The 144,179-nt window shown below is 42.1% G+C and overlaps 1 protein-coding gene, 1 long non-coding RNA gene and 1 pseudogene across 2 annotated transcripts; 2 read left to right on the forward strand and 1 right to left on the reverse strand.

Moving 5' to 3' along the window:
- Nucleotides 1-9,519: 9,519 nt before the first annotated feature.
- LOC136947539 (uncharacterized) lies at nucleotides 9,520-36,765 on the reverse strand. Its single transcript, XR_010877017.1, has 5 exons — nucleotides 36,662-36,765; nucleotides 35,723-35,853; nucleotides 35,418-35,485; nucleotides 35,069-35,300; nucleotides 9,520-10,356 (listed from the first exon to the last, which is right to left on the reverse strand). It is a non-coding gene; the product is annotated as an uncharacterized lncRNA (long non-coding RNA).
- LOC136945589 (C-X-C chemokine receptor type 4-like) lies at nucleotides 23,270-29,512 on the forward strand (annotated as a pseudogene).
- Nucleotides 36,766-36,933: 168 nt separating the features above from the next.
- Nucleotides 36,934-113,196, forward strand: txnrd3 (thioredoxin reductase 3). Its single transcript, XM_067241613.1, has 16 exons — nucleotides 36,934-37,266; nucleotides 37,913-37,973; nucleotides 57,835-57,944; nucleotides 60,780-60,887; nucleotides 61,118-61,190; nucleotides 64,182-64,301; nucleotides 64,550-64,692; nucleotides 64,910-65,025; nucleotides 69,363-69,588; nucleotides 78,405-78,497; nucleotides 79,330-79,406; nucleotides 97,746-97,902; nucleotides 98,270-98,377; nucleotides 111,204-111,299; nucleotides 111,504-111,638; nucleotides 111,889-113,196. Exons 1-16 carry the CDS (start codon nucleotides 37,150-37,152, stop codon nucleotides 111,949-111,951), a joined length of 1,803 nt encoding a protein of 600 aa, XP_067097714.1. The 5' UTR covers nucleotides 36,934-37,149; the 3' UTR covers nucleotides 111,952-113,196.
- Nucleotides 113,197-144,179: the final 30,983 nt, after the last annotated feature.

The following is a 144,179-nucleotide window of genomic DNA, read 5'->3' on the forward strand; positions in this document are numbered from 1 at the left end:
GGGCGGGCAAAGCAGAGAGAGGGGAGGTAACCTTCCTCTTTGTTATGTCACAAAGAGGAGATTTTCAAACAGAGCAATTGAGCTTTCATTTTCTGAAAGGCGGAGAAGAACACCCAGGGCTTGGTTTACACCGATCGAAAATTCTAGCCACTGGGGGACCAAAGGCAGGCTAGGGGAACTCATATTAATGTTAAATAACCTCCTAAAGTGAAGTTTTCATGTCATGTCACCTTTAACTTCAGTTTCCCAGTCCATTTTTGTTCATTTCATGCAGGAGCTAATATCAGAAACTAGTAATAGGCTTCTAACAACAGAACCAGGCGGAACACAATTAATGTACATTTGTAAATGCTTACAAATGCGCACCATGGTTTGAGACGCCGGTAGGCTATACCAAACTGTAACTGAATTGCTCAAAACATATCACTTAGTCGGGGTCACCAAAACTTTAGGGGGTTAAATATTGGCCAAACAACCAAAACGAATTCCCCTATGATTTAAAGGAAGATGGGAAACTGAATAGTGTATTAGCATGAACCAAATAATGCCAATACAAATGGAATGTATAGTTATTTGACTCTATGGGTTAAATCAGAGCAAGGATGGTCAAAGTACGGTTAAATGAAATACGCATTTAATAACATTGTAAATTAATTAAATCAATTACAAGGCAAACGTCTTACAAAATGAAGGCTTTAAATCTTACCTACTCTACCATGATCATTGTAAATCAGAGAGAAAGCAAGAGTAGGACAGTAGGACTAGGGAAAACTGAGGAGAAGGTCTCAGCAGATGAAGAATCCACAGAACAATGCATTACAGGTCTGTGTACTTTGTGGCCAACGGATTTTCGTTTTGAAATGAGAAAACCGAAATTGGGAAACAAGCTGTTTCCCGACTACCATTTAGAAGTAAGAAAACAAAAAACGGAAAACTACCCATTTTTCGTTTTTTGTTTTGATAATGGAAATGAAAAAACGACCCGTTATCTGATTTTCTTTGATGTGCTTAAACATGGCAATCGGGAATTAACCCTTGTGTTATCTTCGGGTCATTCTGACCCATCAGTCATTGTGACCCACCGTCTTATCTCGACGGTCCGTGTACCTTGTGGGTCCGTGTACCTTGTGGCCATTGGTTTTTCTATTTTGCAACCCGTGTTGACAAACGCATAATAGGGCCGTAATATCGTTGTCGCTTTAGTAAGTCCAACACACATTTAAGTATAACGGCTTGTTTTTGGTTGTTTCGTTTTTTGGGGAAAAATGAAATAACCATATAACACAAATGGTATAACGGTCCGTGTACCTTGTGGCCATTGGTTTTTCTATTTTGCAACCCGTGTTGACAAACGCAAAATAGGGCCGTAATATCGTTGTCACTTTAGTAAGTCGAACACACATTTAAGTAGAACGGTTTGTTTTTGGTTGTTTCGTTTTTTTGGGAAAAATGAAATAACCATATAACACAAATGGTATAACGAGCCATTAATCGATGTTTTGATTATTCCATATCCTTTATGCTGGTATCTGCAAAAAATGAAAAATAGCCTCATAATATCGTTTTGTCCATTTCGGATGTCAGAACCGGATTATGGGGAAATGCTTGGTTTCCTTTGTTTTGTTTTATTTTGGAATTACGGAATAACCATATAACACAAACGGTATAACGAGCCATTTACTCATTTGTTTGATCGGCCGTATTATGCATACTGGCACAAGTGAAAAAGAGAGGGGGAGAGACGTGTAATGTACTTCCAAACACCAGAGGACAGCAACGACTAGCTTTTTTTTTGTTTTTTTCTGTGATCTGTAGGCCTACAATCTTGACGACATAGCAGCAGGTTCTTTAGTAGAAGACACACACACCAAACTGGAGGCACATGTTGATGGAATTTTCTAGTTGATACTTAGTTAATAAATCTTTGATGAACCCTAATTTCTTTAATATATACTAGAAACATTACAAGACGGGGCTCCAGTGTGTGTTCAAACAAGGCCAAAAGTGCCAAATCAGAATCAGAATTCGGTTTATTCGCCATGTATGTTATACAAACACGGAATTTACTGTGGCAGGGAGGTGCAAAACACTAAACATATACAGATCTTAAATTAAGTAAAAGTACAAAAGTTTAACTATTTCTAAGAACTAAACAATCTAAGAATACAACAATTTAAATATAAAATAAAATATATATAAAAATAAGAATAATGATCAGCGTGAATGGTCAACATAGTGCAGTCGGATACTGAGATAAAGTGGCTTATGCCTACTGAATTGCCATTAGATGGATTTATAGTTAAATAAGTGAATAAATGTCAATGGGAGTCCTTGGCCTTGTTGAAGAGGCCAGTAGCAGATGGAAAGAAACTGTTCTTATGGCGTGAGGTTTTGGTCCTGATGGACCGCAGCCTTATGCCAGAGGGGAGTAGCTGGAACAGGGAGTGACCAGGGTGGGAGGGGTCGGCCACAATCTTCCTCGCACGCCTCAGGGTCCTCAAGGTGTGCAGGTCCTCGAGGGTAGGCAGATTGCAGCCGATCACCTTCTCAGCAGTGCGGATGATACGCTGCAGTCTGCTCTTGTCCTTGGCAGTGGCAGCAGCGTACCAGACGGTGATGGAAGAGGTGAGGATGGACTCAATGATGGCTGTGTAGAAGTGCACCATCATTGTCTTTGGCAGGTTGAATTTCTTCAGCTGCCGTAGGAAGTACATCCTCTGTTGTGCTTTTTTGGTGAGGGAGCTAATGTTCAGTTCCCACTTGAGGTCCTGGGAGAGGATGGTGCCCAGGAAGCGGAAGGACTCCACAGTGTTGACTGGGGAGTCGCACAGGGTGATGGGGGTGAGTGGGGCTGTATTCTTCCTGAAGTCCAGAACCATCTCCACTGTCTTAAGAGCATTGAGCTCCAAGTTGTTCTGGCTACACCAGGTCACCAGGTTGTCAGCTTCCCACCTATAGTCAGACTCAGAAGTTTGACAGACGGATGACTGGAGGTGCAGCTGTTGGTGTACAGGGAGAAGAGCAGAGGGGAAAGGAAATCTCCTTGGGGAGATCCGGTGCTGCTGGACCGGGAGTCAGAGACTTGTGTTCCCACCTTAATGCACTGCTTCCTGTCAGACAGGAAGTCTGTGATCCACCTGCAGATGGAGTCGGGCACGTTCAGCTGGGAGAGCTTGTCCTGAAGCAGGACAGGGATGATGGTGTTGAAGGCAGAGCTGAAGTCCACAAACAGGATCCTGGCATAGGATGCTGGGGAGTCCAGGTGCTGTAGGGTGAAGTGGAGGGCCATGTTAACGGCGTCATCCACAGATCTGTTGGCTCTGTAGGCAAACTGCAGTGGGTCCAGGAAAGGGTCTGTGATGGCTTTGAGGTGTGCCAGCACAAGGCGCTCAAAAGACTTCATTACCACAGAGGTCAGGGCGACGGGTCTGTAGTCATTGAGTCCTGTTGGCCTTGGCTTTTTGGGCACAGGGATGATGGTGGAGGACTTGAGACAGGCTGGCACATGGCATGTCTCCAGGGAGGTGTTAAAGATGTAGGTGAACACCGGAGACAGCTGGTCAGCGCAGTGCTTGAGGGTGGCAGGAGAGACAGAGTCCGGCCCAGCTGCTTTGCGGGGGTTCTGCCTCTTGAAAAGTCTGTTAACTTCACCCTCCTGAATGGAGAGAGTTGTCACTGTAGAGGGGGTGAGGGAGGAGGCCCCGTGGGTCGGAAGGGGTAGATCAGGACAGTCCAATTGTCTTTTAAATCTACAGTAGAACTCATTCAGGTCGTTGGCCAGGCGGGAGTCGTTAGTGGAGTGGGGGGCTCTGGGCTTGTAGTTGGTGATCTGCCTGAGCCCTCTCCAGACAGAAGCAGAGTCGTTAGCAGAGAACTGACACTTCAGTGTCTCTGAGTACAGTCGTTTAGCCTCTCTCACCGCCTTGCTAAACCTGTTCTTCAACTCCTTGAATCTGTCTCTATCCCCACTCCGAAATGCTTCCTCCTTCTCTGACCTCAACCTTCTGAGCTCTGCTGAGAACCAGGGCTTGTCGTTGTTGAAGTTCACCCTGGTGCGTGTTGGAATACAGCAGTCCTCACAGAAGCTGATGTATGATGTCACAGCCTCTGTGAGTTCATCCAGACTATTGGTAGCAGTCGTGAACATATCCCAGTCAGTACAGTCCAAGCACGCCCGCAGATCCTCCATAGCCTCACTGGTCCACTGTTTTGATGTCCTCACAACAGGTTTACAGAGCTTTAATTTCTGCCTGTATGCAGGAATCAGATGGACCATGGTATGGTCAAAGTGACCCAGTGCTGCACGAGGGACGGCATGGTAGGCTGTACTGACTGTAGTGTAGCAGTGATCCAGAGTGTTCTCTTCTCTGGTTGGGCATTTGATGAATTGTCTGTATTTAGGGAGTTCGTGGCTGAGATTACCTTTGTTAAAGTCGCTGAGTACGATAATAAGGGAATCCGGGTTTGCTCGCTCCACACTCAGAATCTGGTCGGCGAGCATGCGTTGGGCCTCTTTAACCTGTGGACCCGGTGCCATGTAAACACTGACCAAAATGAGTGACGCAAATGCTCCTGGCGAGTAAAAAGGTTTACAGTTTATAAAAAATGATTCCAGATCCGGAGAACAATGTTGCAGAATCACTGTCACATCTACACACCAGCCACTGTTGATATAGAAACAAATACTTTGGTTTTTGGTTTTTCCGGAGAGTGCAATGTCCCGGTCAGCTCTCACGAGTTGAAAGCCTGCCAGATGTAATGCAGTGTCCGGGATCAAATCGCACAGCCATGTCTCCGTGAAGCACAAAACCGAAGATGAAAGAAAGTCTCTGTTTTTCACCATCAGTAGCTGAAGTTCGTCCATTTTATTGCACAGTGAACGTACGTTGGAGAGGAAAAAACTTGGAAGCACTGTTCGGATTCCACGTCTGCGAAGCCGAACTAACGCTCCCGCTCGCTTTCCCCTTCTACGGCGTTTCACTGCATGAGCAAAGCCTAGCGCGGCACTGGCTAGAATTCCCACAAAATCTGCCGCTGGAAGCAGAAAAGTGGGAAACAAATCCACAGGAGTTGTAGTCCTGATGTTTAGAAGTACTTCTCTTGTTAGAGAACCCCCGAAAATCTTGGCAGAACACTGAATTAACAGACAAAACAAGACAAAACAGAGCGCACCTAGCAACCGAGGCAGCCATCATCGGTTGAAAAAGACAATCACACCCGTACAAGAAGCACTCCCCAACCCTCCCTCCCCCCACCTAAATTACCACTTTCAGTTCTGTTGTACGTGTTAATGAAGTGCATTAAGGCAATCATAGTAAGAAAGTTGAGGTCATGTGGGCTACCTTTGCAGTTTACATAGACACACAACTGACAGAGACTGTTGTGGATACTTTTTTCAAAGTTCTGATCATATTCTATGTCCAAATTCAACTTCTTCAAAGTCCAAAAAACAGCACGGAGCAGCAACGAGAGGGTTCCCCGGAAAATCTGATTTCCTTTGTCTGTGTTGCATCTTTTATGTCCAACAAATTACACCCCTGAACTTTAATGAAGTGCATTGAGGCAATCATTGAGCAAATCTTCCCTTTTTATTTATAAAAAAACATGATATTATTTTCTCATGTAACTTTTATTCAGTTTGGATTAAATGTAGTTAACTTGACCCAAAACATTACATTTAAATCTATTCAATTTTGCAAAAGGCCATTGTAGTGACAATACATTTGTTGTCCTTACATATATAGTTTTCTTCACTGCTGTGCAGGCATTACAGTTTTTCTCAATTGCTAAAACACTAAAACCCATTGGCTGAACAAAGTTCTCAGTTGCCTGAACTCATGTACCTAATTGTGCCTGTCTGTTGTCAATACCTTAAACCATTTCACATGGTAAAACACAATTTGCAGATCTCACTTAGAATTTTCAGCAAAACTAAACACATTGTCATTTTTAAAACACATTCTGCACTCTAATGCACATGTCATCCATACTGGTAAACACAAATGGCAACAATCAAATACAAATAGAGAAAACATGTCATTGACTAAACACAACCACTCAAAATTGATTTCACTTGTTTCAAATGATGTGACACAACCAATATAAGACAGTTCAGAGAGCAAACAGGTTGTTGAAGGTGGGAAAATAATGCTTGTGATGTCGACAAAGTGCTCTGGCTTAACCCAGCCCAAAGACAAGAAGAAGCACATTGATCACATGTTTACTTCTTTTTTGTCCCTTTTAGTATTGTATACTGTAGTACAGTGCATTGTAGGCTGTATACTGTACAATGAACAAATTGTATGGCCCTGAACATTGTGCTTTCCATTTGTTACAGTAACAGTACTGACTGCTCAATAGATCTTGACTGGTTGCAGGTTCATATCAACAAAGAACAAGAGTGAGTAGTGAGAAGCAGGGTACAGTACTGTATAGGGGTACAAGGAGGAGAAAGAACAAAAAAATTGCAAAGAGCAAAGCAGAGTAGTAATTTCTGATCAATTTTGAGCTACTATGATAAAACATGTTTTTGTTCATCAAAAGACAATGACGGATAAATATGAAATTTGTTTTGAGATTACATCTCCCTGAGAACTATATGTTTTGAACAATGTGTTTTCTATTTTTTGGTGTATTGTTTACTGACTGATTGATAGTGTATATAATTTTGATCACTTTGTTTATGATTTGAGAGCAGTGTTTGATTTTGAGCACAGGTAAATCTGTTTCGAGGCGAAAGTTTCATTTTGCAAGAGGATTCAGAGGTTTTGTAAATAGTGATTGAAGATAAGGTTTTGTGTTTACAGTTTTGAGAAAGTGGGTGACTGTTTCAAGAAATGTGTTTTAGCAATTGTGAAAAACTGTTACAGGCAAAAGCAGTGGCACCCCCAGAAATGTTTTATAGGAGTGGTCAGATGGGGCCACTGAAATCCTGGAGTGGCTTTCCAAAATCAAAAGCCATAACTGAATTTCAGGAATTGTATTATGCTGTGGGAGTATATAGGTTAGTTGAAAACAGCAGCGGACTGGGGAAGGGTGACAGGATCTGTGTGGAGATACGTGGATTTATATGCCGGAATGTTTTATATACAGTTCATCTTTTGTGCAGAATACAGAGAGAATAGAGTATAGAGACTTGTTTAAACAATTGGAAAGCGTGAGAAGGTAAAGAAGTGAATGGAGAAAAGAGAAGCAGAAAAGTGCAACACCCTCCCATTACCATTATCTCTAATTCACTCTCCTGAGTCTGATCTGTGTTGTATGTCTGCAAACTGCTATAGTATGGGCCTACACGAAAGTCATTGGACTTGTGTGGGGAGGATTTGACAAGTGTGATGACTGTATTCCTCCACAGATACCATGGGCTTGGATATGGAGTTGGACCAGTTACTATTCACTTTGACTGATGGGTGTGACCTGTAAAGGATGAATGGCACCATACAATGGTGAAGGGCTATAACCCAGGGTTGATTGCAACTGGTGTTGGAAAACACATGTAGTAGGGCAGAATAGCCCTTGTGTTATCTTCGGGTCATTCTGACACATCAGTCATTGTGACCCACCGTCATATTGCGACAACGTTACCGCATACAAAAACAAAGTGAAGCATTTTCTTTTAACCGTTGGGCTGTCTCAGACCCCCCACATTGCGAAGGTTAAAAGAAAATTATTTTTATTTGTTTTTGTATTGGGTAAAATTGGGTAAACACAACTATGGTTGGTTATGACCCTTTGGGTCATGTGACCCGAAGGCAGCACAAGGGTTAGGGTTAGAGGTTAAAGGAACTGGGCGCAAGGTACTGGTTTGGTCCCTGGTTAGTCCCCAAAAGATTGTAGGCCTACACATCACAGGAAAAAAAAAAAGCTATTCGTTGCTGCCCTCTGGTGTTCGGAAGTAATAACACCCCCAATCATTACACATCTCTCCCCCTCTCGCTCTTTGTCACTTGTGCCCAGGGCCGTCGTTTAGGGGTGAAAGGTGATGACAAATCTAGGGGCCCACAGCCCAGGGGGGGCCCACAAAAATCCCAGTAGCCTATTATGTAGGCTTCCCTTTCTATGACTAAATTATTATGCATAGGCCTAACTAATACTCATACTACTGCATCAGAGTTGAAACAAAGCCACAAAATCAAGCAAAATTGAAAAACAAAAAGTTTATATTTTCCGAGCAATAACACCCTTCTTAAAAAGAAAATCGGTCCATGGTTCACGCCTCTTTTGAAAATGTGCGTGTAACGTTATTGCTAACGAACTGCAGCAGCAGCAAGCTGGTTATCAATAGCGAACTGACTGCCAAAAGAGAAACATAAATTGGGACGCCAGAAAAGAGAGGCCAGGAGCATATCAGGAGCCCAGAATATCAGCGATTTGTTTTCGGAAGAAAGGTGAGACAGAGGTGAAGTTTGTTTCATATTCGACATTCGTCTCACATTTGGAATACGCTACATTTGGAATACGCTACTTTGCAGTCGCGTTAGGGACCGGGTGAAAACTACCCATACAATTTAGAAAAATGTTGACTTTTATAATATTTTTATGAATATAAAACCTCAAAAGGTACAGCAGAGTATTCCAACAATGTCTGACCTACTTCCACACCCTGTACTTTTTCAATAAAGTTTTTTTTAAAAGAGATAGAAAATCGCTAATCTCTGAAAATAGCATGAAATACTCACTAATCTCAATAACTTTTTCAAACTTGCATCAAAAAATCTCAATTATACACCAGATTATTCTAATAATGTCTGGTATACTTTCACACCCTTTACATTTTCAATAAAGTTTTAAAATAATGATAGAAAATTGCTAATCTCGGAAAATAGCATGAAATCCTCACTAATCTCAATAACCTTTTCAAACTTGTGGTGGTCACACAGCTGCAGGTCAACCAGGAGCTAGTCTGTGGTTTGATTGTGACAGTATAACCAACGTGTATTTGCACCAATATGCTTTCCACCAAATGCATCAGAGGACCGCCAGGGAGATGGACAGGAAGGGACCAGGAACTCTGTGTGGTCCGTTATAGGAGACCAAAGTCCACTTGGGGACTAGGTCCAACATTGTCACACCAGCAAACAGGCCGATGTTGACAGCTCAACCCCCCCACACCACAGGGGAGGTTAGATGGGCAACAGAGAGAAGAAAGTATAATTAGAGAATGCAAAGCGACAAATAACAGTTACAATAACAGTATGGGTGAGGTCCCCACCAGTCAAGTGTGATTTAGTGCAGTAGTTAAGCAAACTAAAGAGTTTTTGATGTAGCCCTAAACGCCAAGACAGCCAGTTTGACAGATAACACAATTAATGAAGCACTGCAGCACAACTCGTTGTGAAATGTAGCATGAAATGTAGCATGAAATGTAGCATTGTGAAATGGACCATGAAATACTTTGTGAAATAATTATATATGTATTGTACATAAAATGAATTGGTATTTTAATTAATTCATGACACATTTAAGAACACATTTATGTATTTAATGTCTATTTTAATTAATTAATGACACATTTAAGTATTTATTTAATGGTGTATTTATTTAATTCATTGTGGCACTTTCATACTTTCAGTCCTCCATAGCCTGCAGACATTAAAACATTGAAAAAGTGCGAAACAGGAGAAGAAATGAATGCGTTGCACATGCTACTAACAAACAGGTTTACGATTACAACTCTAACATGCTAAGTTCAATTTGCCAAAATGCTGTAACCATTGAAGCACAAGACTTTGAGCGTAATCACAAAACAGGACGTATGGAAAGGAAGAATGGCCACCACGCCAAAGTTTTTAATACTTGTCTTCAGCCAAGTGTCTGTTTGGGCATACAAGCTTGCATCATGCTTACTAAAAACGTTGTCTATGTTGATGTTTCAGATGGACTTGTTAATGGTGCCTTTGGGACAGTTGTCCAAATAATGTATGATACTAACAAATATTTCCCCTCTCTAATACATGTTGAATTTGATGACAGCAAAATTGGACAGCAACAAAAAGCTAAAATGCACAAACCAAGTAATACTACACAAAACATCACAATCATTAAACCTGAAGAAGAATGAATGTTATTACCAATACTTTAAAACATCAGGCAAACAGTGGGGTTTAAATATATTGTCAGACTGATCAAAACATTGACGTCAACACTCCATGTAATACAAATCTAGAATCATTAGTCTTCCACATTCCACAGTTTCAATTATTTGCTGCAGTTGTATACAGGCCACAAACATACCAAGTTGATCTATTCAAAGAACATTTATTACCCCTTATTGACGAAATGAATACTTTTCCAGGAGGTAATATTATCATGGGGGACTTCAACGATAATCTTCTTACTTCTCAAACTATTCAAACACTATTTGAAAAACACAATTACATTCAATTAGTCAACTTTCCAACCACTGATGCCAACCCTATAATAGATCATTTATACACAAAATATGTAAAATTCCACATCACTCGAATTGTTGTCAACCTATTACAGTCACCATAACCCTATTCTTATTCACATAAAGTAGCCAAAGCATTATCTGCAAAACAGTAGATCTTTAACCAGAAACACAACGCAACCTAGACACATTACTATTGTCACGGACCTGCTAAATGTTCCATGCGCCCTCTAGAGGTTAATTTAATCCTACCTCAAGTTGTTTTAGACTACTGATGGGAAGTTCGGATCATTTTACTGATTCGGTTCTTTGAATCTCGTTCAGTAAAATGAACGAATCTTTTTTCGAGTCATTCGTTCATGGGGGGGGGCGGGGGGGGGGGCTATCCGTCCACTGCAATTATCATATTCTCATGTAGGTTAGTGCATGACATGTGCACCAGCAGATACTATTTTAAAAGAAATTCCTGCATTACATTAAAATAATGTATCATGACAGTTTGTATGATTTGGTCATTTGTTATCACACTAGCATTTAATTATCACGGCAAACAATTACACTGCACTAAACTGTAAGTGTAAATGTAAAGTGAAAATAACAAAACCAGTCAGTATGATGACTTGAGCAAATACATTTACATTTAGTCATTTCGCAGACGCTCTTATCCTGAGCGACTCACAATAAGTACAGGGACATTCTTCCCGAGGCAAGTAGGGTGAAGTGCCTTGCCCAAGGACACAACGTCATTTGGCACGGCCAGGAATCGAACTGGCAACCTTCAGATTACTAGCCCGATTCCCTAACCGCTCAGCCACCTGACTCAAATATCATTCACGTCTTACTAAAACAGTGGCCACGCGAAAGGGAATGAGGAAACTGTTTCCTCTACTAAAAAATACAATGCGGGTCACGTGAAAAAAGGATCCAAAGACTCGTAGAAAGACCGAGTCGGGAAATGAACGAATCGTTTGGTTCCTCCAGTACAGAGCCTATGCAGGTCACGTGAAAAATGATCCAAAGACTCGTAGAAAGACCGAGTCGGGAAATGAATGAATCGTTCGTTTCCTCTAGCTGCCACTACAGAGCCTATGCAGGTCACGTGAAAAATGATCCAAAGACTCGTAGAAAGACCGAGTCGGGAAATGAACGAATCGTTCGTTTCCTCTAGCTGCCACTACAGAGCCTATGCAGGTCACATGAAAAATGATCCAAAGACTCGTAGAAAGACCGAGTCGGGAAATGAACAAATCGTTCGTTTCCTCTAGCTGCCACTACAGAGCCTATGCAGGTCACGTGAAAAATGATCCAAAGACTCATAGAAAAGACCGAGTTGGGAAATGAACAAATCGTTCCCTCTAGAGTTTCCTCTCACTACCAGTACAGAGCCTATGCAGGTCACGTGAAAAATTATCCAAAGACTCGTACCCGAAGACCGAGTCGGGAAATGAACGAATCATTTCTGTTTACTTGGACGAGCCTATGCAACAGTCCCGATGCGCGGCCACGAGAAAATGAACGAATCACTATCCTTGTAAGGATTCGTTCAAAATGAACGAATCGTTCACGAACGACACATCACTATTTTAGACAAAGTAGCTTTTCAGTGAGAAAGTGGTTTAGTCGTCTCCCAGTTGCTAGTGAGAGTATTATTTTAGTTCAGTAATCCTGTATCTCCAATATATTTGTAGCCTTAAGACGGCATCATCTGTAAGTGTTCAAGTTAATATGCAGTTATATATGATATTATTTCCTTATTGTTGTACAATTAGCTCTGTATAGAGATCGCCAGGTGGTTAGCACTTTTGCTAGCGATTTAGCATGCTAATTCCATTCGGTTTAGTTACGCTACTCTACTGTCATCAGCTATTACATGTATGTTGTACATGTCATCTTGTTTAATCCTGTGATATTGTGGCGTAAGAGTGAATATACTTACCGTGGTCTCGTATTTCTGTGTTACAGTTTTACAATTTCTCTTTATTAAACCTGCCAATTCGACACTTGCTTGTTCCTTGGAGGGATGATTGAGGGAGTGTTTAGCTCGCTGTATAGCCAGACATACGTTCTCTAGGAGCAACGTTTGGTGAGGACAGTACAACTATTATTATTCATATTACTATTTACATATTTTACCATTTGTAATGTTGTAAACCTGCTGTGAGGACATCTAAACAGTGGACCAGTGAGGCTATGGAAGATCTGCGGGCATGCTTGGACTGTACTGACTGGGATATGTTCACGACTGCTACCAACATTCTGGATGAACTCACAGAGGCTGTGACATCGTACATCAGCTTCTGTGAGGACTGCTGTATTCCAACACGCACCAGGGTGAACTTCAACAACAACAAGCCCTGGTTCTCAGCAAAGCTCAGAAGGTTGAGGTCGGAGAAGAAGGAAGCATTCAGGAGTGGGGCCATGCCATGTACCAGCCTGTCTCAAGTTCTCCACCATCATCCCTGTGTCCAAAAATGACTACAGACCCGTCGACCTGACCTCTGTGGTAACAAAGTCTTTTGAGCGCCTGGTGGTCCTGGACCCCTGCAGTTTGCATACAGAGCCAACAGGTCTGTGGACGACGCAGTTAACATGGTCCTCCACTTCACCCTACAGCCCCAGGTCCTGCGCACCTTTCCTTTATAAATCACAATCAACGTGAGATTGACCGCACGTGAACGAGCCACTGACCCCGCTTTGCCTCCTCCCATAAATTAATATGCAGATAGACTATAAATGCGCTCCTGAGGTAATTTATTTGTCTGAATTACCGTATTTCTTCGAATAAACGCCGCCCTTGAATAAACACCACACCAAAAATGGACGTTATTTAATAAACGCTGCAGCGTTTATTCGAAGAAATACGGTGACTGTGAGATCGAGGTTCTGACAACAGAAGTGGAGGCGAGAAAATGTGTCCTGTTTGTCCGTCTGTCATCGGGTATTAGCGACAAAAGAAAGTCGGCGGCGTGGACTATTTCTTGTTTTTAACCTGTAGGAGATTTAGCTAAATGTAAAGTGCATTACAAATAAAATCACTATTATTATTATAGGGCCATAAATGATGTGGGTTCAGAGAACCGGACCATGGCAGAAATTAAAAAGAAATGGTCCGATGTAAAACTTTAAATGAAGAAACGAGTGGTGGCGCATCGTAACAGCATGGCAGCTTTAGGGTTAGCGTGACATGCATTTCCTGAGTGATTTTGTCGTTCGTTTGACACCCTCAAGTTTAACAGAAGTTATTGGGTGTGCTTTGCCTTCGGCAAGGGCACAACCTTTGTTCTCTCACATATATATATATATATTTTTTGCCCCCCTAAAACTCAGTCAATATTTGGCCTACATAGACAACCTAGGTGTCAAAAGTTTCGTCTTGGTAGCGATTGAGTTGCTTCTATTGGGATTTACGTTCCGTTGCATGGTTTAGGCTCAAGTTAAGTTTTTGTGGCGAAAAGTGAAGCTAACGGTGGCTAATTTGCTAGCCACAGTCACTGACGTTACTAACGTCACTACGTCACTAACGTCACGAAAACATGCGTGACTACCTTTGGCAGAACATTCGTTTCGCATCTGTTAACTTGGGGGATAGCTAGGCTAGCTATAGCTTTACTGCAAGGCAGCTGCAGAAACCCCACAAGCAAAGAGGCCAGGGTAAAAACTATTTACTCATTTTACTTTGTGATATGACACACAATTGTGATATGTAATGTACAATATAAGCTGATATTATTAAGGAAGTACATTTACTTTCGTAAACAGTAGTCTACTATTTCACTGAGGTATTAGCATCACGACATTAGCCTCTGTTGCCCGGGCAACACATACTACAGTGGTCTATGATGCATCTGTTTTCAATCGTTAAAATAAACATTCCTCATAAATACATTTTCGTTGTAGGATTTATTATGACATTACATTATTAAACGATTTGTTGGTGAAATTATCATTACCTGTGGTTTCAAACCAGTGTTGGTCACTGCAACACTGTAGCCTACGCTAGACACTACAATCAGAATCAGAATGGGTTTTTATTCGCCATGAAAGTTTGCACAGACAAGGAATTTACTTTGGCAGGAGAGCCTACCCAGGCAGCCATTTTCGGCGCCAACTAGAAAGTTACAGCATAACATGAGGAGAGAGGAGGAGAGAAAAAGGCAACATCCAGACAATGCTCCTAGAGGAGTACAGTGTGGGAACAGACAAAAACCTCAGCACATAAGCACAACAACATTTACAAAAACACGTGACTTGCAACATTTACATGTAAGAGTGGGGGGGGGTAGACAAGCAGCATCTGGACCTGCAGCCATGGTAGGCGCTGGACACAGACCCGCCAGCCACCCTGGGGAAACAAGCAGGCGAAGGCGTTGGATGGGGGTGGGGGGGTGGTGATATCTGTAGTAGGTGAAAGTAAATGTGTGAGTAGGTCTGGGCTGGCGCCCTCGACCTAGGCCACAATCAGTCCGATTCTCCCTATGCAGATTGTGTTGGCCAGGAGACATCCTTGGTCATGACCTGGGCAGAGACCAAACCACAGATGTCGGTGGGGGGGGGGGGGAGGGGGGGGGGAGGGGGGGGGGAGGGAGGAGCAAGATAGTCTCGCTCTCCAGGGGAGTTGTTTTCCAGCGATGGCCTTGGCCAAGGCCTGTGCTGGTTACGGGGCCAAAAGTGGATAAGATTGGGGTAGTTGTTTTGACGAGTAGCCGCAACTCAATTTTCACGTCCACCCTTCAGGAAGGTCTCCATGTCCTCCATCTTCCTTTGCAGAGCCGCAAACTTATCCCTGTTGTAATCAATGCTGCGTTGTAAGTTCACAGTCTGAGCTCCAACAACTCTGCCCACCGCATCAATCATATCGGGCAGCCTAACGGGGCTTTTGATGGCTGCAGCCGTTTCCTTAATTTTCCGATATACAAAGCCAGCGCCTATTCCAAACAGCAGAAAGCCTGTAATCATGGTTCCGAATATGAAGATGTCTTCAACGTCCTCCACGGAAAGCGCCGCTAGACACGCGACACGCCAATTCTCCCACGCGTCCATCGTGTAGCCAGCTGCGAACGTCCCGTCCGGACAGTTGGGTTCCCCCGAACCCGAGCTTCTCTTCGAGAAGATGGTGTCAATAGCATTGAGAGACCAGCTATTTAATTCCATGCTTCTAGTTTCGGAGAGTGATGATGAGAGAGTATCTTGAGACAAGACAAGACACAAGACACAGCCAAGCAGGGAAGGTCAGGGAGGGGAGGAGAGAAAAATGTGACCGCCTTCGTCGAGAGCCAAAGAAGAAGCCAAAGAAGAAGAAAACATCTACACAGCTGTTTAGGAAGTCAAAAGTCTTTCAATAGGTGAAACTATCTGACTACTAACCTGAACTTCATTGCCACAGCCTAAACTTTGTCAATCTGTTCATGATAATAATTAATTTCAGCCTAAACCGTACAACGGAACGTTAAATCGAATTCAACCAACGCAATCGCTACCAAGACGAACACAGCAGTATTCTAGTAGGCATACTGTACTGTAGTAGTACAATTTACTGGGGCAGCTTCTCCACACAGGGCTTTTCAGTTAGCAGATGGTACTAGTACTGTTTGAATCGCGATTCCATCTTCTACTGCCGGTAACGACGTAGAATAATTTTCAACGGGGGTTCTTTATTAATGAATGAATGCAATATGAGTAGGCTAAATGCCTGAAAATATCACGAGAACGGAAAAACTTAAAAGGACGTTTAAGTCATAGAGATTAGGTCAATTTTTACACCGGTCTGCCAAATGTATTCGTTTTGATTCAGGCTGCCTCTTGCAGGGGAAATGAGAAGACATCTATTTCATTCTACACTTCACTCGTATTTTGAGTTGTAAATGAGCAGCAAAAAAAAAGATGCTTTTAAATCTATGTAATCTTTATAAATAATAAGTATGCATTTTTATATAAAATATACAGAAATATCGGTTGTAAAAATGTCATTAAAAAACGGACCCTGTGCAACCAACGCAAGCAAGCACACCCTACAATTTCCCCAGAAATTGTACCCTCTGTAGTTACAGTTGTTTTCAAATGCTTACACAATTTTTTTTTACTTGTCCTCTTTTTTTCAAAACTTAACACACAAATCCAACAACTGCACACACAAAATGCCTCGCTTCTCTTGCAAAATGAAGCACTGCAATCAAAATATCACAAACACGTCTCAAAAGCACACATTTTTCTCATGTTGCAAACACTTTTACCATTATATTACATTTTTGGATATATCATATACACACAGTTATTCAAAACCTAAAGCTCTTCTTTCATGAGCTCCTTTGTACATTTCTGTACAAGATTGAAAGTAAATGGTAGAGATGATGAAAAATTCATGGTAAACACGAAAACAACATTGAAAACGTTTTTTTTTTTTACTGTAACCATTTGTTGTTGTGAATACAGTATTACACAGTACGAAAGAAAGAGTGTAGTAGGACAGAAACCAAACCTAAATTTGAAAAAGGTGATTACGGAATGGTGTGTGTGTGTGTGCCATGAACTGTAGCATACAGTACTATTTTCTACAATATTGTCAGAACGTCTTCTTACAGTCACTGTACTGTTGCACAGTATGATACAGTAATCCACCAAACTGACCAATCATGCAGTGCACTGCAGTCAATGGATGCATGGGTGCTAAAATATATGTTTGTGTATAGTCTACCGTGTGGAGTGGTGAAACAGCTATTATGTGTACATTAGAACATGTGTACATTACAGTAGATTGTTACATGCCTGTTATAATTTCTACAGTAAAGGTTCAAATTATACCCACCACTGTATCGACTCAAATTAGGCTATTTATAGGCCTATTCTAAAGCCATGATTGGTTGGTGTTGAGTAAAGCGTTTGCACATGTGAGGAGTTAGTGTGAGGCACTGATTAATTAGTGTGGCATTTTGATTAGTTGTGTTTGAAAAAGGAAATCAAGATGCTTCCTGTTAGAAATGTGTGTGTTACGTGGAGAATTGTTTGTTGTGTTTTGCAAAAAGTGTTTTATGAAATTGAAAACTGAGTCAAAGGCCCAAAATTTGCGTATGGTTTTGCAGATTTGAGTTGTGGTTCTGGTGTTTGGGTGCCAGGTTTCAGAAATTGTGTGAAAAGTAAGGAATTTGTGTGTCAGAATTTGAAAAAAAACTGTAAGTGGTGGCGGATTAAACAGAAGGCTATATAGCATTGCCCGTTTTGGGTTTTGGCATTTTGATGTGATCATCCACATTAATGATCAAACTTTTATTTGTATGTTTTTTGAATAGTCAACGTCATAAACGTAGTAGTGGAAACTTTATTTTTGTAATGTTTGGTGAGTTTCGGCACTTTTCAGTTAGAATTCGCCACGTTACAGAGCCAGACAAGACTTTGCAGACGGTCCGCACATTCTCACGTCTGCTCAAAACTTTCCGTGACGGCCCGCACATTCTCATGTCAAGTAAATCTTTATACATCACAAAGTGTGCGTGAAAACCAGCGTACGCAAGATTTTTGTGCGTACGCAACGTTTATACATGAGGCCCCTGGTGACCTGGTCCCAGCAGAGGCTGAGAAGGCTGAGGAAATTTAGCATGCCAACCAAAATTCTCAGCAATTTTTACGGAGGTACGGTCGAGAGCGTCCTTACCACATCAATCATAGTATGGTATGGACACTGCACTGCCCAGGACAGGAAGGCACTATTTTATTCTGACTGTATATTTATATATTTTTCTCTCTTTTTATTGTAATTATGTGGAAGGTGGACATTGCACTATAAGAATTTCATTGTACGGACCAACTTTGTTAACCGTATACATAACAATAAATATCTTGAATCTTGAATTTGGTGTAGCCAGAACAACTTAGAGCTCACTTAAGACAGTGGAGATGGTTGGGGACTTCACCTTGTGCGACTCCCCAGTCAACACTGGAGTTCTTCCGCTTCCTAGGCACTATCCTCTCCCAGGACCTCAAGGGGGAACTGAACATCAGCTCCCTCAACAAGAAAGCACAACAGAGGATGAACTTCCTATGGCAGATGAAGAAATTCAACCTTCCAAAGACAATGATGGTGCATATCTACACAGCCATCATTGAGTCCATCCTCACCTCTGGTATGCTGCTGCCACTGCCAAGGACAAGAGAAGACTGCAGCGTATCATCCGCACTGGTAAGAAGGTGATCGGGTGCAATCTGCCTACCCTCGAGGACCTGCACACCTCGAGGACCCTGAGGCAAGCGAAGAGGATTGTGGCCGACTCCTCCCACCCTGGACACTCTCTGTTCCAGCTACTCCCCTCTGGCAGAAGGCTGCGGTCCATCAGGAACAAAACCTCACGCCATAAGAACATCTTTACATCTGCTACTGGCCTCTTCAACAAGGCCAAGGACTCCAACTGACATTTAACCATTATCTATTATAAGTCCATCCGACACCGATTGCACTACGCACAAGCCACCTTGATCTCATTTGCACTATGCGGCCCATTCATATTCTTATTTTTATATATATTTTATATTTTAAATTGTTTTAATGTTTGGATTGTTTAGATCTTAGAATTAGTTAGATTATTATACTTTTTTACTTTTAATTTAAGATTTGTGTATGTTTAGTGTTTGCACCTTCCTGCCACAGTAAATGCTGTGTTTGTGTAAACCTACATGGCGAATAAACCAAATTCAGATTCAGATTTGCTGCCAGCTGAAAGAAACATTATTTCATATTTATACAGTTATTTATCATTCATGTTCATATTTTTTGAGTGTCTTGTTAGACATAAAACTCTACTGGGGCACAGTATGCCTTTTTTTTCTTTCAAGCTTGCTGCGCACAATGCACTACTAGGCTATAATCAGTATCAGAATGGGATTTATTCGCCATGAAAGTTTGCACAGACAAGGAATTTGCTTTTGCTTTGGCAGGAAGGTGCATACAATAAACATATAGGGACCTAAAATTTAAATACTAAGGGTACATAAACTAGCAGTACTAAGTGGGATTAGAAATAAATTAAATATACAATAAAATAAAATATATAGAACAATTTATAGAAACTCCCCTTGCTTAACCCACTATAAAACAGTTCAGGGACGTTTGATATCAGCTTTGGCAGGGACATCAATAGTCCCTTTTTTTTCGCATTCATTTGAGCGCAAATAGTGATTTTTTTTGCTTCATGTAATAATGTTTTTATGTTTTAGTCAATATAAGATGATCGGTAGGTCTCATTTAGAAACTATCTTTAGTTTTGTAAATCTTTAGTTTTTGTAATTTCTTAGCCTACCTCAATTCTGACTTGTGTGCCGAGTTCAACATCTGGGGTTGGGACTTCTGTGTGCGTGCGGCAGTGGCTATTTGGCAAGCTCAGAAGTGCGCTCTGACATGGAATTCTGCGTGCATCGCTTTGTGTTTTCGGTTAATTTTTTTCCGGGATTATCAATCTAAATTAATGCACTGACTAATAAAGTAAATTGTTAAAACTCAAAATTTTACTGGGGCACAGCGGATTTATACTGGGGCACGTGCCCCAGTAAAAAGGGTCTAACGACGCCCATGAGCGTAGTATTTGTAGCCCAAGGGTTTGAAGTTCAAGCAGAGTGAAACTCGGTTTTAAATTTCCTTTGCCTTTTTGCAAACACCCAACACAATGATCAATACTACAAAAGATGTCAGCTTCAACTGCCTGATACTAACCAACCGATTTCTTACATGTTGATAAATATCTACTTTATTATTTTTACTTGGAACTTTAAAATCTATTCCCTTGCCATAGGGTCTACCTTAAAACACAAGGACAAACATTTTTCATTTACTAATATTCACAACAATGCAGTAAACGTCCATGAAGACACTTGCAACTGATTACAATATCAACAACTGAAATTACAGGCATCATTAGTCTGTGGCCACCAAGACTCAATGAAAACAAATTAATATAATTGATTTGAATCAGACAAACGTATGTTTAATTCACCCGAGACAAGCAATAGAAACGTAGCCTAATTCGCCCGAAGACTCAGCCCGATGCAAATTTCCCTAGTAGTTGTTGTGCTAAATTATACAAGTAAGTAAACAATGTAGTGGTAATAAAATAAGTGTGATTTGAAATGTCCTATTGTTTAACAAGAATGTGGTTATACTTTAATTGATTTACGTTGTTGACATGCAGGCTAAACAATTTACTGTCGCCCAGAGGCGGTTCTACACGGGGGCCTACAGGGGCCAGTGCCCCTGTAAAAATGTCCCTGGCCCCCCCTGTGGCCCCCCTGAGCTGACTGAATAAAAAATAAAAATAAAAATTCTAGGAGCTGTAACACGTTTTATTTCTTCTAGTAGTCATCATGAAACGAGGAAGGGAAATGGCAGCCTTTTTTGCCCCAGTAAATAAAAAAAATATAGAAACATATCAAAGTATTGAGAGAGCTGAGGTGCTGGAAGAGGGAGAGCCAGAGCTGTTTGTATGATTTTAATGTAAAGCAAAATTATTTCAAGTATTTAATGTTGAAATATCATTTGTTTCCATTTTTTTTATGTGCCCCCCTGATTAAACACTGGCCCCCCCTTGCCCCCCCAATAAAATTTGTCTAGAACCGCCACTGCAGTCGCCCTTATACTCGACAATTTACTGTTAACTTGTGTTATCGCAGATGACAATTAGGAAACATGACCGCTGTACCCGAAGACCGAAACTTTCGGCACTCTGCAGTATTAATTAGTTGGGACTGTATTAAGTAGCTTAGGCAGACAGCAAAATGAGTTTTAAGTTCATCACACCACAGAAGAAGGTGTTGTTAACTACCCATCCAAATTCGAATGAAAAAAAACACAGACAAGTATGTTAAATTAGGCTTTGAAATTGTGAGAAAATCAGCAGTCTTCTTTGCTTGCTTGAATTTATTGAATTTAGCAACAACAGCAACAACTAGCTAAATCAATTGCACATATCTGAGTGTTTTATGCGTTAATTTGTCTTTGCATCGTACCAGCTGAGTAATAGAATGCAGGTAATATAAACCGTCTGTGATCTGATGTAGATAGGTGGCTGTGACGTAGATAGGTTGAGTTTCCCCGCCTATACAAAACCTGAGCTGAAAACGGGTGAGAAACTGTTTAACCCTTAGCTCTCCTTGGCGTCTGTATAGGCAGCCCATGTAATCCGGGGTGGCGCTGTCTGACTTGACAGCAAAGGCCGCTCCGATGTACTAATTTGTAGTCTTCTGTACACGCATGTGTTGTCGTCGGGGTCAACGATGCATGGGAATGGGTCTCGGTGTAGAAATGGTGTGTTACTAATCAATAGTATCGAATGCATTGTAGTAGTTCACATTACATGACAGTGCTTAGGTTTCAGCCTAAAACAGGTCCCATTGATAAACTGTACTTCGTCCTAGCCACATACTGCTGACAAGATTGAGACCTTTACTTTGTAATGCTATGAAAGAAAATGTGTATTTTGTGTATTTTTGTATTAGGAAAAGTCATTGTGACACGGTTCACAACGACCCCGAAGCGGCACGAGAGTGGTGTAATAGACTAGGATCGGTGAGTCTCAACAACTTCGAAACAGCACGAGAGTCACGTAACAGACTAGGTAGACAACGCAAGGAATACAAATAGTTAACTTTACTTTTTTATTGTGAAAAGTTGTCACAACATCACTGTGACTCACAAGGACCCTAAACGGCACGAGAGTGGTATACTAGACTAGGATCAGCGAGTCACAAGGACCCCGAAGAGGCACGAGAGTGGTGTGATAGACAACTTGGATACGGCACAAGAGTGGTGTGATAGACTAGGATCGGTGAGTCACAACGAGCCCGAAGCAGCACGAGAGTGGCGCAACAGACTAGGTACGGTGAGTCTCAACAACTTGGATACAGCACGAGAGTGGTGTGATAGACTAGGATCGGTGAGTCTCAACAACTTGGATACAGCACGAGAGTGGTGTAATAGACCAGTTCGACAACACAAGGAATACAAATATGTCACTTAATTTATTTTATTGTGAAAAGTTTTAAAAACATCACTGTGACTCACAACGACTTGGATACAGCACGAGAGTGGTGTAACAGACTAGGATTGGTGAGTCACAACGAACCCGAAGCGGCACAAGAGTGGTGTAATAGACTAGGATCGGTGAGTCTCAACAATTTCGAAACAGCACGAGAGTCAGACCAGGTAGACAACGCAATATTTCACTTAATTTTTTATTGTGAAAAGTTTTCACAACATCACTGTCAAACATCTGCTGTAGAACTTGCAGCGCAGTGAAATCCCCAGCCATAGCTCCGTGACTCTAGACAACAGCTGCTGTCCTGACCCTAACCCACTGAATGTATGTAAGTAGTAGTAGCACTTCCCCAGACAACCTCATCTGAAACGTCCCAGCGTTCAGTGTCCAAGCGCTCAGCATGCCACCTCCTCTGAAACGTCCAAGTGCTCAGTGTCCAAGCGCTCAGCATGCCACCTCCTCTGAAACCTTGACAGGATAGGCGAGTCTCAAAATTTTTTGTGAAAAGTTTTCACAACATCACAATGACTTGTAAACAGCACGAGAGTGGTGTGATAGACTAGGATCGACGAGTCTCAACAACTTGGAAACAGCACGAGAGTCACGTAACAGACTAGGTAGACAACGCAAGGAATACAAATATTTCACTTTATTTTTTAATTGTGAAAAGTTTTCACAACATGACTTTGACTCACAACGACTTGGATACAGCACAAGAGTTGTGAAACAGACTAGGATCGGTGAGTCACAACGACCTCAAAGCGGCACGAGAGTGGTGTAATATACAAGGATCGGCGAGTCTCAACAAGGGAGAAGTGTACTCAGTTCCGCTCAGCAGAGGAGACAGAGACACAGGCTCCGCTCAATCATGTCCTACTATGAGGTATGCGGCAAGGTCTTATTCAGCTTTGTTATTGTATTTACGTATCTATGATCTGTAGGTGTACATTGAAGGTCATTTTACAACTGCTCCAATGGAAGGTCCCACAGTCACAATGTGGCAGGTCTGTCTAGTTCTTTGGGGTCTTTGAAATCTATCTTTAGATAAAGGATATTTATAAAAAAGGATCATTATAGTCTGGAATGTTGGTCTCATTAAATAGAAAGAGGATTGTGCAACTTAAAAAATATGTTTGGTCAAGAATCCTTTCAGTTTGGAACTGTCATGTCATCCTTTGCAAGTTATGGTGGCTTGTGAAACAGCTTATTCTCTCTCACTTCATCTACTAGTGTCTTTCTATATATCTCATGACTGTTGCCATCTCTCTCCCCCTCCTATCTCTCTCCCTCCCTACAGCATATTGTGTTTGACTATGACATAAACTACACTGGTTCTGGCGACTTGGTGGCCCTGGAGGATCCGTGTGACCTGGATCAAGTGATAACCCCTGATGTCTAGCGAGTGTTCCTCCCTGTGGTCTACGGCTTCATCTTTGTCCTGGGCATCACTGGGAACGGCCTGGTGGTGATGGTGCTTGGCTGCCAGCGCAGGTGAGAAAAGACGGGTGAAGATGATGATGACGATGAAGACGATGACAAAGATGAGATTAGTTTAGTTCTTTAGTAAGTTTAGTTAGACTTTGTACATTCTACTTTTTTTTTAATTAAAGATCCGTACATCCGTTTATTGTATGCACCTTCCTGCCACAGTAAATTCCTTGTTTGTGTGAACACATTACATGGCGAATAAAACAAATTCTGATTCTGATGTAGAAGATGACACACAGACGGTTTATCTGATTGTCCCCAGGTCCAAACTGAGTCTGACAGACCGCTACCAGCTGCACCTCTCTGCTGCCGATCTTCTCTTCGTGCTGGCGCTCCAGTTCTGGGCAGCGGATGCCGCGCTGACGGAATGGCGTTTCGGATTAGGCATCTCTGTGGCCGTGCACGTCATCTACACGGTGAACCTGTATGGGAGTGTGCTCATCCTGGCCTTCATCAGTCTGGACCGCTACCTAGCAGTGGCCAAAGCAACAGACACGCCTCACAAACGAGACAGCTACTGGCATGTAGACTTGTGTATGTAGGTGAGCTAGGTCTCTAGCCTCATCCCTTATCTCTCTCTCACGTGCCCATGTCTCAGATGTACAGAGGTACATCTTCACTTGTGTTCTCTATCTCCTGATCTAACCACCAAATCTCCTCTTTGTCTCCCTTACCCCCCTCTCCTTTTCCAGGAGCCTGGTTGCCTCTCTTGGCAGTGTCAGACATAGTGTTTGCCAGGACTTTCAACCTGCAGCTGGTGTTGGTGGGTTTGGTGGTACCGGGCCTAGTTTTGCTGGTGTGTTACTGAGTTATCGTGTCCAGGCTGACCCGCAGCGGCCCTCTGCAAGGACAGAGACAGAAGCGCAGAGCTGTCAGGACCACTGTGGCATTGGTTCTCTGCTTCTTCCTGTGTTGGCTCATGTGGTTATCACAACATAGCTGTGGGTCAAAATGTTCCCGATACCGCACGAAGGATAAAGAAAATGTTTCACTTTATTTTTTTACCATGAAAAGTTATCACAACATAGCTGTGGGTCAAAACGACCCAGATACCACGCGAAGGATAAAGAAAATGTTTCACTTGATTTTTTTTTTATCATGAAAAGTTGTCACAACGTAGCTGTGGGTCAAAACGACCCAAAGGTAGCACAAGGGTTAATGGGCTAACTCCACATTTCAGTGCGACAAAGTTTCCACGCTTTGCACATGCTTTTTCAGCAACTCATTTCGCACGTATATAATGTGCTGAGAAGCAAATAATGGAATTTGCTTACAGCACTGTTATAAATAAACTTCGGAAAGCCAAATGGCGACCTCATTTTCGGCACTCCCCTTACTTTCAGCATTGACCCCATTCTCTGAATCAAATGTTCAGTGAACTAAACCGATTTGTCAAATCAGACACTCTTTTGGCAAAACTCTAAACACATTCTCATTCACTAAACACATTTTGCACTCTGATGCACTTGTGCCGCAAAATGGTAAACACAAGCGGCAAACAGTAAACACAACTACAACACAGTTGTCATCTGTAAAACACAATGACTCAAAACTGTTCACAATTGTTTCTAATGGTGGTTTGGGACAATGTCAGCTTTCACCATGGTGTCCGTATACGAGAATAGTTCAACATCAACCAGCATTTTCTACGTTTCTATGTTTGCCTTCCACCATACAGCCCTTTTCTCAACCCAATTGAAGAGTTTTTCTCTGTGTGGCGGTGAAAGGTCTATGACCGAAACCCATATACCAGGGTAAATCTCCTACAGGCAATGGAATTGGCCTGTGGACATAGGTGTGGAGTGTTTTACAGTTTTTTGGATAGGTTACACACTAAAAGTAGTACACTATTAGCAAAACCTTACACTCAAGAAGCAAAACATCAGCCCATATTTGCACAACTATAAGCACATTGTCAACCTCACACTTGTTGCAAAACTCTACACACAGTGATTTGCAAAACACTAAACACACTTAACATACATTACACACAAAAATCTATCATGAAGTCACTTCCTTGCAATACCAAAGCACTGACTGTCAAATTACCGCACCTTCCAACCAATTGGTTCAACACAGTCATCAGGTGTGCAAACACTTGTTTGCTTAATTGTAGACACACCAATCAGGTGTGTAAGCACTATAAAAAGCAGCAGGTATTCAAGCACAATGGAAAGAGTCAGAGAAAGAGTAAGACGGGGAGGAGAACGAGAACGAGGAGGAGGACAAGGAGGAGGAAGAAGGGGAGGAAGAAGGGGAGGAAGAAGGGAAGAAAGAAGGGAAGAGGAATCACCAGAGGAAGAGGAAGAGATGGAGGCCATGCTGGAGGTAGAGGTAGAGGAAGACAAGAAGGTGCTCAAAGAGGACCGAATCTGACAAATGAGATCCGCGCAACACTGGTTGACCACGTTGTCAACCATGGCCTGACGCTGAGGGAGACTGGACTGCGAGTACAGCCAAATCTAAGCCGATACACAGTGGCAAGTGTGATAAGAACATTTTGACTGGAAAATAGGTATTGTAAAAATATCATATCAAACACATCTGCACGGTTTCAGTAACTGCTTACAGTACTGTATTCTATGCACTATCAGCACTTCTGTTACCTTTTCCTGTGAAATTACTGTACTATTGTATACTGTTTTTTTTTCTACATAGGATTGAGGGTCAGGAACGACAAAGGGGAAGGCCTCCTATGTTCACAGAACAGCAAGAGAGGGAGATAGTAAACATGGTTTTGGCCAACAATGCTATAACACTCAATCAGCTCCGAACTAACATTGTCAATGTTTCAACGATATCCATCGGGTCTCAACATCAACACTGGCACGCATCCTAAAAAATAAAACTATTCAAATGAAGCAAATTTATCGAGTGCCTTTCAAGCGCAATTCCGAAAGGGTGAAACGACTGCGGCATGATTATGCAGAGGTATGTATTCGGTCCGTCTCCACACTCAGATCCTGTCACCCTTCCCCAGTCCGCTGCTGTTTTCAACTAACCTAAATACTACAACAGCATAATACAATTGCTGAAATTCAGTTATGGCTTGTGATTTTGGAAAGCCACCCCAGGATTTCAGTGGCCCCATCTGGCCACTCCTATAAAACATTTCTGTGGGTGCCACTGCTTTTGCCTGTTAATGCCTGCACTGCAGTGAAGAAAACTATATGACAACAATAATGTTTAATGTAACTGGCCCCTCTAACAGAACCTCTGGCCCCAATGTAACTGCTGCCCCCCCCCCCCCCCCCCTAAAGCTAGTATACTAACTTTAAGCACAGAAGTGTAGGCTGATATACAAATCGTCACAAGCAGAACAGAAATTTTCTTTCAAAGGACATTTTTAAATTGTGTGTCACAGGGTATGAATGCATTGATGTAGGCTAAAACGTGTTGTACATTGATGGATGTAAGGACAACAATTGTATTGTTCCTACAATGGCCTTTTACAAAATTGAATAGATTTAAATGTAATGTTTTGGGTCAAGTTAACTCTACATTTAATCCAAACTGAATAAAAGTTACATGAGAAAATAATATTATGTTTTTTTTATAAATAAAAAGGGAAGATTTGCTCAATGATTGCCTCGATGCACTTCATTAAAGTTCTTCATTAAGCTGTTTTGGGATTTTTAAGAAGTTGAATTTGGACATAGAATATGATCAGAACAGAAAAGTATCCACAACAGTGTCAGTTGTGTGTCTATGTAAACTGCAAAGGTAGCCCACATGACCTCAACTTGCTCACTATGATTGCCTCAATGCACTTCATTAAAACGTACAACAGAGCTGAAAGTGGTAATTTAGGTGGGGGGAGGGAGGGTTGGGGAGGGTTTCTTGCACGGGTGTGATTGTGTTTTTCAACTGATACCGTCTGGCACTTTTGGCCTTGTTGGAGTTGGACCAGTTACTTTTCACTTTGACTTGATGGGTGTGACCTGTGAAGAATGAATGGCACCATGCAATGGTGAAGGGCTATAAACCAGGGTTGATTGCAACTGGTGTTGGAAAACACATGTAGTAGGGCAGAATAGAGGAACTGGGCACAAGTTTCTGGTTTGGTCCCTGGTTAGTCCCCAAAAACGTGGCAGAAACAGCAGAAACTATTAGACGGCATTGCATCAAGGCCCAATTGGAGCAGAAGTCATAGGATATTTACAATTGTAGTAGGCCAATAGATCTGTTTTAAAAGTTCAGGGGTGTAATTTGTTGGATATAAAAGGAGAAGCACAGACAAAAGGGAAATCAGATATTCCTGGGAACCCTCTCGTTGCTGCTCCGTGCTGTTTTTGGACTTTGAAGAAGTTGAATTTGGAATATGATCAGAACTCTGAAAAAAGTATCCACAACAGTGCCTCTGTCAGTTGTGTGTCTATGTAAACTGCAAAGCTAGCCCACATGAACTCAACTTTCTTACTATGATTGCCTCAATGCACTTCATTAAGACGTACAACAGAGCTGAAAGCGTCATTTAGGTGGGGGGAGGGAGGGTTGGGGCGTGGAGTGTTACTTGCACGGGTGTGATTGATACCGTCTGGCACTTTTGGCCTTGTTTGAACACACACTGGAGCCCCGTCTTGTAATGTTTCTAATATATATTAAAGAAACTTAATATATATTAAAGAAACTTGGGTTCATCAAAGATTTATTAACTAAGTAGCAACTAGCAAACGCGGTCAACATGTGCCTTCAGTTTGGTGTGTGTGTCTTCTACTAAAGAACCTGATGCCATGTCGTCAAGATTGTAGGCCTGCAGATCACAGGAACATTTTTTTTAAAGCTAGTCGTTGCTGCCTTCTGGTGTTCGCAAGTAATAACACCCCCAATAGTTTCACATTTTTCCCCCTTTCTCTTTTTCACTTGTGCCAGTATGCATAATACGGCCGATCAAACAAATGAGTAAATGGCTCGTTATACCGTTTGTGTTATATGGATATTCCGTAATTCCAAAATGAAACAAAACAACGGAAACCAAGCCTTTCCCCATAATCTGGTTCTGACATCCAAAATGGACAAAAGGATATTACGAGGCTATTTTTCATTTTTTGCAGATACCAGCATAAAGGATATGGAATAATCAAAGAAAGAGTAAATGGCTCGTAATAACATTTGTGTTATATGGTTATTCCGTTATTCCCAAATAAAACAAAACAACGGATACCACGCATTTCCCCATCATCTGGTTCTGACTTCCGAAATGGACAAATCGATATTACGAGCCTATTTTTTATCTTTTGCAGATATCAGCATAAAGGATATGGAATAATCAAAACAACGATTAATGGCTCGTTACTATTTGTGTTATATGTTTATTTCATTATTCCAAAAAAAAACGAAACAACCAAAAACAAGCCGTTATACTTAAATGTGTGTTCGACTTACTAAAGTGACAAAACGATATTACGGCCCTATTTTGCGTTTGTCAACACGGGTTGCAAAATAGAAAAACCAATGGCCACAAAGTACACGGACCATTCTGAAGTACCATACGCAATTTCACCTTGATATGTCAATATATGATTGAATTCAATTGAATTGCTCCACAGCGCGCATGCTCCCAATTCTCAGACTCATCCTGCCCCTCGACACTAGGGTGACCACCTGTCGCGCTTTGCGTTGAGTCGCACAGCATTTTCACCCCTTGTCCCGCACGTCCCATATTGAAAATGCTGTGCCATACAGAGCAAAGCGGGACAGGTGGTCACCCTACTTGACACACGCGCGAGCTGCACACACATCCTTTCTGGAAATTGTGTGCTGACCAAGCCCCCACCCTCTGTTTTTAGCTCCTGTTTCATTTCGCTTCCAATCGCAGCTCGCCGTTACGAATATAAATTATTTTTCGGCGGCCATTGTTGTTTTCAACTGAAATCGCCTGATAGTGTTGAAGGCAGCCACGTTCGGTAAGTCCTATTTTTACACATTTTAAGCTAGAATCAATGATTGGTTTCGTGAAAGTACACTACTCTTGAATTATGGTGAAGGTTTTAGCACTTTTAGACCTTTAGATCGTGAGTCTGAAGTGAGGAAAACCGAACTCGAAAAGTAGCTACTGTAGCTCTAGCTTTTTTCCTCTGTGTTTTTAATTAGTGAGTCATTTTGCATCTCGGCGAATTGTTCATCAAAAAGGTCGAGGAGAGCCTTTAGGAGAAAAAGCAATTCCCCACAGACCTGTCGGCTCAGAATTTTGATTTGGGGCGTGAAAGTCTTTGTAATAAGCCTATGCGCCAGGGAGACCGCATAGGCTTAGGCGGCAGCCTTGTTTTGGTCGCGTCATGTTCATAAGTTCACCATTTTACAGTTAGGTCTACACATAAAGGTTGAGGAGGGCAGCCTTTAGGAGATGTGGGAATTGTGCTTTTAGCCAGATGCTCCGATTATTTTTGTGATTTGTGGACTTGCAGTTGGAGTGATACTGCGTCCCGGGGGTACATTGTTTTGACGTTAGCCTCAGTCAGGCTCGGCTCACCCACTGGCAGTGTGTAAACAATTTTGTATTTCACTCAATTCTACTCCAACAACGTCAGGGAGGACTTCTTTTTGTAGACAAGGGCCTGCTAAAGATAGCCAGTATATCTGATTTTTCAAGGCGAGCCTGTTTCATTCGTCATATGTCCTGAGAAAGCGACCTATGTTAGCCAGGCTAGTTTTGCCAATTTCAGTAAGTCAGGCTATTTAAAGGTCTCTGACAGTCAGAATCACTGTTTACAGGCAAAGGTCGAGCTGGTCTTTTGTCAGATGTGTATATATTGACCAGTTTAGAGCTAAATACTCTTGCCAGTGCCTGGAATCGAACCCGTGTTTTGAGTGACTTTGCATGGGTCTCCATCAGGTCAACACATTTGGATTCAAGTACAAGTAATGCCACTGCATTTCACAGTCAAAACTGTAGTTTATGTAAAGTGTAGATGGAAAAAGCTTTGTTTTTCACAACTGAACTGACATGGATCCTTTCTTCACTTTTACAGGTCTGGAGGGTCATGCAGAGGCCTGCTCACCAGAGTTCAACAGAGGATGCTGAGATCAACACAGACCCCTTGCTGGACTACTCCTCTCTAGCTGGACAGCTTCTATTCAGCCCTGACCCCTGGACAGCTTCATCCAGCTGCCCTGCCTGCCTGCAGGCCCTGCTTGCCCCTGCCTGCCAGCCCTCCAGAGACAGTCACCCCACACACAGTAGCTCTGCAGCCTGCTTTTTTGAGGACGTTGATGAAAAATGACAAACCAGCATTTTTTACTTTGATGAAAGTCTAAATGTTTAATCCTTTCCATGTCCCAGTATGCCAACCTGCTGACTTTGAGTGTCTTAAAGTGATGAAACCAGTTCAAATGATAGACTTTTAGACCTGAATAGACCTGAATCCAATGATTATTCATCTGAATAAAAACCACTCAAGAGAAGTACTGCTTCTTTATTAATAGTATTAATGTATATATAATTGCGCAGCTCCCCCTGTCAATGATCTAGCACCTCCTCAGCACCTGTATTAAAAATTCTCTGGCGCCGTCCCTGCCCAGGGTTGATTGTAACTGGTGTTGTAAAACACATGTAGTAGGGCAGAATAGAGGGACTGGGCAAAGGGTGCTGGTGTGGAAAGTCCCCAAAAACTGTGCAGAATGGGCAGAAAATATTAGATGACATTGTATCGTGGCCCAATTGGAGAAGAAGCCATAGGATATTTACAATTGTAGTAGGCCATTAGATCTGTTTTAAAAGTTCAGGGGTGTAATTTGTTGGATATGAAGCCCCCACCCTCCACTCCAGAGACAGTTGGTGACAGAGAGGTGCAGACATTAAGTTAAACAGTCATGCATTAAGAGTAGATTAAAAAATACAGATCCCCCCTTTCTGAATAAAGTTCGACTGATCTGATTTGTTGATTTCTGTTGCTATGAAAACCAGTTTAGCCAAGCTAACTAACATTGTTTTTAGCTAGCTTGCATTACCATTCAATAGCTAACAAAACATTAGTAAAAATAGCTTCCTAATCGAGCAGAACTTGTTAAAGATCCTGTAAAGTAAATTCCATGTTTTGCTTCTTAGTACATTATATTCGTGTGAAATGAGTTCCTGAAAGCATGTGCAAAGCGGTAAAACTTTGTCACACTGAAATGTGGAGTTAAACCGAAGAACAGTTTCTCTTCCGTTTTCAGATCAGGTTGTAATGGGCGGAGCCAAAAATGCCCTATCTATGTCATTTTGCCCTATCTACGTCAGATCACTGAATGGCTCCTCCTGCTCCTACTATTGTAGCCTACATCAGCTAGCTAGCTAGCTTCAGGATGTCTCCCACCACCCGCAACTGCATCTTCCCTGGATGCGAGAACTCCCTATTGATAATGAAAGGAAAAATAGGTGGATAGATTTTGTGAAGAGCCACACTCATGGAAAGCTTCGGATAAACTCCAACAGCCGCCTCTGCACTGACCATTTCACAGCGGATAGTTTTAACATGGACCAGAGACAGACGGGGTTTGCGGACACACGGCTTCTCTCGCAGCGCGGAGCCGTACCGAGCATCACCCTCCCGGCCGTTCCTCCTCCGGTCGCACCTAGACAATCCACCGCTGCCAGCAGTTCATCACTCTGTTCTGTGTGCTTGTTATAATTATACTAGATAACTTTTCCAGAGGTATCTCTGCTATGAGTTAGTGCAAACCGCTAAATTGATATTAGGCTACTCGGTGTAGAATGATGGTATTTTGGTGAAATGGTAGCTAATGTGTTAGAAGTAGCCTAGTTGGAGAGCTCACTGTATGCTGTCTCTGGTGTCCATTTTTACTGTTACAGCTAAGGGGAACATTTCATTTATATGCATCTGTATGTTTCACTCATTGAACAAATAAATTCTAATTCTATACGGTTTTGTTCGGCTTGACATAGCGTCCATTATCTGGGTCGGAGGTAGGCACTAGGCAGGGAGGGGCGGAGCTTCAGCTCCTTCAGGCGACACGCCCCCCCAGTCTCAAGCAGAGAAGACTGATGATTTTTTCATGATTTCAAAGCCTAATTTAACATACTTGTCGGTGTTAATTTTTCATTCGAATTTGGATGGGTAGTTAATAACACATTATTCTGTGGTGTGGCGAACTTAAAACTAGTTTCCAGGTCCACTTTACAGGATCTTTAATGCAGGAGACTCAGAGACCTTAGCGCGTCACTAGCATCTCGTCATATCACGCAGTCGGAGCACAGCTAGATAATCAGCTGTCAGCGCTCTTGAGTACCCAGCATGCAGTGCGGCATGTCAAAAAACTCAAAGACTTGTGGGAAATAGTTCGGTTACAACGGCCATGCGAGGGATTTCAGTTGTTGTCTTTGTTCAGTTAGATGTTTGTAATGTTATTGTTTGTTAGTTAATATAATCTTGTTGGTCACCCTGAGTGTGCATGTCGTGTATTTTAATGGGAACAGAGAGTCGGCCTTTAGAGTCCGCACTTGCTAGGAGCTGGACATGGTCTGTACTTCAGCCAGTTGTCCTATGAGGCTATTCTTGAGATCTATTCAAGAAGAAAGTGAATATCCGTGGTTATCAAGCTATCTTTGAGAACGTTTGGAAACACAGTTGCGGTTGATAAGTATGAATTGTGGGAGGTAATTATTGGACTATATCTAAACCTCATGCGGCTGCTGCAGCATTTCTGCTTTGGCATGACCTGCGCCACTGGGAGAGAGGGAAACAGCATGGATGGGGATAGTGTGCGGGCAGATGTGTCTATATATAGGGTGAAATGGAATGAGAAATGCAATACACAATGTCTGAAAGGGGTGTATTTATGTAAGTGTCCACATTGCCTCAATATCTTTGTGTCAATAAATCAAATATAATTTTGACTGATGGTTTTTCAAACCTTATTGGCTTCAAGGTGACATCATTCTGATGTACCATACGCAATTCTATGCAATTTTACCTTGAAATGTCAACCGTTTCTTAACCTTTGTCCCAAAGCTCATACTCTGCCCTTTCTACTCATACAATCTCAGCAGTTGGTGTGTAGCAGAGAGGATAGAGAGACTGACTTGTGACCTTATGCTCATGAGTTCAAATCCCCATTCAGCCTATTGTTGTTGGCCAAACATGAAGTAGTTTTGCTTTGTTGTTGTCCAACTCTCCATCTTCAACAGTGTACATGTTTATAATATTTTGCCATTTTGCGGAGGAACCCGCATCGCTGCTTGCAGCTATATTTGGTTTTGTGTTTACAGTTTTGAGAAAATGGTTGACTGTTTCAAAAAATGTGTTTTAGCAATCGAGAAAAACTGTAAAGTATAAATAAGAAATACTGGCATTGGCTATAAATTAAATATCAAGATGGCTATACCTAGAATATGCAGGTCTGCTCTTATTTTGACTCTCATACATGCTTTGTAAATGCATGTCCCCCCTTGGGGAAGATGGGGCCATCTTCATACAATTATTTAAAATATGGCTATACCTAGAATATGCAGGTCTGCTCTTATTTTGACTCTCGTACATGCTTAGTAAATGCATGTCCCCCCTTGGGGAAGATGGGGCCATCCTCATAAAATTATTTAAAATATACAGAAATATGTATTGAATGTAAAATGTCAGTAACAAAACTGACCAATCAACCGATTCAAGCACCCCCCCACAATCCTCTCTAGTTAGGGGCCAAGCAGCGAAGCTGATAGGGCACCTATTGTTTTCATTAGTTTTATTATTGGGTGTACTTGTCTTCAGCGAGCACAACCATTGTTCTCTCACATATATATTTAGGGTTCCTCCGGTAGGAGGAAACCTATTGTTTTTGTTAGTATTCTTATTATTAGGGTTCCTCCGGTAGGAGGACACCTATTGTTTTTGTTAGTATTCCTATTATTAGGGTTAACAGCCACCATTTCAGGGCTACAGGCTGGACAGACCAATGGCTCCTTTCCAAGAAGTTGGTTCTCTTCATAGTTGCAGTACACAAATTGCAGAAAACTTATCTGAAATGCATCTGCATTCACTTTGCCAGTCTAAAGGAAAGAATATAATACAGCTTTCAAAGACGATAAACTACATGATCGCCTTTGTATGTTTTGTGGATGCAACTTTTCAAATCCAAGAAGGATTCAAATGACCATTTTGTGTGGTATGGTCTTCAGTATATTATCTGAAATATGTACTACCTACTATAGCCACTTGTGGATCTTGAACTGCTTTTTACTTACTCTTCCAAATGGCTTTGTTCTCTGGTCTGACATTGCTGTAAAGGCTTGTCTGGACATTCCTGGAGCTGCTGTCTTCATAGCCTCAAATGAATGGAAGAGATCTTGGTGGAACAGTCTCTGTGCTTGTATGGTATCAGGCCAGTAACCACTCTTTACAAAGTCACTGACTTCTGGAGCCCATTCTGGTTGCAATGTTTGCATATTAGCACCGGAACGTGAAGATCATAACGGCCTGAGAGCACATGAAAGGCAAATCAATAACATGAAACCAAAGTAATGTGTTATTAAAAAAAAATCAGTTTAACACTATCCTACTATTTATGCAAACCAGTATGATGGATCTACCAACAGAGACTGCTGCATCAGCGGTGTCACAGGAGCATATCCTTTGAGGTAAAGCTGTTGGCTGAAAACAATCTGCAAAGGCAAAGAACCACAAGGTATACAATTAAGAATGTTTGGATATGAGTAATGACTTAAATAACATATTTCAATTTCGGATAAGAATGATCTGTTAGGAAAATTGTCAATCAATTGAAAAAGAAAAGCCAATCTTGTTCACAACATGACAGCTTCTTTCACATGACAGTGATTGCATGTCATCTGGACGATGTTCTCAGCAGAAAGTAAATTGTCAAGGTTCTGTGGCCTCGCCTGTTGTCAACATTGTTGGACCTCTTTCTGCCTTTGACTCCAACTGGACAATGGTGGCTGCTGAACAAAATCTTGCAATTCAATGTTGTCTGAGTCCTGTAGAAGGTCCTCAAGCTGCTGCATATTAAACTCTTCAAAAGGGAGGAGAAAAAAGAATAATATCATAACTCATTGCCACAACACACTGTTGAAATACAGCATTTGGAACAAAAGATGAATCACCATGGTCTAGGTGTTGGCCATGGTGTAATGGCTGTGAAGAAGAAACATGTCCTGCTTCATCTGGTCTTTGTGATTTTTACAAAATCACCCGACTTATTTTGGTGACGTTTCGTTAAAATCCGAAAGCCGCTCATCAAAATCTATGGGAGACTTAATGCGTCGAAATACGACGCCATATTTCAGAATTTTCTACGGGTAAAGTCGAACATATTAACGTGGAAGTCAAGGTGCAACCCTAGGCGTCAAACAATTACGAAAAAGGCGTCCCCCGGCGTCAGTATAGTGACGCCAAAGGGCTCTGCCCAAGCGTCAATATTTGACGAGTTGGGATGAGACATGATTTAATAAAAATGTTTACGTTTGAATTTTGGCAGGGTAGGCAGTGCCTACCTTGCCTACCCAGACTGCACGTCACTGCCCACAACTGCTGAACAACGCCGACACACAGTGCCACCACTCTCTCGCCTGTACTACTATAACTGAATGGGAAACTGAAGTTTTCCCAAACTTGCAATCTTAAAAAGGCCGGCGGGTCCTCTATCTGAGTGGTGGCGACCCACCGCCACCACTCGCCATACTCGTCCTTAGTGCTGCTAGCTCTGACTCACGGCGGCACCAATCAGAGCTTCAGAGCTACAGATTATGTCCCGAAAGAACACGAGTATCTACATTTACATTTTAGTCATTTAGCAGACGCTCTTATCCAGAGCGACTTACATTAAGTACAAGGACATTCTCCCCGAGGCAAGTAGGGTGAAGTGCCTTGCCAAAGTACACAAGGTCATTTGTCACAGCCGGAGAATCGAACTAGCAACCTTCAGATTACTAGCCCGCTTCCCTAACCGCTTAGCCACCCTGAAAGCCCTTGAAAGGCTCTAGGTCTCCAGTTACCCATGCTCTCCCCGTTCACGACAACCCATTTTTGGACGCACTATCTACGTAGCTTTTTGCGGGGCGGGGTTGATAAAGTCTACTGATACTCGGCAGTCGGCACAAGTGTTGAGATGAGGACAAAGGTTCAGTCGTCGATGGTGTAGACTTGTGTTAAACTCAAAGTCAGGTAGTTTGGTGTTACGAAACGAAATAGTTGTTTAGCTAGCATAAGCTTTGTGTACTTTATCGAGGTTGTTATTTATCCCACAGTAAGTTTAGCGTCATTTGGAGCTTGTCAAAAGCAAGCTAGACTGAAAGGAAATACTCCGAAAATGCCTCCTATTGACAAGGATAACGGACGGAACGAACTTAAAACCAGAATACAGCAGCTGATTGATTCAAATCAAGTGCTTGTATTCAGTAAAAGCTTCTGCCCGTATTGTGTCAAGGTAAGATGTCAAAGATAGTGCTAGCTAGATTTAGCGGAACCGGCACTTTCTCCCGCGAATGTTGGCTGAGCTGTGTTGTCACTATAGTAGGCTACCCTTGGATCGGAAGCTACTGTTGCTAACGTAATTGGTTACCTAGTTAGTCTAACGTAGTTAAATATTTGTTAGTTTTATATATATATATATATATATATCAAGGTATCATATGGCATACCAGGTCTCCTATGATTTTGTTGGCTAGCATCTGCGCCAGCCATTTTATTTGTATTTTACTGTACTTGTAGCCGGAAACTGCAGTTGATGTGGTGGCTGCCTAGCTAGCTTGCTAACTTGATTTAAGGTAGTAGCTAACAAGGTAGCTACAAATATAGATGTTTCATATATTTTGTATCAAATTATCAAATAATAGCCTCAAACCTGTGTCGAACAAATGGTGGCAACTATCCTTCTTGTGTTTTATTTATTAAACCCTAAGTTAACTAGTTAGCTAACTAACTAGTTAAGTTTTTCAGTAACCTGGCATAACCTGGCTGATCGATACGAACGTTAGCTTCGTTTGCTAAACATGTTGGGTCAAATGTTCGGTTATATTAAACACCTTCCACGTTGAGAACAACCATCTAACGTTTAGTGCTTTGCATTCCAGGTAAAAGATCTTTTCAAAGAGCTGAACGTGAAGTGCAATGTGGTGGAGTTGGATCTTATTGGTAAGGGGCTAACCTAATACAGTTCAATGATAGCTATCAGCAATCGGTGGATGAGTCAGCAAATACAACTTTGTAATTGTGTTGGGCAGGCTTGGGAAGTTGCTACTCAGACCCATTACGTTGTGCAAGGTAGTTGTTGAAATGGTTGTTTTGAAAGATGTATGTTGTCATGCAACTTGGTCAACATGCAATGTGTAAATTAGTGTTGTCACGGTACACACATTTCAGTAGTTGGTAGACTACCAATACCAGTGAAATTTCACTCTACTCAATAACATTTTTGATACCAAAGCAAAAAAAAAAAATGGCTTACTGAATAACTCATTTGTTGACGGTAACAGTCACCTACAATATCTAAGACTGTAGCGTACTTATGACAACAACAGAACAATCACAGTGCATGTAGGCCTGAAGGCAATAAATGGATTTGGACTGAGTTTAGACATTAAAGGTCCCATGACATGCTGTTTTTAGATGCTTTTATACAAGGCCGTAGCCATGGAGTCGACATTGGGGGGGACGAAATCTGCTGGGGAGTCTGAAGGTTTCCCCCCCCTGAAAACATTTTACATTTAGTTATGAATATGATTAAAAAGAATACCTACGTACGCTAACTTTCAGAGACTAAATCACTGAACTCGAGTCTGGAGAGACGGAGAAAACGGACGCGTTAATCGAAGGCATTCAGTAAGCTGTTAACCGCCACAACAACAACAAGAACTAGAGAGGGTACAATTTCTGGGGAAATTGTGGGGGTGTGCTTCCGTCGGTTGCAGAGGGGTCCGTTTTTTACTGACATTTTTAAAACTGATATTTCTGTACATTTTATATAAAAATGCATACTTAATATTATAAAGATTACGTAGATTTAAAAGCATACATTTGTTGCTGCTCATTTACAACTCAAAATGCTAAGCGTGAAGTGTAGAATGAAACAGTTGTCTTCTAATTTCCCCTGCAAGAGGGAATGGTGATTGGCTATTGCAGCCTCATAGTTGAATCAAAACGAATAAATTGGGCAGTCTGGTGTAAAAATGGTCCTAATCTATGATTTAAACGTCCCTTAAGTTTTTCCCTTCTCGTGATATTTTCAGGCAATTAACCTACTCATTGCATTCATTCATTAATAAAGAAACCCCTTTTGAAGCTTATTCTAACAACATTGTCACCGGCTATCTCGGATGGAATCGTGATTCGAACACTACCATCTGCAAACTGAAAATATGCCTCCAAAAACGTAAATAAGCTTGACATTTATTTAGGGGAAAGTCGCTCAAAGTTCACTGGTAGTGATCATTGTCTGTAACAACGCAAGATGCGACTATTTGGTCTCAGTTTAGAGCCCTGCATGGAGAAGATGACCACGGTAAATTGTACTACTATAGACTCCTGCGGTGTTCGTCTTGGTAGCGATTGCGTTGCTAGAATTCGATTTAACGTATAATAAATCCTTCAACGAAAATGTATTTGTGAGGATTGTTTACTTTAATGATTGAAAATAGATTAGTCATAGACCGCTGTAATGTTGCCCGGGCAACAGAGGCTAATGTCATGATGCTAATGCTTCAGTGAAATAGTAGACTACTGTTTCCGAAACTTAAGTAGATGAACTTATTAGTGTGTTTGCTACAAGCAAAAACACTATTGTTATTCTGCATACTTATTGGGTGTGCTTTGCCTTCGGCAAGGGCACAACCTTTGTTCTCTCACATATATATTATTATTATTTTTATTATTCTTTTTGCCCCCCTAAAACTCAGTCAACATAGACAAAGTAGGTGTCAAAAGTTTCGTCTTGGTAGCGATTGAGTTGCTTCTATTGGAATTTACGTTCCGTTGCATGGTTCAGGCTGAAGTTAAGTTTTTGTGGCGAAAAGTGAAGCTAACGGTGGCTAATTTGCTAGTCACAGTCACTGACGTTACTAACGTCACTACGTCACTAACGTCACGAAAACCCGCGTGACTACCTTTGGCAGAACATTTGTTTCGCATCTGTTAACTTGGGGGATAGCTAGGCTAACTATAGCTTTACTGCAAGGCAGCTGCAGAAACGCCACAAGAAAAGAGGCCAGGGTGATAACTATTTACTCATTTTACTTTGTGATATGACACACAATTGTGATGTGTAATGTACAATATAAGCTGATATTATTAAGGAAGTACATCTACTTTCGGAAACAGTAGTCTACTATTTCACTGAAGTATTAGCATCATGACATTAGCCTGTGTTGCCCGGGCAACACATACTACAGTGGTCTATGATGTAGCGTTATCTGTTTTCAATCGTTAAAATAAACATTCCTCACATATACATTTTCGTTGTGGGATTTATTCTGACATTAGTAAACGATTTGTTGGTGAAATTACCATTACCTGTCGTTTCAAACCAGTGTAGCTCACTGCAACGCTGTAGCTTACGCGAACACACTACAAAAACATCTACACTACACAGCTGTTTAGGAAGTCAAACAGCGACAGAACATGTTCGGCACTCTCCTTACTTAAATCAAAAGTCTATCTAACTACTAACCTGAACTTCATTGCCACAGCCTAAACATTGTCAATCTGTTCATGAAAATAATTAATTTCAGCCTAAACCGTACAACGGAACGTTAAATCCAATTCAACCAACGCAATCGCTACCAAGACGAACACAGCAGGGCCCCGTTCGTCGTAAGGGTTGAAGCTAAGTTAATCAATTGTCCCTTTAGCCCGTTAACATTAGCGAGATGAGTGAGAACAGCAAATATCGGTTCGTCAACGGTTGATCCGCATCCAAATCATGTGGTTAATTTCAATCAGGCTAAACTTATCAGGGAAATTGCACGTGCACGTCCTACTTCAAAAGGCAGGAAAGGTCGATCACCAAAACCGTGATTTTTTAACGGTATGATGGCGGAAAAGACGAAAGAGAGAGCGGTGATAGGCTATTGTTGCCATCCGAGCAAACTATTATAATGAGTCTCTAAGAAGACAATAAGCATATTATCATGGCTAAGTCAAACACCGCCACCGCTGCCAGAGCAAAACAAGCAGCTTGGGAAACAATTGCCGATAAGCTAAATGCGAAAGTTTTGGGGAAATGTATAGGCTCATCTTAAGTGCCTCATTACCCCAATCAATCAGATCACATTTCTTTAATTGTGCCTGCTGGTATAGGCTTAATGGAAATTAATAATCGAATGAGATCTTGCTAGCGAAAATAATGATCTCAACTCTTTCAGAATAAGTAGGCTAAATAAAAACAAGGCCAAGGAGTATCTAATTGATACGAATTCATAGACAATTATGAGGATATATGTAAGCTACTGCGCTTATATCATGTACTATATATGTGTATATGCATGTAGGCATATGTGTAAATCCCTCTTTGATGTCATTGACTGGGACATGGCCAGGGAATATGATGAATTGATTCATCAGCTGGTTAAGCGCCAAGTACACTTTTCTTACAGCAACGCATGCTGCGGCTTTGCCAATGTTTTCTGCATCGCCTATACTGTATAAAAATGTAGCCTATAGCCTACCTGACGCAAAAAACCTCAAGGCTATGCAGTCTGAAGCACAGTTAAAGTTTCAAGTAGCTTTATTGTCAATTCTTCACATGTCAAGACATAAAAAGGAATCGATATGACGTTTCCCACTCTCCCACAGTGAAACATATAAAAAGCACAGGCACAACAGATAAGACAAGACATTTCGTAAAACATAGCGTTACATATTCACATACAGCAGCATAAGCTCATAATAAAGCATAAAGCTTGCTGCGGCGTGTGATATATTTGCAATGTACGGCCCGAGAAGGTCTTGCAAATAAATGAGTCCTTGTCGGCTGAATTGATATCGCTCAAACAAGAACTCATCCGTGTGAAATAAAGGATCTTGGCAATCGCGAAGAACTCTATTGGTATGGAAAGCTAATCGAACTAAAATATATCTCCTTGGTCAACTGGGTCTCTCAAAAAGGGAGCTGCCATGTTATTTTCCGGGGGTGTGGCAAGCTTATCCAGCTACACTTACGTTAGCCTGCTCTGGAGCAGGTTAGTGCTAATTGATATGTTACTATGGTGATTTATCGAAAGTTGCTTCCACGAACCAAAAAGAGGGGCGTTTTTTATCTTAGCCTGAAAATTAGCTCGCTAAACCGCTTAGCGAGCTACGACGAATACCACCCAGTAGTCTACTACTGTACCGTAGTAGTACAATTTACCGGGGCAGATTCTCCACACAGGGCTATATCGCATTTTGCGTTGTTACTGACAAGGGTCGCTACCAGTGAGCTTTTTATGAATGAGCGATTTTCCACTAAATAAATGTCAAGCTTATTTACGTTTTGGGGGGCATATTTTCAGTTAGCAGATGGTACTGTTTGAATCGCGATTCAATCTTCTACTGCCGGTAACGTCGTAGAATAATCTTCAAAGGGGGTTCTTTATTCATGAATGAATGCAATATGAGTAGGCTAAATGCTTGAAAATATCACGAGAAGGGAAAAACTTAAAAGGACGTTTAAGTCATAGAGATTAGGTCAATTTTTACACCGGTCTGCCAAATGTATTCGTTTTGATTCAACGATGAGGCTGCCTCTTGCAGGGGAAATGAGAAGACATCTATTTCATTCTACACTTCACTCGTATTTTCAGTTGTAAATGAGCAGCAAAAAAAATATGCTTTTAAATCTATGTAATCTTTATAAATAATAAGTATGCATTTTTATATAACATATACAGAAATATCAGTTGTAAAAATGTCAGTCAAAAACGGACCCCTGTGCAACTGTGTCAAATTCAATTGTGACGTCATGCACTGACAGAACTGTTTGTCACCGCGTAAATTTTTGACACTGTTTAACACTTTCCTGCCTGAATATGCAGACTTTTTCAAATAATATACCTGAACTGTTTATACCATTTTGAAGACAAGATTTAGGGCTTTCTAATGATGTAAATATTTATATGATCATGTTAGGCAAATCATCCTTTATCAAGACGATTTCACGGAGCCATTCTGACAAAAGTCTTCTCCGTCTGCATTACTTTTTTAGAAAACCTCATTTTTAACCACTTTCACTACAAGATAGAGGATAAGTTAGAGCGTATGAAATGTGCGTACTTTTGTCGTGAATTCAGAACAGCAGACAGATTTAAGATAGACTATTTTGTTTAAAAGTTATGACCACTGAAGTGATGAGTGGGATAACGCAATTCCAAGCCAGCGCGATGGCTCTCCATAACTAAAAACGGTTCTACTTTTTTCCACAATCGACCAAATTGGCCAAACAAGGTATGTACATTGAACCTAGTGTACATAATCTAGCTAGATAAAAAAAAAAAATAGAAACTTTCACAGAAATCTGCAAAAATCGAGGCTCAACGCTGTCATATCCGACTGTCACGAAGAGCCAAACCGGGGTCACGAAAGGTTTACTGCAGCTGGCGTTACTACGAACAAAAGCTTCGTAACTGAAAAGTTTTTACTTTTAGTTGACGTTATTGAACACAGACGTTAAGAAACTTGTCTTTACTCTAAATATCTTCTCCGTTTTCAATTTGAAGCAGTAAATCTAACACAGTAGGAATTCTCCCACGACCTCCGCTCGCTCCGCTTTGACTAACAAATGTTTTCTCAGTCCACCATACATTAAACAAGCTAATTTTCGAGCACTTTCAATACAAGATACAGGCCATGTTAGAGTTGATATATATATACATAATTGTGTGGGCAATGTAGAACAGCAGACAGATTTGAAATGTTTTTTTTTTTGCTTTTGTTTTAAAGTTATGGCCATTCTAGTGTCGAGTGCTTACAACGCTAGCTACGACTGTCATCATACAGTACTGTAGCTGCCATAGAACGGCGAAACTAGCTACGTCTATCGTTCGTTACGTACAAACAAATGCTTCGTTACAGTATTTACTTTTTATCGGTGATATTGACTACAGAGGTTAAGGAACTTGTCTTTAATCAAAAGATCGTCTCCGTTTTCAATTTGAAGCAGTATCTAGCTTACTGTAGGAAATCTCCCATTGCATCCTCTCTCTAGCTTCTTCGGCTAAAGATGGACGACAATGACGATGCATGCATTATTCACGCCTACAGTGTTAATAATCTGTAAAAATACCACTTTGACACACTTGCAAGAAATGATCCGCTGGTTAGATGTAGCATGATCTTATTTACCACCCACAATAGTTCTGCTTTTTTTGCAGCAGCATTCTGAGTTAGAGTAGCTAGCTTTTCCAGTTGCACAACAAAGTCACATAATGTGACGATATTGAATTTAAAAAACTCACCAGGGAAAACGACAACATCGGCAACCCTGCACTATGGATTATTATTTTGATGTCATCTTTAAAGTGTCTGAACAGGACTGGTTGTACAGGCACACATGATTAGTTTGTCCTTCATCTTGAACCTAAAACCTAGATTCTAGGTTAGAAATGTTGACAATGACCAACAGTTGCTACGTTACAAGAAACAAGGAACCAATCCGATTGGTCAACACTCTTCACTGGACCACTGTTCAAACTTTTTTCTGTTTCTACATCTTTCAATTATTAATACTTTTCAGAATGGGTTTTATTCGCCAAGAAACATCACACAGACAAGGAATTTACTGTGGCAGGAAGGTGCACACATTAAACATATAAGAATCTTAAATAAGAAGTGTACAAGTCTAACTAATACTAAGGGTTTAAAAATGTAAAAGGTTTAGAATGAAATAAAATATAAAATGGCTCTAACAACGCTTTAACATTTATGAAATTAAATAAGATACCCTTTTCATCACTCTTTTTTCTCACTTTTCAACCGTGACAAAATATTGCAATGCATAACAATGACGGATATACTTTTAACACTGTCTCACCATTTTGGTTTCAAAGCAACACTTTTTTTCACCTTCATACTGCTGACATACTTTTGTCTGCTATGATATTGATGACTGTTATGCAATATACTCTTCATCACTATATTTGCTCATTTTTCTAACTTCAAACTTTTTTCTGTTTTTCAATCTTTCATTCTTTAATACTTTTAACGCTTAAAAATGTATGAAAGTCAATAAGATACTCTTTTCATCACTGTTTTTTCTCCATTTTCAACAGTAAGAAAATATCGCAATGCATAACAATGACAGATATACTTTTAACACTTTTTCTCACCATTTTGTTTTTAAAGCACATACCTCTTTAAAAATGTTTGTAAAACCTTCTTCACTATTCAAGCCATCAAAACAATCGTTTCAACTGCTTTCAGCAAACACACACATTTTCTTCAGGAAATGTACCTTTCTAGTTGTACATTACACTTCACAATTGTGTTTCATATCACAAAGTAAAATGAGTAAATAGTTATCACCCTCTTTGCTTGTGGCGTTTCTGTAGCTGCCTTGCAGTAAAGCTATAGTTAGCCTAGCTAACTCCCAGAATTTAACAAGCTGCTAAACTAATGTTCTGCTACAGGTAGTCACGCGTGTTTTCGTGACATTAGTAACGTCAGTGACTGTGGCCACCGTTAGTTTCACTTTTCGCCACAAAAACTCAATTTCAACTTAAACCGTGCAACGGAACGTAAATAGAAATACAAACAACGCAATCGCTACCAAGACGAACCTTTTGACTCCAATGTTGTCTATGTAGTGCAAATATTGCGGGATCCTTAGGGGTGGGAAAAGAAACAATGATAGCTAGAAAGGTACATTTCCTGAAGAAAATGTGTGTGTTTGCTGAAAGCAGTTGACAAAAAAGAGTGATGAAAAGGGTATCTTATTTAATTTCATAAATGTTAAAGCGTTATGTTAGAGCTCAATGCTCTTAAAGCAGCTTACACACTGCCCCAACAAACTCCAACAAATCCCAACATTCTAAAGTTGGCAGTTGTTGGTGATTGTCTTTAAAATGTCCAGAAAACCAATGCCAACTCCACACTTCTCAGACAGTAGCAGACTTTTTTCAGCAAGCTAATTACTTTTTCTGTGTGTTGTAGTATCATTTTAAGATCAACGTCATTCTGCGTTATTTATTGTGTGATAATAATATTGAACTCACAAAATAAAATTATAACTATCGAAATTATAATTATTGAAATTAAGATTGTTTTAGACACAGAGCAATCATTCTGTCATACACTATGACCCGATTTTCACGTCGCACACTTGACGTTACTGGACGGTTGAAGGAGAAAGCGAGCTAATGCATGATAGTTTCAAGTTAACATCAACAATGCATCGGTTTTTGCTACCTAAATGTCCACGTTTGGAAGAACGATTAAGAAAGGAGAGTGACGTAGAAGAGGAAGAAATGGCAGGGGTATCTGGTGATTTTTAAGTGGAGGAACGTTCTGGTCAAGGAGGTCAACCCTCCACCACTACTGAGGGTGCATGGTGCTATAGCAGCATCAGTGACATTAGCATGGATGCTCAGGATGGTCCGAGAAGACCAAAACTCCAAAAATATCCACCTCGCATGTTTGGAGTCCAACAAAGGAGTTTTTGTAAAAGCTAGTTGGAACAGTTTGCGTGGTAACAGTTAGCTGTGTAACATTAATGAATGCTGTCTGATTTGTTGCGTGCATTGATTGCAGTGTCGCTGAAGACTAGTTTCGGTTGATTAGCAACGAAGAGGCCCTTTTTTGCCGAAGATTTTAACTTTTTGCCTTTTTATTTTTTTGGAGACGCCTTAAAAAAAATCTGAGACTCTTTAGCCTAGGACAGGCAGTCTGTCTGTGTGCTAGGTATACATAAGGTTCAATGTGATTATTGATGATTGTGAACTGAAATAATATATACCTTTTTAACACATTTCTGACTGTTTTAGTTAATTCTATCTGCTATTCCAAGATTCATTTCACTCTGTCTGACATGGTAGACTAGTGGTCACCTGCGGACTCTAACATGCTGTAGGCTATGCATTTTGTCAGTGACCGTCGCAGACTGTGCGCGTCCGTCGGAATTAGCCTAGATAATAATAATACAATCGGTTTGTTTAGCGCTTTTCATGAACCCCCAAGACGCTTCAGAGAGCAAACATGTAAACAGATGATAGGTGGGGAGGTGTAGTAGAGAACCATGTGACACATAAGCTATCACCCTTATATCATAGCACCCTCGCTAAAACGCAGAGCTCCCCAGAAAAAAATGTCTGGCGCTGCCACTGCAATACACTGATACAGCCTACTAGATCAGGGAGCAGTGACCATAGTCTACTAATGAAACAACCGTGTTAGCAACTAGTTAGATAGGTTATCTCTCCCTTGAAGACTACGTCGTTTTGGATAAAAGCGTCTGCTAAATGACTAAATGTAAATAGGTTATCTTGTTAACAGATTAACATGGTAGAACTAGTTAGCTAGCTAGTCGCGATGTTTCTCATTGCGGCACTTTTGCTGTCTCGGTTGGAGTATGCTCTCTCTTCCCATCACTCCAGGAGTACATCCTCGCGTTCTTGGGTCCAGAAACCAGCCATTGTTGAGCCTAGTTGTCAAGGTAACGAGCTGTCAGAATGTTGGAGTTTGTTGGAAATCCCTCTACATTGGTCAGACATTCAGCAACTTCACCCGATCTGACTGAACATGTTGAACTCTTCCGACAGTACCCGACAATGACAAACAAACACAAACTGCTGGCCCACACTGACCCGACTGTTGGTGTTTGTTGGGGTTTGTTGTAGAATGTTGGCGTTTGTCGGGGCAGTGTGCAAGCTGCTTAAGACAGTCACCCCCATCACCCTGTGTGACTCCCCAGTCAACACTGGAGTCCTTCCGCTTCCTGGGCACTATCCTGTCCCAGGACCTCAAGTGGGAACTGAACATCAGCTCCCTTACCAAGAAAGCACAACAGAGGATGTTCCTGCTTGTGTCATCATTGCTGAATTAACTAAATGTTCTACAGAAATTGTAGATTATATTATTTAAGACAAATAAAGCAACTCTAAAAATATATAATTTAAAAGAAAAGGTATTACCGTTTTCCCTTTCGTTAATCTGCGCTTTGTTTTGTTTTGGTATTTTGCACACGGCACAAGCATAATTGGCTGCCGAACTACAAACTCTGCCATAGCCTACTTTGTCAGTGTTATTAGTCAAAATGGCAAAGAAATCTGTGGTATGGCAGCATTTCATTAAAGTACATTTACAAAGTACCGGGTGACTCGAAAAACGTTGAATGCAAACTCTGCCAACAACGGTTTATTTTTCATAGTTCAACGTTGAATATGATGTAGCCTACCACCTGAAAAACATAAGTTGGCCTAGCCCTTCTTCGCTCATGCTAACGCGCTGGGTTGAAAAATGAATATGCCTATTATAAGAATCACATCCAAATCGAATGACATTATCTTCTCCGGCCAAGACAACAAAATCTTTTTCTGTTGCACCGTTCCCCACTCAGCTTCTACGTAAGTTCGCATGCTGCAAGTTTTCAGGCAGTGATAAGCGCGCTCTGATGATTTGCATGTTAAACAAACAATATTTTTAATTTGTAGTACATTGTAAGAGATACTAAATACCATCAGCATTCGGTTACAACAGGACTGGTGATACGAGTCTTATTATTAGTAGGCTATTAGCAGCTGAATCTGCAATGTCCAGCAGCCATTGAGTCAGATCAGGAAGATGTTTCAAATTTCGATAAGTCGATTTTCAGACGTTTTAGTCGAGTCTTGGTCGACCAAAGAAAATCTTAGTCAGGGACAGCCCTACTTCCTACGGCAGCCGAAGAAATTCAACCTGTCAAAGACAATGATGGTGCACTTCTACACAGCCATCATTGAGTCCATCCTCACCTCTATCACCATCTGGTACAATTTTGTCACTGCCAAGGACAAGAGCAGACTGCAGCGTATCATCCGCGCTGCTGAGAAGGTGATCGGCTGCAATCTGCCTACCCTCGAGGGCCTGCACACCTCGAGGACCCTGAGGCGAGCAAGGAAGATTGTGGCCGACTCCTCCCAGCCTGGACACACTGTTTCAGCCACTCCCCTCTGGCAGAAGGCTGCGGTCCATCAGGACCAAAACCTCACGCCACACAAACAGTTTCTTCCCATCCGCTGCTGGCCTCTTCAACAATGCCAAGGACTCACACTGACTTGACCACTAATCACTTTATCTGCACAAGACACCTTGCCATATTGCACTATTTCGCCCTATTTATACTATAGCCATTTTATTTCATTCTAAATCTTTTACATTTGTATCCCTTTAGTATGAGTTAGACTTGTACACTGTATGTTTAATGTGTGCACCTTCCTGCCATAGTAAATTCCTTGTCTGTGTGAAGTTTCTTGGCGAATAAAACCCATTCTGAAAAGTATTAATAATTGAAAGACATAAAAACAGAAAAAGGTTGGAACAGTGAAGAGCGTTGGCCAATCGGATTGATTCCTTGTTTCTTGTAACGTAGCAACCGTTGGTCATTGTCAAAATTTCTAACCTAGAATCTGGGTTTCAGTATCAAGATGGAGGAGAAACTAATGTGTGCCTGCACACCCAGTCCTGTTCAGACACTGAATTTAAAGATGACATAAATATAATAATCCATGGTGCAGGTTTTCCGATGTTGTCGTTGTCCCAGGTGAGTTTAAAAAAAAATACTTTTAAATTCAATCTCGTCACATTACGTGACTTTGTTGTGCAACTGCAAAACTACTCTAACTCTGATTTAAAATGCTGCTGCAAAAAGGCTGAACTATTGTAGGTAGTAGAAAAGACGAAGACGAGATAGCCGAAGCGAAGCTAGAGAGAGGATTCAATGCGAGATTTCCTACAGTAAGCTAGATCTACTGCTTCAAATTTGAAAACGGAGACAATATTCCTTACAGAGTTCCTTAACCTCTGGTCAATATCACCGATAAAAAGTAAATACTGTTACGAAGCATTTGTTTGTAGGTAACGAAAGATAGACGTAGCTAGCTATGTGACCTGGTTTCGCCGTTCTATTGCAGCTATGATGACAGTCGTAGCTAGCGTTGTAAGCACTTGTCACTAGAATGGCCATAACTTTAAAACAAAAGATCATATTTCAATTCTGTCTGCTGTTCTACATTGCCCACACAATTATGTGTATATATATATATATCAACTCTAACATGGCCTGTATCTTGTATTGAAAGTGTAAAGTCAGTTTGAGTAAAGACAAGTTTCTCAACATCTGTTCAATATCGTCAACTAAAAGTAAAAACATTTACATTTAGTCATTTAGCAGACGCTCTTATCCAGAGCGACTTACAGTAAGTACAGGGACATTCCCCCCGAGGCAAGTAGGGTGAAGTGCCTTGCCCAAGGACACAACGTCATTTTGCACTGCCGGGAATCGAACTGGCAACCTTCAGATTACTAGCCCGATTCCCTAACCGCTCAGCCACCTGACGTTTCAGTTACGTGGGTCATAGCACATGGGTGCTATGACTTTTCAGCTTTGTACCTCTTATGCTTGAATTAATATAAATCAATATTCATAATATTTTTTACATGGGTTTCCAATGGAGTTTTCTTTCAAATCCTCTCAAACTTCTTTAAACTTCTTCAACTTCCAAATCCTTCTTCTTCCTCAATCTTTCAGCTATAGCCACCATTTAAACTTTAAAATGTTGACAAAACCCTAAATATTTTTAAATAATTCAGCTTTTTGATATCTATTCAACTTTTTTCAATATCACTGATTAAGTTTCATGACTTTTTCAAGCCGTTTCTGAGATTTACATGGGTGTTTACGTGAAACTCTAGAGTGCAGACTGAAACGCTTAGAGTGGAGGGCAGCTTTGTCAGTTGTCTGTTGAATCCAACAGACGTACACATTTGTTCAGAGCCCCACGAAAGCGAGACAAAGTCCAACTCTCGCCCCATAGAGACCAATGCAAATCTGGTGTCAAAATCGTCAGAGAAAGCAAAAAGAACAAGATTTTGAAACTGCCGGTAGAGTCGTATTTCTGACCGCACAGAAAATATAAAGGACATCTCTGGTTTTGGCAGAGTCTTGGGTCTCGGAAAATATCCGTATTTTTTGGATTGGACGTACAGTTTTGCGTCTCGGTTAACTTGTGTGAGGTGTGGATGCTAGGTAAATGTTCGTTTTTCTCTGCCTAGCTCGTTAGCCATCACAGCTGCGCCATCACCGTGGCAACCAAACAAACGCGCACCAGGAAAGCAAAAGGAACACGTTTTCGAAACTGCAGGTAGTCGTATTTCTGACTGCACAGACATATAAAGAATATCTCTGGTTTAGGCAGAGTCTTGGGTCTCGGAAAATATCCGTATTTTTGGGATTGGACGTACAGTTTTGCGTCTCGGTTAACTTGTGTGAGGTGTGGATTCTAGCTACATTTCTGTTATTCTCTCGTATAATCGAGCTAGCGCGATGGCTCTCCATAACTAAAACGGTTCGACTTTTTTTCCCACAATCGACCAAATTGGCATGTACATTGAGCTTAAAGTGTACATAATCTAGCTAGATCGTTTTTATTTTAGCAAGTTTCACAGAAATCTGCAAAAATCGAGGCTCAAGACTGTCATAGCTGACCGTCACGAACAGCCAAAAACCAGGGCTGGGGCAAGTGTTTGCTGCAGCTGGCGTTAATCCTACGAACAAACGCTTCGTAACTTCAAAGTTTTTTCTTTTAATTGATGATATTGAACACAGATGTTAAGTAAATTGTCTTTACTCTAAACATCTTCTCCGTTTTCAATTTGAAGCAGTAAATCTAACACAGTAGGAATTCTCCCACGACATCCGTTCGCTCTGCTTTGACTAACATATGTTCTCAGTCCACCATACATTAGACGAGCTAATTTTCGAGCACTTTCGATACAAGATACAGGCCATGTTAGAGTTGAATTGTGTGGGCAATGTAGAACAGCAGACATATTTGAAATATGATCTTTTGTTATGGCCATTCTAGTGACACTACGACTGTCATCATACAGCGAAACCAGGTCACATAGCTAGCTACGTTTTTCCAGACATAATATTCATTACCTAGCTACAAACAAATGCTTCGTAACTGAAGAGTATTTACTTTTTATTGGCGATATTGACAACAGAGGTTAAGGAACTTGTCTTTAATCAAAGGATGGTCTCCTTTTTCGATTTGAAGTAGTAGATATGGCTTACTGTAGAAAGTCTCCCATTGCATCCTCTCTCTAGCTTAGCTTCGGCTACAGATGGACGACAATCACCATGCATTAATTATTCACGCCTACGGTGTTAATACAGTCTGTAAAAATACCACTTTGACACACTTGCAAGATGATCCGCTGGTTAGATGTAGCATGATCTTATTTACTACCCACAATAGTTCAACTTTTTTTGCAGCAGCATTTTAATCAGATTTAGCTCCAGGTCTTCTCTAAAATACATTTCAGACCTTTTGAAACCTGAGCAAATGACTTTCTACTAGAATGATTTCTCTTTTTGCATTGTTCTTCTCTTTTCTGTAGTTTTATGCCTTCGTCCAGCTCCCGCCCCTTTCAAAAATACCTTTCGGCGCCTTGAAGCTTCAGCTTATAACTTTCTACAACATTTTTACTATTTTCAGCTTTTTTAGCATGGTCAGCTATCCCCATTCAGGTTTTCAGCATTCTCACTGCTGTTTCGCAGGAACAGCTTTTTCTAGTTGGGTGTGCTCTGCCTTCGGCAAGGGCACAACCTTTGTTCGCTCACATATATATTTATTATTATTATTTATTTTTGCCCCCCTAAATCTTCGTTTGGACGTTTGTCATAGAGATTAGGTCAGTTTTGACACCGGTCTGCCAAATGTATTCGTTTTGATTCAGCTATGAGGCTGCCTCTTGCAGGGGAGATGAGAAGACATCTATTTCATTCTACACTTCACTCGTATTTTGAGTTGTAAATGAGCAGCAAAAAAAAGATGCTTTTAAATCTATGTAATCTTTATAAATAATAAGTATGCATTTTTATATAAAATATACAGAAATATCAGTTTTAAAAATGTCATAAAAAACGGACCCCTGTGCAACCGACGCAAGCAAGCACACCCTACAATTTCCCCAGAAATTGTACCCTCTCTAGTTAATCATCTTCCTCTCCCATTGGAGTCTATGGCAGCCCCTAGAACCGTACGGTCACCTTTTGTGAAATTTGGTACACTCATTAAGGACAGGCCCCTCTTTATTCTCACCAAGTTTCATGTCTCTCATTCGAGCACTCTAGCGCCACCAACGGGTCAAAGTTGGACTTGTGTTTACACACGTAAGTTTTGAACCGTATGACCGATTTTCAAAAATGAGGTACCGTTGGATTCCGATAATCTGGGACTTTTGATTCAAGTAAGGGGAGTGGCGAACATAGCGGTAGAATTGTTTGTCTTACCAGTATCTCGGGTACAGCGTTACAGTGAGCTACACTAGTTTAAAACTGCAGGTATATAATAATTTCACCAACGAATCGTTTACTTGTAATCTAATGTCATAACAAATCCTAAAACTAAAATGTATTTGTGAGGCATGTTTATTATTTAATGATTGAAAACAGATGTATCACAGACCACTGTCGTACGTCGTCCAACAGAGGCTAATGATGCTAACGCTTCAGTGATGTGAAATATCCCCAAATTGACTACTGTTTCCAAAAGTAGATCTACTAATAATATCAGCGTATATCGTATTGTACATTTTGTTTATCAAAATCTTAAAAGTGCCGAAACTCACCAAACATTACAAAATAAAGTTTCCACTACAGTTACTGTCATACGTCTATGACTTTGACTATTGAAAAAACATAATTACCACCGCTAATAAAAGTTTGATCATTGATGTGGATGATTCACATCAAAATGCCAAAACCCAAACAGGAAATGCTGTTAACTGTTTAATCCGCCACCATAATAACTTCTGTTAAACTTGGGTGTCAAACAAACAAAATCACTCAGGAAATGCATGTCACCCTCTGTATATGGTTAATATTGCACGCAGCACAGATTATTTACCACAGATGGAATATATACTCGCTGTGCATCTACAAGATTGGCATTGGGAAAATGCAATAGGGGTTATGCGGAAAACACTTATTCGGTTAGGGTTAGGGTTACACGTATTCGGTAAATCAGCCATCACTTCCGGATCTATATGCTCTATGCTGACATGGTGCTGTTTTACACAAGATGCCTCCAGTTTCCAATTTTATATCTCGGTGAATTCTGCGCCAAAAAGGTTGAGGATGGCAGCCTTTAGAAGAAAAAGCGATTCCCCATTGGTCTGTCGACTCGGAATTTTGATTTGGGTTGTGGTAGTCTTATTTGAGTGAGAACGGCTCGCCCGTTAGACTGCATAGTCTTAGGCTACTGTAGGCGGCAGCCACGTCTCGTTCGCGTCATGTCACAAAGTAAATAATTTTACGTCGGTCAATTTTACACCAAAAAGGTCGAGGAGGGCAGCTTTCAAGATATATGGGAATTCTACATTTAGCCAGCCGGTACGACATCAGGTCATCCGGATACTTCACACCTGAGAAATCACTGTTCGGATTTTCCCACATCTGGTACTTAAACGGTTTGGATAAATACATGGTCTTCAAAGTGAAATAATGTAAACGCCTAAAATGCTCATAATGATAATAATGTTATTGATTGTGTGAACTAGCTGGGTTTGCCGTTTGGTTAGCACAGCAGCGGAAATGATTACATCTGTTTTCCGGTTAGTTTCCTGGGCACTCATAACCCCTATTGTTTCTGTGAGCCTGACTCTGGCTCATCCGTGACGCACAGGAGGCATGACGCACGGATCCATCTCCCAAGGACCACCACGTTTCTTAATTTCAAGTTTTACATCGGACCATTTCTTCTCAATTTTTGCCATGATCCGGTTCTCCAAACCCACAGCATTTACAGTCCTAGTGACAGTTTTCCACTCCGCCGACTTCCTTTTGTTGCAAATACCCAGGCCCAAACGTAATTTGCGAGCGCAGAATTCTGACGAAAACCCGCAGAATTTCAAATGGAATGCATTGGTCTGAGGCAAACTTTTAATAAACTTGTCAACTCATATTACGTCTCTATTCTTTCGAAATATTTAACCTGTAAACAGAGCCCATTGCCAGCAGTATAGGTCTGTGATAACAATCGAAGGAAGCCTGTCATAAGCCCATAAACAGATACAGTAACGTTCACGTTAGACTAGCTAGCCTACTAGTCTGTAGCCTATATTAAAACATCACACCCAACTAGAAAAAGCTGTTCCTGCGAAACAGCAGTGAGAATGCTGAAAACCTGAATGGGGATAGCTGACCATGCTAAAAAAGCTGAAAATAGTAAAAATGTTGTAGAAAGTTATAAGCTGAAGCTTCAAAGCGCCAAAAATCCCAAGATTCAGCCTTGAAGATAATTGACACGGAAACACTTGTCAACCAAAATTACAGCAATAGACAGGGCCAGGGAGTTTTCAGGCGATCTTAATGAGGATGGATCAATACTTTTTTGCAAAGTCTTTTAGGCATCAAACTGTTGTGGAACATCTTCGGTCGCTCCGACATAAGAACAGGAAGGCTAGCGGAATTCTGCAGAAAATGTGAAAAAAATCTGCAATTTTGTTTGGGCTTGCTATACCTGATGACAGGCCACCAAACAGGACACATTTCCTCGCATCCATCTCTGTTGTTAGAACCTCGATCTCACAGTCTGTGAAATATTTCTTACTGCGTGTTTAGCCATTTTAATCAGACAAAGAAATGACCTCAGGGGTGCATTTATAGGCCATCTGCATATTCATTTATGGGAGGAGGCAAGGCGGGGTCAGTGGCTCGTTCACGTGCGGTCAATCTCACATTGATTGTGATTTATTTTTTTGAAAGAAAAGGTGCGCAGGAGCTGGTGTACGACCAGTTTTATACATGTGAATATTTCTGTGCGTATGTACTTTTCAAGTTTTGGCCATACGCCATCTTCTGGTATGTAAGCTGCGCAATCTTTTGTATATGATGCCCCTGGGCTGGAGAGAAGCCGTTTTGCTCCTAGCTCTAGCTTCAGACCTCATCCCTAGAGCGAAGCTAACTAGTGAAGACGTATTAGATGGTACTTTCACAGCAATTGGGTAATAAGTCCAAGAAGTGAATAGCTATGTACAAGTTCAAGACAAAAACTACGTATTTATTATAGATCTATAAGGTGCAGGTGTCTGATATACTCAAGTTGAGCATCTCAGAAGACAGGACAATGAATACAGGAAATCAAGGGAGTTAAATAGTATCACAATATGGGAGGGTATGTGACAATTAGCATAGCTTTCGCAAGCACAGAAAAGGGACACTGCATGCTAGATAGCTTTTGTTTAGGTCCTTAGATGGGGCTCCTAGAAATGGCCTTGACGTTACTTCTATTTTCCTTGTTCAAAGTTGCATGGCATTATACACTTTGTTAACATTGTGACCTGTGACCTACACTAGTGTCACAGGCATTTCCTAGTCGCACCTTACAAAGAACTAACTTATGGCTTTGCAGGCTGAGCAAACGGCATAATGACAGTTTATCAATGATACAAGCAACATAATTCGTAGGCATATTTCTCTCCTGGACATGACCAAGGGTTATGTTCTCATGAGCTTAATATAGCAGGGTATAGATCAAACATTGTTTATTATATTCAGAGCATTCCAAACAGTATAAAAGTAATCATTAGTTGTAATCTTTAATTATTCTTAACTGATCAGTGGTTAAGGACAGGCCTCTTCACTAGACTACCGCTGTGTGTGGGACAGGACATTTGTATATCACAGCCTGGAAACATAGCTAATTACATGTTATCACCCTGGCTTTTACCTGTGGCATTTATGCAGCTGTCTTGTTGTTTCAGGAAGCTATCTATCTCCCAGAAGTGGATGTTTTACTATAGGTAATCGTGTGGGAGTTTGTGACGTTAGTGACGTTAGTGCAGGGGCGTAGCCACGTGGTGGCCAGGGGGGGCCACGGCCACCATTGGTCAGAGAATGGCCACCCTGCCGGCCCCCCCAACCTCACACCTTTTTTTTTTATAAACCCTCCTGAACAGAAACGGTATAAAGCTGAAAAAATTCATAAATATTTTTTTTATAGTCGTGTTATATTGTAATTTGTCACTTACGCTACAAGCCCCATATTCGCAACATGTTGGGCCACGCCCCCATTAACAGCACAAGACGCAAACCAACGTACCTGCATTCTGACAGCGCTTCAATGGAGACTAGCAGCTAACCACTGGATACCGTTAGAAAACTGCTGCTCTGAGTAATGCAGTGTGTGAGTTTTAAAATAGTAGTTTTTGACAATCAAGTGCCACCCCAAATAAAAGACTGGCCAGAGCTGGCCCCCCCAGAAATAATGTCCTGGCTACGCCCCTGCGTTAGTGACTGGCTAGCTAGTTAGCCACCATTAGCTTCACTCTTCACCACAAAAACTTCAACCATAACAGTAAAACGGAATGTTTGCGGGAATACAAGCAACGCAATCGTGACCAAGACGATATTCACGTTTTTTTAAGGGTGGGAAAATAAAGAAAAATAATAAATATGTGAACACACTCAATTATAACAATTGCCCCAGCTGCACCGCAAGCACTATTTTGTTCATAATCCTTCTACTCTCCCACCCAATAGTTTGTGATACACAGACATCAATGTTCATCATTACACACCAATACTCACTGCTGTCCTGAATACAAATTGGCTTAAAGTGTAGAGTATGCTCTACAAATTTGGCTTTGGTAAATACTGAGAACCTTCCAATTGCCAGCATTCAATTTTTCAAGTTTTGAATTGTTGTTTATCTATTCCCTGAACTTCTTTCATTAGGACTGGCAGTGCAATTGGAAGTTTGGGGTGGATGAATTAAGAGTTAATCAAAGCCGCTCTCACAACTGCTTCATTCTTATCTCCTCCCAGATGGGGGTTCCGACTATCAGGCTCTGCTGCTGGAGATGACGGGGCAGAAAGCCGTCCCCAATGTCTTCATCAACAAGACTCACATTGGTGGATGTGACAAAACCATGCAGGTACGCATCCTTGAAATAAATAAAAAACAATATTCCACCTACATCGATGTACTGTACTGTTTTTTTTTAATGTGTTAACAGTTTATTTCTGGTTTTCTACTCTCCTTCAATGGTGGTTGATGCTTTTGAATGCTATGTTTGCATTCTAATATAGTGTAACACTCATTGTCTGTATGCCAGAAACCAAGGTTGAGTGGTTCTATATTTGAGTGTGTTTTACAGCTTGATGCAGCAAAACTCATATTAACATATTAATGAATGTCTTGTTAAAGATGCCCTAATCTGCTGCTATCTCCTCCTGCTTTGTCTTTTCTAATGGTACACTTTTTGGTGTTTTTCAATGTTTGGGGACTTTATTCTGTAAGCTGATAAGGTGGCCTTTTGCCAGCTTGATACAGCATTTATATTTAGGATACAACTGGTGTCCTCACCTATCCCTGCTCGTTTGTCCTGTTCACCTGTAGCCTGCGCATACAGATTCTGCTGAACATGGATTTTGATAGATATTCTGTATCTTAGTTGCTGGGAATTTCTTTTTGGTGTTATAAGATAAAAAAAATATCTGCATGTAACACAGAGCCAACAGACAAACCACAGTACCATTCACATCTTTCTCCTACCCCCGACAAGAGAAAGGGGTTTTGAACCCTTATCTTCCAGGAGGAGCTTCAAAGCTTCTGGTGCAGTATGGGGTCAGCAGGTAGACCACTTGGTCCTCCAGTATTGAGTCTCCAGGAGACAAAGGAGTCTGAGGAAAAAAACTTTTCATGGATTTAGAAACATTCCCCAAGGACTACACGGCTCATGGACAGTATTTCAATGACAGTAGTTGATGTGTTATAATGTGTGCTTTTCTCATTGTTTAGAATGTTGTTTTAATTGATGTTTGATCATAACTTCCCTTCAGGTGAGGTTAAGTTAGTCAATCTTGATATCCAGATAATTGTATCATACTAACAAAACCATTTATGAATATTGTATTGTTATTCTTTGAAGTATAAGCAATGCATGAACATTTGAAACACTGAACCCAAAGTTACCGGCCATTTCACACCTATACGTGAACCTCAGGACAACGCCCAGCTGGAGTAACTGAGCAATGAGTGAATTCACCTTCACAAAGACACCCTACTTTTCTTGTGGATTCTAAAAACCCACAACACACAATCACGCCCGCTTTTTAGTAGGAATAAACCTGAAGTGAACGCGTGACTACTAATTTATTCTTCTAAATCAGCAATTCACTGGACCACAAGGAACTTTAACGAAAGATCCCTTTGTTCTATACGGACTGTTTTACATTGACGGAACTTTGACCCCTCTTCTTCACACAACAAAAGTAACTGTGACTGGCTACATTCCTTACTTGTGATATTAGCATGTTGTGGTTTCTCTGTCTGTGTTAGATTTAGATTACAAGTGTATTAACCTAACTCTCGTTAGGATTATCATTACCGCTAGATTGTCCACCATTGTTCCAACGAGGCCCATCTATCCCTTCCCCCTACCCACGCGCTCTTCACATAGCCATTGTGTATCCTGCTTTCATTGTGCTATTCAAACCCAAGACTAACCCATAACTTCTCTGGTATTGTTCATTATATAATTACATTTTCTTAAATATATCATTGTGTATAATACTCACTATCCCTCATGTTATCTGATCTGCTCTACTTTCACAGAATTCATTACTTAAGATTAGACTGATTATTACGAAGGCTATTGAACAAGGTTTCCTCAGCCCCTTTAAACACATTCTGAGGTGGTGCCCCCAGGATACTTTATTATAAATAAAGTATTTCTATCTTAAATGAGAAAACCCTGCTACATACGTTACATTAAGGGCAACTTCTTGACAATATTTACATTGAATTATTCATGATTTTAATTCAGTTATTAGGGCTGTCAACGAATATTCTATATTCGAATAGTGGTTAAAAACAGAAATTCGAATGTGAAAATTAATATTCGAATGTAAAAAAAGTTACTAAATAAACTAAATAAAAAAACGCAGCAGCGGCGTGTCTGTCTGCTTTGCGGGTTGGCGCGCGCCTCAGCGTCACAGCTGACTTGCGTGGAAGATGGCAGAAAGTGCAGAACCCAGCTTGACCGCAGCAGAGAAAGTGATTGTAACCCCAAAAAATCTAAAGAGTGATGTCTGGAAATATTTCAGATTTTGGTCAGTTGATGGTAAACTTGTTGAGCCTACAACTATAGTGTGTAAGCTAGAGTTAGTTTACCATTCAACAACTAGCAACTTGAGGCTACATCTCCATGTTTACCACAGCACAGCTCGCTCGGCGCGTTCAATGTCGGTTCTATACTGTAAAACTTCAATTAATGTTAATATTTGTTTCAATCACTGAATGAAGCCTGCCATATTTGGGACAAGAATCGCGACCTTAAATTGCTTGCACAAAACTCTTGATCAGAACCCAGCATTTGTTTATTGTTGTCGTTCATTTTACACCGCTATGCGCAGAGAGCGCGACGGTGCGGGAGAGAAAGAAAGAAAGAGTGCGTGCGTGCGAGTGAGCGAGAGGCCAAGGTCTGCGGTCTTGGCCATTAGTTAATTTACTTCTTTTTGTGTAGGTAATATGTTGTTAAATATGTTTAAACTTAGATTAGGCCTACCTACAGTATACAAGTAGTTGTATCTCGTTGTATTAATTTGTCCTATTATTGACGTGCCTAATGGGCTACCAGAAATTTGAATATATTCTAATATATGTGTTTTTTTAAAAGGGAATATTCGAACGTCATTTTTGAGCAATTTTGACAACCCTAGTTGTTATTTATCTTGACATGCTGTGTTTCATCATTTCTTCCACTCAGGCCCACAGAGACGGTGTGCTGCAGCAGCTGTTGTGTGCGGAGAATGAGGTCTACGATTACGACCTCATAGTCATCGGGGGCGGCTCCGGGGGTCTGGCCTGCTCAAAGGTGAGAGAGCGACACTCACTCTCACACATGCATTCATAGTCAAACATAGATTATTAACACAGCACATTTTAATCATGTATTGTGGTCTTAAGGAAGGGCATCTTTAATCACAACCAAAACTAAGTAATACATAATTTACATTTCTGGGTGACTAAGTGGAGCTAGTATCATGGTTACTTTTTGGGTTGTGTGGTGTGAACGGCTTCCCTGTGGATATGCTTGTATTACAGGAGGCCGCTACTCTTGGGAAGAAGGTTATGGTGCTAGACTATGTGGTGCCAACACCCAAAGGAAACACCTGGGGTTAGTATGATGTGTGTTTGAGAAAGTTACTATTTAATTGTATAGCCGTTTCACAGAGGGCTTCACATACAGTGAGGGAAAAAAAATATTTGATCCCCTGTTGATTTTGTATGTTTGCCCACTGACAAAGAAATGTTCAGTCTATCATTTTAATGGTAGGTTTATTAGAATAGTGAGAGACAGAATAACAACTACAAAATCGAGAAAAATGCATGTCAACATTTTTATAAACTGATTAACATTTTAATGTGTGAAATAAGTATTTGACCCCTCTGCAAAACATGACTTAGTACTTGTTGGCAAAACCCTTGTTGGCAATCACAGAGGTCAAGCCACCAGGTTTGCACACATCTCAGGAAGGATTTTGTCCCACTCTTCTTTGCAGATCTTCTCCAAATCCTTAAGGTTTCGAGGCTGACGTTTGGCAACTCGAACCTTCAGCTCTCGCCACAGATTTTCTATGGGATTAAGGTCTGTAGACTGGCTAGGCCACTGCAGGACCTTAATGTGCTTCTTCTTGAGCCATCTTTTGTTGCCTTGGCCGTGTGTTTTGGGTCATTGTCATGCTGGAATACCCATCCACGACCCATTTTCAATGCCCTGGCTCAGGGAAGGAGGTTCTCAGCAAAGATTTGACGGTACATGGCCCCTTCCCTTGTAGCTTTGATGCGGTGAAGTTGTCCTGTCCCTTTAGCAGAAAAACAAACCCAAAGCATAATGTTTCCACCTCCGTGTTTGACGGTGGGGATTGTGTTCTTGGGGTCATAGGCAGCTTTCCTCCTCCTCCAAACACAGCGAGTTGAGTTGATGCCAAAGATCTCCAACTCGAACACTTTCACCCAGTTCTCCTCTGAATCATTCAGATGTTCATTGGCAAACTTCAGACGGGTCTGTACATGTGCTTTCTTGAGCAGGGGGACCTTGCGGGCGCTGAAGGATTTCAGTCCTTCACCGGGAAGTGTGTTACCAATTATTTTCTTGGTGACCATGGTCCCAGCTGCCTTGAGATAATTGACAAGATCCTCCTGTGTAGTTCTGGGGTGATTCCTCACCGTTCTCATGATCATTGCAACTCCACGAGGTGAGATCTTACATGGACCCCCAGACTGAGGGAGATTGACAGTTATTTTGTGTTTCTTCCATTTGCTGAGATCTCAGCTTGTTACATGTATAAAATACAACTGTGAGCCAGAAATCTTTCTGATTGAGAGGGGGTCAAATACTTTTTTCACTCATTAAAATGCAAATCAGTTGTAAAAAAAATTGACATGCATTTTTCTGGAATTGTTTGTTGTTATTCTGTCTCACTATTCAAATAAACCTACCATTAAAATTATAGACTGATAATTTCTTTGTCAGTGGGCAAACGTACAAAATCAGCAGGGGATCAAATTATTTTTCTCTCTCACTGTATGCTCATAGAACGCCTCTCAATCAACCTAAATCCTCAGAGAAGACAAGGGAAATCTTCCAGTAAAACTCACTGAAAATTGAAGAATCCATGGGAGGAGAAATTTGGTGAGGGATCCCCTCCTCCAGTGATGGTTGACAGAGGTGCAGACCATAGCCGCTAAACATAGTCATACTATCAAGAGTAGAGAATAAAAATTTACAAATGGATGTTGAAACACAGATATCCAGGGTTCAACTCAGTGCTCTGAGTTGGCAAATGTCAGTTTAAGCAATGGTAGCCACAGGGCTGGGAGCGTGGAATTGGCACAGCATCACAGGACAGCCAGGTAGATGGACAGGAAAGGACCAGGAACTCTGTGTTGTCCATCATAGGAGGCGACTAAGACCCAACATTGACAGACCGTCATAGACCGATGTCCACTTGGTGACTAGGTCCAACTTTGGCTGACCTGTGACCAGGCAGATGTTGACAGCTCGACCACCCCCCCCCCCCCCCCCCCCCTCTCACACACCACAGGGGAGGTGTGGAGGGAGGACAGAGAAAAAGCAGGATTAGAGAATGCAAAGGCACAAATAAGTTAAATTAACAGTATGGGTGAGGTCCCCACCGGTCAACTAGTGGTTGTACGACTTATATTTCGAAGCGGCTTATAGCCCGTGTTTAGAACCAAAAAATGGCTTTGTCCCAAGATCTCTACAGACCGTGCAGCTAATTTAATGCTCAACACTTGAACGGGGGCTTATTACTTGAAAGATGAATTATTTCTACTGTGTCGTCTCAGTTACACTATCAGGGCTTGCAGTGTTTCAGACAGAAATGACATGCCGTTGTGTAAATAACATAAGGCCATTTAGTTTGTTTAATAAAAGAGCAAGCTATAGACCTGTTTTATAGGAAAGGTAACCTTACATGACTTATTTTGTGATGGGGCGCGATATATATATATATTTTTATTTTATTGTTATTAACTTGACATTCCAGGGGGGGGCTAATATAATGGTAGGGGAAACACTGGCTTGGAAATACAGTGACTTGCTAAAGTGGGCAAATGGCTAGTCGAACATAACATTACATAATCATTTCAGTAAATCAAACAGCTGCAAGACCCAGTGAAATATTATATACAGCTAGCAAACTAACGCTAGCATCTCTAACGACATTGGCTAATTCAACTTCGGTACTGTAACCAAGCTCTTTGAAGGTTCGTTTTAGATATTTTTTACGGTCGTGTGGACAATAAGACATGGACGCGGTCTCTTTTCATAACTTGTATTTTCCCACTGCTCTTCTTGCCATCGCCATTCGAACAGCCCTCACTGACTTCACGTAATGCTTACGTCAGCATCATGCCTACGGCAACTCCCAAGGGACAAAACACCCTTGTCTGTTGAACATCGAAAGGTCTGCTACAGTAGGCTAAAAAAGAGCTTAATCTTCATCAATATTTTAATTCATAATCATGTGCTGGAGTACAACACCCGACAACAAATTATCATCGTCCAAACACTTAGACTTTTCTGTACGCACGTTTTCCAGTGAATCAATACATTTTTACTAACTGTGTGTGTTATGACTAGGTTTGGGGGGAACGTGCGTGAACGTGGGCTGTATCCCCAAGAAGTTGATGCACCAAACAGCCCTGCTAGGAACAGCCTTGCAGGATGCTCGCAAGTTTGGCTGGGAGTACGAGGATATTGGTGAGTGGGGGTGGCGAAGGGGGGTTTAACATCCAGGGTTTAAACCAAGGTCATCTAGAAATGCTATTGCATCACAATAGCATTTCAAATCCAAGGTCTTCTTGTCAAGTCAACGCTTTGAAAAGCTATCGCTTTTTCTATTGATTTAAAACCAACATTCATGTTAAGTGTAACTCAACTTAATCTCAGGCAATACTTTGGTTTTGAGCTGTCAGTAGCAATTAATGATGAGAACCCTGTTGTTCCAGTCAAGCACAACTGGGAGACTATGAAGACTTCTATAAACAACTATATCGGTTCCCTGAACTGGGGCTACAGAGTAGCGCTGCGTGACAAGAATGTCAACTACGCCAACTCCTACGCTGAATTCATTGAACCACACAAAATCAAGGTTGTCCATCTTGCATTTTTACATTATCCTATGTGTTCACAAAGTGTTTGTCTCAGTAATGTTTTTACTTAATGTACTTTATTGTTACAATGTGTCACTAATTTACATTAAATTGAAACAAAGCCAAATAGTTAATATTTAAAGGAAACAAGTTTCTAATCTTTATATCTCTATAATTTGGATGCATCTAACCTTGGACTGACTCATTCCTGTGTAGGCAACCAACAAGCGAGGGAAAGAGACCTTCCACACAGGAGCTAGTTTTGTCATTGCCACAGGAGAGAGACCTCGCTACCTGGGTATCCCTGGAGACAAGGAGTATTGCATCACCAGGTCGGCCTCCACCTTACACACTCACACTGAAAAAAATACTACACACCCACTTCAGGACTTTGTAGCGTGGAATTGGCACAGCATCACAGGACAGCCAGGTAGATGGACAGGAAAGGACCAGGAACTCTGTGTTGTCCATCATAGGAGGCCGATGTCCTCTTGGCGACTAAGTACAACATTGGCAGACCGTAATAGACCGATTTCCACTTGGTGACTAGGTCCAACTTTGGCTGACAACACCCACTTCAGGACGTTGTACGCGCAAAATTCAGCTTTTTCAATTCTGAAGGAAAAAGGCCTCTTCTTGTTATTTACTTATCACAAATTTGCTTTTATAAACCACCAAAGCTTGGAGATTGTTATTGGTTTAGTAAGATTTGCATAGCTAACCATTTGAACAACGGGGACAAACAATGGAACAAAAGAAAAGAGGGGAGAGAATCAGGCATCATCTGAATAACTGGAATCTTGTGGTGAACTTATGAGAGTCAGTTCACATGTATTCTAATCAAACACAGTGTAAATTACATACCAATTTGTCACAAGTGAGAAATAGCTAGTCGCATTTCCTTTGCCGGTGTGTTGAAGCAGGTCGAAGCGGGTCCGTAGTTAAACGTGTCCGTGTAGTGAGATCAAAAGTAATTTTGTCAAAGATGTATTTAAATCCAGCAGTGAGATACTTCCTTTGTCTAGAATTTATTGAGCAGTGTTGTACAGACACTAGCCAAATTAATCCATAGGAGAAGCATTGGCGACGTTTGTCGCTAGTTTTTATAATCTAAGAAAGTGGGAATGTCTTGCTGCGGGTAAAACAATTGATTGGTCATTTATTGGCTTCGGTGTGTCCAAGGTGGTTCACAGATAAGTGTGAACTGGAATACAATTTTTGGATTGTGGCCTTGCATATACTTCATAATCTATCTACACAACATTGATGAATGGTTTATTTAGTAGATTACAATAAATTGGGTACCAAGGTTGACTGTTTTATTGTAACATGAAAGGAAGTTACATGAAAACATCAAATACATCACACAGAAAAGATAGCACACTATCACACAAATCCTTATCATCCCTTAAGTGTCTTTCAGCAGTGTAGTCCTTGAGAAATGTTTTGTAAATCCACAACATTCATTTTTTGGATAATTCCTTTGTCCTGGATAGCAGAGTCTGAGAAGTTTTTGGCCATCTCTCTGCAACCCGCTGTGGAATGAGAGATGGCAAGTCTGGCATTGCTCCTCTGGGCTAGGATATGTGACATACCTATACATAACATAACAACAACCTAACATATATTCATTATTTATTTTCCCACTCTAACTAGTCCCTCAATTTTGGCACTACATAGACAGTCTTGGTGTCAAAACAGCTGGAAGGTTCTGTTGCACGATTTAGACATAATTTAAGCTGTTGTGGCTAATAGTGAAGCTAACAGTAGCTAACTAGCTAGCCACAGTCACAAACATCATTAACGTCACAAACCTGTGTGCGAATACCTACAGTAGAACATCAGTTCAGTAGCTCGTTAGCTTCTGGGAGATGGTTAGCTAACTAAAACTGCAAAAAGACAGCTGCAGAAATGCCACGGGCAAAGGCCGGGTGATCTTAACCTCTTATGTAGCTAGCCACGTTTCCAGGTTGTGATATCAACACCCTGTTTTTTCGCCCTTCGTACTGGTTAGCTATATCAATCCCACACAGCAGTAGCTAGTTAGCTTAGCTGTATAGGTTACTTACCGGTCTGGGTGTCAGGTCTGAGCTTGGATCAAAACGGAGCACAGCCGGCCTTTCCAGGTGAGCAAATTTGTACATTATGCCTGCTTGGGTGTGCTCTCCTGTAGCTGTGATGTCCAGTTCCCCAAAGCAACGGATGACGTATGTTAGCTAGCTAGCTTCCGGGAGGTACTGTACCTCAGTGGTAGGTAGAACAAATCACTACGATTAGTCGTCCTCGTTAAGGTGAGCATAAATAATGGTTACATTATACCTTAAAGAATGGGCCCTACAGTAGCTGATATCCTGTTACTAACAGTGTTAGCTAGTTGTCCAAAGCACTGGGTCTATCAGCTGGTAGCCAGCTACTAGCTACAAGCCATATAGCTAGATAAATACTTTGTCATCTTTGTTGTCCATGTCTTCGTTGCTCAGCTAGAATTGTAGTGGACATTGATTATTAAAGCAATAAACCACTAGAGGGCCATCAAGTCCTGGAGAGCAATCGATGCCATCCAACATCCAAACGATTGGAGTGGATACAGGGCTCTAGAGTGCGACCAAAATTTGTATGGGTGCGACTAAATTTTTTATACTGGGTCGCACCGGTGCACCTAACCTCCTCGCATTCGCTGCCTCTCCAGGAACGAAGCGTTTGTTTCTTCTTTGACGGAACTCGCACTCATGGTTGGATCATATCGTGGTCTAAACTATCAGTGACAGAGATGGGGCGGGTCTTTGCCTCTGATTGGCTGTGGTCCAGATATTCCTGTAGGCCTACACTGCTCCGTGCTGTGTGATTGAAATTACGACCTGAGCACCAGAGAATCAGTTATGGCAGACCTGGGCATTGTACGACCCGCGGGCCACAACCGGCCCACAGGCTGTTCCAATCCGGCCCGCGTGAGGTAAATCAAAAATTAAAAATAAATAAATGTGTTGAGCGGTTGTAAATATGTAGTCCTGAAACACTAGTGATCAGGCAATTTACATATGTGCGCTTGCGCAACCTCACCGACAGGAGAGTTAGGTGGTTAGCCCTCGAAAATGAAAAACGAAAGGTTGATACAGAATGTAGAGTTTTTAACAAGACATGGACTTCTAAGTATCTGTTTACTGAGGTCAAAGTCAAAGCTGTGTTCTTAGTTTTGGAGAACAGGTCGCTGTGTTGAAGGATTACAATTTTAATCGGCACTAAGGGACTCACGCGAGTCCCTTATGTCCCTAACGCGGACATAATAAGAACTTGACTGATTCAGTGGGCGCGGGCTGATGGTTTGCTAGTTAAATTGCACACTCGGATCATCACCTGTCAGCTGTCCTTCGCATATCCACCTCAGACATTCAGCCAGATTTCGATGCACTTGTTCAAGCCCACTGGATTCCTCTCACATAACAAAATGAACTGCAAAAAAAGTAGTTTTTTGTATAAAGTTGATCAATTGCATATCTTTAACATACTGCAAAACAACTTTTCAGTGTTGGTGAAGATTAACTAGTTACAAATAAAATGAAACACTGATGTAATGATTATTTTAGTTTTTACTGTTACTTCGATAGTCTTTTCCTAGTTGACTAACATGTAAAATATTTATATAAATATTTACAGAATATCCTTATTCTTCTGATAACCAGTAGCAGGTAATCAAAATATATACTTTACTGCTTTTTACAATGGGGGAAAATGAATAGTGAGCAGAATTAAGTTCAAGTTATCGTTGATGCGGCCCCCCAACACATTTCAGGTTTCTCATGTGGCACCTTGTCAAAATTAATTGCCCACCCCTGAGTTACGGAGCTGGGGCATGGCGCTAAACCCATGGAGCTAGGATGTTGATGCTAGGGAGAGTGTGGCAAGCTGGTTTAGCCAAGGCCAAAGGGCAAGAAAGCCAAATGACAGGTGTTGGCCATCTGAAGGGCATGCGACAGCAAGGGGGGACCCGCTATAAGACTTTGAGCCATGAAATGTTAGGTCTCAGTTCAGGGAAGCACTTTTAAACAGTAGCACTTTCTATTTTAAAATGTTTTATTTTGCTTGCAATGTTTTAGTTTGGCAGCTCAGTGAAGCCCTTAAAATATTTTTATATACAGTTTAATTGTGCGTCAAATAAAACCAATATTTACCTACACCTTATTGTTGTTTAAGGTCATTTACATAATATATATGAATGTATATGGAGCGTGATAAAAAGGTGACCTTGAAATTGTGGCGACGCAAGGAAAAATTTGGGTGCACCTAAATTTTGTGCTGGTGCACCTAAATAATAAAGTTAGGCGCACCAGTGCAACCAAGGGAAAAAGTTAGTCTGGAGCCCTGGGATACTATAGATGACCCATATAGTGATTTTGACAGAACCAAGTTTCCTTCTGCTACCTAGTCTAGGTATGAACAAATTACTTTCTTGACAATAGGGTTAGGGTTAGAGTGTACCCTTCACATACGCATTGTTTTTAAATCTCTGACGAACTTTATGTACGTAATTTTGTTTTGAGGAACTTGAAAAGAACCAGCCATAACAAATAATCGAAAAGTCTGGTTCAACCTGTGTACTGTGCGTATATGTCCTTTGTGTTCTTGCAAAACCCTCTTGTCAACATGTACACATCCCTTTCTACCCTCTCAGCGACGACCTGTTCTCCCTGTCCTACTGCCCTGGTAAGACCCTGGTCATCGGGGCGTCCTACGTGGCGCTGGAATGTGGCGGCTTCCTTGCTGGCCTGGGCCTGGACGTCACCATCATGGTACGTTCCATCTTGCTAAGGGGCTTTGACCAGGACATGGCCAACCGCGCCGGCGAGCACATGGAGGAGCACGGCGTCAAATTCCTCCGGAAATACGTCCCAGTCAAGGTGAGGGATTGGATAGGTTGATGGATAGATTTATGTATGCATTAATTTACAGATGGTGATGAATAGATGGATGTTTGAAAAGATATATGGCTGAATGTATGGCAGAGTGGAAGGATTGATGTATGGAGAGATGGACAGTAGCAGTGGACAGTATCCGGTAGGGTTGGGTATCGTTTAAATTTGATGGATTCCGATTCTGGTTTTCATATTCGGTTCTTATCCAATCTTGGTTACGTTTACATTTATTCACTTAGCAGACGCTTTTATCCAAAGCGACTTCCAAGAAAGAACTTTACAAAAGTGCATAGGTCACTGATCATAGCCAAAACATGAAGCATACATTGTGAAAAAACAAATAAGTGCCAAAGGGAAGATCCATAAGAGCATGTAGTTAAACAAGTTACAATTAAACAACATGAACCTTAAAAGTGCAAGAGTGTACCTATAGAAAAGCAAGCAACAATAATATATTTCACAGCGAGTACAAGAATTTAAAATCAGTTACAACTAACCAACAAGAGCAACAAGTCCCTCAATAAGAGTCATTATGTTCCTGGAGGAAACTAACATCAGGTCCAGCAAATTATTCCTAAGTACCGTTGTACTCCCGGAACAAGTGCGTCTTGAGCCTTTTCTTGAAGGTGGGGAGACAGTCTCTGATGGAGGTGGGGAGTTGATTCCACCACTGGGGGGCCAGGCAGGAGAAGAGCTTGTGTTGGGACCGGGCGCTCTTGAGTGGTGGGACCACCAGACGGTTGTCAGAAGAAGACCCTAGGTGGCGGGTGGGGGTGTAAGGCTGGAGGAGCGACTTGATGTCGTCGGGTGCAGTCCGGTTCACCGCTCGGAAGGTCAGTACCAGGGTCTTGAATCTGATACGGGCCATGATGGGAACCCAATGGAGGGAGATGATGAGCGGGGTAACATGGGAGCATCTGGGTAGATTGAAGACCAGGCGGGCTGCTGCGTTCTGAATCCCCTGGAGAGGGCGGGTTAAACATGCTGGGAGACTGGCGAGAAGCGAGTTGCAGTAGTCCAACTTGGAGAGGACAAGTGCTTGGACTAGGGCTGTCAAAATTGCTCAAAAATGACGTTCGAATATTCCCTTAAAAAAAAAAACACATGTATTCGAATATATTCGAATTTTTTGTTGCCCATTAGGCACGTCAATAACAGGACAAATTAATACAACGAGATACAACTACTTGTATACTGTAGGTAGGCCTAATTTATTTAAGTTTAAACATATTTAACAACATATTACCTACACAAAAAGAAGTAAATTAACGGCCAAGACCGCAGACCTTGGCCTCTCGCTCGCACGCACGCACTCTTTCTTTCTCTCTCTCCCGCACCGTCGCGCTCTCTGCGCATAGCGGTGTAAAATGAACGACAACAATAAACAAATGCTGAGTTCTGATCAAGAACTCATTTGTGCAAGCAATTTAAGGTCGCGATTCTTGTCCCAAATATGGCAGGCTTCATTCAGTGATTGAAACAAATATTAACATTAATTGAAGTTTTACAGTATAGAACCGATATTGAACGCGCCGAGCGAGCTGTGCTGTGGTAAACATGACTTTTATATAATTTATACATATTATATTATATATTATAGACATAGTTTATTTGCAGGTCGCCCCAATGTGCGTAGTGTCTGACCGTGCTGTTATCAACTACCAATGTGAACATTGCTGATACAGCTATCTAGCTAATCTACGATTGGAACACACACGGCTATCTAACTCCTACGTTCATCAAGACTCAACTGTTTTCTGACATCTTAGGTCAGAATCTGGAGTCGCCAGAAGATTGTCTGTGGTGACAGCTACGCTCTAATCCTCAACATGCATTAATTCATTTCTATTGGCCATATTTCGCCACAAATTATCTTGGAGCTCTCCAAAGAATTTGCATTTTGCCTTTTCTGTGCACCACTTTGCCATTTTTTTGTTTCATTTTGTTGGGCGATCATTTAATGGAGGCAGTAAGCTAGAAACCTTTTGGCTTTAGCTTAAATTTGAGCTGTAAAGTCAACCAATCAGCTTGTAGCCATGTGAAATGTTCAACCAGGGAAGTACAAACGACAGTGTGGAAGAAAGCTCTTGCAAATAATCATTTTTATCTACAGAGAAATTCCACCAAGGGATTGTAATATCCATCGTAATAAAGTTAGGAACCGAAATGAGGAATCGAAATGCGCGTCTTATCAAATCCATGGTTCTTGGAAATGTTGAACTGTTCCTAAAAATGGAACTTGTTCTCGATACCCAAACTTAGTATTTGGGGATGATGTTGAATTGGATTTTGCCATATTGTGGATATCATGATAAATGTATGAAATTTACCTCTCCTTTTCTGTCCTAATGTCAGTTGAATGAGAAAGCTGGGCATCTTCCTCTGTTGCACACATGCTACTAGCCTGTAAATCTCAACAAACCAGCATGGGCAAAAGCAGACATAGGAATTGCATTGAAATACACTGCACAATATGTAAAAATAAGGACAAATGTGGGGATAAATAGTTGCATTTTCAATCCTTTTTCTGAATGAATGGAAAAAGTTTTACAGTTTTAACAGCTTTGTAAATATACGTAAACACTAATTTACGTTTAAGAACATGACTGGATCAATGCTCACATTCTGTTGATCTAGTAAGCTTGAGACATAACCTTGGAGTCAGGTGGCTGAGCGGTTAGGGAATCGGGCTAGTAATCAGAAGGTTGCTTGTTTGATTCCCGGCCATGCAAAATGACGTTGTGTCCTTGGGCAAGGCACTTCACCCTACTTGCCTCGGGGGAATGTCCCGGTACTTACTGTAAGTCGCTCTGTATAAGAGCGTCTGCTAAATGACGTAATGTAATGTAAATGTAAGCTCCTAATTTCTGGCCCCCAAAGTACACAACTTTTTATGTTGTTTTGAAATGCTCGGCAACCATTGCAATAACACATTTTAAAATGTTGCCTTTGAGTATGAATTAGCCTAAATATCTTTGTGACCGACTACATTTTTGCAGTCTGTTTGCCACCCAGACATGTCGAGTGACGTAATATGAACCAGCCTTCATGGACAAGTGAGAGCCACAGGGTCAAGCCATACAGAGGCTCAAGACTTGTTCCAGGAGTACAACGGTACTTAGGAATGGTTCGCTTGACCCGATGTTAGTTTCCTCAAGGATCACAATGACTCTTGCTCAGAGACTTGTTGCTCTTGTGGTTAGTGGTAAATTTGTTGTACTCGCTGTGATATATTGTTTTTATTATTGTTGCTTGTTTTGTTTTTTTTCGCAGGTACACTTGCACGTATAGCGGTTCATGTTGTTTAATTGTAACTTGTTTAACTACATGCTCTTATGGTTCTTCCCTTTGGCACTTACTTTGGTTGTTCACAATGTGTGCTTCATGTTTTGGCTACTCGCAATGTTTTGTGGCTATCTTGTTGTTATGATCAGTGACCTATGCACTTTGTAAAGCTCTCTCTTGGAAGTCGCTTTGGATAAAAGCGTCTGCTAAATGAATAAATGTAAATACAGACTGTCTGGTTAATACAACTAGAGACTAAAGCTTCAAGAAGTTAGTTTGGAAAGGTGACAGTTTACATTTTGAATTAGCTTAATGTGCTTTGAAAAAAGCACTTATTTTGTGTGGGAATACTGAGCTGGACTAAGTATGATTTTTCTGAAATAACGGTTTAATAGTTATTCCGGGGGAAATCATGGAATTACATAACAGAAACTATAATAAAACATGTATCAGAAAATCAACTGTATTTGCTGATGTATTTAAAGCTTTTTAATTTCACCCTAATGATACTTCCCTTCATTAACAACTGACGCAAATGGTACTGTTACTTTTGTTGTAATCTATTCATCTTGTTCTCCTAGTTAAATTTCTAAAGTTCTTTAGTTAAATCAATGAATTTAATTCCTTGTGTGAATACTGTCATGCTTACATGACAAAATGTGAAACGCTTCAAACAATTTTTGTTGAGCCTCATTGGAGCTGGGAATTCCAGGATGTTATCCTATGGTGTTCAACTTCAGGGAAAGTTGCTTGCTACTTTAGTGGCTGTGTCTGTGTGTGTATTTGCATAAAGTGGGATCCTACATCTGCATTGTGTATTCTCACATATGCCTTATTAGTTAGTTTAGGAAACAGAAATATGACAAATTTACGTCTCATTTACACATTAAATTACACACTAGACAGTACACCAGTATAACTGCAGTGATGGTAAGTGACAGCTACAGTACACATTTTTAAGTTGTAAAGTACAAATTTTCCTCTTGTAAGACACAAAACAAGAGTTGTCAAAATCTGCAACGTACAGTGTTGGTAACAATCTTTTGAGAAAGATTCAAGACGTGATGAGTGCCTAGGATAGATTCAGGGAGGAGGTTGATTGAGATTTGGGCTCAGTACAGAGACACTATTCTGAAGACATACAGTAGTTGATCATTTTGATCAGTACAGTAAGGCTAATATGCTAGCATAAGGTATTCCTGCATAAGGTGTTCATGCATTTGCCAAACTAGTTTACAGTGCCCTGGATGATGAGACACACACACTGCACATCCTTGTGTGCTGATATGGACACTTGCAAAATGTGAACTTTGCACAGTACCTAGTAGGGGTGGAACGGTACACTGAAGTCACGGTTCGGTTCATACCGCGGTTCAGACATCACGGTTCGGTACGAGTTCGGTACAATGGAGGGAAAAGCAAAACAAAAATGCAGAAGCAGGGCTCCAGACTAACTACTGTACATGCAAGTCTTAGCTAAATGTCTTAAATGTATGGTGCGCTTGTCGATCAGTCCTCCTACACGATAGGCTACTTGCTGAGCAACAGCGCAAACACAGGCAGGGATACAGTAGCAGCAACGCTAGTGCTAAATAAGTATTAAGACATGTTCGTAGTCTAGGTATAGAGAAAAATAGCCTAAACTTTCCTAGACTTTTAGCTGCGGTACTAATGCTCAGGGCTTGCTGATATCGCTGTCTTACTAGAACGTGCATTTAGTCATTTATTTAGCAGACGCTCTTATCCAAAGCGGCGTATCTATGAGTCGTTGCTAACGTGTGCTGACGTTGTGCACACCCGATACATTCCAAATTTGTAGGTCGGACATGCGCGAGTACTTGTAAAAAATGCTTGCACTGTCTCAAAAACTGTCTGGAGCCCTGAGAACTTGAAGCCAATTTTTTTTTATTGGTTATGTCTCAGGCTGTATCACCTAGTCTCTCCCTACAGTCTCTCCCCTGAGTACATTTTAGGACATCCTCAGATCTCAAACTCAATTCTCATTCTCAAACGAAAAGGCGTCAGGTCTCAGACCAAAAGTCGTCAGACTCAGGCGAAACGGCTTCAGTCTCAGAAAAACCTTTGTCATTCTCAGACAAAATGCCGTCAAACCAAACCGTGTCAGAAAAACCTCTGTCATTATCAGGTTAAGGAGTCCATTTCTTTTTTGTATTACCACATTACAGTTAAATGTATTTATACCACGGCTTGCTGTGGTGAACATAAACTGTCCATATTTCTGATGGGTGAAGTTAAATAAAAAATGTGGTCCTTCTCCTATAACATAAAAGAAAATAACAATCTGTGTTTAAGAGGCAGTGTATCTGGTCTATCACAAGACAATGTACCTCTTAAAGGTAGTTTCATTGTATTTTTAAGTTTTTTTCTGAAACACAAGTTTGTCCACACTTTCACTAGTGAGGGTAGATCTTGTGGCAGTGACTGTCACCTACGGTTGAAAAAACCCTCTCACTTGGGACGGAGGTGGCAGGTACTGCCAGGTAGCATTAGTCCAACTTGGCTAGATGTGTAAATTTTGTTTCATTGGACTTCCACTAGCCAAGCGGGTCGGATTCCACAGAAGTGCTTTCCTTGGCTATGTAGGCATATACTGCCTCCTTCACCTTCTGCTGTAAATCAGGATGGTTCCTCTGACCAGTTGCAAAGAGGGAGCCAAAAACTTCTGCCATGGCTGACTTCTTTGGAGGAGGTGGGGAGGATGATGTCTCACTCTGGCATCTCTGGTAAGGAAGTAGCCTGTGATGTTGATGGCCTGTCCTGTGTTGTCTGTGGTCTCAGTCTGCAAAGACAACAGTAAATGATTGGGTTTTATGAGTGAACACTGTAACAACAATATGTTCAGTTAAGACATGACAGAAGTGAGTAATAATCTGTCAAATAAAAAACCTTAACATTAAATACATACCTGCTCTGTTCTGCTGAGAACTTCCAAGACGTTCTGGTGACAGGCACCATCCAAGTGAGGGAGCGATTTGAACCTGGGGTCCAATGCAGTGCATTTATTAAAGAAATCCTGGAGATCTGGGTCAATGTATCGGATTTGCATGTTCTCTCTGATGGCATGCTTAATTTCTCTGACGATGGGAGTATCGTCATCATTTCGTTCCATAGACTTCATTATCATTGTTTTGAGTGGTAGGATCATTGAAACCGACGGTGTTGTTTCAGTGCTCAAAATTGTAGTGATGGTCTTCAAAGGTTTCATGATCTTAATCACACTCTCTGCGAAGCTCACCTCCTGATCTGACAGATGTGAGGCGTCCTTGTTCTTTACTGACTTGTCTGTTAATGCAGAGTAAATGGCAACTTGCTGTTCCAGATAGCGCTCAACCATTTTGTAGCTGGAGTTCCAGCGTGTCGACACATCATATGTGAGGTGTTTTGGCAAGTCGAGGATCACATGTTTACACTACAAAACATACGCAGCCGTTGTGCTACGATGGGAAAAAGTAACACTCTTTCTGATTGTTCGAGATACCTGGTTGACTGCCAGTGCTTTTTGTGCAGCTAAATTTAGGGTATGGGCAAAGCATGCTACATGCGGACCCAGCCCTGCTTCTTTGATGGCATTAACAATGTTTTTTGCATTGTTTGTGGTCACTGAAATAGTTGTTCCAGGCCTCTCTAGTTTCCACTCTGCCACAACCTCCTGTAGCTTCTCAGCTAGATGAGTGCTTGTGTGCTGCTCATACAGGGGCCGTGTCTGTAGAACAGACGCTTTCATTTCCCACTCGGAGTCAATAAAATGAGCAGTCAATGTGAGATAGCTTTCCGTAGCACAAAGTCCAACCATCAGTCGTTAGTGAAACGGAGGGTGCAGCTGACAACTCGTGCTCCATCAACGTCCGTGTTTGGTTGTATATGGAAGGGACTACAGTTTGCCTCATGTGGATGGGATGGCTTGTTGTAACGAGGTTCGAGTACATGCAGCAAATACTTGAAACCAGGTACTACTAGCGAATACGGGCGCATTGAAGATGTCATGTACATTCCAATTGCTTCAGTGATTTTTTGGCCCTATTGGTGTCTGAATCTAAAGGCTGGCTAAGCACTGTAGGGAGGAGAAGTTGGACATTCATTTTTTTGCCTCGTTCCTGTGATTGGCACACCTGTGTGATGGCGTCGGATATGCGTTAGCATGTTTGAGGTATTTCCACTCACATACCCCACAACTGCTGAACAACGCCGACACGAAGTCCTTGTCCTATCCACCACTCTCTCGCCTGTACTAGTGTAAGTGACTGGGAAACCGAAGTTTTCCCAAACCTGTGTCGCCACCACTCGCCATATTCGTCTTTAGTGCTGCTGCTGCTGGTAGCTATCTCTGACTCACTCAGGCACAGCTCGGCTACACAGGTGGCGGCGCCAATCAGAGTTTCAGAGCTAAGGCGGGGCTACAGATTAGAACACAAGTATTTAACAGAAGTTCCGCATTACATTAATTAATTTGCACGCAAGTTTTATTTATTTTTATACCGTGTATTCTCTGTGTAAATTCATGCACAGAATCGTGACGCCCGTACCGTTCGGTTCAATACGAATACATGTACCGTTCCACCCCTAGTACCTAGTTTTTGAGCTAATCATTCCACAAAAACACACAGACACACACACAGGTTCCTTGCATTATAGTGTAGATTAAATAGGCAAAATGTGCAACAGTGGAGAAAATGCATTTTCAATCGAAACAATAGAGCATAAGGGAAAATTTGGCTGCAAGATACCACTTTGGGTGCCCTAGCCCCTCCCCCACTTTTGTCACTGAGGGTCAGGCACTGCTGCTGTCACTTGCTAGCTAACCTTCACTGAGGGACTTGTTTAAATGTGCCATAATTGAAAAAAGGTTTAATCTTTCTGTATGTTTGAGATCACACAATACAGGTATATAATGGTAATTTTACCCACCAATCGTTAACTTGTAAAATCCAACTTTTGAAATCCAAAATTAAACAGTTATATACATGAGACATGTTTATTATTTTAACTACTGAAAACTGATCTATCACAGACTAACTATCATATTTCTGTCTTACTAAATGAATATAGTGGAAACACTGGACTGTATAGTGAAAGCATGAGGATAGATGAGGTTCCTGAAAAAGGGATACATGATGACTAGGAAGTATAGTGGGACAGAGATGGTGAGAGAAATAAAGAGAGATAATGTTGGGACAAGAGGCTAGTAGAGGGAAGGACTTTTGAGTGTTCGTCAGCAGTGCACCATTCCATTTTTTTTGTGTCACTTCATGGCTTGGAAATGCCAAGGAAAAAGGTCTGTTTTTATGTTTTTAGCCACGAGGAAAGATATTCTTCTTACTCTTTCAAAAGTAGTTTGTCAGTAATGGAGGAGACGATTTTAAGGGAAACAAAACCCTTTAATGACTGGAACATTATCCGTTTCTTAGAAATGTGTATACCTTAAGACAATCTATTGATAAATTAAAATTAAGCATACTGTTTGTGTGCGTGTGTGACTGCTTGTGTGTGTCTCTCAGGTGGAGGAGCTAGAGGCAGGCACTCCAGGGAGACTGAAAGTGACTGCCAAGTCAACAGACAGTGACGAGGTCATTGAGGGAGAGTACAACACAGTAAGTGCTATGACTTTCCTGCTTCTCCCCTACACCCCCCTTTCCATCCAGCACTCAACTTTTGCCTCATCATGCCTAGCACTGACTCCAAATCAAATTATTTTGCCATGTGTACTACATTGAAATGGAAAGTTCTTTTCACCACTTTTTCCAGTCAGTCCTGTGTTGTCATAGCCTGGCTCTGCCCTCCTACGTATTTCCGCTCAATTTGGATTTTGCTTCTGTACTAGGTCTGGGATTTCAATGCATCAGTCGGTTTTCAGAAACAAATTTTTGTAGGTCCAATCAGCGAACAGAGGGAGTGGCTGAGAACGATGAAGTTGAAGTTGTAGTTCAGTAATGGCCGCGGAGAAAGATGCAAGCGAAGCTATTCTGCAGTTGTGGCAACACAGCCAAATATCCATAAGTTAAAGCCGGAGCAAGAACAATCCTTGCTGAGTTTTGTTAGTGGTCATGATGTTGTGGCGCTCCTCCTCACAAGGTTGGGGAAAAGTTTGATTTTCCAGCTACGGCAGCTAGCTCCGTGGTGAAGGAGTTGGCTAAGGCGAACGCTAGCGATTGGTTATGGCAGATCAGAGTGGCTCTGGGCAGATCCAATAGTTGTAAACTTCAACAGAGTACCCGCCTTCAAGGAAGTTAACGCTTGTCAATGGAGCGATCCCAGACCCTCTGTACAAATGAAATGTACAAGGGTCTGGTTAGGACCAGGCTAGTGTTGTCACAGCCTAATTACTGAAGGCAACAGCTTTCTGGAAAATCTATTTATTTCTTACTTAGAAATTGGTTTAAGTAGCTGACTTTGGGTACTTTGTGTGTGTCCCCCACCTCGCAGGTTTTGATAGCCGTTGGGCGTGATGCATGCACTGATAAGATCGGCCTGGACACAGCTGGGGTCAATGTCAACCCCAAGTAAGTCCTTCTTTCCTTTGACTGTCTGTTTCTGTCTATCTCTCTAATCCCCCCTCTTCATCTTCACTGACCATTCACAAACTCAGCTTCCTGTCAACTAGAAGGGGTATTTGTGTGTGTGACTGTACCTTTAAGACTTGAGTCATGGTGATTCAGCACATATGCTATCCCATAACCCTGTGTGTGTGTGTGTGGGCGCGCGCTCGCGTGCGTCACAAAGAGAGAGACACACAAAGAGAGAGAGGGAGGGAGACACAGAGACACACAAAGAGACACACAAAGAGAGACACACAGAGAGAGAGAGATACACACAGAGAGAAACATACAAAGAGAGAGAGACACAAAGAGAGAGACAGAGAGAGAGAGATACAAAGAGAGAGAGAGATACAAACAAAGTGAGGGTGTGTGTTTATCTAACAGGGGTCTTGAGTTGGCAGGGATTAAACAAGTTTAAGCTCTAGAGTGCAACCAAAATGTGTACGGGTGCGACAAAAAAAAATCCTAGGTCGCACCGGTGCACCTATCCTCGCATCTGCTGCCTCTCCACGAACGAAGCATTTGTTCCCCTTTGACGGAACTCACACTCATGGTTGGATGATATCGTGGTCTAAACCAATCAGAGACAGAGATGGGGCGGGTCTTTGCCTCTGATTGGCTGTGGTCCAGATATTCCTGTCGGCCTACACTGCTCCGTGCTGTGTGAAATTACGACCTTAGTACCAGAGAATCAGTTATGGCAGACCTGGGCATTGTACACAACCGGCCCACGGGGTGTCCCAATCCGGCCCGCGTGAGGTAAATAAAAAATGTTAAATAAATAAACGTGTTGAGCGGTAGTAAATATGTAGTCCTGAAAGACTACAGTGATCAGGCGATTTACATATGTGCGCTTGCGCAACCTCACCGACAGGAGAGTTAGCTGTAGGTTAGCCCTCGAAAATGTCAGTGCACGGTAAAAAGCAAAAGGTTGATACAGCATGTAGAGTTTTTAACAAGACATGGACTTCTAAGTATCTGTTTACTGAGGTCAAAGGCAAAGCTGTGTTCTTATTTTGTTGAGAACAGGTCGCTGTGTTGAATGATTACAATTTGAATCGGCACTAAGGGACTGCTTTTTTTAAATTTTATATAAAGTTGATCAATGGCATATCTTTAACATACTGCAAAACAACTTTTCAGTGTTTGTGAAGATTAACTAGTTACAAATAACATGAAACACTGATGTAGTGATTGTTTTTGTTTTTACAGTTTATTACTTCTATAGTCTTTTCCTATTTGACCTACACCAAAATGTTAAATATTTATTAGTGGTGGGCCGTTAACGCAGCGCGTTAACGTGAGACTCTTATCGGGCGATAAAAAAAATATCGACGTTAATCTATTCTCAAAGTTGGGTTGGGAGCTGGGTCTATACTACGCAAGCTATGATGACTTTCACCTTGATATTTTAGCGCGGATGTATACCTAGCCGAATTGCACTGTAGGGGGCGAGAACGAGTCTTCGAACCTGTGTGTATGCCTTGTGTATGAAATTATCACATCAAGCGTGACGTGCTAACATGGATGCAGCTATGAAGCCGCCTGGTTTGCTTCAGGGAAAATATATTTTTAAGAAGCTTCCCAATGGAAACCTCGACAAGACTAAGGTTGTTTGCACCTTGTGCTATGCGGAATTAGTTTACTGTAGGAGTTCTTCCGGTATTCTCAAATACCACCTAAACGCAAAGCATCCCTTACCTAATGCGGAAGATGCTGGGCCAAGCACTGATGTAGCGCAGGGGAAGAGTCGTCGTCAAACTACGATGTTTGAGTGCAACCGAGGCAAGCCCGTCAGCACAGCTCTATCAGCAAAGCTAACTAATCTAATAAACAGTTCATAAACACAGGTACATCTTATTGAACATCATTTATTTTCATCACCAATTATCATAGTAGAACAGCTTTCTCAAGCAGTTTGTGATGCATTTTAGAAACAGGAGATGAGCCCCTGGTCTAATGCGCCACCTGACTTGAGAAACCCGTTCTCAAAGACTTACTTCTAGTCATTATTTGGGTAGCACACATTCTGAATGCCTTTGGCAAAATTCAAATGAGCCATTTTAATCTAGATTAACGCCAAGATTACAGTGAGATTAATCTAGATTTTAAAAAAAATCTATGCCCACCACTAATATTTATATAAATATTTACAGAATATCCTTATTCTTCTGATAACCAGTAGCAGCTAATCAAAATATATACTATAATATAGGCTTTTTACAATGGGAGAAAATGAATAGTGAGCAGAATTAAATTCAAGTTATCGTTGATGCGGCCCCCCAACACATTTCAGGTTTCTCATGTGGCCCCTTGTAAAAATGAATTTACCACCCCTGAGTTACAGAGCTGGGCCATGGAGCTAACCCATGGAGCTAGGAATTTGATGCTAGGGAGAGTGTGGCAAGCTGGTTTAGCCAAGGCCAAAGTGCAAGAAGGCCAAATTACAGGTGTTGGCCATCTGAAGGGCATGCGACAGCAAGGGGGAACCCGCTATAAGACTTTGAGCCATGAAATGTTAGGTCTCAGTTGAGGGAAGCACTTTTAAACAGTAGCACTTTCTATTTAGAATTTCTTTTGGCAGCTCAGTGAAGCACTTACAATATTTTTATTTTTATATTTACATTACATTTACATTTATTCATTTAGCAGACGCTTTTATCCAAAGCGACTTCCAAGAGAGAGCTTTACAAAGTGCATAGGTCACTGATCATAACAACAAGATAGCCAAAAAACATCGCGAGTAGCCAAAACATGAAGCACACATTGTGAACAACCAAAGTAAGTGCCAAAGGGAAGAACCATAAGAGCATGTAGTTAAACAGGTCACAACCAAACAACATGAACAGCTATAAGTGCAAGTGTACCTGTGGAAAAAAGCAAGCAACAGTAATAAAACAATATATCACAGCGAGAACCAAAAATTTAAATCAGTTACCACTAACCACAAGAGCAACAAGTCTCTTATATACAGTATAATTGTGCTTCAAATAAAAAAGTATTTACCTACACCTTAGTCTTGTTTAAAATAATTTACATAATATATATGAATGTATGCGTGACCTTGAAATTGTGGCGACGCAAGAAACAATTTGGGTGCACCTACATTTTGTGCTGGTGCACCTAAATAAAAAAGTAAGGCGCACCAGTGCAACCAAGGCAAAAAGTTAGTCTGGAGCCCTGCAACAGGGACGGAGTCAAAGCCTCCATTTACAATTTTGAAAGATTTTAACAAGCATGTAATTACAACAATGAGTGACTTCAATATTTCTTTTAACCTTGTTGGGGAGAGCTAAGGGGACTGTAAACCTTAGGGGTGTTGTCGGAGTGTGTTCGCCCTTGGGTGTCGGTAAGAACACGAGAAGTCCAGAAACGATCAGACTGTTAATGATGATTTAATAGGAATACAATTACTGATGTATATCATACACAAAGGAATAATACACAAATCATATCGTTAAAGAGACCAATTAAACATCAAAGCCTGCTGCCCTCAGAGCTCCGAGTGTAAGCTGTCGACTCGCGCACCTCAATCAACAACGCAGCATAAATGAATAGCTTCATAACCAGCGCGTCTGTTATACAGTATAACATTGGCGCTCTTTGCGGTTTATAACTAAACTCTAGCGCTGTCTCCACTCAGTCGACTAGTCGATTTTCTGGTCGATATGCTCTTGTTCGACTAAGATTTTTTTAGTCGGGCTGCCGTATGGCAGTGTGAGATCTGATTCCCGCTTGTGTCACCATTGCTGAATTAAAGAAATGTTTTACAGAAATTGTAGATTACATTATTTAAGACAAATAAAGCAACTCTAAAAATACAAATGTGTTACTGTTTTCCCTTTCGTTAATCTGCGCTTTGTTTTTTTGCACACGGCACGAGCACAATTGGCTGCCGAACTACAAACTGCCATAGCCTACTTTGTCGGTGTTATTAGACAAAATGGCAAATAAATCTGTGTTATGGGAGAATTTCATTAAAGTACATTTACAAAGTACCGGGTGACTCGAAAAACGTTGAATGCAAACTCTGCCAACAACGGTTTATTTTTCATAGTTCGATGTCGAATATGATGTAGCCTACCACCTGAAAACCGTAAGTTGGCCTACTTCGCTCTAACGCGCTGGGTTGAAAAATGAATATGCCTATTATAAGAATCACATCCAAATCGAATGACTTTATCTTCTCCGGCCAAGACAACAAAATCTTTTTCTGTTGCACCGTTCCCCACTCGGCTTCTACGTAAGTTCGCATGCTGCACTTTTTCAGGCAGTGATCAGCGCGTACATTTATGTATGTCTAGTTGTCAATCTCCATTCTTACGTATGTATTTCTTTCATATGATCTCTTAAAACAGTGAGGTAAAACATCACACAAAAGGGTTTGTTGAAAAACATTGTGACATTTATAGAAGAAAAAAAAACGTTTCAAATTTCGATTAGTCGATTTTCAGAAGTGTTTAGTCGAGTCTTGGTCGACCAAAGAAAATCTTAGTCGGGAACAGCCCTACTAAACTCGGTAATAACAATACCATAAGCAGCATACATCTATGAACATACATACAGTTACTTACAATTCGTTCATTGGCGCACACTGCTCGCAAACAGCAAACACAACATTAAACTCAACAAAAAACTAGCAAACGCAATTCTCCTCTTGGTGCTAGTCACGCTGCTAACGAGTCGCACTGCACTCGCGTCACTAAAGGGCGGAGCTACTGTTTACCAAGTAACCTAGAACACACAGAACACAGTAGCTCTATAGCCTTTTGTACAGCCGCCCCCAAACTGTCAGTTTGCTCGTAACAAAGGCTACTGAAGGGTAACAGCAGCTGTATCCTCAGGATCATCTCCCTCTGGGATGGCTGGGAGGACAACCAGTCGTGCCACTGGCCGTGTATATGTCTTGTCCTTAATCTTGATCTCTGCTGACCTCACATGACCATCTGCACTTGGATGCACTTTAACTACCCGTCCAATCAACCATAAAGCTCTAGGAAGTTGTGGGTCGACTAACATAACTACTGTGTCTTCAGTGCAGGGTTGCCACGGGTCTGGAAAGTACTTGAAAGTGCTTGAATAAAATAAAAATAAAATAAAGTGCTTGAATTTACCAAGCAATGAAGAGGTCCTTAATAGTGCTTGAATTTAGCCCTTTCCCCCCCCAGATTTATCACACGCTCCCCCAGCTCCTTCTGACTAAATCCAAAAATTTTACATGTTGAAGGTATGAAAAAGTCTGTCAGGGCTTTCAGTAATATGCATTTTTTTATTATTCCCCATGATTGGCTGGTTGATAATGGGAAATGTAGGTTAGAGCTCCGCCTCCACGTTTCCCGGTAAAAGTGAAATCAACCTCGAAACTCTTGTGACAAGGGATATTTGACAAAAAAACTCCTACTCCAGAGCAGGCAGAGCGTGCTGGTCCGAGTGGAAGCACGTCCCTGTCTCTCGGTACCAACGTTACCGCCGCTGCGGGTGAAGGCGAGCATGGGTAGCATGACAGCACTCCAATGCACCCGGTTAGCAAACGTACCCCATACGCATTTTCAGCAAAGGTCCTCGGGCATTCAACCCAAGTTGGTATCGCTCTCGAACTTGGTTAGAGAACTCAGCCAAGCTAGATGCATGTTTCTGCTTCCCCTGTCGACAATTTGGAGCCAGAAATGATAAAGACATCACCTTCACTAGACAAGGTTTTACCAATGCGAGTAAATCACTCGCATATGTGACCAAATTTCACGCAAGCGACAAAAAATTATCTTTAATTAGCCAATGGATCGTAAATTGTTCAAGGCAGGTTATTTTGCTGCTGCTCAACAACGAAAACTGAGATTTTAAGATTACTGTTCTTTGTTCAGATTATTCTTGCTCTTCTAATCAGCTCTGCCAACTGCAAAAAAGCCTTCAGTACCCAAAAGAGAATAAAATCAGATGCCCGCAGCAGTCTCATATCCTCACGCCTTTCAGACCTGATCTTCATTTCAACAGAAGGCCCAGAGCTTCAGCAGTTTGATACATCATCAGCTGTGGAGAGGTGGTTGAAGTCAAGTGGCAGAAATACATTTGCTAAATATTACATCCATATGCAACATAAATAATAATTCAGACAGATAATGTAAGCTACTTTTTTTCAGTTGCATTGTTCATGCATTTCATGGAACAAGTCTGGCGAGTAAAATAAAAAAAATACTAGCCAATGGCGACACAAGCTTCATTGTGTCCGTAGAGGGTTGAATTGGAAAATGTTTATTTTACATAAAGCTAAAAAAACTTGGCGCGCAAATGGCAAAAAAATAACTCACGCTGGCATTACAGTAAGTGTCTTTGGGAAGAGTTGGAACTTTGAAGTGAAACCCAGAATAGGGCTAACAAACAATTTATAAAATAATAATATAAATAATTTCTCTTTGAAAAGTGCTTGAAATGTATCATTACAAAAGAGTGGCAACCCGGTCGGCTGGTGTAGCATGCCACTTCTGACGGGCCTGCAGGCTGGGCAAGTAGTTCCTGATGAAGCTAGACCAGAAGTGCTCTGTAAGGACCTGGCAGTGTCTCCATCTGCGTCGGCTGAGAAGTTCGGTCTCGGGGTAAACCACTTGAGACAAGGAACTATCTAGCCGCCCCATCAACAGGAGATTCGGAGTTACAGGATCTGGGTCCGAAATGCTGGAGGATACATATCCCAAAGGCTTAGAGTTTAAGATGTTGGTAACACTTTAGAATAGTTCACACAATTCATAATTTATTAAGCATTTGTTACCTATTAGTTAACGGTTTGTTCACCATTAGTTATTTATTGTTTATACAAAATGTATCATTAGTAAAGCATTTGTTCACACAGTTAGGGTTTAGGTTTAGGGGTTAGGGTTATGCTTTACTAATGCTTTACTAATGATACATTTTGTATGAACAATAAATAACTAATGGTGAACAAACCGTTAACTAATAGGTAACAAATGCTTAATAAACTAGAGAGGGTACAATTTCTGAGGAAATTGTAGGGTGTGCTTGCTTGCGTCGGTTGCACAGTGGGGTCAGTTTTTTAATGAAATGTTTACAACTGATATTTCTGTATATTTTATATAAAAATGCATACTTATTATTTATAAAGATTACATAGATTTAAAAGCATATATTATTTGCTGCTCATTACAACTCAAAATACGAGTGAAGTGTAGAATGAAATAGATGTCTTCTCATTTCCCCTGCAAGAGGCAGCCTCATAGCTGAATCAAAACGAATACATTTGGCAGACCGGTGTAAAAATTGACCTAATCTCTATGACTTAAACGTCCTTTTAAGTTTTCCCTTCTCGTGATATTTTCAGGCATTTAGCCTACTCATATTGCATTCATTCATTAATAAAGAACCCCCTTTGAAGATTATTCTACGACGTTACCGGCAGTAGAAGATGGAATCCCGATTCAAACAGTACCATCAGCTAACTGAAAATATGCCCCCAAAAACGTAAATAAGCTTGACATTTATTTAGTGGAAAATCGCTCATTCATAAAAAGCTCACTGGTAGCGATCATTGTCAGTAACAACGCAAAATGCGATATAGCCTGTGTGGAGAAGCTGCCCCGGTAAATTGTACTACTACAGTACAGTAGACTACTGCTGTGTTCGTCTTGGTAGCGATTGCGTTGGTTGAATTGGATTTAACGTTCCGTTGTACGGTTTAGGCTGAAATTAATTATTTTCATGAACAGATTGACAAAGTTTAGGCTGTGGCAATGAAGTTAAGGTTAGTAGTTAGATAGACTTTTGATTTAAGTAAGGGGAGTGCCGAACATGTTCTGTCGCCGTTTGACTTCCTACAGCTGTGTACAGTAGATGTTTTTGTAGTGTCTCGCGTAGGCTACAGCGTTGCAGTGGGCAACACTGGTTTGAAACAACAAGTAATGATCATTTCACCCACAAATCGTTTACTTGTAACGTAATGTCATAATAAATCCTACAACGAAAATGTATTTGTGAGGAATGTTTATTTTAACGATTGAAAACAGATGTATCATAGACCACTGTAGTATGTGTTGCCCGGGCAACAGAGGCTAATGTCATGATGCTAATGCTTCAGTGAAATAGTAGACTACCGTTTCCGAAAGTAGATGTGGGCCTACTTCCTTAATATTATCAGCTAATATTGTACATTACATTTCACAATTGTTTCACATCACAAAGTAAATAGTTATCACCCTGGCCTCTTTGCTTGTGGCTTTTCTGCAGCTGCCTTGCAGTAAAGCTATAGTTAGCCTAGTTATCCCCCAAGTTAACAGATGCGAAACGAATGTTCTGCTACAGGTAGTCACGCGTGTTTTCGTGACGTAGTGACGTCAGTAACGTCAGTGACTGTGGCTAGCAAGTTAGCCACCGTTAGCTTCACTTTTCGCCACGAAAACGTAACTTGAGCCTAAACCATGCAACGGAACGTAAATCCCAATAGAAGCAACTCAATCGCTACCAAGACAAAACCTTTGACACCTAGGTTGTCTATGTAGGCCAAATATTGACTGAGTTTTAGGGGGGCAAAAAGAATAATAATATGTGAGAGAACAAAGGTTGTGCTCTCGCCGAAGGCTTGAGCACACCCAACTAGAAAGGTACATTTCCTGAAGAAAATGTGTGTGTTTGCTGAAAGCAGTTGAAATGATTGTTTTGATGGCTTGAATAGTGAAGAAGGTTATACAATTTTTTTTAAAGAGCTATGTGCTTTAAAAACAAAATGGTGAGAAAAAGTGTTAAAAGTATATCTGTCATTGTTATGCATTGCGATATTTTCTTACTGTTGAAAATGGAGAAAAAACAGTGATGAAAAGAGTATCTTATTGACTTTCATACATTTTTAAGCGTTAAAAGTATTAAAGAATGAAAGATTGAAAAACAGAAAAAAGTTTGAAGTTAGAAAAATGAGCAAATATAGTGATGAAGAGTATATTGCATAACAGTTATCAATATCATAGCAGACAGAAGTATGTCAGCAGTATTAAGGTGAAAAAAAGTGTTGCTTTGAAACCAAAATGGTGAGACAGTGTTAAAAGTATATCTGTCATTGTTATGCATTGCAATATTTTCTCACGGTTGAAAAGTGAGAAAAAAGAGTGATGAAAAGGGTATCTTATTTAATTTCATGAATGTTAACCTTTTGCTGCCTAAGCCAACATTCCAAACATTCCATATGCTGTTGAAATATGATATTCATATTAATATGCAAATTTTATGAATTTTCATATTAAATCATACACCTTAACTGTTGACACCATATTGAAGAACAGAACTAGGGGATTTTTATGATGTGAATAAATATATGATTACTTAAGGCAAATCATATTTTATCAAGGTGATTTCAGGCAGCCATTTTTTACAAAAACTTCTCCATCCACCATACCTCATCAGACAACTTCATTTTTAACCACTTTAATTACAAGATGGAGGAAAACTTTGAGCAGGTGGAATATCCACACATCTGTGGGCAATGTGGAACAGAAGACAGATTAGAAATATCATATTTTGATTAAAAGTTATGACCATTCTAGTGACTACATGGAAACACGTGGAAACATGGGGGAAACCTACATTTCTCTGCCCCAAAAGTAGCTAGCGCTATGGCTGGATACTCCTCTCGATAACTAAAAAACGTTGGAGTTTCTTCCACAATCGACCGAATTGGCCAAACAAGGCATGTACATTTAGCTTACGGTGTATATAATCTAGCTAGTTAATGTTGTTTTTCTAAGTTTTTTAGAAATCTGCTCAAATCGAGGCTAAACAGTGCTACTAACGTCATTACTGCCTGTCCTGCCGGACACGGCAGAACGCGAGTTTTTTTCTGGAAAAAACTCGCATCACTCCCACAAACAAATTCTTCGTATGTAAAAAGTTTAGACTTTTAATTGACAATATTGACAACACATATTAATAAACTTGTCTTTACTCAGAATATCGTCTCAGATTTCAATTCGAAGCTGTAAATCTAACACTGTAGGCAATCTCCCATGGTCTCCGCTCTGGCTCCGCCTCGAAAAACAATGGCTGCCGTTGCAGACGATACATTTATTTCCCCCTCCCAGTAACCCCTTAACCAATGATATGTACTTTGAGCTTAACTTGTCATGAGTATCTGGCAGTTTTCAGAAATAAAATCGGTGATTGGACGGCAAAGATATTAAGGCGGGTCTTATGGGTCTTTTTCGACCCATATTTGAATGGGCCGGCTAGATAGGGTTAAAGCGTTATGTTAGAGCCATTTTACATTTTATTTCATTCTAAACCTTTTACATTTTTAAACCCTTAGTATTTGTTAGACTTGTACACTTCTTATTTAAGATTCTTATATGTTTAATGTGTGCACCTTCCTGCCACAGTAAATTCCTTGTCTGTGTGATGTTTCTTGGCGAATAAAACCCATTCTGAAAAGTATTAATAATTGAAAGATGTAGAAACAGAAAAAAGTTTGAACAGTGGAACAGTGAAGAGCGTTGGCCAATCGGATTGGTTCCTTGTTTCTTGTAACGTAGCAACTGTTGGTCATTGTCAACATTTCTAACCTAGAATATAGGTTTTAGGTTCAAGATGAAGGAGAAACTAATCATGTGTGCCTGCACAACCAGTCCTGTTCAGACACTTAATTTAAAGATGACATCAAAATAATAATCCATAGTGCAGGGTTGCTGATGTTTTCGATGTCCCTGGTGAGTTTTTTTAAATTCAATCTCGTCACATTATGTGACTTTGTTGTGCAACTGGAAAAGCTAGCTACTCTAACTCAGAATGCTGCTGCAAAAAAAGCAGAACTATTGTGGGTGGTAAATAAGATCATGCTACATCTAGCCAGCGGATTATTTCTTGCAAGTGTGTCAAAGTGGTATTTTTACAGACTGTATTAACACCGTAGGCGTGAATAATGCATGCATCGTCATTGTCGTCCATCTTTAGCCGAAGAAGCTAGAGAGAGGATGCAATGGGAGATTTCCTACAGTAAGCTAGATACTGCTTCAAATTGAAAACGGAGACGATCTTTTGGTTAAAGACAAGTTCCTTAACCTCTGTTGTCAATATCGCCGATAAAAAGTAAATACTGTTACGAAGCATTTGTTTGTAGGTAACGAACGATAGACGTAGCCAGTTCTCGCAGTTCTATGGCAGCTACAGTACTGTATGATGACAGTCGTAGCTAGCGTTGTAAGCACTCGTCACTAGAATGGCCATAACTTTAAAACAAAAGATCATATTTCAAATCTGTCTGCTGTTCTACATTGCCCACACAATTATGTATATATATAAACTCTAACATGGCCTGTATCTTGTATTGAAAGTGCTCGAAAATTTGCTTGTCTAATGTATGGTGGACTGAGAAAACATTTGTTAGTCAAAGCGGAGCGAGCGGAGGTCGTGGGAGAATTCCTACTGTGTTAGATTTACTGCTTCAAATTGAAAACGGAGAAGATATTTAGAGTAAAGACAAGTTTCTTAACGTCTGTGTTCAATATCGTCAACTAAAAGTAAAAACTTTTCAGTTACGAAGCTTTTGTTCGTAGTAACGCCAGCTGCAGTAAACCTTTCGTGACCCCGGTTTGGCTGTTCGTGACAGTCGGATATGACAGTGTTGAGCCTCGATTATTGCAGATTTCTTTGAAACTTTCTTAAAGAAAAATAATCTAGCTAGATTATGTACACTTTAAGTTCAATGTACATACCTTGTTTGGCCAATTTGGTCGATTGTGGAAAAAAGTAGAACCGTTTTTAGTTATGGAGAGCCATCGCGCTAGCTTGGAATTGCGTTATCCCACTCATCACTTCAGTGGTCATAACTTTTAAACAAAATAGTCTATCTTAAATCTGTCTGCTGTTCCGAAGTCACAACATAAGTACGCACATTTCATACGCTCTAACTTATCCTCTATCTTGTAGTGAAAGTGGTTAAAAATGAGGTTTTCTAAGAAAGTAATGCAGACGGAGAAGATTTGTCAGAATGGCTCCGTGAAATCGTCTTGATAAAGGATGATTTGCCTAACATGATCATATAAATATTTACATCATTAGAAAGCCCTAAATCTTGTCTTCAAAATGGTATAAACAGTTCAGGTATATTATTTGAAAAAGTCTGCATATTCAGGCAGGAAAGTGTTAAACAGTGTCAAAAATTGCCGCGGTGAGAAACAGTTCTGTCAGTGCATGACGTCACAATTGAATTTGACTTGAACATTCTGAACCATTGAAACCCATTCATTTTTTTTAGCACTTTAAACTTTAATACCTTAAAAACCTTAAAAGTTATCAATGAGAAAAGTAATAGCACACTAGAGCAGTTCAGACTTTATCAAATGAAGTTTGAACGGTGTTTCTAGCTTAAACGGTGTGAAAGGAGTAGGCGACGGAAAAAAGTGGGAGAAAAATAATAATAAGTATGCAGAATAACAATAGTGTTTTTGCTTGCAGCAAACACACTAATAATATATATGTGAGAGAACAAAGGTTGTGCCCTTGCCGAAGGCAAAGCACACCCAATAAATAAATATGTGAGAGAACAAAGGTTGTGCCCTTGCCGAAGGCAAAGCACACCCAATTATGAATTGTGTGAGCTATTCTAAAGTGTTACCAAGATGTCTTCCACTTCTATAAGGACAGTCTTCAGCACTTCCTCCGTCAAAGGCTGGCCCCCCACGGTGGTGTAGAGTGCGATGGAGCGGACCTCTCTTTCCCAGGCTCCCCCAAAGTGAGGTGCACCAGGAGGGTTGAAACGGAAGGCAATTTTCTGTTTAGCCAGCTGCTGCTGCAGACCTGGCGACGTAGCAGAGAACGCTTCGCGCAGCTCCCTCTCTCCTCCTCTAAAGTTTGTTCCCTGGTTAGAAAACAACTCAGCAGGCATCCCACGACAGGCAGTAAATCTCTGAAGAGCCATTAGAAAGGAATCAGCATCCATATTGGTCAAGAGATCCAAGTGAACACATCTAGTGGTGAGACACTTGAATATGATTCCCCATCTCTTCTCTGTCCGCCTCCCCACTTTAACAGGAAAGGGTCCAAAGCAGTCCATGCCTGTTGAATGAAAGGCTGGCTTGTTGAGTCGTAGGCGTGCGGTTGGTATGTCAGCCATCTTGGGGACAGCCGGTCTGGCCTTCCACCTCCGGCAGGTGTGCTGGAAGCAATTGATGGCTTCCGTTCCTCGCAGGATCCAGAATGTGTGTCGAATTTCAGCAAACACCCTCTCAGGGCCGGGATGGCACAGACGGTTGTCGTAGTCTTGAATCAGGAGTTTAATAGACATATGAATAGGGTCTAGAACGATGGGGTGCACTGTGCACGGTTCCATACCTTCTGCTCGCCGGAGTCGACTTCCTACTCTAATAAGCTTCCTGTTCTCGTCTAACTCAGGTGCCAGAGTAACTAGGCGGCTGCTGACGGGAACGGGTTTACCTGCCTTCAGGAGTCGTAGCTCGTCTGGGAAGCTGTCTTGTTGAACCCCTCCGATAGATACGGATCTCAGCTTCCAGATAATCCTCTGCGGTGTGGTCACCGCCTTGGTTTGCCGCCCCGTGTTTCTCCTGCATTGTTACCTCCACTAGTTCCTTCCGTGTCTTGCACTGAATCACCTTTGCTGTTTGAGAACTAGACACTGCAGAGGCAAAACCACAGAAGGTGGGCCTCCGGAGCTCTGATGCATCTTCCTCAGATTTGGTAGTCGGATTCTCTGGCCACTCAGCGGGACCTCGCCGGAGGAATGATGGTCCCTGGCTCCATCTGTTGGCTTTGGCGAGCTCTCACAAGGTCTTGCCTCTGGTAATATTGCCTGCTGGATTCCTCGCCGAATGCATGTAGCGCCATACTTGAGCATCCGTGAGCTCTTGAATTTCTGCAACTTGTGCCAACGAAGATTTTAAACCTGCACGACTCTCACTGTAGCCACGTCAGAACAGTGGTGGAGTCAGTCCACAAAATGGTTTTGTCGATCTTCAGGGTAAGCTCCTTCTCTAGTACCTTCGCCAGCTGGGCTCCAGTAAGTGCTGCACAGAGCTCTAACCTGGGCATAGAGTGTGTGCGCTTCGGGGCTACTCTGCACCTGCCCATAAGAAAGGATAGGTGTATCACCCCTCTACTTCCTTCTGTCCTGAGATATGCAACCGACCCGTAGGCTCTCTCAGATGCATCACAGAACACGTGGATCTCTCTTGTGACGTCTGCCTGATACACCTCTTCTGGCTCATGGCATCCGGGTAAATGTATTTGTGGCAAGCTCTTCTTCCCAGTCTTTCCAGGCTTGTAACAGGTCTTGCGGGAGCAGGGGGTCATCCCAGTATCTTTTCTTGTCCCAGAGACGTTGAACCAGTACCTTGGCCCTGGTCGTATAGGGTAAGATGAACCCGAGGGGGTCATATTGACTTGCAAGAACCTTATATACATTCCTCATGATTGGTGAGCCATAGTTTACAGGTCGATGCTTAGACACCAATGTATCCGTTTGGAAGTGCCAACTGAGCCCAGGAGTGCATTCAGGGGTATCTGCCTTATCTTCAACTAGCCAGAGTTCTGTACTTTCCGACTTCGCCTCCTTTGGTAGGTGGTTAACAACACTCTGCACATCGCTAGCCCACTGCCGCAACTCAGACCCCCAGACGACAGGAGTTCCCTTAGCCTATCCACTAGCTGTCTCGCTACACCAGGGTTTGGCAAGCTCTGTAAGCAGTTGTTGACATAGAAGCACCGTTCTATGGAGAATCGCACATCTTCCCCAGGCTTGGTGTGCTCTGTTACGTGCTTTTGGACCGCGAAGATTGCGCAACATGGGCTGCAGGTAGTACCGAAGGGAAGTACCTGCCATTCGAAGACATCAGGGGGGTCCTCTCTCCTCATGTCACGCCACACAAACCTCAAGAGGGCTCTGTCTTCGGGAAGAAGGTGGACCCGATGAAACATTGCCTTGATGTCTCCACCGCAACAGCATACTCCCTGAACCTCAGCAATACTCCCAAAAGAGATGCACCCAAGGTAGGCCCGGCAGTAGTGACTCATTCAGATTGAGGCCCTGGTTCTGGTGGGAACAGTTAAACACCAGGCGGTTCTTGCCATTATGACTCACCATATGATGGGGTATATACCACGACTTGTGATCTTGTGCAAGGATGTCAGGGCTGAGTTTAGCAACTGCTTCTGGATCTCTGAACCGTAGATTGTGGCCCGCAACGGGTCTTTAGCTAGCCGCTTCTCTACGCTTCTCAAGCTGGGAAGGACTGTCTCTTTCCGGTCCTGGAAGCGAGGCATGTTCTTGTTACGAAGTAGCGGGGTAGCATATCTCAACACTCCATCCACGTCCACTCATGTCGTCTTCGCTTCTAGCAGATCAACAGCTTCTTGGTCCTGCCTCGAACGAGTAACTCATTTTTCATTTCGGAAGGGTAAGGTATATCTACCTGCCAGAGTTTTTGACGTGTCAGAGGAGCTCTGACTGGGGGAGCGATGGACCTCAGCAGACATTGCTGTGGGCGAAGATGCTGCTCAACCAACCTCGCTGGCCCCTGGAGAGTCCATCCTAGCCTGGTCAGGATGGCTGCTGGCCCACCAGGTGGACCAAACCATACTGGTTCGATGGGAGTGATCAAGTGAAAATGATCGGCTCCAATGAGGATCAAGGGGCTGGGCATTCTCGAACGACCGTAGTGGTAGACCAGACAGGTGCTTGTACTTCTTCTGAAGGCTAGTTACAGGATAGGAGTGTTCGACTAACCCCAGGCGTGTGGCTGTAAAGGCATCTTTAATGAGAAAACTAGTCTTGGGCTGTGAGACTGGGGAAATGCCGAATGTCACTGCTGCACCCCGGATAGTCTGAATATCTTGCCTTATTGTTCTCAAGGCGAGATCCTCAGGAGTACCTTGTAGTCCAAGCTTCCTCGCCGCCTCTGGGAGGAGCATCGTACGTTCTGACCTATCGTCCAGTATAGCGTACGTGTCAAGGGTACAGCTTCCGTGTTGAAGGTGCACTCTGATGACTTTGAGCAGGACACGGCTGGGGTCTGCTGGCCTTTCCAGATAGAGCACCTCAGCTGTTGTGCTGACCAGATAACTCTCTTCCTGGTGTGCCTCCTTCAGGGCTCTGAAGTTTACCTCATGAAGAACTGATAGGTGTTTTCCTTTACAGATGGTACAGGGCTTCTTCAGCGTACATTGGGATGCCTTCAGCGTACATTGGGATGGGATCTCCCACAACGCCAGCACCCTTTGTTCGTCTTAATCCACTTTGTTATTTTGTCCTTAGGCAACTGCTGATAGGTTGCACACTGACTGAGGTAGTGGTCTAGGGTGCCACAGTAAGGGCAATAAGGCTTAGCTTTACCTTTCTTCTTTCCTGCAGCTAGGGTAGCCTAGGAGGCAGCGGCATCGCTTTCAGGCTGATCTCTGGCTCCATGCAGAACTGTGGCGGTTTGTTTCCATTGACGTACCTCATCCTTCGGGACTCATCCACTGAAAGGGGGGGTGTAGCTCTCTGTGGTAGAGGTTGCCTACTTTGCGTGCCTTCGTAGGTTGAAACTGTAGGACAAACCTGGTGGGGGGGTCTGACTATACTCTCCATGGTCGTAGTAGCTTGTCCCTCTCACACGCGTCGATTGTGGGGGCTCAGTAACCCTGGCGATCTACTTGATGGAATGGCCAGGGCTTGGTCCTTTATCACTTGGAGTTCACCCATCATTTTATTCAGACTCTTAACTAGCTGCTCTCTCCCGCTCTCTGACTCCCCTACCTCCTCCTCCTGAGGCCATGGTGGGGGATCCGGCCAACCCTCATCATCATCTTTCTCCTCACGAGGAAGGGGCGTGTTGTAGTCAGGTGGTGGGATAGGCACAGGCCATGCTGGGATGGGGAGAGGCTTTAAGGAGGATGAAATCACAGCGTTGGATTGCTGAAGGCTGGAAACGCTCACCCTTACCCTCCTCAAATCGTCCTTCATGTCCTTCAATCTTTCTATGTCTTCAAGAAATGATCTCTGGGATTGACGCAGTCTACTATTTTCTTCACATATCTCTTCCAACTCTTGGTAGGTGGGTGTCTGCTCCCGGTGATTGTTGCGATAGTATGAGGAGGCTCTTTGGTTCTACTCCTCATCACATCCATCTGTCGTCGGGTTGTGGGCTAGCTGGGTTTCTGACCTATATCCGCCCATATGATGGCTATGACTCCACTTATGTGGAAGCACATGCAGAGGTGGGGGGTGTCATCTTGGCAAATCCCTCCATAATATGCGCTTCCTCCTCTTCTTGCTGGTAATAATGTGCTGTGCTAACTGGGCGCTAACCATGCTCTGTGTAGCCTAAGTAGTCCACTTCATAGTCCTCTAGATGTTGTGGTGGGCAAACCTCGGGTCTCAGGCGGCCTGTATTACTCCAATCGTCACTGGTACACCGATACATCTCTTATCCAAGGGTAAACACCTTATCCGGCTCGAAGGTTAGAACACGAGAAGTCCAGAAACGATCAGACTGTTAATGATGATTTAATAAGTACTGAAAGTATGGTGTGGTCTACAAGAAATAAGAGAAATACAATTACTGATGTATATCATACACAAAGGAATAATACACAAATCATGTCGTTAAAGAGACCAATTAAACATCAAAGCCTGCTGCCCTCAGAGCTCTGAGTCTAAGCTGTCGACTCGCGCACCTCAATCAACAACGCAGCATAAATGAATAGCTTCTGAACCAGCGCGTCCGTTATACAGTATAACACTGTATAACACAAGTGACCATGGTATAAGCGGGATAATGCCCTTCGAGGTGTACAATATCACCTGATAATGGTCGGGCATTATCCCTTACATGAGGCAGGCTTAAGCAATCCTGTCTGGGTCATATGCCTGAGTCATATGACACCCCACCTAGCATTTCCATAGGGCCGACACACATAGTTTAAAGTGCACCTGATTAGAGGCAAATACTTGTCACTGTTCGCTGTGTCACTGAAATCCTAATTTGAACCCAGCGTTTTGGTTTAGATATAGCACTTATTGTTGTGTTGTGAAATTATACGTTTGATAATGATACTTCTAAAAGGACACCTTTTTTTGTGGAAGTAATTTTCTTCAGTTTCTAACATCGTTATCTAAGGTCAAAACGTGAAGTCATCGTTAATAAGTTTACTCTATAGTCATCTCTCTTTCATTTTGGGTTGCACAGTAACAGTTGGTAGCAACTTTGTTTAGGAGTCTGGGTCCTACCAGATTTTGCACTCGTGCACACTCACACACAATCGAATGTGCCATTGAAGTGTTGTTCGTCCTAACTGTATATCGTTTCTTTCTGTCTTTACCAGGAATGGGAAGCTGCCGGTGAATGGCGAGGAGCAGACCAACGTGCCCCACATCTACGCAATCGGTGACATCCTGGAGGCCAAGTGGGAGCTGACACCTGTGGCCATCCAGGCCGGCAAGCTCCTAGCACGCCGCCTCTTTGCTGGTGCAACACTCAAGGTCGGCTCAGCCACTGTGTCCGGTCTCGACTGTTACAATTTTACTGCTTTGTCTGAAGCCGGCTGACACTTGGCATAGACTTTTACTTCTTTTACTATATTTCACTTATTTTAGTGTTTTGTTGATTACTAGGTCCCAGGCTACTCTGTAGGCCTGATGGCTTCTGACTCTTAATTACACTCTTAATATGGATGGTGCCAAATATGAATAATTATTGGATGGTGTCAGTATTAATAATTAACAAACTATTAGCATTTAGGTTATATATTGTTCTACCTTTTTGTGTAATTTTACAGCTACGTTAGACCGTTGTTTCATCTCCACCTTGTAATATTCACATTTGATCCCGTATCTTTGTGTGTCACAGTGTGACTACGTCAATGTGCCTACCACAGTGTTCACCCCTCTGGAGTATGGCGCCTGTGGCCTCTCTGAGGAGAGGGCTGTTGAACTCTACGGACAAGACAACATTGAGGTGAGTCAGACACGACTGCTTTTTTGAAGCAGACTCCATCCTGGTTAATTATTGGGTGTGCTCAAGCCTTCGGGGAGCACAACCATTGTTCTCTCACATATATACTCACATGTATATTCTTATTATTTATTTTCCCACCCCTAATGATCCCTCAATATTTGGGCTACATAGACAACGTCGGTGTCAAAAGGCTTGTCTTGTTAGCGATTGCATTGCTTGTATTTTTATTTAAGTTCCGTTGCACGGTTTAGGAGGTTACAGTGTTTTTGTGGCAAAAAGTGCCTTGTGTGCACAAAAGGAACTCAGTGCTAGCCTACCTCACAACGCCAGCACACGTTAGCAATGACGCATAGATACGACGTGCATAGATGTGCTTGTAAGACAGTTGCACAGCAAGTATCGTATCGTGCCGTGGTGTGCTAGCAGCATCATACATTTAAGCAATTCAAGACTTACATGTACAGTGAGTAATGTCACATTAAACTTGAGAGGGTACAATTTCTGGGGAAATTGTAGGGTGTGCTCGCTTGCGTTGGTTGTAGGTGGGTCCGTCCCCTTAAATTTTGCCCTTCTAGTGATATTTTCAAGCATTTAGCCTACTCGTATTGCATAATTCATTAAGAACCCCCTTTGAAACAAGCTACTGTAACAACGTTGTCACCGGCAGTATTTCAGACAGAATCGCGATTCAAACAGTACCGTCTGCTAACTGAAAATATGCCCCCAAAAGCGTAAATAAGTGTGACATTAATTTAGGGGGAAATGTCTAATTCAAAAGAAGTTTGCTATGAGCAAGCTAGCTGCTGTTGCTAGCCAAACGTCACTGAGAAAGCGCCAGAAATGAGAATGTTTCTTTTGACAAAGTTTAGGCTGTGGCACTGAAGCCAGCCACACACCACACAAGCTTGAGCTTAAATACGTTCTTTAATGTGACATTACTTACTGTACATGCAAGTCTTGATTTGCTTAAATGTACATGTATGACGCTGCTAGTACACCACGGCACGATACGATACTCGTTGTGCAACAGCACATCTATGCACGTTGTATCCATGCGTCGTTGCTAACGTAACAATGTTGTCACCGGCAGTATTTCAGATGGAATCGCGATTCAAACAGTACCATCTGCAAACTGAAAATATGCCCCCAACAACGTAAATAAGCTTAACACCTATTTAGGGAGAAATGGCTAATTCAAAAGAAGTTTGCTACGAGCAAGCTAGTTGCGTTGGCTAGCCAAACTTCACTGAGTGAGGGGATTGTTTGAAAGCGCCGGAAATGAGAATGTTTGTTTTGACATAAAGTTTAGGCTGTGGCACTGAAGCCAGCGACGCACCACACAAGCTTGAGTTTAAACTTTACATACATTATTTAATGTGACATTACTTACTGTACATGCAAGTCTTGATTTGCTTAAATGTACATGTATGATGCTGCTAGTAGTAGCAAAGAGTCAATCTAAGTTCTTTGGTAGTAGTACACCACGGCACGATACGATACTCGCTGTGCAACAGCACATCAATCCATGCATTGTTGCTAACGTGTGCTGACGTGGTGACGTAGATAGCACTGAGTACCCTTCGTCGACTAAAGGCACTTTTTTGCCACCTACCTCCTAACCTCCTAAACCGTGCAACGGAACGTAAATAAAAATACAAGCAACGCAATCGAGACCAAGACAAACATTTTGACACAGGCGTTGTTTATGTAGTCCAAATATTGACTGATCCTTTGGGGGGCGAAAATAAACAATAATAAATAACTACAAATGCTAAAAAAGCTGAAAAGTTAACATTTAGTAGAGAGTTATAAGCTGAAGCTTCAAAGTGACCGAAAGGTATTTTTGAAAGGGGCTGGAGCAGCATTCCAACAATGATTGGAAAGGATTTACATTTACATTTTACATTTATGCATTTAGCAGACGCTTTTATCCAGAGCGACTTACAGTAAGTACAGGGACATTCCCCCGAGGCAAGTAGGGTGAAGTGTCTTTCCCAAGGAAACAACGTCATTTGACACAGCTGGGAATCGAACTGGCAACCTTCACATTACTAGCCCGATTCCCTAACCGCTCAGCCACCTGACTCCCTATTTTCCGATTTACCATTACTTTTAAAGGGAGAATGATTTGCACAAAAACTTTAATATTTTAAAAAGTATAAAAGTGAGAAATGAGAAAATACCCGCAAGCTGAAAGCTGAAATGAATTTCAAAAATGTGTGAGTCACACAAAAGAGGCAGTGTGGAAGCTGAACTGCATCATCTAACAAAGCTAAGAGCTAAAATAGCCTACAATGCGGGAGAAGCTGAAAGCTGAACTGTTAAACAGACGAAGAAGTAGGCTAGCTAGTCGTAACAAGAATATTATAGTTTTAACAGCTGAAATTATAGTTGTGATAGTAATAGCAGTAGCAGATGTAGCCTACCATTGAGTGCGTCTAGTTGGCTTTCTTAGTAGGATTCAATGTGTTGATGGAATGAAACATACAGCAGTAGGGCCGATACAGGAAGACACAGCGACACTTTGTTGCAGAAGGATGATAGTGCAAGTTTCGTCCGTGGAGCATACAACGATTAATAAAAAAGAATAATGTAGACGCGTTTATTGAGTAATCACATAACTAACTAGAAATACATTTCCTGCAGAAAATGTGTTGGAATGCTGAAAGATTAAATTATTTATTTTTTAATTGCGGAAAATACAGAAATGAGAAAATACCTGCAAGCTGAAATTAATTAAAAAAATGTGTGAGTCACACAAAAGAGGCAGTGTGGAAACTGAACTGCATCATCTAACAACGCTAAGAGCTTAAATACAATGCGGGAGAAGCTGAAAGCTGAACTGTTTAACAGAAGAAGAAGTAGGCCTAGGCTAGCTAGTCATAAAAAGAATATTATAGTCTTAACAGCTGAAATTATAGTTGGGATAGTAATAGCAGTAGCAGATGGAGCCTACCATTGAGTGCGTTTACTCGGCTTTCTTAGTAGGATTCAATGTGTTGATTGAATGAAACATACAGTAGGGCCGATACAGGAAGACACGGCGACACTTTGTTGTAGAAGGATGAAGATGCAAGTTTTGTCCGTGGAGCATACAACGATTAATAAAAAGAATCATGTAGACACGTTTATTTGGTAATTGCATAACTAATTACACATGTAAACAGAGTATTATTGGCATAAACCGACAATTGCTAGTAATCGGGTTTCTCATGGTCAAGTAAACGCACTCAGTGGCGTAGTAGAATAAAACAGTTCCATTAGCAATAGTAGTAAAAGAGATATTAGCAGCACCTGCAGTCACCTCTTGTAAATTGTATTAGGTTGAAATACTATCAAACTCTGTCTTGTGACTCCACTAATCAGCTAATACCAATCACCTGTGTGAGAGACTGAGTGGTGCGTGTCTGTCGTTGCCACGGTGATGGCGCAGCTATGATTGCTAACGTGCTGAAGATAGAGAATAACAAATGTAGCTTGAATCCACACCTCAAACAAGTTAACCTAGACGCAAAACTATACGTCCAATACAAAAAATAAGGATATTTTCTGAGACGCAAGACTCTGCCGAAACCAGAGATGTCCTTTATATTTCTGTGCGGTCAGAAATACAACTCTACTGGCAGTTTCAAAATCTTGTTCTTTTTGCTTTCTCTGACGATTTTGTCACCAGATTTGCAATGGTCTCTATGGGGTGAGAGTTGGACTTTGTCTCGCTTTCGTGGGGCTCTGAACAAATGTGTACGTCTGTTGGATTCAACAGACAACTGTCTATGACCAGCACAAAATTAGCTATCTATTGATCCAAAAATGAAGCATGAAGAGCGAAAATTGTGGCAATGCTGGCAAACTAGAAATATTTTTTCAACAACATCCGAAGCTCCCCTCCACTCTAAGCGTTTCAGTCTGCACTCTAGGCTTTCACGTACACACCCATGTAAATTTCAGAAACGGCTTGAAAAAGTCATGAAACATAATCAGTGATATTGAAAAAAGTTGAATAGATATCAAAAAGCTGAATTAAAAAAAAATAGTTTAGGGTTTTGTCAACATTTTAAAGTTTAAATGGTGGATGTAGCTGAAAGATTGAGGAAGAAGAAGGATTTGAAAGTTGAAGACGTTTAAGAGGATTGAGAGGATTTGAAAAAAAAACTCAATTGGAAAACCATGTTAAGAATATTATGAATATTGATTTATATTAATTCAAGCATAAGGGGTTCAAAGCTGAAAAGTCATAGCAGGAATTTGAAGGCGCTGAAACTAGGGCTGCAACTAACGATTATTTTAATAATCGATTAATCTATCGATTCTTTTTTCGATTAATCGATGAATCGGATTAAAAAAACAAAAAAGCATTAATTTCCAACCCTTTATTCAAAAACAGAACTGACAGTGCAAATTCACAGCGCAAAAAATCTTCAGAATGTGCACAAACAGGCACACAATTTTTTTTAAATTATATTAGTGTGGATGTAATGCTATTTTCCAAGATGAGCAATTAATTTGAGTTTTGTTTAAAACTTTATTGAAAATTGAAAGGTTGTGGAAGTAACCAAGACTTTATTAGAATAATCTGGTGTATATTTAAGATTTTTTGACACAATTAAAAAAAAGTTACGATTTGCGAGGATTAAGATATTTTCTAAGATCTTTGATTTTCTATCATTTTATTTGAAACTTAATTGAAAAAGTAAAGGTTGTGGAAGTATACCAGACATTGTTAAGATACTCTGGTGTCTGTTTGAGGTTTTATATTCCTAAAAATATTATAAAAGTACATTTTTCAAAATGGTATGGGTTGTTTTCACCCGGTCCCTAACGTGATGCTGCAAAGTAGCGTCTTCTGAATGTGAGACGAATGTCGAATATGAAACTAACTTCACCTCGGTCAATTAACACACTGTTTCGATGTATTTAGTGTGAAATGCTCCCACACCTTGGATGACTTGGGTCGTACTGATTTCTCTGCCTCCGCCATGTGTTCCAGAACAACGTTACTCAACAACGTCTCTCCGATGGCCTTTCCTCTACGATTTTAATTTATTTAATCGATTAGTTGTTGCAGCCCTTGCTGAAACGTGCCACGGAAGAAATAGAAGAAGTTGAATAAAGATTCAAAGAACAATACTTGGAATGCTGAAGCAGCATTCCAACAATAAGAATATGAAGAAGTTGAATAAAGATTCAAAGAACAATACTTGGAATGCTGAAGCAGCATTCCAACAATTACACATGTAAACGGAGTAATCGTATTATTGGCATGAACCGACAATTGCTAGTAATCGGGTTTGGTCATGGTCAAGTAAACGCACCAATCACGTTGACAGCGGAATGTTGATTCAACGTAGTTTCAATGAAGTTTGCTATCTGGGACCCGTGTGAGAGACTGAGTGGTGCGTGTCTGTCGTTGCCACGGTGATGGTGCAGCTATGATTGCTAACGCGCTGAGGGCAGAGAATAACAGAAATGTAGCTAGAATCCACACCTCAAACAAGTTAACCTAGACGCAAAACTGTCTTTATATGTCTGTGCAGTCAGAAATACGACTCTACGTGCAGTTTCGAAAACGTGTTCCTTTTGCTTTCCTGTGCGTTTTTGTTTGGTTGCCACGGCGATGGAGCAGCTGTGATCGCTAACGAGCTGGGCAGAGAGAATAACTAATGTAGCTAGAATCCACACCTCAAACAAGTAAACCTAGACGCAAAACTATACGTCCAATCCAAAAAATACGGATATTTTCCGAGACCCAAGACTCTGCCTAAACCAGAGATGTCCTTTATATGTCTGTGTGGTCAGAAATACGACTCTATCGGCAGTTTCAAAATCTTGTTCCTTCGGCTTTCTCTGACGAATTTTACCCACCTCCATTGAAGTTAGTGAGAGAATTTGAAAGGCTGCTCTCACTTCAAGGCTCATAGCTGAAAATCTGTAACTGTGAGCTCTTTAGTAGTTACATTGGCTGAAAGAGGAAACATTTTCCTACATTTTAAGGTATAACTTGTTTCTGTAAGTTAAACTATATGAAAGTTAGAGGAATTTGTTTGACAATTTAGTTGAATATCAGAAAAAGAACAGCTCATTGCTCATTCATAAAAATCAAGAAGGAGCAAAAAGGTTCATGTATTTGAAACTGTCATAATTCAAAATTGGCTGAATATTTGAAAAAGCTGAATCATTTGGGAATAGCTGAATGTCTTGTGAACATTTTAAAAGTTGAATGGTGTCTCTAGCTGAAAGTATGCTGAAGTATTTAAGTTTGAAAGAGGAAGCTTTTTTAATGATTTGAAAGGATTTACCATTAGTTTTAATGAGAGAATACACAAAAACCTTATTTTAAAAAGTATAAAAGTGAGAAATACCAAAAGTCATAAACCCAGTCCAACATCTCCTGAAGGAGCTGAACGTTTTGAATTCCAAAATTGTAGTAGTCGGTGAAAGTATGCAGGACTAGTTAAAGGCCAAAAAACCTACGGAAGAACTAAGAAGTTGGAATAATAAAGAGAAACATGAAAACAATATATATGTGAGAGAACAAAGGTTGTGCCCTTGCCGAAGGCAAAGCACACCCAATAACACATATGTGAGAGAACAATGGTTGTGCCTCGCCAAAGGCGTGAGCACACCCAATAATTTATTTAAACTCAAGCTTGTGTGGTGCGTCGCTGTCTTCAATGCCACAGCCTAAACTTTGTCAAAAGAAAAAAAAAACATTTACGGCACATTCAAACAATCCTCTCAGTGAAGTTTGTCTAGCAACAGCAGCTAGGCCAACTTGCTTATAGCACAATTCAGCTTCTCCACGCAGGGCTCTAGACTGAGACCAAATGGTCGCTTTTGGCTTTGTTACTGACAATGATCGCTTCCAGCAAACTTATTTTGAATTAGCCATTTCCCCTAAGCTTATTTACGTGTTTGGGGGCATATTTTCAGTTAGCAGATGGTACTGTTTGAATCGCGATTCCATCTGAAAAAAACTGCTGGTGACAATGTTGTTAGAATAGCTTGTTTCAAAGGTGCTTCAGCTTGTTTCATAATAAACGGAACCATCTGCAACCGACGCAAGCAAGCACACCCAACAATTTCCCAAGAAATTGTACCCTCTCTAGTTTTCATTTGATTGACCAACTCGACTGTTTGCGTGCTAGCTTATACATATGCCTGCAGCCAATACAAATATGGCGGCTAACCTGCTAGTAAATACATATATGGTGGATAACTTGTTAGGTAATACATGTATGACACAATTCATTCATAGCAGCTAGGAACCCTTTTCTCACAAATATTTACTCTTGCGTCTGACATCTGATCATTCGTAATTTAATGCCAGGTAAAGAAGCTTGAGGGCGTAACCACCCTCCTGCTTTTAAGCTAACACTTTTCATTACCTCAGGTGCGTTTGCTTAGATTCCGCAAAGTCTGCCACAAAGTAGGTTTGCAAGTTATGAGTGTGTCGGGAGGAGGTGTTGGGCAGGGTTGCCAGGTCTGTGTGACAAAACCAGCCCAATGGCCAATCAAAACTAGCCCAATGGCCAATAAAACCAGCCCAAAAACCAGCCCAATATCAGAACTCAAAATATGCCCCTGCCAAACCGTATACACTGCTTTTAAAGTCCAAAAGCATTGCTATCATTGCCAAATGTATTGTAATATCTACAAAGTAACACCAAATGTTTAGTATGCCAGCATTAAAAGCAGTTTTCAGGAGGTTTTCTCAGGAGACTGAGAGCATTAGGCACGTGTGCACACGCACAGTGCGTGTGTGTATGAGGGCTTGTCCCATGTCAATGTGTGTACGTGCTGATCTGGAGTCAGTTTGGTAGGATTTGGGTATAAATAATTTCATTTAAAATATGGATTTTTAAGATATTCATGTAATTTGTATGCAAAATAGGTCTACCCGAACCAGCGGACAAAAAATTCAACCCGCGGCAACATTTCAAAAGTAGCCTAATTCCGCGGGAAAACCGCGGACCTGGCAAGACTGGTGTTGGGTAGCCTGGTCCTAACCAGACTCTCGGACATTTCATTTGTACAGAGACTCTGGCCTCGCTCCATCGCCTTAGCCAATTCCTTCACAACTACTGTAACAGAGCTAGCTGCCGTAGCTGGAAAATCAAACTGTTCCCGAACCCCATGGGGAGGAGGGCCACAAAATCATGGCCACCAACAAAACTCAGCAAAACTTGTTCTTGCTCTGTCTTTAGCTTATGGATATTCGGCAGCGTTGCCACAACGGACCGAATGGCTTCGCTCGCATCTTTCTCCACCGCCATTATGGAACTACAACACAAACTAGCGCACGACAGCCACTCCCTCTGTTCGCTGATTGGCTGGTAGAAAATTAACCTGAGACATCTGACTTACTTACATCATGGCCAGACCTAGTACAGAAGCAAAATCAAAATTGAGCGGAAGGACGTAGGAGGGCAGAGCCAGGCTAGGTGTTGGGAAGACTGGCGTAGTAAAAAATGCTGCTGCTCCTACTCCCAAATGGCCTCTTTATCACTGAAAAAAATAAAATAAATTCCTTTACAAAACAACAATTCGAAAAATTACATATTTCAGTCAATCTAGCACACTTACTTTAGGATATTTCATATTACAAAATTAGTAATTGCCTGTCTTCCAGAGCAAAGCTTGGCTTAACGCCATGCTGAACATATTCCCCACCTATCTGAGACAATACTCATTCAATCAATGCTGTCAACATTCCAAGTTGAAATAATTTTCTAGTGGGAGAGAGGGGCACAATAATAAAGTCAAGTCATCTTTCTTTGTGGAATGTCATGTAGATGCGTGTGTTGGGGCTAGAGACTAAAGCGTATGAAAATTCCCTTTAGTATCCACGAGCAAGGATATTTGTTTGTGTTCTGCTCAAGCCCAATTCTACACCTGCGTACATCAGTTGATGCATACTATCAAACGGGTGCGATTAGAGCGCTACATTGGAACGTCTCGTGTGGTATACTAATGTATTAATATTTCTGTCTTAGTTTGTTTTGCACTAGCACAAGTCTCAAAAAGCAGGTCATTAGTATTTTCGTCTTATATTTTGATACTTCTCATAATAGCAAAGCATCTCTCACCCCTTGTTAACTGTAAGAGCCAATTCAATGTTTTGTGTAAATTGCCTGTTATTTGTTGTTTCTTAATAATTACAGGTTTACAGTGTAATTATTATGTTTCTTTGATATGTACAAGGTGTATACTTGTATTTATTTCATTTAATTTGTACTATTAGATGTTTTATATGCATGCGGCGCGCCTGCGCAGTTCTGCCTGGCCACGCCCGCGGGAAAAAGAGTTGTGGAAAGTCCATGAGGCTGCAGGTTAATGGAGGCAAGCAGCATGGGAGAAGAAATTTTTATTTTACCGTTTTGAAATCACTAGAAAAGGTGGAATTCTATGGTCTTAGAAGCTGTTATTTGTATTAAGATAGTCAGGAAAATACATTATTTATTCAAAGCCTATTTTCTTAAAGGGGTCATTAATTGCAGAACCGAATTTACCTTGTCACAGTTGAATAACGACAGTTCAGTGGGTAAAATGGACATACAGTGAACCCCAAAAACCATTAACACCTTTTTCCTATGCAAATCTCACAATTAAAAAATTTAGCTTTAAAACAGTCTGTTTTGAAAAAGCAACCGAACTGACGTCAGTTTGGTGGCTCCACCTTTTTTGGCTCTGGTCTGTACCTTTGTCCTGCCTGTATCTAGCATCGGTAGAATGTGTGATGATTTAGTTTATTGACAATGTTCCTGAATGTGTTTCATTCAAATAAATTACCCGTTTTGTCATGTAAATCTACAATTCAAGATGCATGTTTGTCCAGATCTATTTTTCAGCAAGATACCTAGAGCTAACTGACGCTGAGTTGAATCACGATAGTTTGTTTGCTAAGCTGTAGTGCTAATGTTACCCACCTAAGTCGATCCTGTTTGCTTCGACAACAGAAGTGGAAACAACTAAGGTAATCATTTCAAAGGATATCTAGTTGAAAACACAATAGATTTATTTGTATGTTTTTATTTCAAGTCTCCACCTTCAATGTTTCAGTGAGTGCTGTTGGCCGTGTTGCGTCTTTGCTCCGCAGCTTCACTCGTTGTAACCAAGCAATCAGTGCGCAGCTCATCTATATATTCATGAGCATACCATAAAAGGAGAAAACCTAGCGTTTTTTCCCTGGACAAATTCACTGGAAGCATCAGGGGGCATAGAACAGCACCCGGCCATTTTCAGCCCAACCAATGTTACATACCCTATTCGGAGACCTTAAGGAACAGTGTGAAATACCCCAAAAACCCAGTCAATCACCCCTTTAAGTTTTCGTCATTTAAGTTTTGGGGCAATAAAACTTGCACGACTTCTGGCTAGTGTTTTCTACACAAACAATTATTATCTTTTGCACCATACATAGGACCAAGGAAGGCGAGTTTGGACTTTGCTCCTATATTAACATTAGCTACTGTCATTAGCTGTTAGTCTCCTCGTTTAAATATATACTGATGTATCCGGCTGCTTGTTGTGAAAACAGTATATGTAGCGGACACGTTAGCGAATTATTTTTTTATAAGAAGTGACTGTGACAACATAACTATTTCATCTGAGTAAATTGGCTCTTCATGCTAGACTAGTTGTAATCCAGCATATATATATAAACTCCTCAAAAAAAGTTCGGAAACGTTATTTCGGTCGTTTATTCCTCCCCTTTAATAATACCAATTGGTATTGTATTTTATATCGTTGGAAAGCCTGATTAGTCACCTTTACAACGAGGTACAACTTGTAAGGATCGTGCATTCGTGGAATGAGCAACACAGCTAACCGTGAGGGTAGCGGCCCGAAATAATGTGCCAAAATCCCCTGCAATATTTTTCTGTTGGTATTCACTCTCGTTTTGAGTTGCTTGGTAGATTGGATGATTGCACTCTCCCACAGTAATAAGGAAAAAACAACACATATTGGCAATTTTTACACTTTATTTTACACTGCTCTATTCATTTTACACTGTCAGGGACCTCAGTAGCGTGTGGAAGATCCATATGCAGCCACAACAGCTTGGCACCTCCTCCTCATGGGATCAGCTTGGGTGTGCTGTACGTGCCAGAGTGACCAACGCAAACATGTTGGCTGACTTGCGACCAATCCTGGTTGAGGAATGGGATGCCATCCCACAGCAGTGTGTGACCAGCATGAGGAGGAGGTGCCAAGCTGTTGTGGCTGCGTATGGATCTTCCACACGCTACTGAGGTCCCTGACAGTGTAAAATGAATAACGTGTAAAAATACGCCAATAGGTGTTGTTTTTTTTCCTTATTACTGTGCCTTATTATTACTGTGGGAGAGTGAAATCATCCAATCCACCAAGCTTCTCAGTGGCTTTGGTTCCTATATTTCTCAGAACACAATTGAAATTCTCTGTCATCTCTGAAGTACTTATCATTCTCTCATCATTTTTAAACAAATTGCCAATGCTCTAGTACATTCATGCAAATGATAATGTAGCTAGGGATGCATGATATCGGTGGCCATATCGGTATCGGCCAATAATGTTAAATTTTTTGTGTTATTATTATTACTGGCCTGATAAAATGTGGTTGATAAATATGGATTATTTCCGCCTATTGAACCACTTATTTGGTAAAATGTAAGAAAATTGATCATTTTGGTAAGAGAAAGATCTATATGCTTTATGCAGTTTAGGTTTTAATAAAAGCAGTTGTCCACTGTATTTGTTTGCCTTTTGTTTTTGTAATCAGACTCAGGCTTTGTATTTATCGGCATGTATCGGTTATCGGCTTCCAAATATAAAGAGTTATCGGTATCGGCCAAAATGTCCATATCGATGCATCCCTAAATGTAGCCTTCCTTTGTCTGCTGTTTCCTACTCAATTGTTTATGTTATGTTGATCAAAATGTATAACATTGCTTTTCAGTTAAATTGTCTTACCACAACAAACATCTAGACATTTAGTTCATAACAGAAGTCATTACATGCACAATGGTTTAGCCAGTTGTCATGATTTATCGGCCTAATTAACCATACAGCGCTAGCATGTACAGTTCTGCCTAAGAGGTGTTTACTATGTTTACATAAACATTTGTAGTTTATCCTTTGCAATGCTGTAAAATAGTATTGTTTCCTCGGTATTTGCATAAATAAGACACAACAACTGACGAGGAGACACTCGTTCGTACGAACATTGTTCCTGTAGTATGAACGTTTGTGGATTGCTATATCCATGCCTCAAGAAAACAACTAAGGAGGCTAAGGGGATAGGAATAGTGCCCATGTCCATGATGCAGCTGGTGTTTATAATGTCGTAGCACATTTGCCTAACCCTAACCCTTAGCCAGCATTTCATTCATAAATGGAACCTTTTGAAAGCAGTACTGGCACTGCACTCTTCAACTTCGTCTCGTTTACCATGCTTTGTGGGTGTGACTTTTAATGGCCAAACCACAATGGCAACCGCAAAATATGAACTTTGCCCGGTTCTTGAGCTGATCGTGGGAAACTAAACCCATTCTAATTTGTACAAGACAGAAAACCTTTGTGTTTGTGAGTTCATCAGCATTCATGTTACAACCACTGTGTTTACAATTTAGTTGTTTACTAGAGCACAACATTATTTGCAAAAGCTCAAATGTCTACATGGATCTAGCCTCTTAATTCGGCTCTCAAAGTGAATCATATTGATGCATTTAACTTCAAAATGTAGAAAAGGCAATTGTAGAGGGTAACAAAATATATAGTTTTCTGGTCTTTCTGTGGATTTGGCATGATGTATCAGTAACACTCCTTTCCACTCTTGCATGTGCAGGTGTACCACAGTCTGTTCTGGCCTCTGGAGTTCACTGTCCCCAACCGAGACAACAATAAGTGTTACTCAAAGATCATCTGCAATAAACTTGATAACGTAAGATCCTCATGTCAAGTTGAGTTTCTGGCACTTGAACTTTTGAAGTATGCTCCATATCTGGTATTTATGTGACTGTGTACGTAAATAAACACACATACAAATGGATGTCTATTGTTGACACACTTTGTATTTTGTGCCATTAGATGGTAACTGCAAACATGAAACGTCCCACATCCACGTAATGTCCAATATCCATTACAGGACCGCGTGGTCGGGTTCCACTATCTTGGTCCCAATGCCGGCGAGGTGACCCAGGGCTATGGAGTAGCCATGAAGTGTGGCATGACCAAAGACCAGCTGGACAACACCATCGGCATCCACCCCACCTGCGCCGAGGTAAGACCTGACCCCTTCCCCACAAAGCAATATTTGGCCATGTCTTTTACTCATGTTGTTAACCATTTTATTAATTCAGGCAAAACGTTTAGGAATTTCCTTTTGTTAGTAATGGCCTGAAAACAAACTTTAGAAGGAAACGATAAACAAAAGCACCAGCAAAAGTGTCCTTGTGTCTGTAGTTTGAGTTGGAACATCCGCTCACAAAGGAATGGTAATCCTGACGGCCAGTTGATCTCCCCCACTTCAGATTTTCACCACCATGGAGGTGACCAAAAGTTCTGGCGGTGACATCACCCAGGCGGGCTGCTGAGGTTAAACCCTGCTGGTTTAGCGGGCCATCCTCTCCTCTACATTTTAGATCTCCCCACCTCCCTCTCACCTCATAGGTCTGCATCTCAACAGGCCCTCTCTCTTTGAGCATACAGACCAATAGTTTCTCAGGAAAACCCATCAAGTCTGAACTAGATTTGGGGGAATGGTCAGTGTTTCGATGAAGATTGAGTCAAACAATCTGTTAAACCTATGAGGTTTAACAGGTGAGGTGGGTCTTACTTACAGGATGGCCCAAGCTAAACAGCGGGGTTACTCTGATGCTGTTTCTTACAGGACACCTTGTGCGCCACTCTTTGAGTAGCGCTGCCGCATCAGTCACTGACTGACCATGTGGTTGCCGTTTTTGACGTCTTGGCTCGAACTCATACTTGTGGTGGGCTACGACTGATATCTCTCAAAGTAAGCGCCATGGGGTGTACTGAACCCTTCGTCCAACTACCCAACTTAAACACTTCTTCACACATACACGCACATAAATGGACACTTGTAAAAAAGACTCCTTTTAGTACAACAGATATCTTTGTTCAGTTGGCACACAACCGAGGTTTGATGGATAAATCGCTCTACACTCCTGTGCTTGTTTTGGTAGAAGTGAAATGTATACAGGAATGCCATTTTTCCCGTTTTAGTCATTATTTTGTTTTCTGTCAACCCATTAACATTCCAGACATTATACATTTTCAAGTTGTGTACTACTTCTGTGTCAGAAAGCACTCGTGGGGGACAAAAGTCCATCTCTCCATATTGAGGTCATCGTCACCTACCAAGGTGTTAACCAAAAAAATCCAAGTTGTAAAGAAAAATGAAGGCCAGAGGAAGAGCTGGTGAACCACAAGTCTTTAGAATTTCTGGTTTGTGCATTCTATCAAAATAAATAGACTAGAACTGTTAAGATATCTGAAGGACAGACACACACCTGAATTGTACTGATGTTAATGTTCCTGTTAAACATTAAAAAAACGTCTTGCTAAGTTTTCAGTGGAGACTGAACTGAATGTTTCTTTTTGTTTCAGTTTGATTATGCTGTTCAGTTTGATCGCAATGTGTGTATGTATGATGTTTCAAATACTTTGTAGTGGGCTATATTTAAGAGTATAAATTCCGACTGACTACTGTCTTTGAGTTCTGAAAGTCTACAAAAGGACAAAATGGTCTCTTATCACTGTTAGTAGATTAACTTTATTCAAAGACTTCAATAAAAATTATCAACACACTAGCTCTAGCTTGGTGTCTGACTGTAGTTTCTGTGATGTCTTTTAGAAATGTAATTTGGTATATTTTATTGTGGGGTGAAGAGAGTGTAACCCAAAGCGTGTATCTACACTAATTGGCGGTTCCTTGGCAACCATAGCTTCAATTTCCTTAGATAGGAAGATAAGGTTAAACAACGCAGATGGAGTGTAAACGTTGTTGAAATGATGATATTCTTTTCTACAGGAAGGAGGCCAACTGCACAAGGGTTAGCTATAGTACTGGACATTACATTTTAGACGTCCTGAATTTTTTTATTCTGGAGTAAAATATATCCCAGAGGAAGAAATTTCACCGCCACATTAAAAGACATAAATACACACAAATTCAAAATACATACACATACTTTAAAAACGACAACACACATTGGTTAATAATGGTTACCAGTAGCCTAGTGGCATGCCTAGTCTTACCCTGTTTAATAATAAGGTCCATCTTGTCGTATTTGGACACTTGTCCAAATACGACAAGATGGACCTTATTATTAAACCAGTTTGATCCACTGTACTTGCAAGGGCCCTTGCAAGTACAGTGGATCAAACTGGTTCAAGTGGACCATAGCAAATACTAAATAACATTGACTTTGAATGCAGACATTTGTTACTATGGGGCAATTCACATAGCTTGGGTGGTGGTTTTGATCAAAAGATCCTATACGGGAGAGAAGCTGTTGGTTTAGCAGACAAAGGCATTAGTACGGCCCTTTTCTTTGATCTACAACTGAGGTCACCTGCACTGGTTGCCATGACAACTCTGGCCCTTATGAAGATGTTTTTTTACCTGTTTTTTTATGGTTGTTGGATTTTTCTTAATTGAAATGCAATTTACTGGGCATACGGTGAAATTAATTCACTGGTTATCATAGTTGAGGCGACAGCTGTACAAACAATGAAGAATGTAGTGTTTAGTTACAGTGGGGCCTGTAAGGTTTTATTTTCTTAAGAGTTCATTTACAAATCTGACACAAGGGGTTATTTACAGCCCAATGCCAGTTTCCACTAAATTAACATGTCAACCACAGTTATTGGTTAGACTAGACACATTTGAATGTGTACATTGAGTTTTGTTGAAGATTAACAATAATTTGCATTTGTATAACCATTCAAACAGTATTGGAGAAATATTTGTAAGATTCCTACAGTCAAATGTTGTAGGATATACACTGGGTAGAGATGTGGTAGCTATTTTTTTGAGCTAGAGATGGGTACAATATTTATTTCAGCATTGTTTGTGGAGACTTGAATCTGCAGTCCTGAATAGGAGACACTGGTCCAACAGAGTTACAATTATACATAAAACTTCTTCCTTATCTATTACTTCACCATTCTCAATTCTCTGAAGATAAAGAAAGGTAAAAGACTATCTTGGCTACATTGGACAGTTTGTAGTTACAGTATAGCCACTTGCCACTACAAACTACATAGAAACATGTACAAATATTCTTATGTTAAATAAAGGTCATTCTCAGACAATATGATTTAGAAATTGATCATATAATACATTTAATGCACAGTACTACATTTTGAATAGGAAAACCAACTTGGAGTGGATTACATTGATACAAAGAAATACTCGCTTGTGTTTATTTGTAAAAAAAAGTAACACTCGATAAATTGAGATGGAGATTTAGACACAGATAGTCTTTGCATTGACTCAATAGCACCATCTTCTGCTAAATTGACTTCTCAAACATGCACATAAAATTTCCCTACACATATATAATTTATGTATCATAACTCTGAAGATGACAATATATTTACGTTTAATTAGGCTAGGTTTTAGTATGACTTTTTCAGTGTTTAGAAAATAATAAATATGCGTGAATAATAAAAGTATTGTCATCATCGTCATCCATCTTTTGCCTAAGCGAATCCATGATACCAAGGGAGATTTACATTTAGTCATTGTAGGAAAGAGCGTCTGCTAAATGACTAAGTGTTAGATTTACTGCTTCAAATTGAAAACTGAAGGATTCAAAATGTTTGTGTCTATTCCAATATGTAATGATGGTATTCAATGACACAAATATGTGTTCTAGAAAGAGTGGTCTGGAGTCGCAGAGGTCCGATAATTTCAGCTTTAATGCAGCAGTTGGAAATCAACAAGTACAGAGCTCTGGGGTTGTCTACGTTTCCCTACCCGCAACAGAGTTTGGGCTGGTTCACGAAGTCCAACTGGCTATCTTTCCCTGCCCCAGCATATAATATACAGTGCAATTAAAATAAAAGATGAAAAGAGGGTTGAGCTTGTTCTCTCGTGCATCAGGGAGTTGTTCTTGCCTCCGCGTCCCACCTGCTCGGGTGCCATCTCCACCCAGATCCAAGGTTGTTTCTGAAACTGAAAAGATAGAGACACAAAGAACAGCCTGCTTCCCACACTCAGTGTGAGACCCAATGTTTAAACCTGGGCACACTTCTAAGTTCATAACTTTAATAAGCACAATGCATAACTTTAATAAGAACAATATATTCTTTAAGACATGCCTCCTTCATAAATCCTGTTGTTATATTCACTCGTGCACAGTGCCCGTGATGCATTCAGTGATTAAAATGCCACACATATTAATAACTGGGATCATAGTTAGTGTCGTGCCTGATATGCAGCTGGTGATTACAGTTCTAAAATATGTGTTGTAATGTATTATACATTCTTTAATCCCTCTTTTGATCTCTGAAAACACCAGAGATCAATCAACATAGCCCGGACCAACCACCGCCTCCTCGTCCTGGTCAGCCAGCCCCAGCAACGGCATTTGGAACCCCTTCGTCGGGTTCTCCACAGCCGAGACAATGATCCTGTTACACAGGGACCTGATACATGGGATACAACAACACCCACACAGAGCAAACATGCACAACATACCAAATATGGAGAGAAAGACAGAGACAATCATAGTCTTCCAACGACCAAAAGTGTTATTTAGCCAATCGTTGAGGGGATTCTGAATTCCCGAATTGTCGTGCATTTCTTTAGATAATGTACGCAAGCCTTCTAAGGCCCTAGTCACCGATCCATCCGGGGCAGTATTATTGGGGATAAATGTACAACAGGCTTCACCAAACATCGCGCAGACCCCCCCTTTCTCAGCTAATAGCATGTCTAGTGCCAAACGGTTTTGAACAGCCATAAGTGAGGTGGCAGAGAGTTGCTCTGCCAGTCCTTCTACCGCATCCCTAGTCAGATTCGCCAGTCGCAAGACATTGTAGTTGACATAATTAATACGGTCTACATTTTTGTTTGGGGTGATGGGAAACAGAGCACTCAACAAAGGTATGTTTTCGAAACCTGCGGCGATTTGGTCAGCCAATTTAAATTCGTCGGGAACCCCCCGGGGAATTCCAATAGAGTCTATGTACGTAAGGCCATCCTTGGTTAGATCGAAATTGGTGCTCCTGCGCTGCCTAGCGGACACTGTATTACTTTGTTTATGACCTAGGAAGAAAACCGGTGTTGCCAGGCGAACGAGTGCACATCGACCCCACCATCCTATTGGTAGCCTGGGCAACAGAGAACTTCCCCCACAGGACCAATATAAATCCGCGCGTGCCCAGGACAGGGTGTATTTAATGATGTTCATGGTATAAGTTTTGTTACACCTGTCTCTAGGGATTGTCCCCACCGCCCGAGTGGCACTAGCAGAACTGTTTCGGGAGAAGCAAATCAGTAGGTGAGGCCCCGGCCTAAATGGTGGAGGACGGGTGTAATTAGATATGGGTGGGAAGATCTTACTGAGCTGACTACAATTGAGAGATTCTATCCCAGACAGTAGTTCTATCATGCATCTAAACCCTGGTTTGTCTGTTTGTGGTAAGAGGGGTGCCGGTTCACTGTATAAAATGGGGCGCCCAACTGAACAAGCCACACAGTCGGCCATGTGGTTTTCTTTTGCCGTTGCCGTCAACCACCCCAGCCACAGGTTCTGCCCCACTCCTCCGGTAGCCAACATGATAACGTCCGAGGTACTAAGTTGGGAGTAGTCGACGGAGTGGATACCAGTCATTTGATGTATTAAAATTGGTTTAGTAGTGGAGTTGTCCGGTCGAATAACGGGATCAAGTATATTAATTTTAATCATACCCATGGTGTCCCCCCCAGGTTGTTCTACCCCTAAGATCAAGTACACAGTGTCCTTCCCCTTACTCGTGCCCCCTAAGCCGTATGGGCCTTTAGGGAGATGTTTAAGAGTTAACTGCACTGGGTTGGACTCCGTCGTGCCCCCTCCCCCCAAACGACTGAATGTGACGTTTTCCCAATATTTGTCTGCTCCCGGGGTCCAGTGGGGACCCGTATATTTGACCACAAAACCCCACGCCGGGCACCACTGTTCATGGATGAGTCGCCCCTGCGCGCAACGGGTATGGACATATGGTTGTGAGCATAGGTAAAGGTCATACCCCCTCCATAAACTGTTCTGACCGTTACACTTGATGACGCGGCAGAGGTCAAAGGTGAATGTGGTGGCACTCCCCCTGGTGTAGTTCAATTCGATGCCCTGATAGGCAGTCATGCATACCTCCGGTGGATTGTTCTGTCTTGCCCGTCTCTCCAACTGTTGTGGTAAATACAAAAAATAATACACTTGCAAGCCTATGACTAAGCTAAGCAATCCCAGCCAGGCTAACCCTGTAACACACTTCATGTTGATATTGATAAAACACACTCTTAAGCGAAATAGCGAAAACTGTCTTAGTCCAGTACAACTCTAGTGTGATCAAGCAGTATTACTCTTGACCTCGTCGTAACCCTCTTTTCCGGACTCTCACATTCGTAGCAAATAGCAAACAGTTCACTGGCCCCCTTGGCCCTTCTCCACCAACTCCTGCAACGTACGACTGGGTTCTGGAGCAGCAGAACACATGCTCCAGTGGTACCACGTACTCCCTTTTCCCAGCACCCTTAGGGCGTGCGAGGTTCTCTCGATGACCTTGAACGGTCCTGTCCACCGAGGTTCTGTCCACTTTCTCTTAATGGCTTTCACCCACACCCAGTCAGCAGTGAAGGCCTTGACTGGGTCCTGTGCTGTCCCCCGTTTCTCCTGTACCTGTTTGGAGAAGGATGATACCAGAGCAGACAGCTGATCATAGTATGGTTGATGCGCCAACTCACCCTCCGCCTCCAGTAGGTCCAGCCCAGCTCCCGGTCCCGGAAACTGTCGCCCCGTCAGAAGTTCATATGGGGTGAATCCTGTAGAGGTGTTCACTGAACTCCTGATAGCTGCTAGGGCAATAGGGAGAGCATCTACCCAATTCATGTTAGTTGTTGCACAGATTTTGGCCAACTTGCATTTCAGATTTCGATTCATGCGTTCAACCTTTCCCTGTGACTGGGGGTGATACACTGCCCCAAACGCGTGCACCAACCCCAGACTTTGTTCTACCAATTGGAGATGTTTGTTTTTGAAGTGTGACCCATTGTCTGACCTGATTCGTTTTGGGAACCCATGGAACGGAATATAATTGTTATTCAAAAATTTACATACAGATTTTGCATCCTCATGTTTTGTGGGGACAGCCTCAGGCCATCCTGTGTACCCATCCACCGCTACGAGAAGGTAGCGATGACCACGTACTGAGTTTATCATGTCGGTGTAATCAATGACTATTTCCTGACCTGGGGTTTTTGGTAGTGGAAACATTCCTTGATGTGGTTTCAGAGTTGGTCTTACATTATACTCCTGACACACCCGACATTCAGCCACATAGTTAGCCAACATAGCTGGTAGATGAGGGTGCCACCAATGTGTAAGACGCACCATCATCTCTTTATATCCTGCGTGTTCTAACCCATGACTCTGTTTAAATATGCCCTGTCGCATACCTGCCGGCAGAGCTGGGCGCCCGTCCGGGCCCCTCCATAGAAGGGTCTGACCTTCCACCGCCCCTGTCACCGGACAGGGAGCTTTTTGTGCTCCTCTTTGTCTCCACACCTCTTTTTCCTGTGGGGAGACGGCCTCTTGAGCCTCGATTACCTGTGTCATCAAATCCGGTTTCATCTCCTGTGAAACCATTATATACATAGGGAGATAACCAGCAGCTTTCTTGGCCGCTTCGTCTGCTGCTTCATTCCCCAGGGCCACCTTAGTTTTAGACCTGTCATGTCCTTTACATTTCATTACTGCTACTTGAGCTGGTTTTAGGACGGCTTTGGCCAATTGTCTCATTTGTTTTTCATGTCTAATGGGTGTACCCGTGGTTGTCAAGAACCCCGCCCGCAGCCACTGACTCAGTTCCACATGGAGTGCGCCCACTACATATGCTGAGTCAGAGAAAATATTTACAGTTTTGCCCTCGGCTCCTTCGAGAGCCTTAATCATGGCTGTTAGTTCAGCCAGCTGTGCTGACTCCTTACCTACCACCCGTCCTGATTCGACTTCTTCAAACCCTTCTCCTGTCTGTCTGACTACTGCCCATGCAGCTTTTAACCCTTCCTCCGGATGTCTGTAACAACACCCATCTGTGAACAGTACCTCTTCTGCTTCTGCCAATGGTGTTGCACTTAGATCCGGTCGGACCTTGACCTCTTTTTGCACCCTGTGTTCACATACATGACTGTCACCTTCTCCCCCTGTCATTCCCTCTGCCATATTGATCCCTTCATGTGTGTATGTTACATTTGGTGCCCCTAATACATTGTCGATCCTGATGCGCCTGTTTGTTGTTAATGTGAACATGTTTGAATTGATGTAGGCCATAACTCCGTGCGACGTCAGTACCGTGATTGGGTGGCCCATGACTATGTGAGCCGATTTTTGAAGTAGTTTTGCTACTCCTGCCGCATGTTTTGTGCATAATGGCTGTCGTTTCTCTGTGTTGTCGAACATTACGCTGAGATATAGCAGTACTCTCCTGCCACCCTCTTTTTTCTGAAACAACACCCCATTCGCCGATAGGGTGGTTTCAGAAACATCCAAATAAAAAGGCAATGTGTAGTCCGGAAGCGCCAGTTCAGCCGCGCGGGCGAGATCCTGTTTCAATTTGATAAAAGCTTCCTCGGCCGGAATGTCCCATGTCAGGACATTGTTTAGGTTGCGCATGCCTTGTGCATTAATGATGGTGCGTAAGGGGGCTGTGCTGTCCACGTACCCGGGGACATACTGTCGACTGAAACCTGTCAACCCCAAAAATGACAGCATGTCCTTGACCATGCGAGGTTTGTCATGCTGAAGAATCGCCGAACGATGCGCAGCGGACACTCCTGATCCTTCCCCCGATATAACACGTCCCAAGAAAGTGACAGACCGACGGCAACACTGGAGTTTGGACAATGAGACTTTGAACCCGCAATTGAACAAATGACGCAGAACAGTCTGAGTGGCATTCAGGCAGCTGAGGGGCGTGGTGGCCGCCAATAATAAATCGTCCACATACTGAAGTAAAACCACCCCGTCCGGTAGTGGCACATCCTGCAAAAGTTTGCGTAGCTCCTGATTGAACACGCCCGGCGATAAAACGAAACCCTGGGGGAGAACAGTGTACTCGTATTTACGGCCTTGAAATGTAAATGCGAAAATGTGGCGAAGATGCTCTGCCAGGGGGAGACAGAAGAACGCATAGGCCAAATCAATACATGAAAACCACTGATGTTGAGGGCCTACCGCCGCCATACAGGTGTAGGGGTTTGGAACAGAGACTGTTGGGGTGGTAACAATTCGATTGATGCGTCGTAGGTCATGAGCCATCCTGTATTTGTCGGTGCCTGGTTTGGGGACGGGGAGAATGGGTGTATTCCACCGAGAGGCAGATGGAACCAAAACCCCTACTTTTAACAGACCGGATATTGTGTCAGCCACGCCTGCCTCTGCCTCTGGTTTGTGTCGGTATTGGCGATGGTCAATGTAGTATGGAAAGGGGCAGTCAAATGTGAATGTAATAGGTGTTACTGAGTGACAGTGACCAACGTCTGTGGCCCCTGTGGACCACAGGGCCGTTGGCAAGGTAGCTAACATGGCGGCGGTGTCCTCGTGATCTGTTTTTTCCCTACCGTGTGAGCGAGACAGCTGGCGGTGTTGCATGATAATATCATCTGAGGCTGCAATGGCGATTCTATACATACTACCGGTTTTAGACCACTGTACTGCCGGAATTTGGGTGTCCTGCCAATCCGGAAGAGACATGCCGTATTTAACCATTGGTCCTAATTCTTTAGCCTGATGGTTAGCTTGCAATGCCAATGAGAGATGTGGAACCGATTCGTCAGACATTTTGTACCACGCGGCCGTTTCCGATGGTAGAGTGACGTCCGCTGCCACTCCCTTGTTGCCTACATAGATATGTTGGAATGTGACTGCTGCGGTGGTGTCTAATAAGGAGTCAAAAAATGCTTGTTTGTATGTCTCATCCCCGACCCTATCATAGAACAGAGTGACATGCCAGGGGTCATTCAATGTATGATAAGCATCAATCAAATCAATCCAAGGGCACCACTCCCAGTAAGTGGATAGTAGGCCACCATGGTTAACCGTCTCCGCGGACAGAGCACCCCAGTAAATGTCAGCGGGCGTTTCCTCACGGTGGGAGGTAAGTAACATCTGAGAGGCCGACATCAACCCATCAACGGAGCAATTGACCGTGTGTCCATTCGGAAATGTCACTCTGACCCCATCCGCAGAACAGAGTATTGAAGCCCCCACCAAAGTCAGAATATCTCGACCCAGGAGATTGACTGGACATGCCGGTGACTGGACAAAAGAGTGTAACAATGATTGATTAGCCACCTTGATAGGTAGCGGCTTAGTGAGAGGCAGGCGTTGAGGAGTCCCAGAAAAACCCATAAGTTCCACTGTCGCGGTTGAGACCAAGTTCCTGGGCACTGGCTTGGACAATGTGGAGTATCGTGCGCCAGTGTCCACTAGAAATGACAGAGAGTCTCCACCCACAGTTACAGAGAGCAGGGGGTCTGCCAGCCCCTGCTCGTTAGGGCTCTTCGGGCCCCCTCATGCATCAGGATAGCCCTCACCCGGGATCCAGTGGTCATCTGGACACCTGACCGGGTACTGCCCCCGAGGTGGACCCCCTCTACCGCCTCTGAACCCTCCCTGTGGAGCGGCTCCGGCAAAAGGTGCTTGATGAAGACCTCGCTGCCCTCGCCCATATCCGGGAGGAGCCTGACCCCCCATTTGAGACTGTCCCTGACCATCGTTTGGACAGTCACGCAGCCAGTGGTCCATCTGTCCGCAGACAAAGCATCCCATGGATCTCCCCGGTCCACCCCTTCCCCTTGCTCTACCCCGACCCCTGTCCTGCCACTGTCCACCAGGGGGCCCCCAGGGCCCCTGCTGGTAACCTGGGTGGGGCTGAGACATAGCACCTACCACTGCTGAATATGTCTGTGGATGATCTAAAGGATATAAATTATCTGCCGGGAGCATGGGAGGACCTATCACTATCGCCGGATGCTGCTGCACCATCTGATTACCATCTGAGCGTTTGTTTTTCGACGCCTGGCCCGCTGCTTTACGTGCCTCCTCTAGTTGGAGTTTGAGGAGCTGGACCTCTATGTCCTTACCCGCTCCCTTTTCTTTGTCCGCTATAGTTTTAGATTGTTTTAGGTGATGTACCAGGTGGTTTTCCCATATGGCCGGGCGGGCTCCTGCCATATCCGGGTTTTCAATCATACGCGCTTTAACCTTGTCTGGGCAACCTGCCAAAACCGCCGCTCGATAGACCTGTGTGTGTGAGGGGTCCCTATCTGGATGTACGCCAGTGGCTTGGGTCCACTCTTCCTTGCACTCGGACAGGAATTTAAACGGACTGGTATCTGGGTCGAATTTGAATGAGATGGTGTGCAGTGCGGTGACTGGTTGGGGCCATTTGAGATCCATAGCATCTCCCACACAGGCTAACACCTGATTGAATGGGGTTTGGTCTGCGGTGTTAGTTATATCAGCGGCTCGTTCAATCTGTTCCAAATCCCACCCCTTGGTCTGTCTGCCCATGAGCTGTCTCCAATCTCCCACCGCGAGCGTCATCCCCTGAGTTAATTGGGCTAGTTTGCGCATCCACTTCCGCCCCCCTTCCTCTGTTGGAGGCATTGCCTCAGCTATGTTTGATGTGTCCTGAAACGCCCATGGTTTGTAGCGCATGCCTCCGCCTGGTGCTGCCATTAAGGGAAATTGCCTCCCAGTATATTGTGCCCCCGATCTCGTATGTCTCGTCATGTCGCCGGGGGTGTGTTCTGTGGGTATGGGTTTTAGGTCAGCCAAGGTAATCGAGCCTGACATTGTAGCGCCGTAAGTAGTCGGTGTCGTGCTCACATCCCCCTCCCTCGCCTGGTTTTCTCCTTCCATCCCCGCCCTCTCGAAAAACCTGTCTCGTGCCTTTCCCTCTGAATAAGTTTTTTCCATTGCCATCAGGTCCTCTCTAATTTGTATTTCCTCCCTACGTCTACGAGCACTGATCTCCGTTAATTCAGCTAAATTTGAAAACGAGCCGCCGATGTCGTGGTTTCTGCGAGCGCGTTTACAGAAGGCATCCTCCGCAGGGCTGTGATGCGAGGGGCCGGCACGGTCCAGTGACCCTGTCCTACGGCCAACGAGTGGTGAGCTGGAACGTACACTTGCTGCCCCCAAACTTTCGGTTCCCGCATCTGCCACTTCCTCCATATCTAACTGACCGCTGTGGACTCTATACACCGGCATTTGATGCGAGTACGGAGGTGGGGCGGTGGCTTTTTTTGGAAGTGAAGGGTACAGTCTAGGGGCGTACGGAGCCGGTGGTAATTCTATGGGGACTGTTTTAACCTCATCTTCGCGACATTTGTTTCCCTCGTAATTATAATTTACGGAAGATATGGCTACACCCAAATTATGACACAGTCGCCTGCCATTCTCCCATTCATCACATTCTTTTTTCCATTTTCCTTTTTTGAAAATACCACTCGGGCATGTTCCGAGTGCTTTCTTTGCTTTTATGGCCGCTGCCTCACTTTCAATCATTATCCGTTTTAAGCACATACGGTCCCCTTCATCCCAGTTATTTAGTATCAAATGTCGTTTCCAGAACTCGTCATACTCGGCACGTACTTGTTTACGTTTATCTTTCTCCGTGCCACTTATTATTTGAGCGACCGCTATGTCATATTGGAAACAAAGGGTTTGACGTTTATCTGACATTTCCTCTAATTTATGTATACCCTTGGTCAAAGAAGAAAGCACGAGATTGATAAAAGTGAGTGATTTAACAATTTGACAACTTGTTAGATTTTGCACTGAAGACAATTATGGTCCTTGGAGGACACCTAGTGGATCTTTTATTTTTATTTTATTTTTTAAAGAACGACAGATCTGTTTAAAATACCGTTCAACTCAACCCGACTCCACACAAATATTACTTTTTCACATCAATTCAATTCTGTAACCCTCTTGTACCGGAGAGGACAAAGAAAAGACACACCACACTCCTCTCTATTTTTATTACACTCAATCTGACTCCACACAAATAGACAGTATTCAGAGATTCTAACCCTTGGAGAGGACTCTAACCTCCCTCTGGACAAAGACAACGAATTTAGGGACTCTAACCCCTGGAGAGGACTCTAACCTCCCCTTGGACAAGACAACGAGTTTAGGGACTCTAACCCCTGGAGAGGACTCTAACCTCCCCTTGGACAAGACAACGAGTTTAGGGACTCTAACCCCTGGAGAGGACTCTAACCTCCCCTTGGACAAGACAACGAATTTAGGGACTCTAACCCCTGGAGAGGACTCTAACCTCCCCTTGGACAAGGACAACGAGTTTAGGGACTCTAACCCCTGGAGAGGACTCTAACCTCCCCTTGGACAAGACAACGAATTTAGGGACTCTAACCCCTGGAGAGGACTCTAACCTCCCCTTGGACAAGGACAACGAGTTTAGGGACTCTAACCCCTGGAGAGGACTCTAACCTCCCCTTGGACAAGGACAACGAATTTAGGGACTCTAACCCCTGGAGAGGACTCTAACCTCCCCTTGGACAAGGACAACGAATTTAGGGACTCTAACCCCTGGAGAGGACTCTAACCTCCCCTTGGACAAGGACAACGAGTTTAGGGACTCTAACCCCTGGAGAGGACTCTAACCTCCCCTTGGACAAGGACAACGAGTTTAGGGACTCTAACCCCTGGAGAGGACTCTAACCTCCCCTTGGACAAGGACAACGAATTTAGGGACTCTAACCCCTGGAGAGGACTCTAACCTCCCCTTGGACAAGGACAACGAATTTAGGGACTCTAACCCCTGGAGAGGACTCTAACCTCCCCTTGGACAAGGACAACGAATTTAGGGACTCTAACCCCTGGAGAGGACTCTAACCTCCCCTTGGACAAGGACAACGAGTTTAGGGACTCTAACCCCTGGAGAGGACTCTAACCTCCCCTTGGACAAGGACAACGAATTTAGGGACTCTAACCCCTGGAGAGGACTCTAACCTCCCCTTGGACAAGGACAACGAATTTAGGGACTCTAACCCCTGGAGAGGACTCTAACCTCCCCTTGGACAAGGACAACGAGTTTAGGGACTCTAACCCCTGGAGAGGACTCTAACCTCCCCTTGGACAAGACAACGAATTTAGGGACTCTAACCCCTGGAGAGGACTCTAACCTCCCCTTGGACAAGGACAACGAGTTTAGGGACTCTAACCCCTGGAGAGGACTCTAACCTCCCCTTGGACAAGGACAACGAATTTAGGGACTCTAACCCCTGGAGAGGACTCTAACCTCCCCTTGGACAAGACAACGAGTTTAGGGACTCTAACCCCTGGAGAGGACTCTAACCTCCCCTTGGACAAGGACAACGAGTTTAGGGACTCTAACCCCTGGAGAGGACTCTAACCTCCCCTTGGACAAGGACAACGAATTTAGGGACTCTAACCCCTGGAGAGGACTCTAACCTCCCCTTGGACAAGACAACGAATTTAGGGACTCTAACCCCTGGAGAGGACTCTAACCTCCCCTTGGACAAGGACAACGAGTTTAGGGACTCTAACCCCTGGAGAGGACTCTAACCTCCCCTTGGACAAGGACAACGAGTTTAGGGACTCTAACCCCTGGAGAGGACTCTAACCTCCCCTTGGACAAGGACAACGAGTTTAGGGACTCTAACCCCTGGAGAGGACTCTAACCTCCCCTTGGACAAGACAAAACACAAAAACGGTTGATTTCCCACCACTGTTGGTTTGACTAGGTACGATGAAACATAGTAATCGTCTAAATTTGGTTCTCAGTTCCGAATAGCAGTACTTTGAATTAACAGGTGTCTGCTTACCTTTTTTTTATGTTGAGGCCTCTGACGATTACGTCTGTCTCCTCGCACCGGTGTATGGGTCTCTCCCCCGATCCGTCGGTCGGGCCGGAACCCTCTGGACTCCCTCTTTTCAGCGTCGGGGTCACCAGTTGAAGGATTTAAAATCTTTGTGTCTATTCCAATATGTAATGATGGTATTCTATGACACAAATATGTGTTCTAGAAAGAGTGGTCTGGAGTCGCAGAGGTCCGATAATATCAGCTTTAATGCAGCAGTTGGAAATCAACAAGTACAGAGCTCTGGGGTTGTCTACGTTTCCCTACCCGCAACAGAGTTTGGGCTGGTTCACGAAGTCCAACTGGCTATCTTTCCCTGCCCCAGCATATAATATACAGTGCAATTAAAATAAAAGATGAAAAGAGGGTTGAGCTTGTTCTCTCGTGCATCAGGGAGTTGTTCTTGCCTCCGCGTCCCACCTGCTCGGGTGCCATCTCCACCCAGATCCAAGGTTGTTTCTGAAACTGAAAAGATAGAGACACAAAGAACAGCCTGCTTCCCACACTCAGTGTGAGACCCAATGTTTAAGCCTGGGCACACTTCTAAGTTCATAACTTTAATAAGCACAATGCATAACTTTAATAAGAACAATATATTCTTTAAGACATGCCTCCTTCATAAATCCTGTTGTTATATTCACTCGTGCACAGTGCCCGTGATGCATTCAGTGATTAAAATGCCACACATTAATAACTGGGATCATAGTTAGTGTCGTGCCTGATATGCAGCTGGTGATTACAGTTCTAAAATATGTGTTGTAATGTATTATACATTCTTTAGTTCATAAGACAGAACTTTAATAAGCACAATGCATAACTTTACTAAGCACAATATATTTTTTTTAACTGAGGGGATATTTCGAAAAGACAAGTTTAACATGTATTGGCAATTAAAAGTATAAACTTTTTAGTTATGAAGCGTTTGTTTGTAAGAGTAACACGAGTTCTTCAGGGCAAAATTACACGATCAGGCTTCTGCGTTCGTGACAGGCAGCTGACCGCAGTAGTACTGCCTTGTCTTTTGCAGATTTCTGTGAAGCTAAATAAACATTTGCTAGCTACACTATTTTTGCCTGGCTCTGCCCTCCTATGCACTTCCGCTCAATTTTGATTTTGCTTCTGTACTAGGTCTGGGAATAGGGGTTATGCGTATTATATATATATATATATCTATGGTTATGCGCAACATTCTTCCGGGTTCTACAAAACAGATGTAACTACTTCCGGCCGTCCGCTACTCAGGTAAACACAGCGTAGTAATGGCCACCTTCGTCCAGAGCCCCGAGTACTCTGTTAGACAAGGTATTTAAGTTTTACGCCTCCTCATTTATTCATAATTATAAAGGTATGTAATATATGTAGCTTTTGCTAATGGCATCGGATATAGCGATAGTGTTAGCCTAGCTAACTATCAGTAGTTAGTTTAGACTTGTATGCTATCAGTAGTTTAGTCTTTTATTTTTGCTCGCAGACGATTAAAACAGTCAAACGAAGACTGCATTTTAGCGATGGGGTTATAGTACCAACAGTATAATTACTACGATGTCCTTTGTGTTTATGCTGGTCAACCGTTATGTAATCCATCTGACTGTAGGTCTAATGTGTCGACTGTAGGTCTAATGTAGACTGCTGTTCTGGCAGGTGTTTCAGATTTCTAAAATATCGTTAGAATAATGATAAAAGTACTGAATGGATGAATGCTGTATCTTCTTGTCCACCAGTTTCAAACAAAGACAGGTTGACCGGTACTATCAGTGTCAGAGCAGCTTGTCACAGGTCCATGCAGAAGAATGAAAAACCACACAGCTTGAGAGTAGGCTAATGTTTAGGGATGGGTTTGGGTATTCTGTTCAATTTTGCAGTCTGTTCCAGTTCAATGACTGCAGCATAGCATGCGTTCATCCTGCGTACATTACAACTGCTTTCATTTGACCATGAGCATGTTCTCGACTATGTAAACATTCTTCTGAGACACTTGATAAATGGCTATAGTCTACCTGTTAGTGGAGAAATAAGGTAATTGGGGCAAAGTTGATTGACAGTAAATCTTTCTATTGCAACATATTTGGTATGGTATACCTCACCTCGTATTGTAATAGACTTGTAGGAAACCCCTTGTCAACAAACTTACCCCAGCAACTTTACTAGGCCAATTCTTAATTCAGCGGTATCTGAATAGTAGCAAAATTCACTTCAAAAACACTTCAAAGGATACATCAGTATCAATGTTTGTCTAATTGTCTCTTTGTGTATTTTACACAGATAGTGCTACGTGATTCAGAACCTGTCGTCATGACCTCCAGTCAGTGTTCGTGCAAAGCTGGCACAGCAGTGTGTAATGACACTGCTGCACTGCTCTTTCAGACAGCTCATTACTCAGAGCTCAGGGGGCATGTTGTCCCCCCTGTTCATGCCTGCACAGAAACTGAACAACAATAGCACAAGCCCAGAACTACAGTACATTTACATGTATTCATTTAGCAGACGCTTTTATCCAAAGCGACTTCCAAGAGAGAGCTTTACAAAGTGCATAGGTCACTGATCATAACAACAAGATAGCCAAAAAACATCGCGAGTAGCCAAAACATGAAGCACACATTGTGAACAACCAAAGTAAGTGCCAAAGGGAAGAACCATAAGAGCATGTAGTTAAACAAGTTACAATTAAACAACATGAACCGCTATAAGTGCAAGTGTACCTGTGGAAAAAAGCAAGCAACAGTAATAAAAACAATATATCACAGCGAGAACAAAGAAGGAGGAGAAGTCGTCTGCTGTCAGGGTGGAGGGAGGGGGTGGGGGAGGTGGGTTAAGAAGGGTGGAGAAGGTAGAAAAAAGCTTGTGGGGGTTTGAAGCGGAGTTGATTTTGTTCAGAAGTAAGGGTTGAGGCAAATGTACTGTATATGTATGTAAGAGTTAAGCTATGTATGCAGCAATACAAATTGTAAATTGCTAAAAGAAAGTATTGTGATCTAAGGTCAGAAGCATTTTGAGGTGCAGCGTAATATAGTGGAGACTCAGTTTATTTTCCGAGCAGTAAATGGGACTGCACCCGACTACATCAAGTCTCTCCTCCAGCCTTACACCCCCACCCGCCAACTACGGTCTTCTTCTGCCAACCGTCTGGTGGTCCCACCGCTCAAGAGTGCCCGGTCCCAACACAAGCTTTTCTCCTGTCTGGCCCCCCAATGGTGGAATCAATTCCCCACCTCCATCAGAGACACTGACTGTCTCCCCACGTTCAAGAAAAGGCTCAAGACGCACTTGTTCCGGTACTTAGGAATGATTGGCTGGACCTGATGTTAGTTTCCTCCAGGATCACAATGACACTTATTGAGAGACTTGTTGCTCTTGTTGGTTAGTTGTAACTGACTTAAAGTTATTGTACCGCTGTGAATTATATTATTGTTGCTTGCTTTTTATACAGGTACACTTCTGAAGTTCATGTTGTTTAATTGTAACTTGTCTAAACATGCTCTTATGGTTCTTCCCTTTGGGACTTATTTGGTTTTTCACAATGTATGCTTCATGTTTTGGCTATCCGCAATGTTTGGGGCTATCTCGTTGTTATGATCAGTGACCTATGCACTTTTGTAAAGCTCTCTCTTGGAAGTCGCTTTGGATAAAAGCGTCTGCTAAATGCATAAATGTAACTATCCCTCCAACGTCAACAGCTGCAAAGTTCCATAGTCTTCGGATCTTTTACCAAATGATGGAGTGGAAAGGGGGAAGTGAACGTATGGACCAAAAGACTGGGGGTGGCATGTTTTGGATGGGAGATTTATGCCAATAATGACCATCAGGTCATTGGCAGAAGGATGATTGGATGAAGATTGGGCCGATGTATTTGTCATATGAATGGTGTTTCTGCCTATTCAAATTAGAGCATATTCAATAAGTGTGGAGCTCATGTGCATATTCAAATTAATTTCAAAAGAAACTTGTAATACAAAAAACTTTACTTTTCATGTATACTTTTACTATGTTAAGTTTTATTGTGGTAGGAGTAAAGGAAAAAATTAAGCCTATTTGGGTGTATTTTGGGCATATTCGATTAGTGTATAGCTCATTTGCATATTAACATTCATTGTTAAAGAACTTGTAGTACAAAAGGATTTACTTGTCATGGGTAGTTTCAGTGTGTAAAGTTTCATTTTGAAAGGAGTAAAGGAAAAAAATAGCCCCATTGGGGTGTAATGTTGCCTGGCCTTATTGGCACACATCTTGGATTGATGAGAATCTAACATATTTCCTCAACTAGGATTTCTTAGGACTTTTAGTATGTTGTTCTGGACTCCTCATAGAAATGATCTAAGCTGAAAAAAAAAAAAAATACATTTAGTCTGTCGTAAAACACTACTTTGCCTGGACTAATAGTAACAAAGTTACATTTAGTCATTTTAGTCATTTAGCAGACGCTCTTATCCAGAGCGATAAGTTACATACTAGCTAGTTATAACAGTTACACAGAAAGAGACACAATATGACAACGAAGTCCAAGTGGACTCAAAGAACGCAGTGTTCGGCAAACAACTGCAACAACTACCAATATGACAGTATTTATGCCTTTCATCGCTTTCCCAAAGACCCTGACAGGTAAATGTTGTCGGTAGCGTAATCTTATGCACCTGCTAACTTTAAAGTTTTTTTGTCTAATAGTAGGCTAGTAAACTTAATTCCTTCTAGGAACTGCAGGTCCTAGCCATAGAAACCAGAATAATGATTTATATGGATATGACAGTAAATTAAAATGAGCTTCTTAAATTAATTTGCTGAATTCATATATTTCATTGATAACTTACATAACTTACTTACTACGTTCCTACCCTCACCTATGGTGACGAACTGTGGGTAGTGACCGAAAGAACGAGATCGCGAATACAATCGCGGGCTCTCCCTTAGAGATAGGGTGAGAAGCTCGGTCATCCGGGAGGGGCTCAGAGTAGAACCGCTGCTCCTCCGTGTTGAGAGGGGCCAGTTGAGGTGGCTCGGGCATCTGATAAGGATGCCTCCTGGACGCCTCCCTGGTGAGGTTTTCTGGGCACGTCCCACTGGGAAGAGGCCCCGGGGAAGACCCAGGACACGCTGGAGGGACTATGTCTCTCGGCTGGCCTGGGAACGCCTCGGGGTCCCCCAGGAAGAGCTGGTGGAAGTGGCCGGGGAGAGGAAAGTCTGGGCCTCCCTGCTTAGGTTGCTGCCCCCGCGACCCGACCCCCGGACAAGCGGAAGATGATGGATGGATGGCATTGATAACTTATTGGGTGTGCTTTGCCTTCGGCAAGGGCACAACCTTTGTTCTCTCACATATATATTTTTTTTATTTCTTTTTGCCCCCCTAAAACTCAGTCAATATTTGGCCTACATAGACAACCTAGGTGTCAAAAGCTTTGTCTTGGTAGCGATTGAGTTGCTTCTATTGGGATTTACGTTCCGTTGCATGGTTTAGGCCCAAGTTAAGTTTTTGTGGCGAAAAGTGAAGCTGACGGTGGCTAATTTGCTAGCCACAGTCACTGACGTTACTAACGTCACTACGTCACTAACGTCACGAAAACACGCGTGACTACCTTTGGCAGAACATTCGTTTCGCATCTGTTAACTTGGGGGATAGCTAGGCTAACTATAGCTTTACTGCAAGGCAGCTGCAGAAACGCCACAAGCAAAGAGGCCAGGGTGATAACTATTTACTCATTTTACTTTGTGATATGACACACAATTGTGATGTGTAATGTACAATATAAGCTGCTATTATTAAGTACATTTACTTTTGGAAACAGTAGTCTACTATTTCACTGAGGTATTAGCATCACGACATTAGCCTCTGTTGCCCGGGCAACACATACTACAGTGGTCTATGATGCATCTGTTTTCAATCGTTAAAATAAACATTCCTCACAAATACATTTTCGTTGTAGGATTTATTATGACATTACATTAGTAAACGATTTGTTGGTGAAATTATCATTACCTGTGGTTTCAAACCAGTGTTGCTCACTGCAACGCTGGAGCCTATGCTAGACACTACAAAAACATCTACACAGCTGTTTAGGAAGTCAAACGGCGACAGAAGATGTTCAGCACTCCCCTTACTTAAATCAAAAGTCTTTCAATAGGTGAAACTATCTGACTACTAACCTGAACTTCATTGCCACAGCCTAAACTTTGTCAATCTGTTCATGATAATAATTCATTTCAGCCTAAAACGTACAACGGAACGTTAAATCGAATTCAACCAACGCAATCGCTACCAAGACGAACACAGCAGTAGTCTAGTAGGCATACTGTACTGTAGTAGTACAATTTACTGGGGCAGCTTCTCCACACAGGGCTATATCGCATTTTGCGTTGTTACTGACAATGATCGCTACCAGTGAGCTTTTAATGAATGAGCAATTTTCCACTAAATAAATGTCACGCTTATTTACGTTTTTGGGGGCATATTTTCAGTTAGCAGATGGTACTGTTTGAATCGCGATTCCATCTTCTACTGCCGGTAACGTCGTAGAATAATTTTCAAAGGGGGTTCTTTATTAATGAATGAATGCAATATGAGTAGGCTAAATGCCTGAAAATATCACGAGAACGGAAAAACTTAAAAGGACGTTTAAGTCATAGAGATTAGGTCAATTTTTACACCGGTCTGCCAAATGTATTCGTTTTGATTCAGGCTGCCTCTTGCAGGGGAAATGAGAAGACATCTATTTCATTCTACACTTCAGTCGTATTTTGAGTTGTAAATGAGCAGCAAAAAAAAAGATGCTTTTAAATCTATGTAATCTTTATAAATAATAATTATGCATTTTTATATAAAATATACAGAAATATCAGTTGTAAAAATGTCATTAAAAAACGGACCCTGTGCAACCGACGCAAGCAAGCACACCCTACAATTTCCCCAGAAATTGTACCCTCTCTAGTTTGTGTATGTACTGTAGGCTAACGTTGTAATGTGTAGGAGCTAGCGTTAGGTTACCTCCTGGGAAACGGTCTAACGTTAGGCTATTATAACGTTATATAAACTCATCACTTTATTCTTACCTGTCACACTTAGCCTAATGTAGAGAGTAATATAATTTATAAAATGCTTGAACTTCTCTGTCAATATAAGTTCTTTGCATCACCTAGCGCTGCAGATGTGTACGGAAGTGAGAAGCAGAAACGATTACATCTGTTTTCCGGTTCGAACGCTGGGCGCTCCGCATTACCCCTATTCGGCACATAAGTCGGTTTTCTCAAATCAAATTTTTATAGGGCCAATCAGCGAACAGAGGGAGTGGATGAGAACGATGACGTTGATGTCGTGTGCTAGTTTGAGTTGTAGTTCAGTAATGGCAACGGAGAAAGATGCGAGCGAAGCCATTCATTCGGTCCGTTGTGGCAACGCTGCCGAATATCCAAAAAGCCGGGCAAGAACAATCTTTGCTAACTTTTGTTGGTGGCCATGATGTTGTGGCCCTCCTCCCCACGGGGTTCGGGAAAAGTTTGATTTTCCAGCTACGGCAGCTAGCTACGTTACAGTAGTGGTGAAAGAGTTGGCTAAGGCGAACGCTAGCGATTGGTTATGGCAGATCAGAGTGGCTCTGGGCAGATCCAATAGTTGTAAACTTCAACAGAGTACCCTTCAAGGAAGTTAACGCTTGTCAACGGAGTGATCCCAGACCCTCTGTACAAATGAAATGTACTAGAGTCTGGTTCGGACCAGGCTAACACTATTTACCTTTTTAAGTTAAATATCTATAACTAGTTTGGCCAATTTGATTGTGGAAGAAAGTCAAACCTTTTTAGATATGGAGAAGAGTATAGCTAGCGCTAGCTATGATTTTATGTGGTAGAATTACACATCACTAGAATGGTCGTGATCTTTAAACAAAAATATAGCAATGAGGTGGCCAAGTAGGTCAAATGACCTAGAAAACATTTTGGACAACCTCAGAAGAGGGTTCTGAGTACATACAGCAAGTTTGATGTGAATCCATCAAAAATTTGCTGAGATATGACTCAACTTCCTTGCCGGTGTTATGTCCCTACTGGTTTCCAAACTAACTGGTTTCCCAGCTGTGCGTGTACCTATCAGCCTGCCTCTATCACCAGACTTGTCACAAATTCACAAACATATTACTGGCGATTTTCAAGTCGGATCTCATATTTGCTGCGGCGAATATGAAAGTATAGGCTATGTGCGCACTACCTTACCATTCACAACAAAATAAATGGAGACAAAATAAAACATTTGCAGGCTCGCATGAAGTGGGATTCGATCCCACGAGCAAAACCACATGCATCACTGCAGTCGGTTGCATTACACCACGAGCTACTGAAGCACATGGGAATTTCAGGAATTCTGTCACGTATTATTAACTATGTTGGCCTTCAGGCAACATGAATCAACTAGTTTATGTAGACACTACCCGAATGTAGGCTACTCATCACGTATTTGGGGTTGTCTCGAGGCAATAGCCATATTAATGTAGCCCTCTGGAAAAGTAGGCTAGATGCTTAAGGTTTATAAATAGTATAAGTTAGAATAAATAAGTTCACAATATAATAAATAGCATTAACACTTGTGTTATCTTCGGGTCATTCTGACCCATCAGTCATTGTGACCCACCGTCGTATTGCGACAAATTTACCGCATACAAAAACAAAGTGAAGCATTTTCTTTTAACCGTTGGGCTCTCTCAGACCCCCCACATTGTAAAGGTTAAAAGAAAATTAATTTAATTTGTTTTTGTATTGGGTAAAATTGGGTAAACACAACGATGGTTCGTTATGAACCTTTGGGTCATGTGACCCGAAGGCAGCACAAGGATAATGGCTCCTCTTTATGGTTATCAGTGATACACTGTGATTCAAAGTGAAAATATTAATTCCTGGGGTGTGTATGGTGTGTTTTTTGTGAGAACGGACTAGGTACTAGGGTTACAGCCTGTGTGAATTCCAATAGTCGATTTAAAAACACCCCCTCCTCTAGTGTTATCATGTAGACTGTGAAAGGTCTTCAATAAGGTTAAAAGTTAATTGATTTAAAATGTTATTTGTTATGTAATGTATTTGTGACAATGTTTTGTGAATGTCTTTTATTGCTGTACTGTTTGATTATGAATTACATCTGAGGTCAAAGGACGAGGGGGTGGGTGGAGTGAGATGGACGTGAGGAGAACGAGGGGGAGAGGAGATAGCGACAAGTGATGAGAGGAAGGTTTTGACGGTGTGGTGAAAAAGAAGAGTTTAGTTAAATGAGTTCGACAAGGACTCTTACTACTTTTGGATTGGGCGTAATCCTAGGACAGTTGAGTGGATAACTCAACCGTTGGAGAAGTGGAGTTTAGCTGCTGGACAAGTGGCTAATTTTCCGGCTTAGACTAAGCTACCAAGCTAGCAGCTAGCTAACGTTTCAGTAGCGAAGTCTGTGGAACCGTGTCAGCTGTCATCTACATCGGGTGACGCTACCATTCGATTCTTCTCTTCATCCCGCTCGTCGGTTGGTCTCCACCTGCTGCCGTCCTCCCTCCACTGTGTGTTTGGCTACACACAGACTCATTGAACGGTAGAATATCATTTTTCTTTCTGCCCTCATGGAGAAGTAGCCATTTTGTTTTCAGTTGCTACGAACCCAAGCGACGTTCAGGCCTGCACTGTTGAACTGGGGTAACTGTATTCATACTGTTTCATGTTGCCGGCTATTTTATTTTCGTTTGGGCCCATGGGTTGTACAGTGTTGAAATTATATGTCATGTGTATTTGAACCTTGATAACTGAATGACGGAATTGGTTTTCTAAGTAAATGATTCATTTCTTTTAACCCTTGTGTTATCTTCGGGTCATTGTGACCCACCGTCGTATTGCGACAAATTTACCTCATACAAAAACTAAGTGAAGCATTTTCTTTTAACTGTCGGGCTGTCTCAGACCCCCCACATTGGAATGGTTAAAAGAAAATTATTTTTATTTGTTTTTGTATTGGGTAAAATTGGGTAAACACAACGATGGTTCGTTATGAACCTTTGGGTCATGTGACCCGAAGGCAGCACGAGGGTTAAACAGTTGTGTGTACTGCTTTTGAGTTAAATAAGAAGCCCCTTCTAGATTATTTTAAGAATTCAGGTTAGCCACCTCTCATGATAGCCTAACCTGGCTAGAGAGGCGCTACATAAAATGGAGGCACTGCTGAGATCCTAGTGTGGGTTTCGTGTATATTGTACATATTTCCAAGGGAAATTAGCATTTTGAAGCTTTAAAATATAGCATTTTGAAACAGTTAAAATTAGCATTTCTGAAGCATTGAAAGTAAATACAATTTTTTTAGCAGGATTAAAGTACAAGTTAGGATTTGTTTTATGTCAATATAAAACGACAAGTAAAACTTTAATATCAAGATTATAGGACAAGTAGGTAAAAATAATTAGTTCTTAATTTTCAACTAAAACTTTAATAGCTATTAAAAAACAGTGAAAATGGAAGTTCAGTCTGTGCAGTCGGAGCTGGTGACAGAGCTCAGAGAGTGGTGTCAAGGTGAGTCCCTCAATGAAGACCACGTGTTGCTGGCACTCGTTCCAAAAGGCAGTGAAGTGTCCCAGATCGAAGAGACGCTGGAAACTGTGTAGGCCTTAGGACGAGTGAGAGTACGAGGCAGAATGTACAACCGTAAACTGGATCGTATAACCACACTGTGTGAATGCAGAGAGAAGATTGACCCAACCAAGGTTCCGTCTGAAGTGAAACACCCCACTACAGACATCAGTTGGCCGATTGTCATTGCTTCTAGGCATTCAGCTTCCGATGGGGATGCACCAAATCCACTGAATGTTCTGCTTGATGTGTCAGCATCCAATAGCTCTGCTGAATCCATCATTCAAGCTGTAGGCGAGTTGTTGTCAAAGATGGAGAAACCGTCAGGAGAGAGCAGTAGTTTTCGTCGCCTGCGGATGTTCTCTGGCACATTACCAACACCTGCAGGTGAAGAGGCGTTGGAGCATTGGCTCGAACAGGCTCGTTGGATGGTCGAAGAGAGCGACTGCTCAGTCAAAGAAAAACGCAGACGCATCATGGAGTGTCTTAGAGGACCTGCCCTAGCGGTAGTGAAAGCGATACGGACGGCTGAGGCCGACGTTACCCAGTCAAATTGCTTGAACGCTATTGAGGGTGCATTCGGCACGGCTGAGTCAGGTGAAGACCTCTACTTTGAGTTTAGACTATTGCAGCAAGAGAAGCATGAAAAACTTTCTGATTTCATGAGGCGACTAGAACAGTCACTCACCAAGGTAGTCAGTAAAGGTGGTATTCCTGCCAGTCGTGTGGACACCGCCCGAGTAGAGCAGCTACTGCGGTGGGCCATACATTCAGATCTCATGCTAGTTCAGCTTAAGTTAAGGGAGAGGAGGCAGAGCCCTCCAAAGTTCTTAGAGCTGCTGGCTGACGTCCGAGCTGAAGAGGAATATGCAGCTGCCAGAGTGAAGCTTAACGCGTCTGTCCACAAAGTTCAGGCCAACAAGTATGTAGACAGCCGACAGACGGAGATACAGACCTTGAAAGCCGATATTAAAGAGTTGAAATCATTGTTCACTTCTATGAGCACAAAGTCATTTGAAGACCTGGATGATGACAAAGGACCTGGGTCAGTCATCCAGGGCCCTGTGGCTGAAAGCTGTGAAAATACAGAGGTAGCAGCACTGAAGAAGCAAGTACACAGGTTGCAAAATAAATTGTCATCCAAACGCTATGATGTACCTGCCAGTGCGATGAGAGTAGAGCCGTCAAGACCTGCTCAATATAGCCGAAGGCCAAACAAGCCAAGAGATTCTGACAACAGCATCTGCTACAAGTGTGGTGAAAATGGACACTTTGCTACCACTTGTCAGAATGCAGAAAATCAGAAACAAGTCATTCGAAAGCTCATTCAGTCTCTCAAGAAAGCCACAGAGGGACAGTCACCTAGCCAAGGACACCAAAGTCCTGACACTGTCTGCTCGGTCAAGAAAAGTGAAGTGGTTTCAATAGGAGGCAGGAACATTCCAAAAGGGCTGATAGGTCCCCCCTCTGTCGTGCACTTGAGAGTGAATGGCCAAAAGTGTGATGCTATACTAGACAGTGGCTCACAAGTAACCATCATCTTTGAGAAATGGTACAAGCAGCACCTGTCAGATGTTACAATCAATCCGGTGTCTGGCCTGGCCATCTGGGGCTTAAGTGACACCAGCTATCCTTACCTTGGCTACGTTGTCGTGGACCTTGAGTTCCCTGAAAGTGTCACTGGTTCAAAAGAATCCCTCTCCGTCTTAGCATTGATCTGCCCTGGCCCCAGAACTCCAGACCAGATGCCTGTCATACTGGGCACCAACGCAAGTCTTTTCAAGCGCTTGGCCAACATCTGTAAAGAGACTGCAGGAGTAGATATCGCTCAGACTTTCGGAATTAAAGCTTCTGAACCAGTCCCGAGTAGGGTGCCAGTGACCTGCGAGGGTGAAGAGAACATAGGATGTGTGAAGTGGATGGGTCCCGGCCCGCTGACCGTACCGGCTGGCGGTGACTGTCGTGCTGTGTGTCAGGCGACGTTACCGAAGCCATTGAACAATGAGGTACTGATGGTTGATGCTTCACCCACGACCCCACTTCCCGCCGGCGTGCTGCCCCAAACCATGGTGGTGCCAAGCTCAGAGGTGGATGTGAAGCATTTCCCTGTGCTAGTGCGCAATGAGTCAGTGCGAGACACAGTCCTTCCAGTCGGAACAGTGATTGGAAACTTGTGCTCAGCTGACCCTGTGATGCCCGCCATGCCGCACGAAACCAAGTCAGAGACTAAGGAGACACCGACAAAGTTGGACCCTTACCTCCTTGACTTTGGTGAATCGCCCATCCCTGAGCATTGGAAAGCAAGACTCCGGAAAAAGCTGTCTGAGAGACCCAGTGTGTTTTCTCTACACAAATGGGATGTGGCACTAGCGTGGCGTGGAACATCCTATCCGCCTGTCAGACACAAGACCTTTTAGAGAACGGTCACGGAGATTAGCTCCTGCTGACATGTACGCAGACACTTGCAAGATCTTCTGAAGGCTGGCATTATCAAGGAGTCGCGTAGCCCATATGTGTCTCCGATAGTCGTTGCAAGAAAGAAGAACGGCAGTGTCCGGATGTGCATAGACTGCAGAACACTGAACAGTCGAACAGTGCCTGATCAATATACCACTCCCCGCATTGACGATGTGCTTGACTGCCTGACAGGGAGTAGGTGGTTTTCTGTGCTTGACCTGAGGTCTGGTTATTACCAGATCGCCATGGAAGAAGCTGATAAAGAAAAAACGGCCTTCATCTGCCCATTAGGGTTTTATCAATTCGAGAGAATGCCGCAAGGTATCACTGGAGCACCTGCGACATTCCAACGTTTGATGGAAAGGGCCGTAGGAGACATGAACCTGCTCCAGGTATTAGTTTACTTGGATGACCTGATTGTCTTTGGAAAATCCTTGGAGGAGCATGAGGAGAGGCTTCTCAAAGTGCTGAATCGACTCGAAGAGGTGGGACTGAAGCTCTCTTTAGACAAGTGCCAGTTTTGCCAACCAAGGGTGAAATATGTGGGGCACATAATATCTGCAGACGGCATTGCCACAGATCCTGAGAAAGTTAAGGCCGTCATCAACTGGCCTCGGCCCACAGATCTGAAGTCTTTGAGGTCTTTCCTGGGATTCTGCGGGTATTAACGGCGGTTCGTGGCAGGTTACTCAGCAGTTGTCAGACCCCTCACAGAACTCACCAAAGGCTATGCACCCACTCAGAAAGGCAAGCGGCAAGATAGAGACAAGGAGAAGACCTACCTGAAAGAGTCAGAACCATTTGGGGACCGGTGGAACCAGGGTTGCACTGATGCTTTCCACCGCATTATTCAGTGCCTCACCAATGCGCCAGTCCTTGCGTTTGCGGATGCCAACAAGCCTTACATCTTACATACAGATGCCAGCTTGAAGGGGCTTGGTGCTGTATTGTATCAAGAATACCCAGAAGGACTTAGGCCAGTGGATTTTGCCAGCCGAAGAGTAAGTGCTTCTGAACAGCGTTATCCAGTCCATCAACTGGAATTACTAGCTCTTAAGTGGGCGATTGCAGATAAATTCCATGATTAACTATATGGAGCAAAGTTTACTGTCCGGACGGACAATAACCCACTTACCTATGTGCTAACGACAGCCAAACTCAATGCTGCAGGACATCGCTGGCTGGCTGGCTTAGCGACATATGATTTTGACATCAAATACCGACCCGGCAAGGCCAACATCGATGCCGACTTGCTATCCAGAAACATGACTGATGAGGAGGAGAAAGTAAAGTGGGAGGAGATACCTCAGAGCGGAGTGAAATCCATTTTTCATAGGCTCTGTGCTACAGAGAAACTTGGAACACCTCCCCGCTATGTTGATCAACTGGGAGCTTCCCCTGAATGCATCCCTGAAGTGTTTGCTTTCCCTACTCACCTCGATTTGCTCTCCTTGAGGCAGATGTCCAAAGCTGATCTGAAAGAAGCGCAGCAGAAGGATAAAGTCATACAGAGAGTGATGGAAACCATGCAGCAAGGTAAATGGCTGAGTGACAAAGAGAACAATTCAGAATTGAGTCTGTTCAAGAGAGAAAGAGACCGTCTGGTGCTGAAAGAAGGACTACTATACAGAACGAGTCAGAAACCCTCTGGAGGACCGGTAACCCAGCTTGTGCTGCCTGTTGACTTCCGAGAGGCTGTCCTGAGGTCCTTACATGATGACATGGGTCATTTAGGAGTGGAGCGGACAACTGATCTTCTGCGGAGTAGGTTCTATTGGCCCAAGATGGCGATAGATGCTGAACAGTATGTCAAAGACTGTGGAGAATGTGTGATGCGCAAAACCCCGTTCAAGAAGGCTGCCCCCCTGCACCAGATTGTGAGCAGTGGTCCCATGGACCTGGTTTGCATAGATTTTCTCTCCATGGAAACGGACTCAAAAGGGATCAGTAATGTCTTAGTCGTGACAGATCATTTCACACGGTACTCACAGGCGTTTCCTACCAGGAATCAGAAAGCACTCACCGTGGCCAAGATCCTGGTGGAAAAGTACTTTGTGCATTATGGTCTGCCGACGAGAATACATTCAGACCAAGGAAGAGACTTCGAAAGTCGGTTGATTCGAGACCTCTTGACGATCCTTGGGGTGCGAAAATCCCGTACCACACCCTATCATCCACAAGGGGACCCTCAACCCGAAAGATTCAATCGCACTTTACTGTCGATGCTAGCCACACTGGGGCATGAGAAGAAACTTTCCTGGAGTCAACATATTCCATACGTTGTACATGCCTACAACAGTACAAAATGTGACGCCACTGGATACTCATCGTATCTGCTGATGTTTGGCAGAGAAGCGAGGCTGCCAGTAGATCTGTGTTTCGGCACCTCACCTGATGGTGCCGGAGACAGACACCATTCCCGGTACGTGGAGAAGCTGAAGGGAGATCTGCAAAACGCCTACGAACTTGCCAGCAAGTCAGCAGACAAGAACCATCAAAGAAATAAAAGAGCATATGACCAGAAAGTACGATTCCAGACTATTGACATTGGTGACAGAGTACTCATGAGAAACCTGGGACTGAAAGGCAAACACAAGCTCGAAAGCCACTGGAGCCACTCGGGAAACTACCAAACTTACCTGTCTACCGGGTGAAGCCTACAGATGGAAGTGGAAGAGTGAGAACGATGCACAGAGATCACCTCTTACCTATCACTCAGTCCATTAGGATGCCAGAGGGCAAAGGTCAGGAAGAGCCACTCGTAAGACCAAAGACAAGGCTGCAGAGACAGAACATACATCAAAGCAAGGTTGATAGAACACCTGAAGTGGAACCTGAAGACTGTGATTCATCGTCGGACATGGAGTATGGAGGAACTCATAGATCCTATGGAGAATACCTGCAACAGCTCCTACCTAGGAGGACCTATGAAGAGCCTGTGGCTGTGGAGTCCCGTAGTGAACATGAGCCGTCCGCCCATGGACAAAGTCAAGAGGAAGTCAGAGTAGAATTGGATGAAGTCTCTGATCAGGAGGAACATCCAAGCAATGATACTGAAGAAAGCTGTGAGGAGGAGTGTCAGTCAGAAGATGACACTGTCAGTGCCAACTCCACGGACTCTGACCACTCTGACTCTGAACCAGACCAGCGAGAATATAAAACACAGAGTAGTATTCCCAAAGTTAGTATTCCCAAAGCTAAGCCTATGTCTATGACAAAGACTGATAGAGAACTTAGACCAAGAGCTATTTCTAAGAGAAATGTGAAGCCAGTAATTCGTCTAACTTATGATGAACCTGGAAAGGCTAGAGATCAGCCTATTACTATTGTCCATAAGGGCATTATTATCAAACAAGGATATTAAAGAATATATTGTGCTTATTAAAGTTATGCATTGTGCTTATTAAAGTTATGAACTTAGAAGTGTGCCCAGGCTTAAACATTGGGTCTCACACTGAGTGTGGGAAGCAGGCTGTTCTTTGTGTCTCTATCTCTTCATTTTAAGAAACAACCTTGAAACCGGGTGGAGACGGCACCCGAGCAGGTGGGACGCGTAGGCAAGAACAACTCCCTGATGCACGAGAGAACAAGCTCAACCCTTTTTTGATACTTTTGTTTCAATTGCACTGTATAAATATATGCTGGGGAGGGACAGATAGCCAGTTGGACTTCGTGAACCAGCCCAAACTCTGTTGCGGGTAGGGAAACGTAGACAACCCCCAGAGCTCTGTACTTGTTGATTTCCAACTGCTGCATTAAAGCTGATATTATGGGACCTCTGCGACTCCAGACCACTCTTTCTAGAACACAGATTTGTGTCATTGAATACTATCATTACATATTGGAATAGACACATAGATATATAAATCCTTCAATATTGATACTCATTATCCCTGTAGGTCATAGGTTGTCTCATGAGGACATGTAGACAGTTAGAAGGGGGAAGATGTAGCCCTCTGGAAAAGTAGGCTAGATGCTTAAGGTTTATAAATAGTATAAGTTAGAATAAATAAGTTCACAATATAATAAATAGCATTAAGGTTAAAAGTTAATTGATTTAAAATGTTAATTATTTGTTGTGTAATGTATTTGTGACAATGTTTTGTGAATGTCTTTTATTGCTGTACTGTTTGATTATGAATTACATCTGTGGTCAAAGGACGAGGGGGTGGGTGGAGTGAGATGGACGTGAGGAGAACGAGGGGGAGAGGAGATAGCGACAAGTGATGAGAGGAAGGTTTTGACGGTGTGGTGAAAAAGAAGAGTTTAGTTAAATGAGTTCGACTAGGACTCTTATTACTTTTGGATTGGGCGTAATCCTAGGACAGTTGAGTGGATAACTCAACCGTTGGAGAAGTGGAGTTTAGCTGCTGGACAAGTGGCTAATTTTCCGGCTTAGACTAAGCTTCATCCGGCTCGTCGGTTGGTCTCCACCTGCTGCCGTCCTCCCTCCACTGTGTGTGTGGCTACACACAGACTCATTGAACGGTAGCATGTCATTTTTCTTTCTGCCCCCATGGAGAAGTAGCCATTTTGTTTTCAGTTGCTACGAACCCAAGCGACGTTCAGGCCTGCACCGTTGAACTGGGGTAACTGTATTCATACTGTTTCATGTTGCCGGCTATTTTATTTTCGTTTCGTTTTTTGTCGCTGTTA

This window comes from Osmerus mordax, chromosome 1, assembly GCF_038355195.1.
Source record: "Osmerus mordax isolate fOsmMor3 chromosome 1, fOsmMor3.pri, whole genome shotgun sequence".
NCBI lineage: Eukaryota > Metazoa > Chordata > Actinopteri > Osmeriformes > Osmeridae > Osmerus > Osmerus mordax.

Bases quoted from the DNA above. Each gene is read 5' to 3' on its own strand.
- txnrd3 (XM_067241613.1), top strand. From the start codon at position 37,150: ATGCCTCCTATTGACAAGGATAACGGACGGAACGAACTTAAAACCAGA. The intron at 78,498-79,329 runs GTAAGTGCTATG...CCCACCTCGCAG, and splicing joins TTGAGGGAGAGTACAACACA to GTTTTGATAGCCGTTGGGCG. The intron at 98,378-111,203 runs GTGAGTCAGACA...TTGCATGTGCAG, and splicing joins ACGGACAAGACAACATTGAG to GTGTACCACAGTCTGTTCTG.